Source organism: Pinus tabuliformis, chromosome 1_2 (genome assembly GCF_031772625.1).
Source record: "Pinus tabuliformis cultivar Carrire ecotype Pingquan chromosome 1_2, CPIR1, whole genome shotgun sequence".
Taxonomy (NCBI): Eukaryota; Viridiplantae; Streptophyta; class Pinopsida; order Pinales; family Pinaceae; genus Pinus; species Pinus tabuliformis.
The window spans coordinates 616,748,791-616,892,969 of NC_142298.1; positions in this window are offsets into that span (position 1 = coordinate 616,748,791).

Here is a 144,179-nt window from a genome sequence, read left to right on the forward strand (position 1 = left end):
ATATATATATATATATATACATATATATATACATATATATATATACATATATATATACATATATATATACATATATATATACATATATATATATACATATATATATACATATATATATACATATATATATAATTTTTTTTAAATGGTGTAACAGCCGCCATCGAGTGGTTTTCAGCTATTACAGTTATTGGAAAAGTTAAAATTTTTGCAGCACAGGGGGGCTTTCCCCTGTTCCCATAACCTATAGATCCAAATTTGTGACAATTTTGATAAATGAACCCTTCGAGGTAGGTTTGTGATACAACCGGAGACGGTGCCCATTTGCAAGTAATGGTGTCTTTGCACTGTTAATGGTTACCAAATTTACAGTCCCATTGTCAAAGACTACATCTACCTCATAAGGACCTAGCCATCTTGTGCAGAGCTTACCCTTGAAGTCCTTAAACATTGAGTCGTATAAGAGAGCCCAATATCCTTTCCGGAATTGTTTATTCTTTCTAAATCTATCATGCCACTTAGCTCTTTACTACTGGATAATATCTGTTTGCTGGATAGTAGTCAACTGTTTCTCCTCCAATTCATTGAGTTCGTTCAATCTCTTCCTTTGTGCTGTAGTCAAATCCAAATTGACCTGCAATGTTGTCCTTAGTGTCTTGATTTCAAATTCAATGGGGAATAAAGGGTTCTTTCCATACACAAGTTCATATGGTGAGAATCCAATGGTGTTCCTCCATGTAGTCCTGTATGCCCATAAGACTTCCAGAAGTTTGTCAGCCCAATTTCATTGATGATTGGCCATAATCTTAGTAAGGATCCCCTCATTGACTTTATTAGTGCTTTCCACTTGGACATTCACATGTGGATAGTAAGTTGTTGTGATTCTATGATGGATTTTATATTTCTCGACCAATTCCCGGATCTTTTGAGATGTGAACTGTGGCCCTCCGTCTATGACTATCTCCTTGGGTATGCCAAACCAGATGAAGATGTCTTCAAATAGAAAGTAAGAGACAACCTACTTCGTGGCTTTGTTTAGTGCCTTTGCTTCAACCCATTTCATTACATAGTCATTAGAAACCAAGATGTAGGATCTCTGTCTAGATGAAGGATTGATTGGTCCTACAAAATCTAGAGCCCACTTCTCAAAAGGTTTTATGACAATCTGGGGCTGTAACGGAATCTCATCTGATTGCAGTGGTTCACCCAACCTTTGACAACTATCACATCCCTTCAAAAACTTCTTGGCATCCTGAAATATTGTTGGCCAATAGTACCTGTTAGCCCCTGAGGTGCAGTGTCGCTATTTTTAGCGAAAACATCCCCTGTTTCAGTTCTGACGACTACATCTCCTCTTGCTCCTCTTTAGCCATAAGCCAGACTTCAAAATATTACTCTCGCATCTATAAATACATCGGATCTTGATCCAAATGGGTCCAAATATGATCTTTAAGTCTTCAAAAGTTAGTAAAATTAGGCCAAATATCAAAACAATCGCATAGGAGAGCCATTAGAATGGTTGAAAAGCATTATCAAGAGGCCAAAAGCACATAAAAACAGTGAAAAACATAGTATCAGAGGCATAAACAGTGAAATGCACAGCAGCTGTTAGAGCTGGTTGATCAACGGTTGAGATCTAGTCGGTAGATCATAATCAACAATGGCAATTGGCAGATATTGGCATAGACTATGTGGAACTAGTGATGGCAATCAGCGAAGTCAACGTGGATTGTCGATCAAGCATGGAGATCGACGACCCACGTTGCATTGCAGGATCGAAATTGGACAACACAATAGAGTGCTCACCAAGTGGCCCAGGGTTATAGCGATATGCGATTGCGATCAATCACATCGCAATATCACATTGGAGCTTCACAGAGGAGCGGGGATTATACCTATATGGATGTTTGATGCGATAAACCAAACCCGAAAGGGTTCCTTAAAGCTATTATATAAGATTTGAGATACGCATAAAAGCATTTTCCTATGTATTTTGCATATTTTTTTATTTAATGAAATACGAAGAGACTTGCGATATGCAATAAGAATCGGACCCAAAGGGTTCGTGAAGGGAAATATATGAAATTTGAAGTCCATCATGAGCCATTTTTAATGTATTTCCAGTGTTTTTAACGTATTTCAAAATACAAAGGGAAGACTGGGAACAGGCCATTTGCGACTTGCGATAGCGATAAGGACGGACCCGATAGAGGAATAGACAGTGTTTAAGGACTTTTGAAGTCCGAAATAAACAGAGCTTGGCGGGATTTCATAGTGTTGCAACATTTTTCTGTGTAAAATAGAAAACGGTCATCGTTAGTATTTGAAAGGATTTCAAAGGCATGAAGACCCATTCCATCACAGGACAAAGACCAGGAGACAAGAGGCCGGAAGGGGAAAGGCAACAACGCAATACAGCCAAACCAACAAATGATCATGGAACATCACTGGCACGAGCGAGCCACCTGACAACGCAACACATTTACCAAAATTTGGTTACTATGTTGTTAGAAAAAGAAACCTCCGAGCTCATGCATGTCTAGTCATGGCATCAAACAGTTAAACAGACAGAGGGGATATATTAAGACCTATCGAGGCTCATAAGGGTCGAGAGCATTGCAAAAAGGCCTATAAATAGTTGATAGTTCAGAGTAATAGGGGTTCAAATTTTGGAGACTGTGGATACTCTACTACTCTAGCTTCTCATCTTCATTCCAACAATAGAAGCTTCTTTTGTTGTTACAAGTTCAATTCCCATTTTCTCTTCTGTTCTAAGCTTGCACTTGAATAGATTATTCATGTTTTCTTTTGTGTCTAATGCCAGATAACTGTCATCTTATCTTTGCATTGATAAATTAGATTTGTAAGCTTCATTTACTTCCTGTAGCTGGCCATTCATATGTGTTTATGTATGCATATGCTGGTACAATCAGTATTCTACATCTATCCATTGAATCTATAAACTATTGAGCATTATTGGTTTAAAGCCTTGTAAAGGTGAGGGTGTTCATGCATGTCTTGAGTGAAAAAAGTGTTGAAACAATCACCTGACTTGATCCAAACCATCATCCATTCCAATAGTTTAGAGAACAATATTGAAGATTTATATGTTACCAGGCATCTCAGAGCTACAACCTAGGAGAGCTTCCTGGAGTGATAACAGTACCCTGTTGAAAGGACTTTGTATCCTATTCGTTTGTCTGTGAAGTGCCCTCGGCAAGGTTCCTCATGGTAGACTTTGAGGATATCAAAGACCTCATCCTCCCTAACACATCGTCTTATCTGGAAATCAGGTCCAGTGTAGTAGAGTTTCCCATCTATCCAAGTATATGTAGCACTTTGTTGTATGAGTTTCATTTTCTCCTTGGAGGAAAAATAGTGGGGAAACATCCCTGTAGCAAGATAATTGGCTATATCTACATAACAAGGTGAGTAAGTATAAATAACAAAGAGATATTCTTCAAGGAACGAATGCTCAGTGGGAGTGAAAATGTCATCAATAGTTAGCCTAGAATGAAAGTCAGCTACTACATTGTCTTTTCTAGGCTTATCTACAATAGTGATATCAAATCCTTGTAACAACAATAACTAGCGTGTAATCCTACCATTTGTAATTGGCTTATTCATTAAGAAACGAATGACAAAATGGTGGGTGTGTACAAATACTTGATATTCGGTGATGTAATGTCAGAATTTATTGATGGCATGCACGACTACTAAGAACTCCTTCTCGGTCACTGTGTAGTTGAGATTAGATGGAGTTAGATTTTTACTTATGTATTAAATAGCATAAGGTTTCTTATCCTCTAGCTGGCCCAGAATAACACCTACAAAAATATCTTATGCATTTGTAGCTATGTGAAACAACAATTCCCAATTAGGTCCTCACAAGACCCAGGCTACTGATACACAACATTTTAGCTTTAAGAAGGCCTGCTCACGCTTCCCTGTCCACAAGAAATCAACATCCTTCATGAGAAAGGAAAATAATGGCGATGCAATTCTTGAAATTTTTTCTATAAATCTTTTGTAATACCTTGCATGCCCCAAGAAACTATGTACCTCTTTCTGCATTTTGGGGGTTTGAACTTTTAGGATTGACTCTATCTTTGTAGGGTCTACCTTAATTTTGTCAGAAAAAATGTAATGTACAAGCATGATCCCTTTAGTCATCATCATGTGACATTTCTTAGTGCTCAATGCAACATTGGTCCGTACACATCATTCTAACACTTTTTCTAGATTGACTAATGCCGCTTCAAAAGAATCTCCATAAGGTGTGAAATTGTCCATGAAGATTTGTAGACAGTCATTCAATAAGTCAGAAAAAATTCCCAGAATTTCCCTTTGAAAGGTTGATGGTGAATTATAGAGCCCAAAGGTTAGCACTCTGTATGCGTAGGTTCCCTAAGGACAAGTAAAGGTTGTTTTATCCTAGTCTTCTGGGGTGATATGTATCTGATTGTAGCCATCGAATCCATCCAAAAATGAAAATAATTTCTTTCTAGAGAGAGTATCAAGGACCTGATCTATAAATGGCAATGGAAAATGGTACTTTTGAGTGGTCTTGTTGAGTTCTATATAATCAACATAGACCGCCCACTTTCCATTCTTTTTAAGAACAATGATAAGAGGTGAAAACCACTGACTGTCAGATATTGGATAAATAAAACTAGCACTTAGGAGTTTTTGTAGTTCCTCTTTCACCACTTCCTTTAGTGTAGGGTTCATGTGCTGTTATGGCTGTTTGACTCATTTGTAGCCATTCTTCAAATAAATATGGTGAGTGCATAGGTTAGGGTGGATCCCTTTCATATCCATATAATGTTGTGCAATTGCCTTTTTATACTTCTGCAACAGTGGTAATAGCCATTGATTTTGTTCAACAGTCAAACTGGGGTTAACATTGAAAAACTTTCTAGCCTCAATCTCAATTGGACTACTAGCAATATTCAGAGTTGTTCTCATTTTCTCAAAATCTATATCTTGCACCTCTTCCTCCTCATTTTCATTTTTAACAAAAGCAACATATATTGAATTACTAATAAAACCGTTAATAACATTATCTTCTATTTCATCTTTAAAATACCGGGCTTTCCCAAGAGTGAGGAGTGGTAGGGAAAGATCCGACTCAGGCTCAAACTCATCCGACCAAGGGTTATACACATCCACATTTGATTTTGGGGGATAAAGATTAAGGTTATGGGTTTCCTGGCCATTCGAGATCACCATGGATCCCGTCCTACAGCATATAAATTCATTCGCAGTGGCTAGCCAACGTCTCCCTAGGATCAAAGGATGCCCCCCAAATTGGATTTGCATTGTAGAATAAGGAAATCCGTCGGGTATCTCCAGGAAGCTATCGTAATCACTATATCTTCTAACATCCCTTCGGGTTTAACACGAGACATGTCTGCCAATTCCAGCATAGTGGGAGTGTGTCTAAGTCCTTGTAGCCCAAGAGTGATGAAGAGATATTTCGTCATTACATTAATGGCAGTCCCAAAATCAATCAATGTATTAGATATGGGTTGATCATTAATATAGATGGTGATTGTAGGATTGCCTGGATCATTGTGCTTAGTAAGGAGAGGCTGAGCAGACATTAATTCGGTTAACTTTCCCATCACATCTATGGTGGCAGGGTATTTAGGCTTTCTTCCAGGATTATTGATGCACAAATATCTCACTGTCTTGGCATAGATGGGTACTTCTTTAAGGGCTTGCAGCAAAGGAATTCATACATACATATTTTGCAACTCCCTAAGGAAATTAGATTCCAGCTGGGAAGTCATCCTAGGTTCAGCCAATCTCTGAGGATACAGAGGGTCTTGCGTAATAGCAGTTGAATCTGCTATTACAGGCATATTATCCTTCCCTGTATTGGCTGTTACAGATGTAGTAGTTCTTCATGGCTTGACTGTTACAGCTATAACAACTTCCTCTATATTAGTTGTTGTAGACGCATTAGCTGCCTTAAAGACTCTAGCTTCTCCTTTGGATGGTTCACAATCTTCCTCCATAATGATAGGGGAGTGACTGGGATTAATTACCATGCCCGGTTGTAATTGTATTTCATTAAATTCCATGGGGGTAATAAGGTAGGTCTGGAAGGTCGTAGTAGTCTCTATGCCCTGAATTGCTTTTTTTCTGGGTTTGGGTTAGGTTGCACAGATAGTTGAGGTCGTACAAGTGGTGGAGGAGAAAAAGCTTCAAAAGGAGGCAACTACAGCTATTGCTGCATGGGTGGTGTAGGAAGAGCTGAATTTTGGGCATTTCCTCTCTAGTTCTTGTTCCACGGGTATGGTTGGGATTGAGGATATTCAACAGGAGGAGATGGAGACCATTGGTTCCAAGGTAGAGGGAACTAAGTTGAAGGAGGGGCAAACTATTTCCATGGATATGGTTCATTATTATATGCATTGTTCCACGAATCAAAAGAGGAAAATTCTTGAGACATACCTCGAGGTCACAGTTGAAATGACCTCCATGGTGCAATGAAGTAAGAGGATAGAACCTCTTTTCTTGATTCTCTAAGTACTCCATTTAGTCTAGGAAGGTTTGGACACTTCTCTGTCAAATGTTTTAGCTCGTAGATGTTGCAGAGGCTTATGCTATTTAGTTTCCATTCCCTGTAAGGATGTTTCTTCTGACAAGTCAGGCAGAACACAACCAAGGGTGTATCATCTTCTGGTTGTGTCTTTTTGATCTGTGCTATTGTTATCTAGGCTAAGAGAGTACTGAGAATATCAGTCTTAAAATTTTTGAACAAATTTTTGATCTTCGCTCTAGTTACTCCTTCTCCTGCAGATTTTTGTATGTGAACAGAGGCATCCTGAATTGTACTTCTTCGTTTAGATGATCCTCGAGAGCATCGTAGGCAGAGATTTATAATTTCAGCGAATTTCTCTTGTGATATATCCCCCTTTCCTAATAGGTTCGGGGTGTCAAGGAAATCATCCCTCATTCCTCTGATGAATCTGGTATTCAAGATTTTCGGGTCTAAATCATTGTGTTTAGACCTCTACAAGTTATAATGGAACCATTCCACATAATCTTCCAGGCTTTCTTTCTGCTTCCGTGTCATTCTAAATATCTCTTCCCTTAATTACTTGGTCCTACAATAGTCTTGGTAATTTGACAAGAACACCTCCTTCATAGCATTCCATGTTGAAATGGAAGCGAGACCTAATCCCATGAACCATCTCAAGGTTTCTCCTTTTAAGGTAGCAGGGAAGAGCTTTACCTTCTGAGCATCTGTTGTATAATCATAACTTCTACACAAGACATAAAACTCAAATAGAAATGTATCTAGATCTTCCACAGTCGTCCCCTGAAAGGATGGTAAGGATGATAGAGGAATATTCTTCATAGGAGCTTCACCCCTGAGATTCGCAATTGGGAACTCAAAGGTGGTGGTAGTGGTGTCTGTTTAAGCATTGTTATCATTGTTGTCCACCATGATTAATTCTTCTAACCCTTTTTGTAGAAGAAACTTCTCCCAGTTGCATTTGTGATGGCCTGTAGACGTAATTAATGCCTCAGATACTCCTGGGGTTGGTTGTTTCACCGCACTACATGTATCCATATATTGATAAGTCACTAAGTGCTTCTCCATCTCAGGTTTTCGATGTTCCCCCTAGGTTTCCTGTTGGCCATCGATCTTGAAATTCTGACTACTAACTTCCCCTTCCTGCTCATAAATCAAATCCTTGATCTTGGAGGTATGAGCGCTGGCCTTAGAATGATATGGTCCCGAGATGGAGGGATTGGAGGTTTCTGCTTTCACTATGGGAGTAAAAACCTTCTGTGGCCATGTCCTCCTTGCATTCCTTTGAGAGCTGGACTATTATTTTTCCTCCTTGATGATTAATTCCTGGATAAATGTCTTCCTTCCTGTTGTGCTCCACAACAACCCCCCATTTCATATCATTCTATTCACAAAACTATCATATGAAATGGGTCCCTTTAGAGTTTGATTGGTAAAAATTTTGTATTATTTAAAAAGGTCCGAAAACCAAATGATAACATTATAAAACCCTTTTTTGAAAAATCCCATTTTCATCAAATAAATCAATCTTTATCATTGCGATAAAGCGATCGCAAGATCGCATATCGCAATGACATAAGGTACACAAGTAAGTGGCACATTGGTTTCCGCCGATGTGATATCGCTATCGGCTATCGGCAATGTTCTATGCACATTGTTAAAGCGCCCCATACCAATGCCCCCGATGCGATGCGATATCGCTATCGGCGATCAGCGGTATACCATACATGACTCATATAATGCCAATGCTCCCGATGCGATGCGATATCGCTATCGGCGATCGGGGTTTTCAAAAGGTGTCCATATTTGAGATTTAAGCTTTCCCCGATGGCCGATTGTGATAAAGCATGGATTTCAAAAAACCGTTCAAACAAAGGGATATCACGATTAATTCATATTAAAAGCTTGATTCGTTCAACATTGATTCACCTGCGCTCAACCGCCAAAACATCTACAGCACGCTTAAATGAATCATTCGGCCGATTAATGATATAATGCGCATTTAAGGATTGGCAAGTTTTAAACGGCCATTTAATGTAATTGTAAGTCCCAAAATCCTCCCATGGATTGTATCTGCGCCCATTTTATAAGTTAATCCCTTATCACGCATCGGTCAATATATGTCATCATATTGAAGTTTTTGCTGCCGATTCTCCGTGTTACATTTATTTTCGCCTCTGTGAAGAATTTATCCAAAGGAGAAAGCTCAAGCAAAATGGGGAAGAAATCCAAGAAGACCACAGGTGCTTCTGTTGCGCCTGCCGCAGGACAAGCTGTCGCTGATCCCTCAAACAAGAAGAAAGGATTGATTTCCGATACCACATGTTTTGGTCTCGGCATGACTACTTGGCAGAGCACTTACAACTTGATTGAAGTTGAAGAGCCCAAAGTAACAACAGTAGAAGCTAATGCAGATTCTACTCGGAAATCTGATGCTACTCTTAAGGACTTAGCTGACTCCTTCCTTCACCGGATAGTAGCTAGAGAACAAATTCTCCAATACATAGATGTAGTGCGGTGGGCAATTGAAGAAATCCCAATCCTGGATAGAACCTTCAGCACCAGAGACGGGAGAATTTTCGGGTCATTCAAAGCGGATGATCTGAGGCAAATGTATCATTTTCCTGAGCCATAGAAGATATACAATAAGGCGTTCCTAGAAAAATTCTCAAACGAGAACGAAGTTGAATATGAACCCATCCGGGATTGGAGACAAAATCCGGCAAAGCACAAACATGAGTCTTCTGGTAAGTACTCAGTTGATTCCCTGGCTTCTCCTTATTGCTACGCTGGAATAATGATGTGTAGATTGTGGGGATTGCATGACTCTTCTAATTTCACTATAGAAATGGTCCCCTTAATGGAAGCTGCATGCAACAGTATAATAATGGATTGGGCCACCATTCTCTCAGATAAACTAGCCAAAGCTGTTCTTGAGTTTAGGAATAAGACTCGCATCTCTGAAAGGATAATTCCCCCATTCTATTACAGTGCATATATTTTAGATACATTGTGTTTCAATTCTGAATTTCCCGTGCTCGGCTGGAGGTGGACGCCACAAGACCCCACGACTATCCACATATACCATCAGAAATTATGGAAATCCTCTTACAAGCACCATCTGTACCAAGTCTGCAATGGCTTTATGGTGCCTATTTATTATTCTATTTTTGATAAACCCATTCCCAAGATTTCCTACCAAGCTGGGATTGATTTAACAGCGATAGGGAGATGGTTTGGAGAGGAGAAATTCACTTATATAAGAGTTTTCGGCAGCCAAGTCGAACCTCATGTTCTCCCTTTATACATACCAGATAAACTGTTAGTAAGAGAAATCTCTTACCAGATTATTGCTGAGAGTGTTACACAGACTCTCAAGAAAAATAAGAAGCAGGGCTTGCCCTCTTTTCCCTTGAGATGTGGTGTCTATACTCTGCATGATCTCAAACATGCAGAAAAGGAAGCCACGAATATTAAATCATTAACTCTGGCGACTCTCCCAAATAGGCAATTTGATCCAAACAAAGTTGCCTATAATGCACTAGAACAGGCCAAATTGTCAAAATTTGATCATAAAGAAGATATGTTTGACGACCTGTTCTCTTCAGCTGAGACAATAATGCAGGTTAAAGCATTGGCCAAAATGAAATATAATGATGAAGGGTTGACTGAATTTAATAAACTTAGAGAACAGAGGTTGCAAACTCTGCCTCTAGATCTACTAGCGACAACCCCAGCGACATCGTCAAGCGAGCCTGATCGGCAACAGTCAAAGGAACCTCCAGTTATAACAAAAGAAAAAGAGAAAGAACAGGAGGAAAAGCAGAAGAAAGAACAGGAGGAAAAGCAGAAGAAAGAACAAGAGGAAAAGCAGAGGAGAGAGCAGGAGGAAAAGCAGAAGAGAGAGCAGGAAAAAGTGCGGGAAGAGACCCAAGCTGAAAAGGAAAAACAGACCACCATTGATGTCAATGTGGATACTCATATTGACCCTAAATTGCTCCAGGAATGGAAGCAATTTGATTCCATTATCAACGGTTTGGAATGTTCAAAGGACACAGACACTTCAAAGGTAACGGACACACAAGAAATCACTTCAGCACAGGTTCTAAGTGGAACCAGCGGCCCACCCATTTCTAAAGAGGTAGAGATAATACCAAAGGACCCCTCCGACCAAATCATTTTACAGGTAGAAGATATTCCTCCCCTGGATGTTTTCTACAGCCCAAGGCATAAAGCGGTGGTTAAACGACAAAGGAAAAGAAGAAGGATTGATCAACCTTCCCTTTTCCCAGAGCAAACTGTCACGGGCAATGTGGTTTGGAAGGAGGAATTTGACCCCTCTGATGACCTGACAAAACTGTCACAGTATGTGGGAGCTTATTCGGCAGCGACAATAGATAAGGCATCGGAGGTAAGCCTTTTACTGAAAACAAAGGATCAGGAGATTTTCTCTTTACATGCACAGTTAACTGAAACAAAGCAGAAAGCGGAGCAGGCAGAGCAGTAATTGTTGACGCAACAACAATTAAACAGTCAACTAACTCAACAATTGCAGGCAGAAAAACAAAGGATTGACCAAAGCGCAATCCAAAAGCAGAAAGAATTATCAGAGGCATTGGCACAATTGAAGGCAGCAAATGAGCAAATGGTGAAAACAAAAGATGAGCAAATTGCTCAATTATCATCACAGCTCGAAAAAATAAAGGGCGTTCCACAAGTGGCTGAATTTAGAGCAAAAGCATTACAAATAAATACTGCATTAATATCCCAAATTAAGCTTCTGTGTCAACAAATCGCCCAGGCAGAGCCACTATGTGAATTAATGGCATCCATAGTTAAGCAAGTAGATAAGGCCAAAACTGAATTGGATCAAGCTGAAGAGACAATAGCTGCATTTCTCGACTGGCAAGATTCTGATCAAGGACAAGCGACTAATTTACCCAGGATCTTAGAATCACATAAAGGTATACTCTTCACAGAATGGCAGTCCCAGTTAATGAAAGCAGAGAGAGCGGTTTCAAGATGTAAATCAACTTCTAGCAATTTAGTTGAATTAGTCAATAACACTCTCTACTTATCAAACATGATTTCCCAATGCACACCAGGAAAGTTGACAATGATGAAAACATTGGAGCAATCATGTTATCCAAATCTAGAAGAAAAGGGGAGATTAATCGTTGGGATTAACAGTTTAACCTGGGACACCTATTTGTTCTTCCTGGTAAAGCCGCACACACAGAGAGCCGCCCTCAAGTGCCTAACGGATGCAATCGGGTATATTATCCCCGATATTCAGGATGCCACCTATGCCACCCAGCTCAGCTCGCGCCTCAACAAACCACCTGAAGTAGAGCCAATGCTTGCGATAAGTCAGCTCAGATATAAAGGCAAGCAGCCTACTTGATGAATCATGCCGCCGACTACCAGATCGCTGAAGAAAATAGGATCAAGATTTATTGATACCAATTAAGTAGGATTTCTATTTTATAGATAGGTAGATTAATTAAGTATTTATAGACCCTTTCATTGTTTTGGAAGGGGTCGTAAATTTTTGTACCTGACTTAAAGACTAAAGTTGCACTATTGTGCTTCAGTCATATTCTTTTATGAAACTGGATCAGTTGTTCTTAATTTGACAAGGAAGCTTTTTATGCAATTGTGCACTATTGTCTTTGTTTGAAAGTGTTTCTGCGTTGAAGGAAGAATTACAAGTAGCAATTGATATTGGGAGTGTCAAGAAGCTCATATGGTATTTCTATCTATGTCTGAATTCATTCCTTTCGTATGAATTGTTATTTGATTATCCTTGATATTATTGATTATATGCATGTGCTTTAACAGCAGTTCTATATTCCTTCCATTATTGGATGTTTTATGGTGTGCTTTTCTTTTAATCATGTATGTGTCGATAATATAAATGATGAGTGTAGCAATATCGCTTTAATCGCTTTGCTTAACTATTTAAGCACAGTAATCCCCAATGAAATAATGTCCATGTCTGTTAGATGGAGTCATCTATATGCCTGTCTATAGACACAGACCATCAAGCGCTACACTTCAAAGCTCAATAAGTTCCCGGGATAAGTCATAGTTCTTGTATTCTTGTTAATAGATTTAGTTATTCGCCCATCATTAGCTTAGTTAATCAATCATCCATTCATCCCGTTTATCCACTTTTGGGAAACTGGTCCCATTATCCCCAGTCGGAGCCACCATTCCAAATGGAAAAGGAGCTGTACTAAGGTCCGGACCGGGTGGTTATCCCCAATGTTGTTGCAGCGATTTTCGAGGCATCAACACTTCCCAAATCTTCACCCTTCGTTTCATTTTTATGACCCGTCGTTCATGTCACTTATTAGAGTGGGGGTGAATTTAGTATCTCTGTAAGTCCTAAAAAATGCACACATGGACCCTATGTGTATCAAATCAAACTCTAATTATCTCAACCTTCGATAGTGGTGAGCCCGCCCAGGTATGTTAGAGTGATGCGCAAGTTCTTACCTCTCATCTTACCGCCCAAAAACTGAAGAGATGAAGACACACTAATCAAAGCATCAAAATGTCTTAAGTGTCATAGTGATCACAATGGTGAGCCTGCCTAGGTATGTTAGAGCGATCCGTAGGTTCTTACCTCTCGTCTTACCACCCAGCAATTGTGGACTAGGAGAACCCTATATTAAACAAACAACTTGAATGACTATATTGTCAACTTGCCATCCCTGGAAACGACGCCAAAATGTAGTGTTGTTTTAATCAACCTTAATTGACTCAGAGTGAAACATTAATTTTCAACCTAGGGTAGGTCTTGCTGTTTCAATGGAGTTCGCACTATCTGTGCCAATACACTCTAGCCAAGCTTAAGAAAGTGCAGAAAAAATGTGAAAGATGTCGTTGATCTAAATTGAATCAAACCATGCAAGTAGATATAAAAACACTCCACAGAATACAACTCGTAACTATTGAAGTAAAGGCGTGCCACACAAGAACTAACATCTATTCCAGCTAGTTACTATTCCTTTGTTGGTGAAATCTGGCTAACAACATAAAATAAATGGGAATAGTAGCGAATGCAATCCACAATTTGTACAGTAACAACAAGAAACCATAAATCAATGAACTAAATTGGAATGTACACTACCTAAATCGCTGCAATCCCTGCCAAAGAGGAGGGCCCTTCCTCCTTAGCAGGGCGTAGGAAGAACACAAAAATTGATTAACGAGTAAGTTTGAAAGACAGAAATAGAGTAACGATACTCCTCTATATGCCGTGTTTGATACATAAAAAGTCGAGTCTTTTATAACTATTACATCCTGAAAATTAGAAAAAAGATTAGTCATGAGAATCTTTGATTCTCATGCTGATCTAAAAATAAAGAAGCTGCAACTTACTGCTAAATAAATATACATTAGTTACAACTGCTTAAGTCTTGTTGCCTAAAAAAATAAACAATCCTACTACTGATAGTTGTTATGTGGAATAGTACCCACATTTCTAGCTTTGGTACAACAGTATTGAGCAAATGATGGTTTGGGATGACGCTGTATAACTGATGATAGCACTGTTGGTGTAACGGTGGATCCACGTGAAGTGTAACAACACCCGATGTGTGACAGTAACTGGTAATATCACCGATGTGTAGCAGTAATATGTAATAGTAGCCACCTGTAACAGTAGTGATCTGTAACAACACCTAGTATGTAGCAGCGATATGTAACAACACTCAAGGTTTAACAATGAACTATTCTACCCTTTCCTACAGTTAACTCATGTTGTCTATCTTCTTCCACAAGCCAACACCTAAAAAAGATAAATTTCCCAACATTATCCTTTAATGCTCATCCAGTTAGCCACAAAAAAGGAATAAAGTTTCGTATTTATTCGGTAAAATACAAAAAAGTAACATGATAGTAAAATGCATTAAAAAGGTAAGAAAACAGGGAGTTTGGTCATATAAGGGCACAAGTCTGGAGGACAGAAAGGTCAAAACAAGGGAAAGAAGGTGTAGAAAATGGGTGAAAAACCACACCCAAAAGTTGCGCAACATACACTTCCTCTTTCAGCACTCCATCCATGAATGCTAATTTTACATCCATTTGATACACTTTCCATTTATGTTGCGCAACAATTGACACAACTTTATGCACTTTCTCCATATTCACGACTCGCTTAAATGTCTCCACATAATATCTTCCATTCTGCGACTTGTATCTTTTGACAACTAGCCTTGCTTTATGCCTTTCAATCTTATCGTCGACATTTCTCTTACTCTTATAGATCCACTTCACTCCAATGACTTCTTTTCCTTACGGAAGGTTCACTAACTCCCATATGTCATTCCTTTCTATTGCTTCTATTTCTTCCTCCATTGCCGCAACCCATTTTTCTTCTTTGATTGCATCTTCAAAATGGATTGGGTCATTCACATGACAAAACAATGGAAATAAGGAATTCAAACGAACGCTACTATCAACTTCATATTGCTCATAAATTTCATTTAAGTTTATGAATTTTGGTCTTCTTATGCTTGCTGAAGATGTGCTTGACATGTCACTTGGTGTTGCACTTTGTGAAATGCTTGGAGAAGCACTTTTTTGATTGCGTTATGCTGTCTTATTATTTATTGATGGTGTTCCTTGCTTCCTACTTTGTTGCACTTGAATAGGAGTAGAGGGAGTCACCATTGAGGACTTCTTTGCTGCTGTCAATTCCTCTTTTTCCTCATGTGAATGCTTTGACATTAATGGTATTCTCTAAAATTCCATCCCATGCTTCCTCTTCTATGAACTGCACATCTCTGCTCATTATGATCTTCTTGGTTAATGGATTGTAGACTTTGTATGCCTTGGATTCATCACTGTATCCAAAAAATATACATTTCTCCCCCTTGATGTCCAACTTCTTCCTCAAATCATCTGGGACATGTGCATATGCCACACAACCAAAAACTCTCATGTGAGTCATGTTAGTGTCGGTATCTTCATCCCTCCATCAGAGATCAAATTCTCTTGTTGCATTGCATATTAGGTGTTTCACTGGGTCATGCATTCCATTAGGAGCATGGATCATCTGACGGTAGTGGCATGTTGTACATTTTCCCTCATGTCCTTTACCTGCTGGCCCATTTCCATTCATCAAGATTATCTGCAGTCACCTTTTGTCTTTAAACTTGCAAGAGTCATTTCTAAGGTTTTAGTTTCATTAAGTCTAGGGTTTCATCAAAAACGTCTTCAAAATGTCCAATAACGGTCAGCAGGCGCATGAGGAGGTTGAATAAAGTTCCAGTACCAATAAATTTCATAATCTCATGCTCAGAAATGTATTTTTCCTCAAAACCCTGTTTTGAGGAAAAACAAAGTATTTTAGGTTTTTGTTGTATAAATTCATGTAATTTCAGTTCTCTTATATGTAAATCACTTCAGTGGAAACCCTGGGAACCTTGTGAAGCTTCAACAGCTCCATCCCCTGCAAGGCAAACAAAAAATCAGGACATTCAGTTCATCAAAGGCACAATAAAGTAAACTGCCCAAAAACAGAATTGAAAAAAGTAAGTCACATTGCAAACATTATAAAACTGGGTTTTATGAAGGAAAAATCAAAAGCTCTTGTATATAAATAATTTTTCACAATTCAAAAAGCTCATTGGCATTCAAAGAAGAAAGCTTGAGCAAAGTGAAGGTCGTGTTGGAGAAAGGAAGTAAAATCGCAGCAAAGAGTTTCAGCTTCAGGGGCGTGGCACATTGGGTGAGAGGCGTGGTGCATTGGGCCGCCCTCCTAGTTTTAAATTTATACTGGCGCAGCGCATACAGGAGGCATGACGCATTGGGTTTGTGGCACAGTGCATAGAGCTGCTAAGCTCGATTTCATCATAAACTCCCTCAAATTGCCAAAATTGTTCAAATATTCTAGTGTGCAAGTAAGTCAAGCCTTTTCCCTTGCTAGTGAAAGAGTTCTTCTTAAAATTTATGGTGGTTTAGTGTGAAAAAACTCAAACCCTACCTCTTTGCAATTTTTTCTCAAAACACAATCGCTTAGTGTTTGCATTTGTGATTTTGCTGCCAAGTTCACTCCACCATCTTACTCTTTGACTCCTCAATTTATTTACCAGTTCATCCACTCACTCCCTTACTCCCATATTCCTAAAAAATCATTCACCCCTATCCCCAAATATCATTTTCCCAAATCCTAATTCCAAAATCCATAAACCCTAATTGCTATCTCTAAGCTTACACACTATTCCCTAAACCCCCTTATTTCCCAAAAAATTGTCATAATATTCCCAAAACCCCTCATACTATCTCCCTCCACAGTCCCTCATACATTCTTACCCTTGGTGCCAGAAAACTAAAATCACCATAAATCTCTTCATACTCATCAAGAAAACTCACACATTAGCAAGTATGGAGTTTGATCCTTCCTATGAGAGGGATGATGAAACTGTTAGTGATTCTTCCCAAGAGCTTGATGTCACCATTCAGCTGAGTGTACCATCATTCAGAGGGTTGTCATCATCATGTCAGGTTCCAATGGGTCATTTTACACCTTGTTCATGCTCCAGTTGTGCCTAATTAAGGTTTGTTTCCCTCTCCTAGGGTTTTGAAGGTGATTTCTCTTAGATGGTCAAATCATCAGCAAAAATTGTATCTTGATGTTCATACACCTTCCCCTATCCTTAATGTACCTTATTAAACACTTCCCATCACTAATATCCCTTAAATTCCTCATTTTCCCACAAACCCTAGTTTCTTGCTACAATTTGGCAATTTTCTAGGCTAGGCCTATGTTTTGCCCTTTTGGACCCCTTCCCCTGACTCAATATTTGAAATTACACTTTCCCCTATTTCCCCTTCCCTAACTCAATATTTGAAATTCCACTTTCCCCTATTTCCTAACATCCCTTTCTACTTCCCAAAATTTCCTCAAGAATTTATAAGCCCCTATCTCCTTGATTTCGACAAATCCCTTGTTCCACACATCGGGGTAGGTTTTACTCAAATGATGTTTTTGAGAAAGGAAATATGAATTTGGAAAAACTGAGAGAGGTTTGTTTCCAAAATAGGCCAAAGAAGAGAAACCTCCTTCACGTTTTACACAAGTGTCATGGTTTTAGAGAAATATCAAAAATACAGTTTCCTGAGGAGAATTGATGCACCTCTGAAGTGACTTTGGGAAAATCAAGATCTCTCTTAGCTTGGTTGGCCAAATGACTTTCTTGATGCGTCAAATGATAACTAGACACAAAGAGATTTCCAATGAACTATCATGAGCTCAATTTGGGGTTGAGGAAGACCTTCCAAAGTTGACTGCAACATCACTTTGCCTTTAGGCAGCCTCATTTTGTACATTTTGACCAGTCTTGGGAGATTTCACTTTTGACAGGGATAATGAACTCCAAATTGAAAAATTCAAGTTGGGTTGTAAATTAGACTCAATAAATTTCCAATGAGCTATTTTGCACCAAATTTGGACACCGGGAAGGCCCTCAAAAGGGGTCTACAAAAAGGAACTATGCATAGAAATGTTTAACACAAGGTTTTCTGCCCAATGCGTTGCGCCACCTAGAGCTCGCTTCTGATGGAGGCCTCAAAATGACAAAAATTCGGCATATTTGGATTTGTCTTTGAAAAATATGCATTTCTACCAATGGCCAAGAAATTTTGACAGATTTTGGGCCCCCAAAAAGGTCAAAAACACCCAAAACATGACCTTACTGCCCCTATTTTGACACACCAGAAGCAGTGTTGGGAGAACTCAGTTTTGGAGGGGCAAATGGAGGCAAAATTCAAAAATTCCACTTGTTCTAGAAAGTAGGCAGGTAGAAATTTCCAACAAGCACACTTGGAGGAAATTTGGACACTGATAAGGCTTTCAAACGTGGCTACAAACAGGCGCTATGCAAAGAGAAATCAGCGCGACGCATTGGGGAAATTTTCGTCAGTTTGACCAAGTATACTCTATTTTTCGCCTAGTTCCTTGACAGTTTGACTTTTCTCTTTCTTAATGTCAAAATTATGATGTAACTTAATGTAAATTGATGGATCTAGATGTAATTATGTCAAATTTTACTCATGAAGGTAGATTCATCCATGAAAAGTTAGTTTGCAACTAAATGAATCAGTTCCCTAGTTTTTAGAGGCATGCTGTTCCACTGCCTAATTTGTAGTTCTCAGTTTAGAATTAGTTGGAATAGCTCCTAAAATCATGAGCTAGACCCCTAGAGGCTAGGATGAGTTTTTGTTTGCCTATATCTTATGTTTTTTCAGTCATTAGCAGGGTTGGACTTTTGGGAAAGCTTGGAGCTTATTGTATAATCATTTCAACGGTTTTAGCTAAGGAATAGACCAGTGGTTTGTAGCACTCTATGGGATTCATGTGGCATGTTTCTTTGATATTGTGTTTCCTTATGTAAATGAAATTTTATATGTGTTTTATGCATGCCATTATCTCTCTTGCTTCTTATTAACTAAAACAAAAAAGATAAAGGTAGAATCCATTGAAATTACAGTGCTCTACCTAGGGTTTGCTTAGTTATTGATGTTGTCAACTGCTTGAAGAGGATCCTTGAGGTATTCTTGCCCTCTTCAACTCCTCACTTGTCTAAATATATCCATTTCATTAAATTTTAAGTATCAAATCACTCACCTACCTTGCCCCATTGAGACCTCTGCAAAACTAAGCCTCATTCCCAAGACCCAAAAACTGCCTTCCCATTTGAGCCAACAAATCATCTTCAAATTCAATCAAACTCTTCTGCACAAATACCTAGCCTAAAATTAGTCTTCATTAAAGTCATCTCAACCCTCATTGATCATTTTTTCTGAGATTGACAGGAGAGAGCCCTCTCCCAACCTGGTAGGGCTAGCTACCAAGTTAAGCTTGGATTGATGTTACCCTAGATCCTACCTTTCTCAGCCTAAGGTAGATTTAGGCACTAACATAGTGGCGACCATATTGGGGAGGAAAAGCTTATTTTTTTGTTAGTGTTCTTGCTTTATAAACTATAGACAGAGCCTAAAGTTATGCCAGGAAGCCTTCGAACTACGCATTGCTTTGTGAGTGCATAAGTAGATAAAAGCAGCTTCAGTCAATCTCCGGTCTAGTTTATGAACTGAACATCTGACTTGCCAATTGCCCCAGTACATGAATCAAGTTAGATATGATTGTTGATGGTGGACAAAAATCAGACACATATGAAGGCTGAAATCATTCACCTGGCGACTCCTGTATCGAAGAATCCCAAGCTTCAGAATTTTTATGGAAACTCCACTCTTCAAGAACCAGTAGCCTGAAGAATCTCTTGGTGAATTCATTGTTATCGAAATGGTTTCATTGGATCGAAGATATGCTACCATGAGCCGAGATCACATTCCAGGTTTTGCAAGTAAAATTCCAAAGGTAAATTGGCAAAGGAATTTGCCTATGTTTAAAGATGATGATAGGAATGATGCTGCTTTACATCTGGTTAGATTTCACATACATATTCGCAAGTTGAAGGTTGATTTTCCTAAAGATTGCTTGATGAAGATATTCATGGACACTCTGGAAGGTGAAGCCTGATCTTGGTATGAAAGTTTGCCACCTGCTTGTATTTACTGTTTAAAGGATTTTCATGCCATGTTCTTTGAAAGGTATAAAGAATGTTATCCATCCTTAACCTTAATTCAGGACTGTTGTAAACATGTTTATAGTTTTATTGAAAATATTGAAAAATTTTATGAAGATGATGACTTCATGGACGATGAGATCATGGAGGCTCTGTACAAAAATCCATTTCAGCAGCATAAAGAGAACTTAGAGGATACTCATCAAGATGCTGAGGAAACTTTGCAGGATGATCAAGATCTTAGTACAATGGAAAATGATGAAAGATAAGGTTTTATTTTAGATCTGTCCATAAAAGAAAACAGTATGCAGGAAAGTCAAGTTTCAATTTCAGAATGTGATAAAGTCAAGTCGGCTATTTCAAATCTAGATTCAGATCGTGATGATCAAGAGTACCTTGGTTTGAATCCCATGAAGGAGAGCTCTATTGTTGAGATCATCTAGAATAAAGAAGACAAAGTTACTGACCCAAGCCTTCATGAGGAGGTTATCCAGTCATTTCATGAAAAACAAGATGAGATATTTGTTCAAGTAAGTGAAAAATCTTCTTTCAATAACCCAGTGGTAAGTCATAATTTGATTTCCATGTCATATGAAGATGATTGACAATGTTTTCAAATTTCAGAAGATCAGGGAAATGAGGATTGTCATTCAGGTTTTTCATGTTTTGAAATGCTATTTCATGAAGAAAATAATCACTTGAGCAAAAGGAAACAAAAAAGTCTTATCTCCTTTGTCTGAAGATGAGATAGATCAACTTTTGAAAGCTCATATTACAGCCCAAGCTAATGTAGGTTTGCAGTGTGCACATGGTCAAGAAGGTGTTGGTGAAACTTTTTCTTCTTTTGAAAATAATGATAGTCTTGAAATTAGCTTTATTGATCAGCAAAAATATAATGTTTTCCTTCATGAAAATGATAATACTGTCATGTTTGATAATCTTGAAGATTGTTTTCTGTTTAAGAATGACCTAGACCATGAAGTTGAGGGATATGAGCTTGAGAGAGACAATATGCCAGAATTTCCCATGGTCAAGGAATTTACAGCTAACACTCAGATGGCAGAAGCTTATACCTCTCTGTTCCTTCATATCACCTAGCAACTAGTTGTTCTTTCATATCAGAATGAATGGAGTACTTGTATTTTTGCTGCTGGATCTCAAGAAAAGCTAGTGGTTCAAGATTTTCAAGATCCGTTCGGCATTCTTTTGCAAGCACCAGAGAAGATGAATGTTGGCTGGTTTTTTAGCATAAGCCTTGGTTTCAATTGTTATTGTGAGTTGCCTACATGTACATCATTCTACCTGGTCGAGGAAAGAGAGAGTAGAATTTCATTGAGTAGCCATTTGCTGGATTGGTTACATTGGAAGGCCCACTTCATATGATTGTACATATTTCATCAGTAAGCAGGTGGTTGTCATCATGATTTGAAGCCCTCAAATCTCGATGGTCTGCTGCCATTTAAAAGCTTTGTAAGTACTTATTTTAGTTAAGTCAGTCTTGAGTAATTTTTTGTTTTAGTCAGTTCAGTTTAAAGATAGTTTCAACTGAGTTTCCAGTTTCAGCTTTTGACGGTCTTGTTTCAGTTTTGAATTAAGTTAGTTCAACTATGAGTCTTGAGTCAAAGTTTCATAGTAATTGGTTTTTTGGTGTTTCAAAGTTATTGACTCCATAGCCAAATGGATGAAGGCATTGCCTACTTTCCCAGAGATCTGTAGTTCTTGGCACCTCCAAGGAGCTACCATCCCCATTGGAGCCAATGCTACTGTCAATATCTTCATCCCTCCGTCAGAGATCAAATTCTCTTGTCGCATTGCATATTAGGTGTTTCACTCGGTCATGCATTCCATTACAAGCATGGATCATTTGATGGTAGTGGCATGTTGTACATTTTCCCTCATTTCCTTTACCTGTTGGCCCACTTCCATTCATCAAGATTATCTGCAGTGACCTTTTGTCTTTAAATTTGTAAGAGTCATTTCTAGGGTTTCAGTTTCATTAAGTCTACAGTTTCATCAAAAGGGTCTTCAAAATGTCCAATAACGGTGAGCAGGCGCATGAGGAGGTTGAATAAAGTTCCAAAACCAATAAATTTCATAATCTCATGCTCAAAAATGTATTTTTCCTTGAAACCCTGTTTTGAGGAAAAACAGAGTATTTTAGGTTTTTCCTCAAAATAAAAAAAAATAAAAACATTTGTTGTATAAATTCATGTAATTTTAGTTCTCTTATATGTAAATCACTTCGGTGGAAACCCTAGTCACCTTGCCAAGCTTCAACAGTTCCATCCCCTGCAAGGAAAACAAAAAATCAAGTCATTCAGTTCATCAAAGGCACAAATAAAGTAAACTGCCCAAAAACAGAGTTGAAAAAGTAAGTCACATTGCAAACATTATAAAAGTGGGTTTTATGAAGGAAAAATCAAAAGCTCTTGTATATAAATCATTTTTCACAATTCAAAAAGCTCATTGGCATTCCAAGAAGAAAGATTGAGCAAAGTGAAGGTCGTGTTGGAGAAAGGAAGTAAAATCGCAGCAAAGAGTTTCAGTTTCGGGGGCGCGACGCATTGGGTGATAGGCGCGGTTCATACAAATGGCGTGGAACATTGGGCCGCCCTCCACAATGTTAAATTTATATTGGCGCGGCGCATTGGGTTTGTGGCACGGCGCATAGAGCTGCTAAGCCCGATTTCATCATAAACTCCCTCAAATTGCCAAAATTGTTCAAATCTTCTAGTGTGCAAGTAATTCAAGCCTTTTCCCTTGCTAGTGAAAGAGTTATTCTTAAAATTTATGGTGTTTTAGTGTGAAAAAACTCAAACCCTACCTCTTTGCAATTTTTGCTCAAAACACAATGGCTTAGTGTTTGCATTTGTGATTTTGCTACCAAGTTCACTCCATCATCTTACTCTTTGACTCCATTTATTTTCCAGTTCATCCACTCACTCCCTAACTCCCATATTCCTAAAAAATCATTCACCCCTATCCCCAAATCTCATTTTCCCAAATCCTAATTCCAAATCCCTAAACCCTAATTGTTGTCTCTAAGCTTACACACTATTCCCTAAACCCCCTATTTCCCAAAAAAGCTGTCATAATATTCCCAAACCCCTCATACCCTCTCCCTCCATAGTCCCTCATGCATTCTTACCCTTGGTGGTAGAAAACTAAAATGACCATAAATCTCTTCATACTCATCAAGAAAATTCACACATTAACAAGCATGGAGTTTGATCCTTCCTATGAGAGCGATGATGAAACTGTTAGTGATTCTTCCCAAGAGCTTCATGTCACCATTCAGCTGAGTGTACCATCATTCAGAGGGTATTCATCATCATGTCAGGTTCCAATGGGTCATTTTACACCTTGTTCATGCTTCAGTTGTGCTTAGGTAAGGTTCGTTTCCCTCTCCTAGGGTTTTGAAGGTAATTTCTCTTGGATGGTCAAATCATCAAAAAAAATTGTATCTTGATGTTCATACACCTTCCCCTATCCCTAATGTGCCTTATTAAAGACTTCCCGTCACTGATATCCCTTAAATTCCTCATTTTCCCACAAACCCTAGTTTCTTGCCACAATTTCGCAATTTTCTAGGCTAGGCCTCTGTTTCTCCCTTTTGGACCCCTTCGCCTGTTTTTTAACATCCCTTACTACTTCCTAAAATTTCCTCAATAATTTAGAAATCTCCTTCATTTCCCTTCATTTCGACAAATCCCTTGTTCCACACATCAGGGTAGCTTTTACTCAAATGATGTTTCTGAGCAAGGAAATACCAATTTCGAAAAATGGAGAGAGGATTTTCTCCCAAATAGGCCAGGGAAGAAAAACCTCATTCACTTTTTACACAGGTGTCATGGTTTTAGAGAAATGTCAAAAGTACAGTTGCCTCAGGAGAATTGATGCACCTTTGAAGTGACTTTGCGAAAATCAAGATTTCTCCTAGCTTGGTTGGCCAAATGACTTGCTTGATGAGTCTAATGATAACTAGACACAAAGATATTTCCAATGAGCTATCATGAGTTCAATTTGGGGTTGAGTAAAAGCTTCAAAAATTGACTGCAATAGCACTCTGCCTTTAGGAGCCTCATTTTGCACATTTTTACCAGTCTTGGGAGATTTGACTTTTGACAGGGCAAATGAGCTCCAAATTGAAAAATTCAAGTTGGGTTTTAACATAGACTCAATAATATTTAGAACGAGATATTTTCCACCCAATTTGGACACCGAAAAGGCCCTCAAAACGGGTCTGCAAAAAGGTGCCACGCATAGAAATTTTTAACATAGGGTTTTCTGCCCAATGCGCCGTGCCACCTGGCGCTCGCTTTTGATGGAGGCATACAAATGAAAAAAAATTAGGATATTTGGATTTGTCTTGGTAAAATATGCATTTATACCAATGGCCAAGAAATTTTGATAGGTTTTGAGCCCCTAGAAAGGTCAAAAACACCCAACAAATGACCTTACTTCCCTTATTTTGACGCATAGGAAGCAGTGTTCGGGAGAAATCAGTTTTGGATGGGAAAATGGAGGCAAAATTCAAAAATTCCACTTGCTCTGGAAAGTAGACAGGCAGAAGTTTCCAACAAGCATACTTGGAGAAAATTTGGACACCAGGAAGGCTTCCAAAAGTGGCTGCAAACAGGCGCTATGCATAGAGAAATCAGCGCGACACATTGGGGAAATTTTGCTCAGTTTGACCAAGTATACTATGTTTTTCGCCTAGTTCCATGACAGTTTGAATTTTCTCTTTCTAAATGTCAAAATTATGATGTAATTTAATGTAAATTGATGGATCTTGATGTAACTATGTCAAGTTTTCACTCATGAAGGTAGATTCATCCATGAAAAGTTAGTTTGCAACTGAATGAATCAGTTCCCTAGTTTTTAGTGGCATGTTGTTCCACTGCCTAATTTGTAGTTCTCAGTTTAGAATTAGTTGGAACATATCCTAAACTCATGAGCTCGACCCTTAGAGGCAAGGATGATTTTTTTTTTGCCAATATCTTATGTTTCTCTAGTCATTAGAATGGTTGGACTTTTGGGAAAGCTTGGAGCTTATTGTATACTCATTGCAGCAGTTTTGGCTAAGGAATAGACCAGTGGTTTGGAGCACTCTATGGGATTCATGTGGCATGTTGCTTTGATATTGTGTTTCCTTCTGTAAATGTAAGTTTATATGTGTTTTATGTATGCCATTATCTCTATTGCTTCTTCTTAACTAAAACAAACAAGGATAAAGGTAGAATCCATTAAAACTGCAGTGCTCTACCTAGGGTTTGCTTAGTTATTGATGTTGTCAGCTATTTGAAGAGGATCCTTGAGGATTTCTTGCCCTCTTCAAATCCTCACCTATCTAAATATCTCCATTTCATTCAATTTGAAGTATCAAATCACTCACCTACCTTGCCCCATTGAGACCACTGCAAAAATGAGCCTCATTCCCAAGACCCAAAAAATTCCTTTCCATTTGAGCCAACAAATCATCTTCAAATTCAATCAAACTCTTCTACACAAATACCTAGCCTAAAATATATATTCATTCAAGTCATATCAAGCCTCATTGATCATTTTTACTGAGATTGATAGGAGAGAGCCCTCTCCCGACTTGGTAGGGCTAGCTACCAGGTTAAGCTTGGTTTGATGTTACGTTGGATGCTATCTTTCTCAGCCTGAGGTAGATTTAGGCACTAACAAGTCACACTATGCTTTCTTCCACTCCATGCCTCTTCAGGAACCATGTTTTGGATGCTTTTGGTTGGACATCTATTCATTGGATATATTCTACACAAGTGACAACTTCAGCCCAATAATCATTTGGAAAATGCTTTGCCTTCAACATACTCCTTTTGATTTCCATAATGGTCCCATTCTTCCATTCCACCACACCATTTTGTTGGTGTATATCTTGTTGTCAATTTCTTGTGAATTCCATGCTCCCTGCGAAATAGAAGGAAATCATTTGATATGTATGCGCTACGTCTATTAGTCCTTAAGACTTTGATGTAGTGTCCACTTTGCTACTCAACAAGAGCTTTGTATTGGCTAAAGTGCTCAAACACTTCACTTTTATGTTTTAGGAGATAGACCCATGTCTTCCTTGTGTATTCATCTATGAAGGTCAATAAATAGTGGTTGCCACCAATTGATGGTTTTTGCATTGGTTGACATAAATCTGAGTGGACAATCTCGAAAGGCACCTTTGCCCTTATTGACTTTCCTATTGGAAATTTCCTCTATGTTGCTTGCCCAAGGTACACCTTTCACATAGGCTATCAAGTTTTTATATGAGTGGTAATCCATTCACCATGACTTTCTTATGCAACAAAGTCAAACCTCCAAAGTTGATATGACCAAATATCAAATGCCATAACCAATTTTCATCTCTAACTTCTACTTGAAAGTTTACTTATGTGACAGTTTCATCTTTTCTTCCATCCTCTTGTGAGTTCATTTATAGTTGTGCTTGTGCACCTTCTTCTTTCAAATCTGATATTATCTTTAATGGAAACATTTTGTTGTTTTTCATCTGAACCTTTGCTATCAGCTGTCTGCTTGGAGGCCCATCCAAAATTGTGTACACATCATTATTGAAGAAGACATTGTAGCCCTTTTGCATGAGTTGTCCAATGCTTATGAGGTTATGCTTCAGACCCAACACAAAGTAAACATCTGAGATGTACTTCTTCTCCCCCTTCTTTGTTAGGATATTAATTCTTCCTTTTCCCATGACAGAGACTTTGCTATCAGTCCCTAATTTCACTTCAAATTTCACACTTTCATCTAGATTAGAAAACATTTCTATGTTCCCTGACATGTGGTTGCTACACCCCGAATCTAGATACCATATATCACTTTGTTTTTCTTGTGCTACATTACAAGCTAAAAACATGCTATCATGGTTCTGATTTTCTTTTTTCAAATTTACACTTGGTTTGTTACTAATGTCACATTCATTTGCATAATGAACATGCTTCTTACAATAATGACATTAAACTTGAGATTTATCATACTTCTGACCTTGTGATTGATTTTTCCTTGGACCTTGACTTGTATTTTGATTACTACCCCTTCCACTTGAGGTTGAAGGGCTGCTTCCTCCACCTCTATGTGCGCTTCTTCCTCTTCCTCTAGGATATGATCTCCCTCTGCCTCTACCTTGACCAAATGAAACTTGTTTCTTGAAGGCATGCTCCAATGAGGAGCTTGTTGCTTTATTTAGTCTATGTTCATGACAAATCGAATCTCATCCAGTGAGAACTGTGGGAGATCCTTTGTCTCTTCTATGGCCACAACAATGGCAACAAAACTTGCTGGAAAACTTCTCAAAACTTTCTGAACTATTCTCCTTCCTTCAAGTGTCTCATCGTGAGACCTGATTTGAGTAACCAACCCAATCACATGTGTAAAAAATGAGTCTACATTCTCAGTCTCTTTCATACAAAGTCTTTCAAAATATCTTCTTAGCATTTGTAGTTTTGTTGTTTTGACTTTTTCCATGCCTTGCCAGGTTGTCTAGAGGGTGTCCCATGCTTGCTTGGACTTCATTGCTGCTGCAAACTTTGGGAAAGCACTTTCATGAACTACTTGAAAAAATGGAGAATATGGATTTTGAATCCTTCTTCCTGTTGTCCCTTAACAAATCTCTTTCTGCTTGAGACAAGGCATTGTATGCTACTGCATCTCATGGTTTTTGAAAACCATTCTCCACTGAATCCCAAATGTCTTGGGACGAAAATAGGGCCTTCATTGTAATAGCCCAATAATCATAATTTTTTCCATTAAACTGTGGTATTTGAGGATTAGTCAAGCTTGTTCTTGATGTTCCCATTTACGAGTGAGAAAAAAACTTTCTACCTATTGGTAAATATGCTAAAATACAATCTTCCTCAAAACAAATTTAAATGCTAGTTACACTAACGAAGTTTAACCCGTTCTAATACCATGTTAGAAAAATTTTACGGGGGTAAAGGAGACGAGTCTCACTCAGAATTCAGTTGTGGAAAGGTAAGTCTTATGTGAATTCCATTGCATCGAGGTACGTCTTATGTTGCGGAATGGAAATTGCAACTACACAGAGGCTTTATAAAACACAGGAAATAACTCCTAGCAAAATAGAGTAAAAGAAAAGGGGTTGCGGTAAATTTACTCATGAATGTTTAAGACCACATCGAAACATAACATACTCTTGATTATAATATAAAACATATGAAAATACATTTGCGTGATAAATGGAGGCTGCAACTCCAAGTGAAAATAAAAAAGACTTACTGCGATTTACACATCACTAGGGTTGTGGAGTAAATGTCTGTAACACTCCATAAAAATGGTTTTCACATGCCCACCAATATTTCCTCCATGATTTTCTCCTCACTACTTCACAAACACTCGCTCTCTAACTTGCCGAACATTACAAATGACTTTTACATCCCTATTTATATCAACATACAAATTTGACATTAATAAATGACAGAATAAATAATTAATACGCAACATGGGTGATTTTACATAGCAATTAGTTTTATGATCTTGCAGCTATTGTGGAGTGTGGGAAATAGTTGCAGAGTAAATGTTATCCCATATCTATTTACCAAGATTTATCAAATGCCTTAAACTCTATGCTGTGTTGCGGAATGGTCAGCATTGTACTTCTACTCTGAGTTCAGTCCTTTCGCATGCAAAAAAAATCGCAACCATGCAGTAGCTGAGTGGGAAACCATGGTGTTTGTCAGTGTGTTTAAGGTGGTGGTTGGGATTAATATTTCCAACGCTCTAGAGTAAGCTTCAGTTGGAAACAGAAAAATTATAGTCGCTCATCGCCTCTCCACAATCCGCAATGCATACATGATTATGGTGGTTCAATATGGTCATGTGATCGTGATAGGTACACATGAAGATCTTATCTATAAACCCCACTGAGCATATGATACTTTGGTTCAGTTGTAACAGGTCATAGAGGATAAGCCACATGATCGATTCAAAGGCTCCACTATGTTAGACCAATCTTTGAGATCAAGGAGCTCTAGCCTCTATAGTAGATTGAGTTTGAACATGTCTGCATTAGTCCAATGAGAACTGATAGTTGAATAGAAGCTTCCATCCACCCCTTCATTCCGTCGACTATTTCTTTTAAATACACTAGAATGGAGCCATGCTCTATTAGGTTGTGTAGGAGAATCAACTTTTGGAACAGTTCAACCTGTCTATTCCTTTTTCCTTGGGGAAGTTATCTATGTGTTTTTTTTTTCCAATACCATCACCAAATCAAATCCAAAATCAAAGTGTACACCTCCATTTTTGTGGCCTTGGGAGTAATAGTGCTCTTAGTGAGCGTGCCCCAACATTACAATTTTGAAGCTATGGGGGAATATCTTACAAAAATAATTCGAGAGCGAATGCTATCCAATATCTTTACATTCGAGTTTGGGTGGTTCGACAAGGACGACAATTATAGTGGTGCTCTTTCCTTCAGACTCACAATGGAGGCTAATGTGGGAATTACTTGACCTAAATGCTTTAATATTTCTAATAATGTTGGGATTTGTGTCACAATTTTCTGATGATTACAATGTTCTATTTGTATTATAGGTGATATCCCTGGTTGGAGATTGTATATCATTACTTGTACAAACTTCTTATTTCATGATAGTAGCTTTCACGATGGCTTTGATTTTATCATGGCACGTTGCACTTGTAATAGTTGTAGTGCAACCCGTCACAGTATTATGTTTCTACAACAAAAAGGTTCTACTTAAGGCCATGTCTCAAAAGTCTCTCAAAGCTCAAGGTAAAGGTAGTCAACTAGTAGAAAATATGGTTGCTAACCATCATACTATTAGTGCATTCTCTTCACAGGACAAGATTCTCTATCTCTTCCAAAATACTCAAGAAGGACCTCGCAGAGACAGTATCAAACAATCTTTGTTTACAGGATGTGTTAAAAAGAAATTCACGGGGCTAGAGGAGAGGAGTTTCACTCAGAATTCGATTATGGAAAGGTAAGTCTTATGAGAATTTAGTTACGTCGAGGTAAGTTTTATGTTGCAACATGGAAATAAAAACTACACAGATGCTTAATAAAACATAGAACTCATTCATGGAAAAATAGAGTAAAACAAAAATGGGTTGCAGTAAATTTACTCATGAATGTTTAAGACCACATTGAAACATATAATATAAAACATAGGAAAATACATTCGCGTGATAAATGGAGGTTGCAACTCTAAGTGAAAATACAAAAGATTTACTGCAATTTATGCATCAGTGGGGTTGCGAAGTAAATATCTGTAAAACTACTTTTCATGAGCCCACCAATATTTCCTCCACGATTTTCACCTCACTACCTCACAAAATTTCACCCTCTAGCTTGCCCCAACATTAAAAATGACTTTTACATCCCTATTTATCTGAACACACAAATTTGACATTAATACATGACAGAAAAAATAATTAATACTCAACATGCGCAATTTTACATATTAATTGGTTTTCTAATCTTGCAGGTGTTGTGGAGTGTGGGCAATAGTTGTGGAGTAAATTTTTTCCCATATCTATTTACAAAAATTTATTAAATGCCTTAAACTTTCTGCTGTGTTGCAGAATGGTCAACACTATACTTTTTCTCTAACTTCAGTCCTTTCGCCTCCAAATAAAATCGCAACCACGCAGTAGTTGACTGGGCAAGCATGGTGTTTATTATTATGTTTAAGGCAGTGGTTGGGATTAATATTTCCAACACTCCCCTTAATCAAAATTTCTGTAATTGACAATTCCCAAACAATCTCTGAGATAAACAAAACTTTCACATGTTAATGGCTTTGTGAAAATATCAGCAAACTGTTCCTATGATGTGTAGTGTTGCAACACAATTTCATCATTTTTAATCAACTCTCTAATAAAATGATATTTAGCATCAATATGCTTGCTCCTCTTGTGAAAGACATAATTATTTGATAATGAAATTGTGGATGTGTTGTCGCAGAAAATAGTTATCGTTCCCTCTTGGTCATGGCGAAGATCCCTCAACATCCTTCGCATCCAAACTACCTCACACGCTACTGCTATTGTGATGACATATTTAGCTTTCGCTGTTGACGGTGACACTATTGGTTACTTCTTGGAGGCCCATGAAATGGATCCAGAACCCAAATGAAAAACATATCCCCACGTGCTCTTTCTGTCATTACCACTTCCTGCCCAATCATTGTCAGTGTAACGAACCAGCCTGAAATCATTTGTTGTGATGTACAAAACGTCATACTATTTTGTCCCATTAACATACCTTAGGATCATTTTAGCGGCTTGCCAATGTGTTTCCTTGGGTATCTCCATGAACCTCGAAACCAAACTTGTTGCATACATTATATCCAACCTAGTGGCAGTCAAATACATCCAGATGCCTATCATGCTATTATATAATGTCGGATTGACATTGCTTCTGCAATATTCTTTGCTCAACTTCAACCCCATGACAGTTGGAGTTTGTGTGGGCTTGTTGTTCTGCATTTTAAACCTCTCCAAAATGCTGCCACATAATTTTCTTGAGAAATAAAAATGCGATTTTCTGTTTTCTTCACTTCTATGCCTAAAAAATATCTTAACAACCCCAAGTCAGTCATTTCAAATTCATTCTTCATGAATTGTTTGAAATCGATGATGAGGAAATCATCACTTCCTATAAAAATCAAATCATCTACATATAAGATGACAATAAGAATCTTACCATCACTCTCTTTGATGTAGAGAGTAGGCTCACCATCACATTTTTCGAACCCATTGTGCAACAAGTAAGCATCTATCTTGCTATACCATGCACGTGGTGCTTGGTTTAGCCCATAAAGAGCCTTCCTCAATTGATACACTTTGTCTTCTTTGTTTTCTACCTCATAACCAGGCGGTTGCACAACATACACTTCCTCTTTCAGCACTCCATTCAAGAACGTTGATTTTATGTTCATTTAATACACTTTCAATTTATGTTTCACAACAATCGGCACAACTGTATGAACTGTCTCCATCTTTGCGACTGGCGCAAATGTCTCCGCATAATCTCTTCCATGTTGCTGCTTGTATCCTTTGACAACTAGCCTTTCTTTGTGCCTTTCAATCTTACCGTTGACATTTCTCTTGGTCTTATATACCCACTTCACTGTAATGACTTCTTTTCCTTGTGTAAGGTTCACTAACTCCCATGTGTAATTCTTTTCTATTGCTTCTATTTATTCCTCCATTGCCACGACCCATTTTTCTTCTTTGACTGCATCTTCAAATGGGATTAGGTCATCTACATGAAAAAAATGCAAATAAGGAATTCAGACCAGCGCTACTATCAACTTCATCTTGCTGATAAATTTCATTTAACTTTCTGAATTTTGGTCTTCTTATGCTTGCTGAAGATGGGCTTGACATGTCACTTGGTGTTGTGCTTTACGGCATGCTTGGAGAAATCACTTGCTTGACTGTGTGGCATTGTCCTATTATTTGTTGATGGTGTTCCTTATGCCTGCTTTGTTGCGCTTGAATAAGAGTAGAGGGAGTCATTGTTGAGGAATTATTTGTTGTTTTCAATTCCTCTTTGTCCTCATGTGGTAGACATGCTTTGACATTGACTGTCTTTTCTAAACCTCCATCCCATTCTTCCTCTTCTATGAACTACATATCTCTGCTGATTATGACCTTCTTGGTTAATGGATTTTAGAGTTTGCACTCCTTGGATTCATCATTTTATCCAACTAAATACATTTTTCCCCATTGTTGTCCAAATTCTTCCTCAACTTGTCCAAGGCATGTGCATATGCCACACAACCAAAAACTCTCATGTGAGTGACGCTATGCTTTCTTCCACTCCGTGCCTCTTCAGGAACCATGTTCTGGATGCTTTTGGTTGGACATTGATTCAAGATATATGATACACAAGTGATAACTTCAACCCAATAATCATTTGGAAAATTCTTTGCCTTCAACATACTCCTTGCCATTTCCATAATGGTCCTATTCTTCCTTTCTGCCACACCATTCTGCTAAGGTATATATATTATTGTAATTTCTTGTGAATTCCATGCTCCTTGCAAAATCGAAGGAAATCATTTGAGAAGTATTCGCCACCTCTGTCAGTCCTGAAGAATTTGATGTAGTGTCCACTTTGCTTCTCAACAAGAGCTTTGTATTGGAGAAAGCACTCAAACACTTCACTTTTCTATTTTAGGAGATAGACCCATGTCTTTCTTGTGTAGTCATCTACGAAGGTTAATAAATAGTATCTGCCACCAATTGATGGTGTCTGCATTTGTCCACATAAATCTAAGTGGACAATCTCCAAGGGTTCCTTTTCCCTTACTGACTTTCCTGCTGGAAATGTTTCTCTATGTTGTTTGCCCAAGATACATCCTTCACATAGGTTGTCTATTTTTTCTATGAGTAGTAATCCCTTCACCATGCGTTTCCTATGTGGTAAATTCAAACCTTCAAAGTTGAGATGACCAAATCTCAAATGCCATAACCATTTTTCATCTTTGATGTCTTCTTGAAAGTTTACTTGTGTGACAAAAGCATATTTTCTTCCATCCTATTGTGAGTTCATTGAGTGTTGTGCTTGTGCACCTTCTTCCTTTAAATCTAAGCTTATATTTAGGGTAAAAATTCTATTGTTTTTCATCTGAACATTTGCAATCAACTGTTTGGTTGGAGGCCTATTCAAAATTGTGCATACATCATTCTTGAAAAAAACATTGTAGCCCTTTTTCATGAGCTGTCCAATGCTTATGAGGTTATTCTTTAGCTGGGGACAAAGTAAACATCTGAGATGTACTTCTTCTCCCCATTATTTGTTAGGATATTAACTCTTTATTTTCCCATGATAGAGACTTTGCTATCAGTCTCTAATTTCAATTCATATTTCACACTTTCATCTAGATTGGAAAACATTTCTATGTTCCCTGACACATGGTTTCTACACCCTCAATCTAGATACCATATATCACTTTGTTTTTCTTGTGCTACATTACAAGCTAAAAGCATGCTATCATGGTTTTGATTTTCTTTTGTGAAATTTACACTTGGTTTGTTGCTAATGTCATATTGATTCTTTCTACATTCATGTGCATAATAACCATACTTCTTACAGTAATGGAATTTAACCCTATATTTATCATACCTCTCACCTTGTGCTTGATTTTGGCTTGGGCCTTGACTTGGAATTTGATTTCTGTCTCTTCCACTTGAGTTTGAAGGGTTGCTTCTTCCACCTCTGTGTGGGCTTCTTCCTCTTCCTCTAGCATATCATCTTCCTCTACCTCGACCTTGACCAAATGAAACTTGTGTTTTGAATGCATGCTCCAATGAAGAGGTTGTTACTCTATTTAGTCTATGTTCGTGAGAAATCAATGATCCATGAAGCTCATCCACTGAGAACTGTGAGAGATTCTTTGTCTCTTCTATGGCCACAACTATGGCATCAAACCTTGCTGGTAGACTTCTCAAAACTTTCTCAACTATTCTCCTTTCATCAAGTGTCTCACCATGAGACTCTATTTGAGTAACCAACCAGATTACATGACTAAAAAAGGAGTCTACATTCTCAGAGTCTTTCATACAAAGTGTTTCAAAGTCTCTTCTCAACGTTTGCAACTTTGTTGTCTTGACTTTTCCCATGACTTTGTAGGCTTTATGGAGGGTGTCCCATGCTTTCTTGGACTTCGTTGCACCTACAACCCTTGGGAAAACACTTTCATGAACTGCATGACAAATGTAGAAGAGAGATTTTGAATCCTTCTTCCTTTTTTCCCTTAACACATCTCTTTATTCTTGAGACAAGGCATTGTATGTTTCTGTTGGTTCTTGAAAACCATTCTCCACCAAATCCCAAATGTCTTGAGACGAAAACATGGCCTTCATTATAATAGCCCAATAATCATATTTTTTTCCATTAAACTGAGGTATTTGAGGATTATTCAAGCTTGTGTTGATGTTTCCATTTCTGAGTGAGAAAAAAAAACTTTCTACCTACTAGTAAGTATGCTAAAAAGTAATCTTCCCTAAAAAAAAATTAACTACTAGTAAAAACACTTATTTTTACACTAACAGAGTTTAACCTACTCTGATACCATGTTAGAAAAAATTTCATGGGCAGAGGAGAGGAGTCTCACTCAAAATTTTATTACACAAGGTAAATGAGGACTCACTTGAGTCGAAGTAAGTTTTATGTTGCGGCATGGAAATCACAACTACACAAAGGCTTCATAAAACACAGAACTCATTCACGGTAAAATAGAATAAAACGAAAAATGGTTGCGGTAAATTTACTCATGAATGTTTAAGACCACATCGCAACATAACATACTCTTGATTATAATATAGAAGATAGGAAAATAAATTCACATGATAAATGGAGGTTGCACCTCCAAGTGAAAATACAAAAGACTAATTGTGATTTAAGCATGACTCGGTTGCGGAGTAAATGTTTGTAAAACTTCATAAAACTGCTTTTGACATGCCCACCATTATTTACTCCACGATTTTATCCTCACTACCTCACAGACTTTCACCCTCTAACTTGCCCCAACATTACAAATGACTTTCACATCCCTATTTATCTCAACATACAAATTTGACACTAACACATGACAGAGCAAATAATTAATACGCAACATGGGCGATTTTACATAGTAATTGGTTTTCTGATCTTGGAGGTGTTGTGGAATGTGGGAAATAGTTGTGGAGTAAATGTTTGCCCATATCTATTTACCAAAATTTGTTAAATGTATTAAACTCTTTGCTGTGTTGCAGAATGGTCAATGTTGTACTTCCTTTGACTTTAGTCTTTTCACCTGCAAACAAAAATGTAACCATGTGGTAGTTGACTAGACAAGCATGATGTTTGTGAGTATGTTTAAGGTGGCCATTGGGATTAATATTTATAACAGGATGTGTGCCCTAGGAGCATCACAATGCATCATTGTAGCTAATATTGCTTTGGACTTTTGCTATAGAGGACACCTTCTAGCGAAACAACAAGTCACCTCCAAAGCTCTTTTCCAAGTTTTCTTCATTCTGATGAGCACTGGAAGAGCGATCGAAGAAGCAGGAAGTATGAGCACCAATATTGCAAAAGTATCTGTAGTCAAATCCATGTTTGGCATCCTAGACCTAAGAAACGTAGAATTTTCTTAGCCATCTCATCTAGATGTTATGATCTTCAAGAACTTATGATTAAGGATAAAAGTTGGTAAAAGCATGGCACTTGTAGGACAAAGTAGATCCCGTAAATCGACCGTCATTGGATTAATTGAAAGGTTTTACGATCCCCTAAAAGGATTGGTGAAAATCAATGGTAGTGACATTAGGAGCTTCAATTTGAAGAGTTTGAGGGATCACATAGCTTTGGTAGGTCAAGAGACCACGCTATTTGGAGGAAGCATTGGAGACAACATTCTCTACGTAAAATAGAAAGTAAAAGTGGCAAATATGATCGAAGCTGCAAAGACTGCAAATGCTCATGACTTCATCAGGTAATACTGCAATTGTTCAATTGAAACATAATTTTTATAATTAACTGCAATTGAAATAATTATTTGTGGAAGAGGATAACATTTATTGAACCAGATCAGTGAAATTAACTTGGATTTGTGCATCCCTTTGGATGAGGGAACCATATCAGAGAACAAAATCACTCAAAAAAATTGATCGGTTCATTATTGAACTTGGCAATTTATACACATTTCTAGCTACAGATACACAATAACTGCGCTAGATTAGCCGACTATTGAATAGTGATCGACGTTGTCTGAGTCATGAGCTTGTAGTGAGGGTTGTATGAGCAGTGGTCACTAATTTCCGAGTTTTGTAGTGTAGTGAACTTGAAATGGACTTGAGGACACATTGAGTCCTATGTTGCTGGGTTGTTAGAGCGCTGAGGTGAGTTTCAAGAGGAGGCGTTGTTAAAAGGAGCATGTGAGTCCTTGTGCCGAGTCCAATTACGTGTGGTGCGGGTTTGAGGCTTAGGCGAATTATGAGGTAGTGCTGTTGTGGATAGGAGTGTTGTTCAAAAGCATGAAGGGATTGTTGTGTGAGGGTGCATAAGAGAGCTGAGTCACCTCTAGAGTCTGCCAGAGTATTTTCTTGGCCTGCGGAGTAAAGCCTACCGTGCCGGTGAAGTCATTGTTGCTCTTTTGAAGAGACCTTTGAGAAGAGGTTGAGTGCTGTGAATTGGAGCGGTGTGCTTTGAGTTGGAGTTAACAGTCAGAGCCAAAGGAGGGCTCGGTGAGGTAAGCTGGGTTGACTGTTAACTTTGTTTGTTGTTGCAAGTGGTGAGGTTGTGAGAGTTCTTTTGCAAGTAGTGTGGTTGTGAACTTGCAGTCCCCATGGAGAGATATGTTTGTGTGTAAGAACTGTGCTGCATTATGGTGTGGTTGTTGAGAAGAGGCTTGGTGCAAGCCCATGCTTGAGGACGTTAGAGAAGCAAGGAGATGTGTAAAGAATTTTCATTGTTCGTTGGTGTGCCATTTTGAGGAGTTGTGGTGCATAATAGCTGTTCTACTGCATATTGAAGATTTGTGAGGATTAAGAGCTCAAGTGTTCCATATTTGGTGCAGAAAACGTAAAAGAGAGGAGCCAACCAGTGGTGAGTATGTCAATTCTAGCATGATGATTTCAGCTATTGATCTGACGTAAAAGAGAGGAGCCAACCAGTGGTGAGTATGTCAATTCTAGCATGATGATTTCAGCTATTGATCTGGTGTATTGGTGATGGGAGTCCTAACCGAATTTTCTGTTATTTGCTGGCTGGCATGAAAAACATTGTAGAAAATAGGAGGAGCATGCGTTGTAGTCATGGGTCGGAAAAGGAAAATCAAACAATTGTGAAGAGAATGTAAACAATTTAGGATAAAGTATCATGGGGTTGAGGTGGAATATGAAACACTAAATATTGATTTGAATCAACTGGAAATGAAATGCAGTGAGAAAACAAATGAGATTGCAGAGGAGAAAGTTGTGGATGACTCAGCTGCAAAGGATGAATTTGCTATTAAATTTGATAATGGATATTTATTTTATGAAAATGAATTGGTAGTTATCTTTGAAAAGAAAATGATTGATAAATTGTTGTTTGCTTTTGATGATCGAGTGGAAGAACATGAAGAAGAAATTGCAGTAGCAGTTAAACGAAGAAGCAAGTTTGAAGATATCAAGCTTGATTATGATGCAAAGATAAAGATAATTGAAGGATGGCTTGAGAAATATTTTAAACATATTGATGTAGGTTTGAAAGCAGCAACTGGCATGGTGAAGAATCTTGAAACTAAAGAATCCATGAATGAGCAGGATGACAAGAATCAGCATGGTTTTGTTTATGAATCTAACATTGTTTTTGAGTGTGCAGATATTGACAATTAGGAAGAAGCAACAAAACTTGAATTAGATTACATTGTTCGGGGTCTTGCATTGCATCCCAATCCAGAAGAGGTTGTTGACGTTAAGTAACTAAACAAGGACCAAAGGAATTTCATAAGGAAACCCAGAAAGGTGAATATGGAACTATATCAGTTAATGCAAAAGCATGGACCCTTTCACAAGAAGACAAAAATGAAATGTTTTGTTGTAAGCCTAGCTGAGACCAGCAGGCAAAACAATTAAGAGTATAGTATATTGTTTATTGTGATATAGTATATTTGTTATATAGTTGGAATTAAGGGGGAGTGTTGGAAGGAACTAATTCCAACTACACACATCTAGAATTGAACAGAAGCTTTAAATGTTGGATCTAGAATTTAGCAGATGTATTAAATGAAGTTTCTAGAATCCATTGACAAATAGGCAAGCTTCGTGAAGAAGCCACTGCCCTAATCAATCTCCAGAACCTTCTCTGTCATGTATAAAAACCTGTTCAGTGATTGAATGAAGACAAGTTACGAAGTTCTAAAAGTTTCAGAATTATGTGTTTATGTGTGTGCTGTATAATCTCTAATTTATGAAACAAACTTTAGAGATATAAGAGTTCAATTATTAGAAGGGCAGAAGCAGTAGATTGTGATAGTGAGGGAAATAATAAAGAATCCGACCATATTATTGCTAGAAGAGAAAACAAGCTCATTGGACAGCGAGTCAGAGAAGACCATTCAAGAGGCGCTGGACAGGATAATGGTGGGGAGAACGGGAATTGTGATAGCTCATCCACTGAACACCATTTAGAATGGAGATTCGATTGATGTGAGTCAAGACGGGAAAGTAATTGAATAGGGGAGTCATTCATACCTGTTGTGGAAAGGACAAGGCAATCCATATTACTCTCTCTTCCACATGAAACGACACCATCACTAGAAACTCATTTGCCTCATACACAGAAGTATCCTCCGTGATCCACGACGTAAATCTTTCTTTACGCCTTCCCCAAAATATCGACTAAGGATTGTCAAATGTAAAAGTAGGGTTGGAATTTTAATGTAACTCTATTTATCCAATGAAAATTTGACGAGGACTCTTTTTTTTAAAGAGCCTATAAAATATTGTGAGCGTATTTTTCTTTCTATATTATAATATATATATACATATATATATATGAAATATAGAAATTTGAGATGAAATAGACCTTTTTTTGTTTAATGGTAATGTGCCAAACAAATTCAAATTCAAGAAAGAACATGATTTTTTGTTTTTAAAATGAATTTTTAAAAGCATAAACATATTTAACTTCCTAAAAAACCCTTGGGGCACTCTAATTTTATAACTTAAATTCAAGCTGGATTTTAATTAATACTAATTAGAAAAAATGTCATGAAAAAGGCTATTGCTCTAAAGAAATTTTATAGTTGAAAAAATAAATTGAATAACTACACAATAGAATTTTATTCCTCTAATTATAGATGTAATTGCTATATTTATGCCAAAATGTGATTCTTCACATTATGGATGTAATTGTTATTTTTATGTCATGATTTTTAGATATTTATGCCATGAATTTTCATTATTAATTGTAAAACCATTTAAAATTAAAATTGTTGAAAATAGTCATACTCACATAAATAACATACTTACCATCCATATTGAGGAAGCATTTGCATAAAAAATGGATAGGAATAAGATGTAAACAAAGACACTTAACCACCATTAAATGTGAAAACTTACTACTTGGCACTACCCATCAAAATTTATGCAAGTCATTATCCCTTAGTAGGCAATTAATTTTTCCACTTCATAAATCAATTTGCAGTTACCTTTCAAATATTTAATATGTCTGATTTTTAATATGTTATTTTATGTGAGTGCTTGGTAGATCTAAGTTGGTTTAATTCCCTTCTTTAAATAGGCTATATTACACATGAATACTATGGGTTAATACCATAGGTTCTCATACCATGAACCAATATCCAAGGAGAATATCATGATTTTTTTAAACATTATTTTTATTTTATTACGACCGAGTAAACATGTTTTCACATTATTAATTCAAATTTCTATTATTTTTATTTTTATGTAATTTGACCGAGTCAAAATGTTTACAGGATAAGATAGGACAAGACAAGACATTACAAAATATAATGAGCAATTTCAAATCGGTAAACCAATATATCAAGGACTTTAGGTTTTTTTTACATAAAATTTTATATGGAAGTTTAAATAAGAAGTTTTATATTTTTAAATTTTATATCAAATATTAAATATTTAGAGTTGAATATAAGAAATATTTTTACATAAATGTAATATTTAAATTAAATTTTTTGAACTAGATTAATTTAGATGATTTAAAATCTAATATGAAAAATGATAATTATTTTCTCTTAAAAGTTATAAAGAATTGAAAATCTAATTGCACACCAAAATTTACCACTTACATTAGATTAAACACACATATAAATACATCAATCATTGGTTAAAGATAGAAATTCTATCTTAACCACACAATCACATAGTTAGTTGAGTAAATATCTCAACCAAACACTAAACCAGGGATCATCTAAACAACTCCTAAATAGCAGGAACAAGCTCCTTTACTTAGAAACCAAGACAGGTAGGAATTATATTTTCAAAGTCGCCCTCTTAATCACTACTTGTCGCAACGTCAATCAACAAATTCTAGGTGTTGTGAGACATGAAAAAATAATATGTCTACATCGATATAAAGGAACAACCATCCATGAGAATGCGTGGGTGCCCAACCACTGCAACGGTCACAACCACCAGTCTATTACCATGTCCTTCGCATATATGGTTCTGTCAACCATTATAATTGTCCATCATTATCAATTGAAAATTTCTATGTTACTAACTCCATGAAGTTGTCTCTTAACCCTTGAAAAAGTGTAGTAGGAAAATTGGATTCCTGAGTTCCACCCTTGAACCCCGAAATCATTGAGCTTCCACAGTCAATTACTAAACAACATCCTAAGATGTTGCATAACCTCACCAGAAGGCCACTCTCAAGTCTTCAACAAATGAGGGATCCTTCCCTAGACCCATAATTTTCCAAACTAACTCGACAACCATCCATATTAAGCTTTTACCTACACTTGATTCCTTCTATAAATCCCTCCAGACAATTAAACCAATTTTTTTACTCGGTAATAATAGGAACTAGCACAACCACATTTACCAATGTGGTTGATATACGCTGAGACGCATATATGAAGTATATATACAACCACGTTTTCCAATGTGGTTGATATATGGCAATATGCTATATCAACCACATTAATAATTATTGTGTGTATTTTTTTAAAAATGAACAATAATTATTATGTGTATTTTTTTAAACACCAACTATGTATTATGTGTTTTTTTTAAAGACCAACTATACAAATAATAACAACCATATTCTTATATATTTATGATTATTATAAGATAATATAATTATTATTATATTGTTATAATAATAATATTATATAATTATTATATTAATATAATAATAATAATAATAATAATAATAATAATAATATTATTATTATTATTATTATTATTATAATATTAACTCATAATAATATTAGTAATATTAATTAACAATAATAATTTTCATAACAATAGTTATTTAATAATAACAATAATTATTTTATTAAATGTGGCTCATATACTCATAAGGCTTCATTTCTATCTACCAATAAATCATTGCAAATATATAATAAAAATAATTTTTTATTTATTTTTTATAAAATGTTAATAAATAATTACTTATTTTATTAAAAAAGATTAAATTTTAATATTGTTTTTAGAAAAAATATAAATATTTTTCTTTTATTTTATTTTATAAGTTATAATAAAATAACAATAAAAATTTACTAATAAAAATAATTAAATAATAATTAAAAAGTTAATTATTGTTAAACAATAATAATATTTTTTTAACTAGATATTATTAAACAATAAAACACAATGAAAAATAGATGTTGGATCATGGTTAAGCATGGTTGAGCATGATGGTTTTCATATCGAGACAATCTTTGATAGAACACAACGTTGGACCATGGTTTACCATGGTCGATTTCCATATCCATTTGGTTTGACCATGGTTGGCTATGATTGACCATGGTTTACCATGATTAATATTATAAACCTAATGGATTGATATTATAAACCCAAATGATTAATACTAAAACCCCAAGGGATTATGAACCCAAGGGAATAAGATTAAACCCAAGGGGATAATATTATAAACCCAACATATATAAACCCTAAGATAAATTTTATAAGCACTAAAGTAAACATCATTGACCATGGTGGATTTTCATATTGAGACAATCCTTATCACAATGCCATGTTGGACCATGGTTCATTTTCATATCGAGGCAATCTCTGTCACAATGCGATGTTGGACTATGGTTAATCATGGTTGATTTCCATATCGATACAATTTTTGTCACAACGCAACGTTCAAACATGTCTGACCAGAATTGATAATGGTCGACCATGTTTGATTCTATAAAACGTGGTTGACCATCATCAACCATGGTTGACCATGGTTGACCATGATTGTCCATGATTGTGAATGATTTTTATATGCAAAACAATTTTGTCATAATGCGAGATCGGATCATGATTGACCACAGTTGACCATGGTTGGTTGTGGTTTACCATGGTTTACCATGATTGATATTATAAGCCCAAGTTAATAATAAACCCAAGGGATTGCTATTATGAACCTGTTGTATCTCTGAGATGATAATGGTAGGCTATCATGCCAGAGCATCTAAAATGTTTTGGATGTTTTGTTTTAATCTTGGAGGACCAATGTATGAAATAGATTTATAACAGTGATGCCTAAGCTTTCTGAATAATGCTAATACTTAAACAAATGGATGCTATTGAAATCCACACAGTAATTAAGCTTATCTGGTGATGAGTAGAAATAGAAAGATGATATGGCTATTATAGTTCTCAAATAGAAAATAAAATAACCATAAGAAAGAAAAACATTCAAACAATGTTCATAAAGTTTTAACAAAATATGCCTAAGATTACAAAGAGACTGATAATTTTATAATTTAGAGGGAATTAATTAAACAAACAGTTTCTATAATTCATTATCTTAAAAGATGATCACTTCAGAGAGTTTCTAGGAGTAATTGAGACACAACTGCTCCTATTTGGTTATCTTTGTAAAACTTAAGAATATGAAGAAAACATAGTGAATGAAAACTGGAAAATCTTACAAGGAATATGAAACTGTATGAATCAAAATTCAGAATCCTTTGCTTTGCTATTAGTGACTCAGAAAAAGATGAGTACATTCAGTGCTTACAAATGTTTCTTCAAGGGTGAAAACCTTAATAAGTCGTGAAAGAGAGTTATTTATACCAGTTTTAGTGTTAAGAAAATATCTTAAACAAATTTACAAAAATAGCTAAAAAAAAAATCAGAAAAGTAAACTGATAGTTGATCTGTCACTATTTAGCTATTGAACTGTTGATGATTGTTCCCCAAAATTCTGAATGTTGTTAATCCTTCTTTTAATAAAGTAAATCAGTTAATTGTTCCCAACGTTTTTCATCTGGATAGATAACTTAATTACCCTTCGATAAACCTCATCCATTTCTGTCTATTTAGTAAAAGTAGGTTTTACTAAAAATATGTGTTTTACTTCACTAAGGATGAAAAAGGTATCTCAGAGTGCGTTCAACACAAGATTTCGTGTTACTGTACCCTTTATATTTAAAACTATAGATGCACTGGCTGCAACTTCTCTGATCTTGCCGACATATTCTTCAATAGGCATTAACTTATCATTTATCACGAATATGGAGGGAAAACCATTGCTGGTCAAGGGTTCCAACCTGCTGAAAAAATGTTGAACTATGACATTGACATTGCTGCACTTTTCCTTCGACTAAAGAATGAGATTTTTCTCTATAATGACGTTCTTCACTTTGAGTATGGTTGTTTTCCTGTCATCAATACCCAATTATTCAAGCTCATAGCTATCTTTAGAATTTAGAAACTTGATTATTTCAGTTGTAGTGGATCATTGTTCTTCCCTTCCTCGTTTGGCTGTATTTTCCTATGCAAGTGGAGTTTGTATATTTGAAGTAGAGATTGCCTATTATTTAGCTTCTTGAAGGGTGTTTTCCTTCCACTCTAATAAATTTTTATATTGCTCAATTTCAGGCCTGGCTGTGTGATGATATGGAGTAAATTTATTTTCTATTTTAAGTTTTGTAATCACTCCCATTGGGTCATAAGACCAAGTAAAGCCGAGGCCAAACTTCATATCTTTCAATAACCTGTCTACTTCTTCTCCTACTGCTCTAGTGTTATAGATGAATGGACCAACCTGAGTCTTTAGCTTAAACTGTGATTTCTTCTTTGCAACCACAAAATGCAGTTCATCTGCATTGAGCATCTGCCTAATATATTCTAATGCAAAAATTCTCATAGGGAGGTACTTAGAACTATTATAAGGTGGAAGCTCACAACCATAGACTCTGATTTCTATATAATTTTGGTAAACGTACCATTCTCCTGTTGTGGCTTAGTCAACTAGCTGCAAAACGTTACAATTTCATCACTAATTCTTGGTTCTGGAGTGTTGCTCACAAGATTAAGGGCTGGATGAACAAACAATTCTATGAACTATTTATATGGAAATTCTTCTTTCTCTTTCATTCCCATAGAAGTACAAAAGATCATTGATTATTGGTTCCCTTCTTCATCTAGCTTCTGCAAAGTGAATGGAAACTTGTCTCCTTGAAAATAGATAAAGAGATATACAAGTATCGAAACATACTTGATTACCTCTTGAGTATTGAACTGGATAAATTTTCCATTAATCGCCTCAGCTAGAAATTGACTAAAGTTAAAAGAACAGTGGGTTTGGAACTAGTAGAAAGGATAGACAAGAAACCAATGATGGATTCATCTACATATTGGTAGAAATAACAACCAAGGAGATAATAGAGAATGGTGGTAATTTTCTTCGTTCTGTCTGGGAATATAGATGAATCACAGCGAGGGTTATCTACAACAAGGAAACGTTCTAGGGTTTGAGCTCTTTTAGTGAAATCCAATTTCTGATAGGCTTCTATTAGGCTTTCATGAGAAAAAGCAGTGTTTGGCACAATAGTTGGGGCCTACAACATCTGATCAATGGACTAAGCATTGATGGATCACAAGATTTGTCCTATAGGTGAGATAATAGCTCTTTGATTGGGGTCATAATATTCTTGATATTTTCTAACAAATTCAAGTGCTCTGTGGGTTTGAGGGAAGATGTAAAGAGGAAGATGGGAGTCCCAATGTCCAATTTCGTCCGTTTGATCAATGAATTGGTCATCCATCTAGCAATAGATCTCAAAGAAGTCAAATTTGGACAAGGGCTCATGGATTTTATAGTCTTTGTCAGCCAAGGGTGTATGATGGAAATCAACTTGTGGATGAATGAGAGGATTTGGGCTTTTTGTAACTTCCTTCCCCTTAGGAGGCATTCTGATGATTGGATTACAAACTGAAGGTGACAGAAATGGGAAGGATTCATTGAAATACAATGATAAAAGAAAAAAATACAATTGAAATAGATTGAGTAATCATGGATGCTAGATTGCCTCTAAACAGGGAAAAAAGTTCACTTGAATGGTGAATTTGTCGTTTGATTGTAAGCTACAAGTATCCAGTGATCAATTGAGTTATGGGAATGCACTGTGTAACAATTTTTATGAAAGACCAGGGTTTATAAGGCATAAAATGGAGTGGGTCTGTTAATCAACAACTAAATTCATATTAATTCTCCAAAGGGACTGAGAAACAGATTGATGGAATATTGATTTGCAAGGGGTGGCAAATAAATGGATAACGGGTAGACAGGCGAAAGATTGGTCCACGCAAGGATGATGGGACAGTGGAAGTGACGTGGGAGTGACGGTGATGGGGGAGGCCAAAAACCGCTTTTGGGGGTGAGTTTGGGTGGTAAGCAGTTTGGTATTTTAAGTCCTGAACAACTAGAAGCGGGGGTTGGCAGTTTCAGAAGGCGGTTTCGAAAACTGTCGACTTCAAACCCCCCCTACCTCCCCCGCTGATAACATTTGGATGACAAGGGAGGGCTAAGGAGAAATATAAGCAGTCAAATTGGAGGGAGATGTGAGGGATGAAAGGAAAATGGAGGGAATTTAATGGAGTAAGGTGGAAGGTGATGGTGGGGTCGAAACATATATGGCAGATGTGACAAGTGTGGGGCGAACCAATGGATAAAGCGTGAATATCATTGGTTTTTAGCAAATTATGGTTAATTAAAACCATTCGTTACATACAGATATATCTAATGTTTTCACTTAGGATAAAAATCCTATTCTCCTCCAATTTGATTTAATTTCTCTACTTACCCTTAAATTTCCTGACATTTTTTGCAATCTTAGTCACCCGAGTGCATTTAGACTAGCAACTCAACATTTTCCTTTTAATGATTAATCTACTTCTATCCATTATTGCTTCCATTGGCTCAGATTAAACTGCTGAGGCAATTTCATTTTCTACCTATTAACAAACAATTTAAATCTAATCCAATCATGATTAAACTGTACATTTGGATTGTATGAACTAGTGTGGCATTTAAATAATCTGCACACAACTCTACATGCAAAAATAAAATTGACTAAGAGTAGTGGAATTTGGATGTGCAACACTTTCTGAATTTATTATTTTTTCTTTTATTTCTAATCTAACATTTTATTTTTTCCTTCCTTTTTTACGATATCTATTCTAACATTTTATTTGATATGGACTTATTCATCAAAATATTTCAAACATTTTGTTTCTTTATTCTTTTTTGTCGATGTCCTAACTTAACATTTTCTTAAAATATATTTTCATTTTCTCATAGCATTCATTTTTTGAACTAATAAATGCAAACTCACCAAAAACCAACAATGCTACAACAGAACCCAAGGGATTAATACTAAAACCCCAACCACATTTACCAATGTGGTTGATATACACTCATAGGCGTATATGAAACATATATACAACCACATTTTTCAATGTGTTTGATATATAACAATAGGCTTATATCAAACACATTAATAATTATTATGTGTACTTTTTTAACACCAACTATTTATGATTATTAATAACTATATAGATCGTAACAACCATATTATTTATATATATTATTACATTATTATTATATTAATATTATAGTAATAATATAAACTCATAATAATAGTAGTAATATCAATTAATAATAATAATAACTCATAATAATAACCATGATCCAATAATAGTTAGAATTGTGATAAGGGAATGATTATGTGCATTTTTTTTAAAGACCAACTATTTATGATTATTAATAACTATATAAATAATAACAACCATATTCTTATATATTTGCATATTTATGATTATTATACTAATATTATTATAATAATATAAACTCATAGTAATATTAGTAATATTAAATAATAATAATAATAATAATAATAATAATAATAATAATAATTATTATTATTATTATAACAATAATATAATAAATATATTATATTTTTATTATAATAATACAGTATAATTGTTATTATTTTTTCCAAGGAAAAAGGCGTAATTTTATTAGTTAAAATAAAATTACATGTTACATTTTACTGAGAACCAAGAATCATTCAGTCAATGACTGATGATAAGCATAAATAGGGAAAAACAAAGTAATATACATTAAGGAGATAAGTTAGGCTTTTATCCCCTTGTTTTCTTCCACCCTTCGCCATTCCCCTTTTGATGGTGTATCAAAGACAAGTTCAAGTTGAAAGCGACGTCTTTTATTATCCTTGTGTTAGTCTAAGTTATCTATTGAATGGGTACATTTGTACCCACTTGTATCCATATCTTCTGTATTAATTGTTGTTTGTTCTTGGTTTTCCTACTTATAATTGTTATTATTATTATTATTATTATTATTATTCTTACCCAAGACATTATGAACTTGAGTGAATAATATTAAACAAAAGGGACTAATATTATAAACCCAAGGTATACAAACCCTACGAGAAATATTAAAAATACTAAAATAAACATGGTTTAATTAATAAAGCCTAAGAATTAATATTTTAAAATAAAAGGAATAATAAACCAAAGTGATTATTTATATTATAAATCCAAGTAACTAATAAACCCAACCTTTTAATATTATAAACCCAAGGAATTAGTGAACCCAAGGAATAAATTTTAAAAACCTAAGGGATCAAGAAGCGCAAGGGATTGATATTACAAGCACAAGAGATTAATAAACTTGACAATGACTGATATTATAAACCCAAGGTAACAATAAATGCAAAGGATTAATACTAAAACCCCAAGGGGTTATGAACCCAAGGAAACAATATTAACCCCAAGGGACTAATATTATAAACCCAACATTGGTAAACCCTAACATGACTATTATAAACCCTAAAATAAACATGGTTGACCATGGTTGATTTCCATACTAGATTAATCTATTGTGATATTGACATAATCATAAATAGTTGGACAAATATTTGACCCTTAATATTGCGCTTTTATAAAACCAGGGGATTATTAATATTACAAATCCAAGTCATTAATATTATAAAAAAAGTAATTAATAAATGCAAGGGATCAATATACCCAAGGAATTAATAAACCCAATGCGCTAATATTAAAAACCCAAACAATTAATAAACCCTAGGAATTAATATTTTAAACTCACGGGATTAATAAAAACAAGGGATTAAATGATAAACCAAAGGAATTATTAATATTAAAAACTTGAAGAATGAAGAAACCCAAGAATTTCATTTCATAAATCTAAGGAATTAATAAACCGAAGGGAAAAATATTAGAATCAAAAATTCCAAGGGATCAATATTATAAACAAAAGGAATAAAACATAGGAATTAATATTTTAAACCCAAAGAATTGATCAATCCACATAACTATGAATATTATAAAACCTAAGGGATCAATAAACCATAGGGATTGTTAATATTATGAAAGCAACAGGTTAATAAATTGAAGGGATAAACATTGTAAACATAAGGGATTAATATTAAACCTTAGGACTATTATTTACACCTTAATATTGGGGATTAATAAACCAAAGGGAATAAATGATAAACCCAAGGAATTATTAATGTTACAAACTTAAAGAACAAATAAACCTAATCATTTAATATTATAAACCCAAATAAATAGTAAATTGAAGGGAAATATAAACCCAACAAAATAATATTATAAACACAATGGATTAATAAACCCAACAAACCAATATAATAACCGAAGATATTAATAAACCCTAAGAACTAATATTTTGAACTCAAGGGATTAATAGCCAAAGGGATTATTAATTTTATAAACCCATGGAACTAATAAAACCAACTGTTTAATATTATAAACCCAATGAATTAGTGAACTAGAGGGATAAATATTAAAAACCTAAGGGATCAAGAAGCACAAGGGATCACTATTACAAACACAAGAGATTCATAAAGCCTAGGAATTAATATTCTAAAAAAAAAGGATTGATAAATTTGGATGACTATTAATATGATAAACCCAATGGATCAATAAACCTTAGACATTGTTAGTGTTATAAAACCAAAGCATAAATAAATGAAAGGGATAAAAATTATAAAACTAACGGATTAAACCCTTAATATTTAGGTTTCATAAAACGAAGGGATTATTATTATTATTAATCCATGGGATTATTAATATTATAAAGAAAAGGGATGAATAAACCCAATGCATTTCTAATTTTCTAAAAACAAGGCATTAATATTATAAAAAAATGATTAATAAACCAAAGAAATCAATAAACGGAAGGAATAAATAAACCCAACAAACTAATACTAAAATCATAAACAATTAATAAACCCTAGCAATTAATATTTTAAAGTCAAAGGATTAATAAACCCAAGGATAAAATGATAAACCAAAGGAATTGTTAGTATTATAAATCCAAGCATTTAATCTTATAAACCCAAGAGAAAAATATCATAAACCTAAGGGATCAAAAAATGAAAGGGATCAATATTAAAAATGTAAAGGATTAAAATTTTAACCCCAATGGATTAATATTATAATCCCAAGTTGTTTAAACCCCATGATAAATATTATAAATTGGAAAATAAATATCAATAACCATGCTTACCAATCTTTGATTTTCATATTGAGATAATCTTTGTTACAATGTGACGTTGAACCATGGTTGACCATGTACACAATGTTCAAAAACACTCATGATGATTGGTTTTGAAAATGAGAGAATATATGTCATATTAAATATTTTAAGGCTCCTATGCCCTAAATCCATGGCATCAATATTATAAACATAAATAATTTTATAACACAAAAATAATAAAAAACATAAACCACAACCAATATAAGAACCACATTGTAAACCATAAAGCATTAAAACATGATAAATCATCATCACATTAATAATAACACATTTATATCACTACGTTATAAACAATAAATAAATTTTAAGCCATAAATACATTGATATCAATACATGAATGTATTAATAGCATAAATCTCAAGAATATTGATATAAACAACTAGAACATGAAAGCCCAACAATAATATTATAAGTGTAAACAATATTTACATTTATGAAAGACATGAACAAAGTGAAGGGATCCACACAAAAGACCACAACAATTACAAATGCAAGAGAAAAAAATAAAATAGTAACACTCCCATTGGAGCAAAGGAACATAAATAAAAAAACACATCTCAATTGCACACATTGGATTTAAAGAAGAACAACATAATAGGACATTTTAATACCGTAGATACACAATTTTCTACATAACAACAATAACAAGAAAAAATATTCAATTTAACAAACATTGCAACCACAGAAAGAACATTGAATCTTAAGATATATTTGTTTTCTTTACATAAAATAATTCCACTACAAAATTGAACTTGAAACACTCCATCAAAAGTCATCTATGGAGTGGCCTCATCCAAAACACAACCACGCCGATGACAAAAGAAACACCAATTCAAATCAGTAGGATAATGATCACGATACTTAACACTTTCCAACCAATTCTTTCTTTTTCTCCTATCAAACTCCCTCTGGTGCACATGTAACAAGTATTTTACATGTGTTTTCATTTCATCTAGCACACGAAGATGATCATCAATAAAAGCATGATGGAACCATTATTTTCTACCATATTTGTTCTGAAGGTATGAAAGAAAACTTATCGCTCCAACAATATTGCGCATTGTTCTAGAATAATCGATGGCATCATTATTGTCCATATCTACATTTGAAAGACAAAAAAGAAAAATCAAAATAAATAAAGACATGCACAAATAAATAAGAGCACACACACACACACACATATGTATATATGTATATACATAAAACAAAACACCCAATTTGTATTTATGTTAAAAAACTTAATGTTATAATGTTACATGAACCAAATGATATAAACATTTCTACAAATATAAGCCTCATTTCACAATACAATAGAAAAAGCGATGGAAATAGAATAAAACTGTGGCTAATATTCTAAAAATGAATATTGGCCATGGTGATGGCCAATATTCAAAACCTCCATTTTTGTATTTCACGATGTAATATGAATCCACAATATTAATATCAATATGAACCAGTTATAAAAATGATTTTGAATGATTGGTTCATATAACTCATTGTTTATGTTTGAATGGTATGTTGCAAAGAAAACAACGATAGACACTTAAAAAAAATAAGTAAAATGAACAACATGAAAAATGATGTAAAAACTTTCTCAAGAGGACAATAAAAGTAGTTCAAAAAACATACGATAAAGAAGGTCACAATGTTATAATTTTTATGTCATAATGATATGGACTTCAATCGCTCCTCTTCTTTCTTCCTAATTGTAGCATATGCACTATCTTTCTTCTTGGAATAACATTGAAAAGAGAAAGGTGGTGCAATTCATAAACCATCTATTCATTTCACTCTTGATATAGTTGTGAAGGTAAGACCTTGCTACTCTTTATTCTCGATATCAACTAATGCTCATTTTAAAATCAATCCTTGTGACTTGTGGATTGTAAGAGGCCATGCCATATTCAAAGGAATTTGTTTTCGATTTCCACTTATCCCTGGTGTGATAGGCACAATGTTTGGATTGCTTGCATCAAATGGAACACCAACATACTTATAAAAAAAAACAGTTTTGAACATTGGAAGTTGAGGTGGCTTAGAGGTAGGCGTATAAAATATATCCTTAACATAACCAAGTGCACCATTTACCAAGCCAACTTCAACCTATAAATTACATGTCAACATAACACACTGACCACGACACAACAAAACTTCACGGTCCAATTGATCATCATCAACACCAAGGATTTATGAATGCCTTGAATGATCAACAATACATCGTGCAACTGGAGAATTTAATGATTTTAACATATGCATATTATGGAAGGAGACCAAATTATTTTTTGGAAACGTTTGAACTACTACATTAAATAAATCTCTTTCTCTAGGAGGAAACCTCATATCAGACCGTGACATAAGAAATTCCCAATCTTCAAGAATAGGTTTTACATTTATTATGTTATTGAGGACTCTACGAAAAAAATATGGTTTCTCATTATTCCCTTGTTGGTGAAATATTGTGTCAAGAGTGACAACAATGTTGAATTTTTTCCACAATACTTTCCTTGTTGTATAAACTACATATAAAGGATTATCTCTCAGAGGAGGAAGTTGGCCAAGGTCACCCACAAGGATGATGGATCCGCCACCAAAAGGAAAATTCTTTTTCTCTGGAAATGCTTCTCGTAATCAAGCATCTATTTTCATAAACAACCTTGATCCTAGAAAGTTGATTACATCAATCAATATATATCTAACATGTCATATTTCTTCTTTGAATGCTGCAAGCGACTACCCCTATAGTGGCTGCATATGTTTAATTGCAATTTTTAGAGCTGAGTGTATTGTTTTAGCATGTATATTAAAAGAAGATATCCCTGTTGGGGCAAGAAGAAGAAAATGGCTTCTTCCATTACTTAAAAAGTTAGAAAGAGCTTCAAAACTACAATGGATAAGGAAAGAATTCCCAGTGCCCGCAGTGCCATAAAAAGTCATAAGAAGAGGTTCATGAATCTCATATTCAGTAAAGTGCCTTAAAAAAATTTCAAAATCAAGTCATTGTTTTTCCAGCAATGAATCTAGAGATGAAAATGTTCTATTCAAAAGGTCAAAAATATCACTGCTTGATTTTGTATTCCCTATAAAATTAATAGCTTCTTCTCCAACATCATCATAAATAGTTTTACTTTTCTAGTCAAAGGATATATCAAAGTCCCTTTGACCAAGGGTGTGAAGATCATAAATTTTCACATCATTTAGTGGAATGAAGCGAGAGAAAATTTTCCATTCCTGAAAATCATATTCAAGATTCATTTCCTGGTTAGAAAAATCGCCATCTTCTTCATCTTCAATATTGTCAACAATTGATGGATTTCGATTAACATGCCATGCTCGATATCAAAAATTCCTCCAATTTTCAATAATAATTTCAGCTGAAAGGGCAATTTCTATAGGAATGCCACCAATTGGCTTGTATAAGAGAAATTATGTTAAAAAAAAGGTTTCAAATTCTTCTGAAGCCTCACCAGGAATAGAATAAAATCATGGCCAAACCTGAAAAATAACATGAATATCTCTAGGCTTCCATGGATCTTGTTTATGCTTAATATCAAATGTCCAAGATCTTGTTGTTTCTATCAAAGATATATGCTCAAGGAAAAAATTCTCTTCTGATAATGTTGAACAAAATTATTCTCAGATGAACATTGCAAGCCATCCCTTGAGATTTTCCTAGAAACCTTTCCTCCAACATTTAAGGGAACAAATTTCCATCTACAAGCAGCAAGAGGTAGCTTGAGAAACATATGGCACATTTCTTGTGCTCCATTATCACAGCCAACAATTGTTTCTACAAGAAACCTTCTATATGCACATAAAGCATGATCCTTAGAGCCAACAGAATTTGAAATTCTTGTTTACATATGATGATAACTTTCAGACATTTTTTTTGCTTTTAACGCATACTTAGCAATATATTTCAAGAAAACATAGCGATAAAGCACTAGCTGGCACTCAACATTTGCATGCCACATTGTTAGAAGGTCAATGTTATGTACATTAAGCTTGCCATCATTTCTTGTTGGCTGACATTTTTTTCTTCCTTCATCATCTATGAACAATCTTGACCCATCCCAAATATCCCATGGACATTGTACCAATACGTCAGAATAGTGTCTTTTTTGCACAAACAAGAATCTACACTACACTTTCTGTGCCTTTGGACATGGTTTAAAAATTATTCGTAATCATTATGAGGATTACAAGAGAAAATATGACCAATATTAAATAGCTAAGGGTCATCATTGAGGATTCATGGAACCATTGTGTTGCGATGATGTATGTCACGTGGATTCTAAGCAGTTACATATTTGTCAAAGAATCTCTTTGCAAGTTGTACATAAGAACCATTTGACCAATCAAGTCTTTCCATGTCAGGAGTGCCTTCCAACCACAGGAAACCATGGATATGTGTTGAACCTCTATGTTGCCACTCATATCTGAAGAAAATGAAGATATAATTACTACAAACAATATAAATAGAATCATAATAAAAGTTGACAAAGTATAGAAAATAAATTCAACAACACAAACCTGTACGAGAAGTCCTTAGCTTTAAGATATTTTTGGATAAATTCCTCTCGAAAAATATTGAATCTATGGTGCATAAATGTGGAAACAATATGAGGGTACTCGATAACATTATCAATTTTCATATGATTCTCATTCAAAGAATGAGAATGCGAATGTATGGGCATGAGGTTATGCAACTCTGGCTACTTTGTGTCAGTTGCACTCAAAGTAAAAATTAAATATTGACATCCCAACTGAGTAATCATGTTAGCCAATTCAGCTCAACACTTAGTCCAGTATGCCCTTGTACCTCTAAGAGAAGAACCAAACTGCATAAGATGCTCAACCAACTTATTATCTGGTAAAATAGATAGTTGGTGACGCAACTCTTCAATTGTTGTAGGTGAGTTATGATGTAAATGTTTCTTTACAAAAGTTGTAGCAGTTGCTTGGCTTTGATGCCACATTATCATGTTCAATAGGTAATATCAAAAGGGAGGATGGCTTCCAAATATTTGATCATAGTACCTAATAAGACGCAATGCATACTCATGAATTTCAACACTACAAATATGTGGTTGCAACCAATCAGCATCACCAGTGGGGAACAATGTTGTGAATTCCATATCTAATAACCCGTCTGTATTATATTCATTCACTGGAGAGGTTCCAATACTAGGCCAATCCATGTCTTGAACATGTGAAGAATCAACATTATCAAGAAATTCTCTAATTTCTTCCACTTCCCTTCATTCGTTTGGGAGGTGAGAAACAAAATAAGAAGGATGAGACAAGAAATTCTCAATAGAAAACCCTTCATTATTTGTTTCATTGATCTTATATTCTTCAATATCACAGTCAACAAATTTAAGCCCGGAGGAGACATCTGATGATCTTTCAGATAGAGTTTTCACTGAATCATAGTCAATTACAACATCTCAATAATATTGATCATGTTGGATTTTGGAAAGAAATGAAACCATCACTCAAGATCTTTTGACATAACATTAATAATATTTATACTAAGAGGCATGTCTCCTCACAATTAGAAAGCCAATATCCTCAACATGTTGGGGAAGACTTTGTACAATTGTAGAAACATCTTGAGGAAAGTTAATTGTATGACCACTATACTTATATTGCCGACCTCAATCATGTGTCACTTGAAAAATAGGATTTACACATGCTATTAGTATTTCTTCTACTAGAGTAATAACTCTTAAAATATGAGGTTTCTCACCAGGATTCATGTAATTATATTGAAAAAAATGATGGACTCCTATTTCATTCTTACATCATTTTCATGTTAGAGAATTATATATTATGGAGCAATGGAACACATAAAATAGATTTCATAAATATAAAGACAGAAAATGCATAAAACAAGAGAGACATAGATATACATGGTTCACCGAATTTGGGCTACGTCCACGGAGAAACAACCAGTCCTTCCTTTTATAATAACCAAGAAAATGAAGAAATACAACCTACAACAGATCCACTATAATTCCCTCTTTGCTCTCACACAATCTCTTCTCCCTTTCTCGCTCAGAATACAGATCTACATAGACACAATATAATTCCCTCATATATAGCGAGGGTTTTCCTTCTAGGGAAAAAACCCTAAATTAAATGTAACTTCTACTATCAGATCTCCACCTAATGAATGGTCGAGATTGACTACAAAATTGCAACATTACAAGGAAATTTTACATCTATTTTTAGCTTCAAGGGCATTTCCCTTGATCCGCCCCCCAAGCGAGGGCTCCAAATAATCATCGTCTCCCCACTAGACCTGCCTAGCAATGCACATTTTACGGGCGGTGTTGCTGCCACATTACAAACTGGGGTCCAATGCAGTGATAACTTTGAATAAAGAAGATAATTAGGATCCACACCCAACAATCTCCCACTTGGACATTGATTATAACAACTCCACTGTTGCTCCATTTGTTGGAAAATGACTCCACTTTGGACCTAGATGTTTCTCATATTCTTCATCATACTTCAAGACCAATTAAAACTGAGTAGAATCTTAGTTTCTCCATGGTTACAAATTTTGTTAACATATCTACAAGATTCTGGCTAGTGTGAATCGTTTCCAACTTCAATTGTCCATCTTCCAACACCAACCCTATGAAATGGTACTTGAGTTGTATATGTTTAGTCTTGGAATGAAATGCAGAGTTATTTGCGAGATGTATGGCACTCTGGTTGTCATTGTATAACCTGCCCAACCCCTGCTTCTTAGCCAATTCATTAAAAAACCTTTGTAGCAAATCATTTCTTTACTAGCCTCTGTAGCAGCAACATACTCTTCTTCCATTGTTGAGAGTGCAACAAAACTTTTCAATTTTGAAACCCAACTAACAGTTGTTCCACCTACAGTAAACACATACCGTGTGGTGCTCCTCCTGTTATCTCTATCACCCACCATATCTCCATCAACATATCCCTGTAGAGTAATGTTTGAACCACCAAAGCATAATGCTTGATTTGTGGTGCCTCTCAAATACCTGAGAATCCAGTTCACCACCATCCAATATTCTTTTCCTCGATTGTTCATGTACCTTCTTACAACTCCCATTGCATGTGAAATATTAGGCCTTGTGCAGACCATTGCATACATTAATCTTCCAATTGTTGTTGCATATGGAACTTTAGACATATAAGCCATTTATTCCAGAGTCTTGGGACACACCTCCTTACTTAGTTTGAAATGGCTAGCCAAAGGTATACTAACTGGTTTTGCATTTTACATATTAAATATTTTCAACACCTTTTCTATGTACTCACTTTGGAACAATGTTAATTTTCAATTCTTCCTGTCTCTAGTTATTCTCATACCAAGGATTTGTTTTGTAGCACCCAAATCCTTCATTGCAAATGAGTTTTCCAATTTTCTTTTGAGCACATTTATTTTCTACATGTTAGAACCTGCAACAAGCATGTCATCTACAATGAAAATATAATATAGCTACCATCATTTTTCGTTTTGAGATAAACACAATGATCAAAGTGACATCTAGTATAACCTTGTTCAGACATAAACTTGTCAAATTTTAGATACCATTGCCTTGGATCCTGTTTTAAGCCATACATGCTCTTATTCAACCTACACACTAGTTTCTCCTTCTCTTTGACTTCATATACTTGTGGCTACTGCATATATATCTCTTCCTCCAAATCCCCATGGAGAAATGTTGTATTGACATCTAACTGCTCAAGATGCAAATATTCAACTGCTAGTAGACTTAAAATAGTTCTCATTAAAGTCATTTTAACAATAGGAGAAAATATCTCATCAAAGTCTCTACCCTTTTTAGTGTAAACCCCTTCACCACAAGTCTAGATTTATACCTTTTACTACCTCCGTCTTCTTCCTTCAGCTTGTAAACCCATTTATTCTACAATTTTATTTTACATGCAGGAAACCTGACTAAGTCCCAAGTTTGGTTATGTGCTAAGGAGTCCATCTCTTCTTTCATGGATTTCTCCCATTTCTTCCTGGTTTCTACCTGCACTACTTCTTCATAACATTCTGGTTCACTAGAATCAGTCAACAATACATAATATAATTAAGGAGAGTATCATTCACAGGGTCTACTTATCCTAGTAGATCTTCTAACACCACTTTAAGGCGTTTGAGGTGTTTTTTTTGTTGTGGCTGTTGTTGTTGTTTTGGTTGTTGACAATTATGATTTTCAGGTACCTTCACTTTTTTGGTGATCTCATCAAACACTGTGTATTCTCTGTTTTCCTTTTCCTATTTCTTTTCCTGTATTCGATCCTTATACATAACTTTTCATTGAATATGGCATCTTTGCTCCTAATGATTTTGTGTTTTCATAATCATAAAATCGATAACAAAAATCATTAACACCATATCTAATAATGGTAAATTTCTTTTATTTTGCTTCAAGCTTTGTTCTTTTTTCTTTATTAATGTGGACAAAGGCTTCACAACCAAAAGTTTTTTAAAATGAGTAGTTTACATTTTTACCCGTCCATGCCTCCTCTGGAATACCACCATCCAAGGAACTCGAAGGCCCTCTGTTTATTAGATAAAAAATAATATCTAAAACATTTGCCGAAAATTATAAAGGTAATCTTCCATGCAATCTCATGCACCTTGCATGCTCCATGATTGTCCTGTTCATCCTTTGTGACACACCATTTTCTTGTGGTGTTCTTAGAACTATCTTTTCCATGCGAATTCCATTCTATGAACAGTACCTATCAAACTCTTTGCTGCAAAATTCACCTCCGTTTTCTGATCTGAGACACTTCAACCTTTTTCCTGTCTCATTTTAAACCAAATATTTCCATTTCTTGAAAGTATCAAATACATCAAATTTATTTCAAATACAATAAATCCATGTTTTTCTAGTTGCATCATCAATAAAAGTAACATAATAACAAGAGCCATCGGGAGATGATACCTGAGTAGGTCCCCATAAATCTGTATGCATAAGATCTAATTTTTACTCTTCTTTTCTTTCCCAACTCTGAGGAATCTGAGTCTCTTCTATTTTCCATAAACAAAATTCTCACAAAATTTTAAATCAACATGCTTCAAACCTGGCAACAAATTTCTTGAGCGAAGAATCTACATCCCCTTCTCACTCATGTCCCCGAGCCTATCAGGCCACAATGTCGTATCTTCTCCTATAGAGGTTAAAGCATTAAAATAATTAGAAATACCACTGCATAAATATAATGTACCAACCTTTTCTCCTTTTTCTATTACAGGGCTCCTTTAGTTACCTTCTAGGTTTTATTTGTAAAAGTAATTACACAACCTTCACCTCCCAACTAGCCTATTGGAATTAGATTTTTCTTCAGATCTGGAACATGCCTTACCTCCTTCAACAACCATTGATTTCCATTCTGTTGTCTTATGAAAATTTTACCCATTCCAATGATTTTACAGGGTTTATCATCAACCAATCGAGCCTGTCCAAAATCTCCTTGAACATAATCATGAAAATGTTTCCTATCAGGTGTGGCATGGAATGACACCCAAAATATACCACCCAAGAATCAATAATATTGTCTAATGAAAGAATCGAAGCATATTGTAACACATCACCTGTCACATTTTCTTCATGATTGTTTTCTTGCTACACCTCTCCTTCTTTTCCCTTTAGAGATTTGCAGTCTTTCTTTAGGTATCCTTTCTTCTCACATTTCCAACACACTATCCCTGATCTAGACTTGGATCTGCCTTTCCTTGACTTACTGAGATATCCTAGGCTCTTTACTCTTTCCATTTATCTTCCCCTATTCTCTGAAGTCAAAGCATTACCTGATGTCTCATCGGAGCTTTTCCATCGCATTTCCTCACTAAGAATTGTACTGACAATATCATCAAACTTTAAGTACTAGATTGAGAAACATAGTTACTAATGGAAATAACTAAGCCATTCCAACTTTATGGAAATTAGCATAGAAATAACGGACCCCTAAGTTCATCATAAAAGGTTACCCCTACAGAAATTAACTGATTGGTAACTATATTAAATTCATTTAAATAATCAGCAACATATCCACCTTCTGACATTTTCATGTTAAATAAGCACTTCATAAGAAATACCTTATTTGAGGTTGAGCGTTTTTCATATAGTTTGGCCAATGCTGAAATTAAACCCTATGTTGTCATTTCCTTTGAAATATTAAAGGCTACCGACACCGCTAGGCACAACTGTATTGTTCCAAGTGGCTCTTTTCCGAGAATATCCCATTCTGTGTCTGTCATACTTGTCGGCTTCTTTATCTTTTCACTCAATGGTAGGTATAGATCTTTCTGATACAAATAATCTTCCATCTACATCTTCCACAACTGGTAGTTTTGGTCATTAAGTTTTTCGACCCTAAACCTACCATCTTTCGCCATCGCTCCCACTCGAACCAGGAACCCTTCTCTCCCGCGAGTTTATCAACCAAATATACCTTTGGTTCTCATACCAATTGTTAGAAAATTATATATTACAGAGAAATGGAACACATAACATATATTGTAGAAATATAAACATAGAAAATGCATAAAACAAGGGAGAAACAGATATACGTGGTTCACCCAATTTGGGTTACGTCCACAGAGAAATAGCTAGTCCTTCCTTTTATATTATCCAGCAAAATGAAGAGATACTACCTACAACAGATCCATTGTAATTCCCTCTTTGCTCTCACACAATCTCCTCTCTCTTTCTCACTCAGATAAGGATCTACATAGATGAAATACAATTCCCTCATATATAGTGAGGGGTTGCCTTCTAGGGAAAAAGAAAACCCTAAATTAAACATAACTTCTACCGTGAGATCTCTACCTAATGAATGACCGAGATTGACTATGAAATTACAAAATTTTACAAGGCAATTTTATATCTATTTTTAGCTTTAGGGGTGCTTCCCTTGAGCCCCCACCAAGGGGAGGCTCCAAATAATTGTTGTCGCCCCCCCCGGACCCCCTGGTGGTGCACATTTTACGGGCAACTTTGCTACCACATAAACTGGGGTCCAATGTGGAGATATATCTAAATAAAAAGGATGATTAGGCTCCATAGCTAACACTGCAAATACGTCCTTTTGAATGTCTCAAAACCTGGATTCCTGGATATGAATCTTGGAAAATGTGACACATTTGGACAACTGACAAGCTATCTATCTTTTCTCAAAATCTTTTATGCACTGCAATCATGTTTTCATCGAAATGAATATGATCTCTATTGGTTCAACCATGTTGAAAACCATTTGGAAGAGTAAAATTTCTTCTAAAATGTACTTCATCTTCAGGAACATGAGATTCCCTTCCCAAACTTGAAGCATGTGGAATAGATCTATAACAAGGTATTTCATATTTTATGGTCTGCATCTCATGAACTTGAGAGGGTGTAAAGGTCTCTTTGTCATAAAATATTTTAAAATTTAATTTCAAACTAATTATAGATGAAAAAAATGAAAAAGAATCAAATGCATTCAAAATTCACATTTGTGTCTTGATGTGGACGAGGGTTATGACATGGTTTCTCTTGGCTTCTAACACCAGTGGATGGAACATTTTGGGAGGTAGTTTCTATGCATCTATTAAAACGAGTTGTTTATTATTTCAAAAAAAAAATACATTACAAAACTAAATGTCCAACAAATAAAGATTCAAAAATGGAAAAGAAATCAAATACATTGAACATCTACATTAATTTTACAATTTTATGTTTTGGATTCTAGTTCTCCAACCTAATGAGATAAAATCATGGTTTCTCTATAAAAGTTTACAAAATACAATGTCCAACTAGCTGTATATGAAAAGATGAGAAAAATATCAAATGCACTCAACATTAAAATATTTTCGGTGATGTAGATGAACGCTATGAGATGGTTCCTATTCACTTCTAACATCAGTAGATGGAACATCTACGAAGTTAATTTGTATGCCTCTATTGAAATGAGTAATTTCATGTTCGAGGAAAATTAAATATGCCATAAAATTCAATGTCCAACCAACTAGAAACTTAAAAAATGAAAAGAAAATAAAAAACATTGAAAATTTACATTAGTTTGGGAATTTGATTGTCGGGGAGAATGCACACGAAGGTTATGACATGCTTCATTCTCACTTCTCAGATTAGGAAATGGAACACTTTGGGAATTAATTTCTAGACCGCTATTAAAGCGAGTTGTATCCTATTCCAAGAGAATAAAATAACTTATAAGTTTAGTAAAGAAAACTTTATAAATAGAGGACTGTAATAAAACAACCACTATTGCAGAAAAAACCAAAATATCATTGCGTTACCTCCATTGTTCCACACAAATTTCTATGAAGGATGACTGATTCTCTTGGTGGGACCACATTACTTTGAGAAGCGGGATTGGAAGATCCGATTTTTCGAGCAACTAGCTCCAAATTGTCAAACAAATGGCCATTTAAATGATCATCCAAATCATCACACACAATGTCATCATTACCTCCACCATGGATGTTTTGCAACCTTTGGCCTTGGTCAAAACATGCAATTGGACACACGAAAGGGTTAGGGGAAATTTGCATCCACATTATCGATATTATGTTCTTCCCAATTTCAAGATGTTTCCCCAATGTTATGAGTATTTTTAGGAGAGCATCGAACAACAAAATTATGTTGATGAGGAGCGTATTTTGATAATGAACTATCAACAGGAAATGTTCTTTCCATTATATCATCCATAGCACGATACTTGTGAGGAATTATAAAATCATTTTCAAGAGTGGCTTCACTTGTTCTTCTATGATATGTATCTCTCCTATGCTCATTTATGGCATCCTTATTTTGTTGATACTGTAAATGACGACTTTCATTAGACTTGTCACGTGATGTTGGTGACAAATTTATTTTTCTTGTATGCTTGCTTGTGCCTTCAGATGACATGTCTACAATGAAAAATAAAATATTGATTATGGAATCATATAAACTTATCAAAATTTATAAGGCTTTTTCCAAATGGCTAAAAACAAAAATGATTTTTTCTAAATGGCTAAAAACAGAAATGAATTCTCTCAAATGGCTTAAACAAAAATGTCTAAATTTAGAATCAAACCAAAACCCATACTATTGGGACACAATACTCTAAGAATTACATGATTGGAAAGTGTATCTAAAAATTGGAACTATATATTATCAAAATATAAATGCAAATATTAAAATGTACATAAAGATATAACATTGTTTGAGAATCAATGACAAAGCCAAAATAAATAACATGTATAACATAACTCATAGAAATTATAATTATACAAACAAAGAAAAATACATAGCATCGAGACACATTTACATGTAATTAAGAAAACTTTAGGGGAAACAATATGAAATATTTTACATCGTAAAGATTGATACAAGCATAATTTTAAATTATTACCATAAAGACCGAAAGTATGTATAGAGCCAAAAATGGAAGTATTTTCCACAACCATAGATATTATATAAAATGAAAATATTTGTAGGAACTCTTGAGAATACTAATATCTTAAGAATCCTTATCCATATCCAATGGTTGAATCTCATCAACAAAATCCATATGGGGAGCAATTGCAAAAACATTTCCATACTCAAACAAGTCACTGCAATTCTCTAGCATTGGGTACCGAAACCTAGACATATGTTCATTAGTTGAATTATAAATATCTGCTGGAAAACAAATGCTAGTCATCATGTCATATATTAGGAAAGGAACTTCACTGTAGTTGCACATAATAACCACAACATGGACTATTCGAAACAGAAGATAACTACGACATTTTCTATTTATATCTGTAGAAATTTCTTCCAACAACTTCCATATGAAACCCAATCATCTTCAAAGTAGTCAATTCTTTGTTCAACGCACAGTTGACCAAATTGGAAATGATCTAATTCTTCAATTGACCATATAGAAGTGGAGCCATCATTAACAAGGCATATCAATTGATCCATGTATATTTCTAATGACATACAACATAGGTTAGTGATTGGAACAAATGAAAAACACCATTCATTTTTTATTACATCAAACCATTAGATTGTATACATATACTGAGGATAATACTCATACTCCTTGTCCAGATAGAGCCAAAACAATTTACTTTTATAAAACACTCCGTCCTTAGGGGGTGAAGTGCCACCAAATGGAACATGACCCATTTGTCGTACCCTATCAAGACTATCGCCAACATAAAATTTATATTGCATTCTGTCATACATATGTTTAAGAACAATCCAGTCATATTTTTTGTCGCTTACATTTTCCAATAATGAAAAGAATCTCATCTCCAATTCCTATTGGCCCTATGTTTTTAAAGACCTTTGTAAATGGATTCATTACAAAATAGTTGTGTGTATGGAAGAATTATGTTGGTAAGGATAAAACCACCTTTGGTCTAAGAATAATCTCTAGTGTGTATCTTGAATATATGAGTTGAAAATGAAAATAAGATATGTGCTCATTCTGATTAAGGTATTCAACAAAAAAATAATTATCTTCATTATTGAGGAAATGAACCATAAATCCAAATTCATTTGTACATGCATGCTTGCAATGTAATAAGAAAGAAGGGGTTTGCAAAACATTCTTCCATTTATTACAAACAATGCTAAACTTTATCACAATCGACAAAGGGAGCCAGAGGAAGACAATTTCAAGAATTTTGAATGGAAGAGAACTCGAAATAGCTAGATCCATGATCAAACAATGAAATCACCTAACAGAAAAAAGAAAAACACATTTGATATCAACAAAACAATTTAATGTTGAATAAAATTAAAATTAACATACATACATAATTTACCATCTACACATACAAAAAACTTCACATATACAGATTGTATAAAATCAAATGAGTGATCATAACATTATTACAACACCGAACAAAATTCCACAATTTTTTAAACCTAATCTCTATAATCCAAGATTATTAATGTTAGTAAACCTATAAGGTCTATGTTTATTATTTATGTTATAATGTTTCTACAAATATAGTTATAATATCAATATCAAATTTTCTTTTTGAATATAAATATTAACATTAAACCAATTTTTCTAATGTTAAAAAACCAAACTTCAAAACCTAATGTTATAAATTAACACAATACTACATGAACCAAATGATATAAAATTACCAAATATTTTAATCCTAACATCAATGAACCCAAATAAAGCTAAAGTTATTAAGTGCAATGTTTAATAAAAATATTTACATAAAAAAATATTCACATCAATGTATAGATGCAAAATATATTTTTACATAGATTTCTATGTTTAACATTAATATCTATATTTAATAATAATAATAATTTAATAAAAAGAATAAGAATAATAATAATGTGTAAATAATAATAATAATAATAATAATTAACATTAAAAGAGATATTGGTGTTTAATATTAATACAAAATAGATATTAATATATTGTAGAGATTTTATATTGAATACAATAAATTGAATTAATAATAAATTAAGATAATTTATTATTAATACATGTTTTGCATGGTTTCTCAATTATTTATTTAAATCTAAATGAAGAGGATTTTAATATATAAATATTTAATGTCAAATCAAAATGAACCAAATGTATTATTTAAATCTATTACATAAAATTGATTTTGTATTGAAAACACAAAATTAAATTAATAAGAAATTTTGGTGGTTTACCATCAACACAATTTTGACATCCATTCTTAATATTTGTATTTAAATCTAAATGAACTAAATTCTAAAAGCTTTTCTATGAATTTATTTTGTTCTAATTTTTGGATTACATAAAATAGATGACACTTCTATTAAAATTTGGTGTATTCAATGCTTTAGTTAACAATAGGGTTTCATTATATGCATATTTACTCCCATGTAACCCCAATTTTTCACTTTAACTTGGAATCTATCTATCTATCTATCTATCCATATATATATATTATATATATATATATATATATATATATATATATCTATATATATATATATATATATATATATATATATATATATATATATAAAATTGGTCACCACTTTATATGAGATGACATATGACATGTAAAATTAATATACTTTAATTTGGCATAGACTTTGTATAAAGATAAAGAACTTATAAAATAATTGAAAATAAAGAAACATATATGTGTGTGTGTCTAATTTATGGCATATGACAATTTATAATGAAAACGTGTTCGCCTGAGCCATAAATAAAATATTTTAATGACCATTTCAAATAATATAGTTTTATGTAAGTTTATATTAAAAAAAAAAAAGCAATTTATTTAGATATTTTTTATATATTCATTTTTTTATGTAAAGCTTGGTAGGACCTCTATTTTCTATTTATGAAAAACAAGGTTACACCACATAGATGAGATAGGTGGCCTTAACTTGTCCAGTGGGAAACTAGGTTTGTTGGCCATCTATCCACGTTATATGCCATCCAAAAATCATATAGTTTAAGGCAATCTACCCAAGCTATATATACATCTATACCATAATACGAGTCCAAGTTTCTATCTATCATAAGCATACATTATAAAAGTAAATGATATCCTCCAAAAACTTAAAAATAGTCAGGAACCTGACTATTCCTTTTGGTCTTCTGAGGCTGAGTGGACTGGGGCTAGGTCATCAGCGGAGTCTCCTGGTACATCTACTAGCTCAATGCTACAAGGGATATGCCTTTGGATTCAGTCTCGGTAGATGTCCTGCTTGCACAACTGAAACTATATGGTATGCAGGTCCTTCCTGTAGTTTGGCATGTCCTTGAGGGTCATTGCCATCCCCATTGATAGTTGCTCCATGGCCTTCCCCATCAAGCTCTTTATAAGCCAGTATAGGTATAGAGTCTTCTTAAATTGTGTTAGTCTTCCCCTCGTATTTCTTGGGTCCAGGCCTCCATTTCGTCTTCTGAGTTTGTCTCCTCTTTTATCTATTCCTCACAATCTTCTAAGATCTTCATGATGCATGCATCCGTCTCTACTCTATACCTTGTCTATGCTTCATGGATTAGTCTCTCTACTGGATTTCTTCCCCGTCTAGGTTCCGAGGTACCTGGGTTAGCACCCCAAGGTTCCTCCCTTCCCCTTCTACTGCATCCTCTGCCACGTGTTGGTCTAGCCATGTCAGCTGTTGTGCTCACCTATTCACACAACATTCTAGTTAGCTTACGAATTACATTTGCGAGCCTTTCCACCATTCTATTACTGCCCCTCTCCTTGCATCTCCTACCATCTCCATCTCTACCCTGATGCCCTCTTGCCCACTGCTTTGTTGCCTTATTTCTGTCTGAAGTAGCATGGCCTCTCCCTTGCCATGTAATATCCTCTCTGCTAGAGCTAACAACACCACTCCCCTGCCATGCAATAGCCTCTCTTCTAGAGCTAACAACACCACTCCTGTGCCATGCAATAGCCTCTCTGCCAGAGTTAACTACAACCTACCCTGGCATGCACTATACCCTCTGCCTTTTGGGAATTGCCTCTCTCTTCTCTGTTCCGGGAATAAAGTCCCAGTGCTCAATTTGCATGATGCTTATAGCCTTACCCTCCCATCCCTCAAACGATACAATTACTATTACTAACCTAAATTCATTTCCCTTCTCCCTCCCCTCTGGCCTGAGTGCCTTTTGCTCTTCTTTGTCCCTCGCAATTGCCCCACCTCTCATTTTCTTATCACCCTTCTTTCCTTCCACCTTACAGGTTTTGTTGGCTAAAATACTAGCCTGGCCTCCCTCATATTCTGGTCCCTGGTGGTCCCTTGTGATACCATTTATAGGTTCGCCCATCCATTCCTGCATTCCCTCTTCTCTGTTCGGACCTCCCATTCCCCTTCAACGTAAACACACAAGGAGCATTTCACTTAATGAATATGGCCAGATTACATACCTGGTGCTACTTCGAAGGCGCCATTGTAGGTTGATGAGTTCATCTTCCTCGTTGTTCTCCTGTCTCTCCTTCACAACAATACTCTTCCCATAATTCTTCCTTCCTTCATACTCCCCCATCTTCCTCCTCTGTCCCATCCATCCTCCTGCCCTGTCCTTCCCACCTCTGTCTCTACCATGGCACTGGCTGCCACTTCTCCCAACCAGCCTATACTTCCTCATGCGAGACGCCACCACACCCATCGCCATAAGCATGTGGGATGCGGTGGGTTGTACCCATCCTGGTATTTTGGTGACAACCATATATGGCCTATTTCCTCAGGTAGCCACCGTGATCGGGGGTTTATATATTAATTTTTTATTGTAAGAAATACATGTAAGTTATTCCATTCTTAGCAACAACCTGATATATAACATTTAGGATATATTAATAATACAAAAATGTTTAATATACAATTTATCTATAGAGATTTTTTTTATTCCATTAATAGCTTTGATTTGTTATGTTTTTTTCTTAATATGGAGTTGATATGTAACATTTTAAATATTAATAACAATTTATTTGATAAAAATGGAATATTGTATAAGGGGATATTCTTATTATATGAGATAATTCTTATTATAAAAATATTTTTTAGGAACATTTCTAGAGGTGCACTACAAGATCATAGATTTAAAAATAATAGAATAATGTTGATATTAAAAGCAAAAAAACAAATATTGATATCCATAAATAAAAAATTCATTCTAGGTTTAGTGAACATGTAATATTTAAATAAAAATACGTTATTAAGATAAAAATGCGGTATCAATCAAATAAACCATTCCAATATCCATTTTAAATAAGAAACACTCTATATTGTAATGTTATATTTAAAAATAATAAAATAATACTTTCGATAATGAATTAACAAAATATTCTAATAAGAAAAAAATCAAGGTACATCATAAATAAAATACTTAGGTTTCCACGTTAATTTAAAGCCACTTTATATAGAGATAAGGTAATTGGAAATAAAGAGAAAAAAATATTTTTTTCACTACTTTTTATGGAGTTGAAAAATGCCATATAAAAATAATATAATTGAAAACAAAGAAAACACAATAAAAAAATACAAAGCATTTAGTCACAATAACTAATTCAGATGATGTGGATGATTCAAAAGATGAGGGAAGCTCATGAGATTGAAATTAGACTAAATTTCTCCATTCAATTGGTTTCTGTGCATAGTTGTAGACCCAATGAGCTCAAAATTAGATAATGTGACATCCAAAGGTTTGTGGGAAGTTTCATGATCTATCAATTACTAACATTGCAATAGAATTATCAAAAGACACTTCAATTGCAAAGGAAGTGCAAAGAAAAACTAGCATAATAGGATACCATAACCTATGCAAATGAAAATAAGGCTAACCCCTAAAAATAAAGAATTGATCCAGATCCACTTTGTATGAATTGACCACAAGAGATTTTTTTTTGAAAAGATGGCAAAATATCAAATTTGAATCTGTAGAAATAGAGACCAATAGACTTTGAATGACCTTGACACAAATATTTTGGTGCAAGCTTCTAATACTAAAACAAAAGTCTCAGAACAAATCATCCACATGCATCTGGACACAAAGAGAAAAGAAAAAATTCTTTGGCCTAAAGAGAACTAAATTACCAGAAGAATGTGCATATATAATCTACAAAAGGATTAGCAAGGATGGAACCCAAAGAATTGTTGTCACGTATGAGGTGACAATGACAGACAAAGGCTAAGGTAGAAAGTAATGTAGAGAACATAAGGTGAGAGTGACACACAAAGGCTAAGGTAGAAAGTAATGCAGAGAACATAAGTATAATTTTTACTATGCAAAATTGATAGGAGCAGAGATAACAAGAGATAGAGAAGCAGATGATAGTGACATAGGCAATGAATATTGCTAGTACCCTCATTAATTGGGGTTATATCCTTTTTTATGTGTTGTAATACTCTTAGTGTTATATTGTTCATCATCATTCAATATTAATCTTACTGGCTTGTCTCTAAAGAAATTGTACAAATCTATTGGCACAAGAAAGAATAAGACAACCCTATATTTTGAATGAGTACCTTGAAGATCCAAAAAAATAATGGTTTGATATATTACATATTACAAATACAATTAGAGCATTAATGCTATTGGAACATTAATACATTGTTGGGTTGGTAATACACATTTATTGCTTGGCAATACATTTTTTAGTTACATTTACTGTCCAGCCAGGAATAAAAAAATTGTATCCAATGGTTTTTTATTATCAAGCCAACAATAAAAGTCAAATGAGTTTTTACTATCCAGCCAATAATAAAAATCAAGAGAGTTTTTATTTTCCAGCTAGCAAGCAAAATTTGTAATCAAAGTTGTGACTACATACAATATAATTGTAATCACATGTTGGAGCAGCGTTGGTTATTATTTGGAGCAGCGTATATAACTTCCACTTATAATGTGTTGGCCAAAACCTGTTGAAGATATTCATATATATAATTGCATTACAAAGCAAATGAACTAGAGTTAACATTATTATTCTTGCAGAACCAACGTTAATATCCATTAGCAGCATTAAACTTGCAGCAACACACTTTGGAGCAACATTAAATGTTACTAGAGCAACGTTAAATGTTACTGGAGCTGCATTATGCATTTGGAGAGCAGTGTTCATATATATTGCTTTCATAATGCGTTAGCCAATGGATAATATTCAATATTTAATGGGCAGCTTTCACTTAATGGTGGTTTCATTCTAATGGAAGCGTTGGAGTGCGTTGAGGACAATGATATTTGCAGTACAATTTTTTGCAATGGGTTGAATTGAGTTCCAACAACATTATACAGTTATATACTCAATACAATGCAATGTGTTGAATTGAGTTGAGTTGCATTACAATGCAATTCGCTCTTCCAACCACATTACAATGCAATATAATGTGAATACAACATTCTTCATATATATTGGTGCTAGTTATTTATATTCTGAAACTTTTACTATGCCATTGTTTTTTTTTGTGGTGGAACCTTTCAATGGTGTGCAACGTTCAAGCCATGGATTGCGTATGAAATGGAATCACCGAGATATTACTCGTACTTTTATAAATGAGGGTTTTTTCCCTAACATGATCTACGCACATTATTTAATGGAGTAACATTATTAGTCCCTGCCATCTGGCAATGGCCAGGGACTATATGAATTAGTTTTGTTTGATTCAGCATTAACTTGAAGCACTGTTTCACCGAATGCGTTGGTTAGATCAAGGTTTAGATCAAGGTTTTAGAATGTTGTGTGCTCTCCGTGCCACGATGACCAAGGTGCTCTGGACTGCCATCTTATTTGGCCTCTTCTGGAGGCGGGAGAGGCGAGAGCTTAGGCTAAGGGAAATAGGCGTGTATATTATTGCTCACCGTCAGAGGAATTCGGGTATTAATGTTAGAGTTTCTTAGCATTAGTTTGGAGTGTTTGGAATTTTAATTGAGTCTTTGGAATTTTAATTGTTACCAATTTTGATTCGAGCGTATTTGCAGGCAGGTGTTCTGCATGCAGGGGCTGCAGCTGTGCAGCTGTCCGTGCATGGAGCTTAATCTGGATCAGGTAGGGTATAACCTTGCGGGCGGTTTCACCTTGCTCTCCCGATGGTCTTCGTGCAGGTCAAGTTATCCGGCGTTCCTTCGATTGCCCTACCAGCTCTGCGTTCCTTCGATTGCCCTACCAGCTCTTCCTTCGGTTTACTCTGGTTCAATAGTTGTTAGGCTTCATTTACGGTGTCATGGAGGAGGCCGCGGGACATTGTTTGAGGAGGGATCTTTTTGGTCGACAAGGGAACGAAGAAACGGGAAATGGGCGCCCAGATTTCTTTGGCCGGTCTTTGGGGTTTTTTCCGATTCCGTGGGAGAATATTTCATTTCGACAAAAACCTAACAAATGGAGCTAGGCGGTTATTGTCTTATATATATGTTGTTGCAGTACAATAGAATTTCCCTAAATGGTCTAGTATTTCTTGGCCGGGTGTTTTTAGCGTGATGAGCATGGGGAATGAATGAATTTATTTCAACGGCTATCTGAAAACCGCCTCAAAATTGAGTTTGATTTAATCAAAACTGCAGTTTGGGGATTGCCCAGATTGCTTTGGCTGGTCTCTAGGGTTTTTCCGGTTCCGTGGGAGAATATTTCATTTCGACAAAAACCTAACAGATGCAGCTATGCAGTTATTCTCTTATATATATGTTGCTGCGGTACAATAGAATTTCCCTAAATGGTCTAGTATTTGTTGGCCGGGGTGTTTTTAGCCTGACGAGCACGGGGAATGAATGAATTGATTTCAACGGCTATCACTGTACATAAATATGTGAGAAATCTGCGGCAGGGGAAGTAAGCCTTGACATTGTTTGAGCATGGATCTTTTTGGTCGATTTCACCCCAAGCTTAATGGTTGGTAACTCCAGGGAGCTCCAGCATGCCGGTTCCCCACCCGGGGCTATCGACAAAGTCCCAGGCCGTGCGGCCCATCACCATGAAATGATCTCTCCCTTCCCGCCGCCTCCACTCTCGTCTCCTTCTCAGCCACGACATGAGCCCGACGCCATGCAGGGTCTCTCCTTCTCTCTCCCGCTCTTTGCCTGAATACAGATATCTGAGCGTGTCGAGGCCAGCATAATAGGGCACAAACAGAGCGTCGGGCTAAGTCGGGTCGGGCGTTAAGGAGCGTTACTACATCCTGGCACAGAATATGATCTCTAGCATGTAAAAATCCGTGTCGAACCACCCATTATCGAGGGAGCTGTTATACGGCTGCTCGAAGCCACCATTCGCCACTCACGAACATATGTTGAGCCATTTTGCAAGACCAAACTCACACAGTTTGAAGACATCTGTGTTGAATTTCTCGGGCAATTCATACATGAAAATCCTTTTACCTCTGCAACTGTCCTCAATGAGGCGCTCCGAGAAATCACAATCACATCAGTGAAAAGAGAACAACGATGCTAAGGAGTTTCCTGAGTAGCTCTAGCCAGCCAGCAGCTAGAGACAGATGCGCAGAATGGCTGGTAAGATCCTAAGTTCAATAGGTTATATGGAAAGTTAATGAAGCTTAGTATTCTAATTTTTATATTAATGCTAAAGCGTTATAACATACATAAAGAAACGTGGGAGACCTGACATTCAGTCCCTCTAGATTTACGTGTCCGAACCCCTCCTATGTGTACTAAAGTTATCCCCAACATCTGTTGGGCCATCACCTAAGCTGATTTGATGGGGGTTAAGGTAATTCAGGCCATTTGTATGTGTATTGTGTACACATTTCATTCCATTCCACATTATGCATGCAGCGCCCGCTACGTGTAAGTTACTTTTGTTCTTATATAATAAGGTTAGAAATGATTTCGTGGTTACCTTGCTTCCGCTTCTTATTTTGCTTGCGGTCCACTACATTGGTCTATTTCAGGTATTGTTTATGTTATTACATTGTTTTGATATATTTTAGCCTCTGCAGAGTTTCAGCTCAGCTTCTATGTCTTGGACCTTACCAACAAGTTCACATATCTTCATTTGATGTTGCTGGATTTCTGTATACCTCCTGGTTTCCGTTTCTGATATCTTCTTTCTGCTGTTTTCAATTTTGTTAATCAAGTTTAGCAACTTTTCATCTATTTTTAGCATTTCCTCCATAAGCTCTGAATTACAGGAGATTTCACACGTATAGACTAGGAGCTTACAGTAACCTCTTATTAGTGATACAGCTATAGCCCGTTTCTAATATGAGTAACTAGTCCAGACTATGTGATAAGACTATTGAATGCACTCTATTTACGTATGTTATGACAAGCTAAGTAGTAGTGATTACGTGATGACTATGCTTACTCTGCTCATGAAGCTTAGTCTACACGGACTGCTACTTATATCTGCCTTTTCCTGTATATATAGGTCATGTCTATTTTCCTCTTTGTAGCTCAAACGACATAGGTAATAAATAGTGATATGTAACTAGTTCAAATCCCATAGTAGTAAAATGAGCTATCCGTATGTCTGCATCTAAGTGCACTATTCTTTGTACTTCCCTCAGTCAGCATGCTAACAACACTCAATGCACGGATATTCTTGTTGTTACATTCATTCTCCTTGGCATTTTTGCAATTCTTGGTTTGGATGTCCACTTCCTGGGTCAGAGTGACCAGAAGGGAGTCATCAAACAAAGAACAGTTGTCATTTATGCTAGACTCGCCAACTGATTCTTCAATAATAGCAGGTCCAAAGTCTGCTTCCTCTTCTTTATGTTCCTGTTGATTGCTAACTATTTGCTTGGCTGATATCCCAGCAATAGTATCATCCCTAACTTTTGTACATGCCTTTTTATTTCCACTATATTCACCTGGTGAGTGACCAGTGCTACTCTCCTGACCATTGCTACTTTCCTCTTCATCAGAACTCAACAGAGCATCTAAATCAGCAGTGTTTTCATGTAGCTGAGTCTGAGAATCTCCAGAGTTTCCTTTGCTTAATACATCACAGCTCACATGAATTGCCTATTTTCCTCTGTTCCCTATGATTCCCATAGGTCATTCACCAAATACACGCCTAATATAGGAAGAATTGGCATATCAATGGGTATACTACTTCCTTATTTCCATAATAGTATTGATAATATTAGCTTGTACATGATGGCCCACTGCTTGTATTACTCTTATTAAGTAGATATAGCAATGGTAATACATAATGTTTATACACAGGATATAAAAGCCGGAGCTTGCTTACTGTGAACTAAGAGCTTGGTTGGTAGGGTATACTAATGGTAATACTTTACCTTAATGAAAGGTGATATACTAGAGATGTCAAGTTTGATCACTACCTAATACCGATTGCTGGTTGATTTATGCTAGACTCGCCAATTGATTCTTCAATAATAGCAGGTCCAAAGTTTGCTTCCTCTTCTTTATGTTCCTATTGATTGCTAACTGTTTCCTTGGCTGATATCCCAACAATAGTATCATCCCTAACTTTTGTACATGCCTTTTTATTTCCACTATATTCACCTGGTGAGTGACCAGTGCTACTCTCCTGACCATTGCTACTCTCCTCTTCATCAGAACTCAACAGAGCATCTAAATCAGCAGTGTTTTCATGTAGCTGAGTCTGAGAATCTCCAGAGTTTCCTTTTCTTAATACATCACAGCTCACACAAATTGCACCTTCATTTTCAACGACAGGACAATCAATAAACTCACCCCCATAGCTGTCCAGGGCTGTCATGCACAATTGACTCATTCCCATATTTGGCATAGTTGTAGAAGATGAGGGAATAGTTTCCCTGTACCATGGCAAATTAACATCCCAGAGGCCTGATGTTCCTGTAGCCAGTACTTCAGAAATTGCGTTTTTCTCCATGGCCGTGTTTTCAGGGTTAGTCTCTTTATTTACCTTGCCATTGCCGGGCAACATCTCTGAAAAGCTCTGTACTAGTGTAGGGTGAAAAGTAAACCCACATCTGTTCATATTATAGTCACATATGAGCATATTTTTGTAATAATCAGGTGCTTGTAATTGGGAAGTATCAAGAAATCTAATTTGTGATAATTTATCAGCACAATCGCCACCCCAAACATCAGCATAATTTCCACGTGGCATGGATGATACATCTCCCTTGACAGGAGTTATACATTCAGCATAAGGGCCAGATAAGTTAGCCATGTGGATATAATAATGCACGGATATTCTTGTTGTTACATTCATTCTCCTTGGCATTTTTGCAATTCTTGGTTTGGATGTCCACTTCCTGGGTCAGAGTGACCAGAAGGGAGTCATCAAACAAAAAACAGTTGTCATTTATGCTAGACTCGCCAACTGATTCTTCAATAATAGCAGGTCCAAAGTCTGCTTCCTCTTCTTTATGTTCCTGTTGATTGCTAACTGTTTCCTTGGCTGATATCCCAACAATAGTATCATCCCTAACTTTTGTACATGCCTTTTTATTTCCACTATATTCACCTGGTGAGTGACCAGTGCTACTCTCCTGACCATTGCTACTCTCCTCTTCATCAGAACTCAACAGAGCATCTAAATCAACAGTGTTTTCATGTAGCTGAGTCTGAGAATCTCCAGAGTTTCCTTTGCTTAATACATCATAGCTCACACGAATTGCACCTTCATTTCCAACGACAGGACAATCAATAAACTCACCCCCATAGCTGTCCAGGGCTGTCATGCACAATTGACTCATTCCCATATTTGGCATAGTTGTAAAAGATGAGGGAATAGTTTCCCTGTACCATGGCAAATTAACATCCCAGAGGCCTGATGTTCCTGTAGCCAGTACTTCAGGAATTTCGTTTTTCTCCATGGTCGTGTTTTCAGTGTTAGTCTCTTTATTTACCTTGCCATTGCCGGGCAACATCTCCGAAAAGCTCTGTACTAGTGCAGGGTGAAAAGTAAACCCACATCTGTTCATATTATAGTCACACATGAACATATTTTTGTAATAATCAGGTGCTTGTAATTGGGAAGTATCAAGAAATCTAATTTGTGATAATTTATCAGCACAATCGCCACCCCAAGCATCAGCATAATTTCCACGTGGCATGCATGATACATCTCCCTTGACAGGAGTTATACATTCAGCATAAGGGCCAGATAAGTTAGCCATGTGGATATAATTATAGCTTGCTTCCATCCCACTAGTCAGTGTTGCATCAAGGCTACCCTTTTGAATACTCCCATTAGAACTATGCTGATAATACTGAGAACGTTTTAACAAAGTTTCTTCATATTGGGCTGTCTGCCACAAGGGCTTCAAATTCATAAAATTCGGGTAAACAGAGTCTAATACCAGCAATGGCAATTTAGTCTCTGAGCATGCATGCCCTGGTACCTGACTAACTATGTCCAAATATGGTCCTGTCATGTTCTGGTTCTCCATCTAGCAAACTGTGTATAGGTCTTGAAAACTCAAATCCACGAGCCTGCAACTAAGAAATCAGGGGTAAACCAAAAACAAATGAAACTCAAATCAGGAGATTAAAACACACACAATAGAAGCAAAACAGAGCCTTAACACACAATAGAAGCAAAACAGAGCAAGGCTTTACATGATGAATCAGGGCATAACAAAACAAGATTTATCAAGATATGAAGAAGCAGACAGAACACTGAATATCACATAAATAGAGACTACCCTCATCAACAAGCCTGTTCTGTAAGGACAACATACCAGTAGGTTATTGTAGTCTGACCACGGTCAGGTTACACATATCATAGTTTCCACCTGCTATACCTTAACCACTCAGTCCAAGCCATCTAATCTGTATTGTCACAATTGTCGTGGCCTTGACTACACAGTTTTTGGAGACCTGAAAACTCTAGATGTGAAATGGAGTTCTACGTAATAGCCTGAAAGTAATAATCCTGTCATCAACAACACATACATGTTAAATAAATAAAGTTACATGGATTAAAATGCCTCCAATGGCTATCCCCATCACAATGGCATTTCATTAAGCCTGCAGACAATTAAAGTTGCATAAAATTTCACATGATTCAGACAACAATATTATTCATAACAACTACTCACAAAGTGTTTGACATCATAGCATTCTAGTTCTAGCTCTAAAACTAAGAGAAACATACAACCTATAGAAAGTGTTCAATATTTCAATGTTTCAATATTCTCAGCTCTGTCCAGCCATAATATAAATTCAAAATGTCACAATATTTACAAGTTAATTCTCAAACAGTGAAGGTAAAAGAAAGGTTTTACCCCAGTTTGCAATCATATCATCACATGCTTGCACGTTCATGGGTATGGTACCTAACCATAACATATGCAGGCAATTTCTTGCTCTAAATTCATATCCAACCGAATATATAAATATGGATCTGATTAGTAATAGAATTTTGGCTGCAGTTATCTATTGTTTACCACAAAACCTTATTGTTTACTACAAAACCTTCAATTTTCACTGGAAAAATAACCAATTTAGTCATCTATAGAACTGAATATTGTTTGCTAGTATGATAGGTATGAATACCACAATAAGAAAATGGATTGGCATTCTATTATTTTGAAATCTGTGAATGAATATAAGTTTGCTAACATAACATATTCAATTTACAAGAGAAGGCAGCAGCATATAGTTTTCATGCTATTTTGTTGACCAAAACAAATGCTTATTTTCAAGGTCAAATGTAATGAATAAGCATCCACATGTGCTACACTACTTCTCAGGTTCTCCAGTTGCTGTGTTTTTCCATCCAACTCTTTTGCAATCTCATCTCTGCACTCATCTTTTAATCTATTATCTGCTTGAAGTTTTGCAATCAAGCCACTCATGACTGGTCTCCAAAAGAGAAGTTTAGAAAACCCTCCTATTGGAAATGAATAAATGCATTGCTCTAGAAGATAGGCATACACTTTAGACCTTCATATGTAGTTTTAAAAGAGAGGGGCTGTGCCAAATGATTGGCTTTCTATGCACTGATTTAAGCTTTAGTGCCCTCGATGCTGTTATGATTTTCTAGTTCTTTTGCCAAATTTTTTTTTTGCCTGTTTTTTGTCTTCTCTGCTTCTGTTCATCTATAAAGAGGGGAGGTGTGGCCTCTTGATTAACCTTGAGCTTATTGAAAAGGGTATGCATCATTGTTTCCAAGCTTCGACCCTTATAAGTTAAAGATGAATTAAGTATAATATTCAACAATTGGCTTATTTGAGCTAATAGGCTCGGAGTTTTCGTTCCTTTGTCTATAAAATTTGGGTCTATATCGGTGTTTTAAACATAGAAAGATAGTGCAGTTTCTTGAATGTGCACATTCTATAATCGGGATAAGGATGGCTTTATGTGAAATGAACTGTGTTTTCTACAGTTTACTCTGAAATAAATCAATGAATCAGCTCCTTTAAATTTCAGTTTACGTATCAATGAATCAATTCATTTGAATTTCAGTCTGCCTTTGAAGCTCTAGGCAAGTCAAATCGTTGAAACCACTACAAAATAAGACATTCAAACATCATATCCCTTTGCCGAACTTTCAAATGGCAAAAGGTTGTAAAATTTCATCTCTCGAAAGCTGTAAAAAACCCTGTATTTAACTTCTTAGGCAAAGGGAGATCGTTGAAACCACTGCCACAGGCCGCATTGAAACCTCATATGCCTTTTCCGAATTTTTAATGCGAAAACTAACTGTAGAAATGAAACATGCCTTTGCTGAATTTTTTCATTTTTGTATTTGTTTCTTCAGTTGTCTTCATATGTATATGTCTATTGTCAATGGGGCAATGGCTCAATAGTTAACCAGTGTTAGTGTTAATCCCCTCACCAAGGTTCAAATCCCCCAAGTAACATGTTTCACCCCTCATGGGCCAGTTTCTATGTGCAAACAGGCTGGTGTGTGCTTCACCTTGCATGGGCTGATCACCTAGTCAATGAGTCATTCCATCCACTTGAGGCCAAGAGCTAGTCTTTATAGCGCTAGTTGACTCCTGTGGTTGACTGTGCTTTTTGAAGAAGCAGAGTTAAGCCTACTCCTTCAAGTTTGACTATACTCGAGTCAAGTGTAAGTCAGACTCACTCTACAAGTTTGGCAATATCTGCATATATACTATTGAAAAGATGATCAGAGCATTAAAAGGATATCTATCCATTCTTCTATGCGCTGCTTTAAGCTTTAGTGCCCTCGATGCTGTTATGATTTTCTGGTTCTTTTGCCAACTTTTTTTTGCCTGTTTTTTGTCTTCTCTGCTTCTGTTCATCTATAAAGAGGGGAGGTGTTGCCTCTTGATTAACCTTGAGCTTATTTAAAAGGGTATGCATCATTGTTTCCAAGCTTCAACCCTTATAAGTTAAAGATGAATTAAGTATAATATTCAAAAATTGGCTTATTTGAGCTAATAGCCTCGGAGTTTTCGTTCCTTTGTCTATAAAATTTGGGTCCATATCGGTGTTTTAAACATTGAAAGACAGTGCAATTTCTTGAATGTGCACATTCTATAATCGGGATAAGGATGGATTTATGTGAAATGAACTGTGTTTTCTACAGTTTACTCTGAAATAAATCAATGAATGAGCTCCTTTAAATTTCAGTTTACGTATCAATGAATTAGTTCATTTAAATTTCAGTTTTCCTTTGAAGATTTAGGCAAGTCAAATTGTTGAAACCACTACAAAATACGCCATTCAACCATCATATCCCTTTGCCGAACTTTCAAATGGCAAAAGGTTGTAAAATTTCATCTCTTGAAACCTGTAAAAAACCTTGTATTTAACTTCTTAGGCAAAGGGAGATCGTTGAAACCACTGCAACAGGCCGCATTGAAACCTCATATGCCTTTTCCGAATTTTTAATGGGAAAACTGACTGTAGAAATGAAACATGCCTTTGCCGAATTTTTTCATTTTTGTATTTGTTTCTTCAGTTGTCTTTCTATGTATATGTCTATTGTCAATGGGGCAATGGTTCAATAGTTAACCAGTGTTAGTGTTAATCGCCTCACCAAGGTTCAAATCCCCAAAGTAACATGTTTCACCCCTCATGGGCCAGTTTCTATGTGAAAAAAGGTTGGTGTGTGCTTCACCCTACATGGGCTGATCACCCAGTCAATGAGTCATTCCATCCACTTGAGGCCAAGAGCTAGTCTTTTTAGCGCTAGTTGACTCCTGTGCTTGACTGTGCTTTTTGAAGAAGCAGAGTTAAGCCTACTCCTTCAAGTTTGACTATACTCGAGTCAAGTGTAAGTCAGACTCACTCTACATGTTTGGCAATATCTGCATATATACTATTGAAAAGATGATCAGAGCATTAAAAGGATATCTATGCATTCTTCTATGTGTTGCTTTAAGATTTAGTTCCCTCGATGCTGTTATGATTTTCTGGTTCTTTTGCCAACTTTTTTTTGCTTGTTTTTTGTCTTCTCTGCTTCTGTTCATCTACAAAGAGGGGAGGTGTGGCCTCTTGATTAACCTTGAGCTTATTGAAAAGGGTATGCATCCTTGTTTCCAAGCTTCAAAACCTAATTGTTTACTACAAAACCTTCAATTTTCACTGGAAAAATAACCAATTTAGTCATCTATAGAATTGAATATTGTTTACTAGTATGATAGGTATGAATACCACAATAAGAAAATTGATTGGCATTCTATTATTTTGAAATCTGTGAATGAATATAATTTTGCTAACATAACGTATTCAATTTACAAGAGAAGGCAGCAACATATAGTTTTCATGCTATTTTGTTGACCAAAACAAATGATTATTTTCAAGGTCAAATGTAATGAATAAGCATCCACATGTGCTACACTACTTCTCAGGTTCTCCAGTTGCTATGTTTTCCCATCCAACTCTTTTGCAATCTCATCTCTACACTCATCTTTTAATCTATTATTTGCTTGAAGTTTTGCAATCAAGGCACTTATGAATTTGATCCTGGTCTCCAAAAGAGAAGTTTTCAAAACCCTCATATTGGAAATGAATAAATGCATTGGTCTAGATGACATGCATACACTTTAGACCTTCATATGTAGTTTTATAATGCTGCTAACTTGGTTCTTTTTGCAGCCTTTGTCATGAGACTTAACTATCAGGTGTCGTGCTTGTCTTGTACTCTTCACATGTTACAGTCTGTGAGTCTGTCATAAGAAATGCTTATTTTCAAGGTCAAATGTAAGCTTCAAGGCAGTTTTCATGTTACTAGTGTCTTGAATTGATGATATGCTAGCATTAAGCATCGATTATGCTTTATGTAAACTGCCTTACACTTTATACCTTCATACGTTGTTTTATAATGGTGCTAACTTGGTTCTTTTGCAGCCTCCGTCATGAGACTTAACTGTCAGGTGTCGTGCTTGTCTTGTATTCTCCACATGTCACAGTCTGTCAGTCTGTCATAAGAAATGCTTATTTTCAAGGTCAAATGTAAGCTTCAAGGCAATTTTCATGTTACTGGTGTCTTGAATTGATGATATGCTAGCATTCAACATCGATTATGCTTTATGTAAACTGCCTTGATTGCATTGCTATTGAAATTCCTTGTTATACCCGTCATCTTTTAGTATGGTACACAGATCAAATTATTTGCCCCAGTATAGTGATCAGTTGTGTGGTGTACGATTTATGCGTACCTACATGAAGCATGGACTACAGGGATACTTTTTAAATTTTCCATGCTCTGGTGCATTCCTTTCATTAGTTTGATTATCCAATAATGGGCATTTGGATTGTAGAAGCTAGCAAGTATCTAATTTCTTGATTCCACTTATTAATTTGAAGCTGTCTTCCACTGGTCATTGGATTGATATAGATTGATCAATGGATTTACAATGACTGATCCTAACGTGCAGCAGGTTCTGCAGGTTCTTTTTTATCTTGGCAGTCATATTTTGAACTTCGGTATCAAAATTGTGCATTGGATGCTACCTGACATAAGCAGCCTGCGCAGCTTAGTAGACATTTGCAGTCCCAAAGGTGCACACAATCACTTCGTGTTCTATATTCATTTTCATTGTTCAACTTGCTATTATGATTCTGTGGTTGTAATTGCATTGCATCAATGGATTTATAATGATTGATCCTAACGTACAACAGGTTCTGCAGGTTATTTTTTATCTTGGCAGTCATATTTTGAACTTCAGTATGAAAACTGTGCATTGGATGCTACCTGACATAAGCAGTCTGCGCAGCTTAGTAGACATTTGCAGTCCCAAAGGTGCACACAATCACTTCGTGTTCTATATTCATTTTCATTGTTCAACTTGCTATTATGATTCTCTGGTTGTAACTGCATTGCATTAGTAAACATAATATTGCATCGAACACTTAGTCGTCATCATGTCTTCTATGTCTGAGAAATGCAAGTTGCAATTAGTATTGCAAAAGAATCACTTATTTCATGTGGACAATTTCTTATATCTAATTGGAGACTGTTTATTCGATAGTTTAGAACTTTTGCTAGATTTCTGATACACATCAGTAGAGCTAAGGAAAGGAACAATAGAATATTTTAGAGACTGTCTCAAAAAACAAGATAGTGAGGCAATTTTGTCTTATGAACATGAACTGCATGAAGCGTCACTTCAAGAAATGCATAACATTACCAACCGTGAAATCTATTTAGACAAAATGGCTAGATCTGCCTCAAACAATATACCCCTAGCATCTAGAGGTCTATGGGGAGATATTTTCTGCATCCATTGGCTGTCAAACTGGTCGAAAATTCCAATTAGGGTTTGGTCCAAAACAAAGATGAGAGTGTATTTTCACTTCAATTCAAGTGTTACAAAAAATACTCGTGACATATTGTTCCATGACGAGGATCCTCTGAATGGGCACTTCGAGCCTTTGGTTCATAGGCAACCTACAATTGGTTGTACCTTCCAACAACAAACTGATACCTCAAAGAACAATACTGAACCGCAACCTGAGACAAAATGTCAATCTATTGAAGCTAAATTAAAACCATATTGTCACTTAAACAAGCAAAAGAGAAGTGTACCTTCTCATGTGCTTAAGGACACTGCTCCGAACAATCTGAAAAGATAAAAAATAGGCATTGAGTATAATAAAGTTACAATGAAACAACAAGTTGTTCTAGAAAACATAGAAGCTGTTAGTGACTGTCATTTAAACAAATACAAGAGAAGTTTATCTTTGCATGTGCTTAAGGACATTGCTTAGAAAATTTTGAAAAGGCAAAACATAGGCATTCAATATAACAAAAGTACAATGGAACAACAAGTAGTTCTAGACAACACAGAAGATGTTTGTGACACACCGCACACAGAAGATGTTAGTGACACACTGAGATTTCGATCACTTAGAAACTTGAAAGAACATATTAGAAGCAAAGCACAAATAGAAATTGTAACTTCTTGTCCATTAGACAAACAGTCAAAAGGTCTATCTTTACATTTGCTTAAAGGCATTATTCGGAAAAAATTGAAAACACAGAAAATAAGACTTGCATTCAACACAACAATAATGAAACAAGAAATAGTCATAGAAGACATGGACTACAATCCATCTGCAACAAGATCAAAGTATCTATCAGCACAATCAATGAACCAAGTAAAATATGAGACACTGAGATTTCGATCACTTAGAAACTTGAAAAACATATTAGAAACAACGCACAAACAAAAATTGTAATCCCTTGTCCATTAGGCAAAGAGACAAAAATCTTGTCTTTGCGTTTACTTAAAGGCATTATCCGGAAAAAATCGAAAACGCAGAAAATAAGACTTGCATTCAACACAACAACAATGAAACAAGAAATAGTCATAGAAAACACAGACTACAATCGATTTGCAACAACATCAAAGGATCGTTCAACACAATCAAAGAAATCAAGAAAATCATACCTATCGATTCAATCAAGATCAATGAACAAATTAACAGAATTATTTGAGTTTGATCAAATATATCAAAGACAAGTAACTAACACACCTATTTTCAATTTTTCATCATGTGAAACAACGTTTTTCAAAAGAGACATCTACTTTGTGAAACAAGAAAGTCAAGCAAAACAAAATAAGATTAGGAAACTACCAACTAGTTTCGAGAATGTTAAATCTCGTGTTGAAAATTGCTACATTTGTAAACATTGCAAAAAAGCAATTGAACATGAAACAATTGCTAAATATGCAGTTCCTGAACAGATAAGAAGAAACAATGGCACTAGAACACTCACAGAACTCACTGAGCTAGAAGAAAGACTAGTTGCATTAAGATTGCCCTTCTTGCAAATAAAAGAAATGGGCCATCGACATAAGAAGTCGCAACTGGGCTTAACTGGAGGAGTGATCAATGTCCCCACTAACATTTCTAGAATTCAATCTGCATTGCCTCGAACTATAAAATACACTCACACGGTTGCCATTGTTCTCAAAAAGAGTTTAAGATTCAAAAGTGCTTATGCATTTGGTCGAGTTCGAGTTCACAAAGTGATGAAAGCATTAAAACAATTATGAAAAAGGATGCTTTACACACTCGAGAATGCTACCATAAATGACAATTGGAAAGAGGCATTCCTACAAAACCAAGAGGCATATCAAAGTTTAAGTGATGCTGAAGACAGCGAAGACGATAACCAAGAGAACGATGATCCAACGACAAAAACATTGGTCCATGGATTCATTGATGCACACACTGTCCATGACCTTGTAAATAAACAAATTAACATTGCACCTGCTACCGGATACATGCCATTAGGAATCTTCAAAGATAGGTACTCAGAAGAAATGAGTTTCCCATCGCTTTTCTATGGCAACAAACGCCCAACTGACATCTCCAAAAACTTTACATATCAAAAGATTTGCCACTGGGAAGTGCTGCATAAAAACCACAATTTTGCTTATCATTTGAGAAACCTGCTCTATAAAGCAATTCACATTATCATAAATCAGGTGTTGAATACAATGTGGATTAGAATTAGAAAAGGGCAGTTGAAAGGTAGAAAACTAGTTGCAAAAGACGTTAAGTCAAAACCAAACCTAGATCGTATTTTAAATTCTGACATTGGGTACATGGACCTAAAAACAATTCGTACCTCACCTGACTACCACCAGCGAATACAAAACAAACTCTATGCAATCATACGACAACTAGGGCCGCCCACTTTCTTTGTTTCCTTTAGCAGTGCGGAGCATCTTTAGGATCCTTTAATGCATGCATTGAGAGACATAAAACAAAACACTAGAAGACCAAATACAGGTGAACTTGATGAAAATGAACCTAGATCATTAATAAGAAGCGACCTTGTTACTTGTGTACGTTACTATAGATCTAGGAGGGATGCACTACATCAATTGATATCTCATGATCCCAAGTATTATGGAGAGCTCACTGACCACTTCTATGTAACTGAATTCCAAAACCGGGGCAGTGAACATGAACATGGCTTACTTTGGATAAAATATGCACCAATCTACGGTTAAAATACAAATATTGAAGTCGAACAATTTGTTGACAATTACTTGTCAACTAATTCACTATTACTTGCAAGTGAACTTAGAATTCTACAACACCATTGTCACACAAAAATTTGTAGGAAGTGTGCAAATTCTAATTGTAGATTTAATTTCCCAATACCACCGATGAAAGTAACAAAAATACTTGAACCTCTTGAATTCGATAGTGATAAAACAAAAGCACATGCAAAGCTAATCTTTGAAACAATAAACAACACAAGATACAGTGAAAATGATACATTTGATAGCTTTTTAGCCAACCTTGGACTAGTACACAATGAATACATAGATGCTATCCAGTGTACACTAAATCGAACAACACTCTTATTGCAAAGGAAACCAGTTGACACCTGGACAAATAACTTCGCAAAACATATTCCAGGAATTTGGATTGCAAACACTGATTCCCAATTTGTACTTGACTCATATGCAGCTGCAATGTATTGCAGTTCCTATATGACAATAGAAGATAAAACACTCACAAGAACATTTAAAAACATATGCGACAATCATGTGAAAAAAAAATCTAGTATCCTAAATACCATTAGTTCTTTAGGGAAAGCTTTGGTCAACTTGCAACAAATGTCTGCACAACAAGCAGTGCATATTGTGTTATCACTCCGACTAAACTCTAGTTCACAGAAGTGTGTATTTATTAACATATCTCCTTTCGATGATCGTGCATTTGTTATTAAAAGAAAAAAAGACCTGCAAAAGGAAGCAGATGACTCAGAAGACATAATGTGCCCATCAATTATTGACTACTATGCTCTCCGACCTATCGCTATTGAACATGTATGCTTAGCAGAATTTGCATCTAGTTATACAAAGAAAGGACAAGAACGCAGAAAATCAAGTAGACCATATGTCATTCGATCTGTTAGATATAGAAAATACAACGACATTGAAAATCACTATAGAGAGCAATTAATGTTATACTATCCCTATCGAGGAAGTGAAACTGCAATTAAGCAACATCAAACAAGTTGGCAAGCTACATATCTTGCGTTCGAAGAAATAGTCAAGCAAAATGAACAAAAGTTCAAATTTGCTACAACAACTACATGGGATGACATAATGACGCAATGCACACAGTAGAAACAAAAACTAAAGAAATATTTGACATAGATAGTTTGAAATCAAATGAAACAGAAACTATAACATTTAACAAATCGATAGATGACAAATATGAAAACTACAACTTCCAAAATGACTTGGAACATTTGCAAGATAGCAAGAAGTTTGCTCTACCATCTACAAGGCCATATGAAATCATCAAACAACCACATATACTTGAAGACGTAGAGTACTATGAATTAATGCGACAATTAAATACAAAACAAGCATGCATAGTTACTGATGTTATAACAAGAAAATTGTACAGACTAGATGAGCTGATCTACCTGTTATTAACAGCAGGTGCAAGAACAGGAAAGACACACATAGCCAAGTCAATCTTCCAATCCTTAGTACGCATAAACAATGTGGCATTGCCTTATAACCCGTCACAACTAATAGGAATAATCGCTGCATACACGGGCAAAGCTGCCTTTAATGCTGGTGGTGTGAAATTGCATTCTGCATTCTATTTGCCCTTTAACAAAGTAGATTGCCCCTCACTAAACAATGAAAAATTGGACACATTATCAAAGCATTTCCAACAATTGTGTGTACTCATCATAGATGAGGCATCGCTCATTGGTGCAATAACACTATATCAAATTGATAAGCGCCTGCGACAAATCTTACACACACCAACTTCATACTTTGGTAATGTTGACACGATATTCTCCGGTGATATTTTCCAGGCAAACCCAGTCAGAGACTCTCTGATCTTTGAAAAACCAAAAACCAACAAAAACACAATTCCATACGACTTCTGGCAAGAGAAAATAAAATGTTATCAACTGCACACTGCCATGCGCCAAAAAGACTCATTGTTCATTGATGTACTAAATAGGATGAGATTAAACATGCAAACAGATGAAGATATTGCTTATGTAAACAATAACTGCTATAGGATCCCACCTTCAAGCCCAGTTTTCCCATACATTTTCTATCGCAACAAATATGTCCATATTCACAATGCGAAAATGCTTTCCCTAGCAAAGGGGGAACAAATAATGCTCGTTGCAATTAACAACTACGAGCTTCCTGGGTCGAGTTATTTTGCTTTTGATAAAGCAATCTCATTGCCATCAACAATTACAGTTAAATAGAACATGTTAGTTGAACTATATGCAGGAAATTACAATACAAACGATGGATTGGTTAATGGTACTGAAGGGATTTTCAAATCCTATTCATCTAATAACAATAGGCCTGACATTGTCTGGATAGAATTTTCAGACCCAGAAATTGGGAAAAAACAAAGAAGAAAATTCAAACAAGTATACGACATAAATATATTGCCAAATTGGACACCAATCTTTCGAATTGCAAAATCGCTAGCAATGTCTCGTAACAAATTACAAATTATAATTCGAAAACAATTTCCAATCCAATTAGCTTGTGCATGAAAAATACACCGAACACAAGGGTTGACATTGGATCAACTTGCATTTGACCCGACTGGTGTCACAAAACATGGTCTAGTCTACACTGCATTATCACGTGTTAGAACTATTGACTCACTATACTTGATTAACAAATTGACACAACAAAACTTCCATGTCAAAAACAAAATAATCAATGAGATGGCACGGCTAGAAACAATTGGTGCATGGAAACTAGAATTCGCAAAGAAGAAATCTGTTAACAAGGATGTTTTATCAATTGCAAGCCTAAACACACGTAGTCTACATGCACATCTTAGTGACGTGATTCATCACAATGACGTAATGGACAATATGATTCTCTATTTTCAAGAAACTCATTTGTACACTCCACCAATAGTCAAAGAATTCTTATCATTCAGTTTTGCCACTACACATTCTACACATGGAATTCTTACTTGCATAAACAAAAAAATACCTATTAGAGCAACAAAGACATTTTTCAAAAACAAAAAAGAGCTTACCCTAATTGACATGTACTTTCAATGACCAATTTGTTTAATGAACATTTATGCAACACCATTTGAACAAGTATCCACGATAATGCAAATAATTAAGGAAGAAAAATCGCAAACTACATATAATGATTGTGTTTTTTTAGTTGTTGGTGATTTCAACATTGACATACAACAAGAAACAACTTGTAGCAAACTCTTTGTACAATTTATGGAAATGGAAAACTTACATGAAATAACAAGCAAACTATCTCTGCACCGAAAAATAGTAATAGACCATATCTGGACAACTTTGCCTATGAAACAGTGTGAAATAAATGTAACATGGGTTTATTGGTATGATCACAGCATATTCTATGCGCTACTACAGCTCTAACGACCATTAGTACAAACGAATTTTAGCGTGTAGCAAAATCAAAGTAGCATTGATACACAAGTTTCTCTACAATTTGCTAAACTTCATATTCAAACAAATGTTGCGTTATGCGAGAAATATCAATCTCCAATGGCCATACTAAAAGTCTATTTCTTGTAGCTTCCTTGCAACACTCTGCGCAAACTCATCTAGGTATGTAACGACACATAGAATAACGTTATGCACAGATTTATTATTACATGGAACACATTTTGCTTGTAGATCTAATAGCTTGTACTCGTGTTGTACAGATAACTAATATGAAAAGATAACACGAAGAAGTAACTCCTCTAGAGGCTTGCTCTCTCTCAGAGACTTGCAACGTCTCAGAGACTAATAAATAGATAACTAATATGAAAAGAAAACATGAAGAAGTAACTGCTCCAGAGGCATGCTGTGTCTCAGAGACTTGCAACGTCTCAGAAACTGATAAAAAGTAACTAAATAACCTCCAAATGTATTCTCACAACATTTGTAATACAAACATAATGTTAATTCAGATTCTTTAATATTGTTCTACAGGCAGAAACAAGAAAATAAATCTGAAATAAGAGCTAAGCATCAACTATGCACACCGATCACAATACAGGAGTTGAAAGGCCTGAAAATGGGAACAATCTTTCACAGTCAGATTCTTGTAATATACAAAACACTGGTCGATCAAGTACATGGAATTCAATTGTTACGTGCTGACCTAGTGGAAAGCAAAGGGAATATGACAATCACATTGAATGTGCCACATAACCTGATTGTTGCTGTTGAAACCAAACTTGTAGTCGTCCAGGCAATTTGTATCACAGATTTCAAGGTCTCTCCCAAAACAGTTTATGACCATGGAGACTGTACGTGCATACTTGTTCTACATGAGAAGAGCATCCTGGAAACAATCCCACCCATCTGTACGCAATACACATTTGTACCGACGACGACTATTAACCAGCTCACCAGCACGACAACTGCATTCACAACCGGCACAATAGCCGGTCTTGTAACAGCTGCGAAAGAAATAGCCGGTCAATATGTGCTAACTATCAAGGACGACCCATCTCAAAAAGACAAAGCTACGGTATATACAAATTCAATCATTTATTCTTTTTAACATTTAAATCATCTATACTTTTTAACATTTACTTAAAAGCAATTACATTTAACACTAGTACATTTTGCAACGCAGGTTCATCTTTTCAGTACATTTCAAGCAATTTTCAAATCCATACAACAACAAATTTCGAAACAAGAAGCACCAATGATGCTGTTTCGAAATCTTGTCAGAGGCAAAGAACATGGATCATTACGCACTTGCAGATCCACCTTCATTACAGCCGTCACTTCGAACAGAGTACTTGCAGACCTCAGTAAACTACCTGCGTCAACAACAAAGGTTCTTTCATAGTGCACAAAATATATATTATAAATCTTTATTTGTTGTTCTCCTAAATTATGCTCGTTCATTTAACGTCCTCTTAGCATTTTTATTACAATATCTAACGCTAGACCTGTACTGAAACATGGACCAGCTTAAAGGAATGTTGATGATAGCAAATATACATGCAGAACCTTTTGTTACAATCTGTAACAATTGCTCTCTGCCCGCGGATACATTTGGAACAGTTTTCATGGATCAACTTAATTGTTCCACATGCAGAAAGTTAACCACATATCGACGCAGTTTACAATTGAATTGCATTATCCAAACATAGGCAAATGTTTAGTACAAGTGCATTCTAAAAGACAGTTTGTTGCTTGAACTTTATCCATCCTTAATAGGACTGACATATGAAAAATATCTAGAAGACGTTGCTGATGTTACATACAGTTTACGAGATTTCCACGTACACAGCAGCTTTCTGTTGGATAGTTCGGATGTCATTGTCCGTACAGATTGACATATTTATCCTCTGTAGGATTTGACTTTTTTAGTTTTCATGGTGTATTTCTCTCGAATCAGAAGCACACGCTAGGAGCGCCTCATCTCCTAGATGGATTCATAGACACAGTTGATGTATATAGTCACTATAGTCACTTTCAGATGCACATTTAGGGGTTACAACTAATGTTCTTGTTCTTGTAATAATTAGGCTCTCTTGTAAAGATGTTTTACTGGCAGCAACTTTGTTTGCACTATCAAAAGACAAAGGAGGTGAATGGTAGCAATCCCTTGATTGTTGCATTGTTGAGATATCATGCTGTGAGGGTCATGGTAAAGTACCCTTGTTACACTTGCATGTTTTTGTTTTGATTCCTGTGGCTGAAACCATAAGGGATATGTAAACAAACCATTTGCTTGAATGACTTAGTAGTTAATTAATTGATTCGACAAAAAAGCAGGAGAAGCAAGAGGATATGAACCAATGGCCCTTTTCATAGCTTAGATAGCCACATTACCTTTTCGAAAGTGTTTTAATGCAACATCAAAGCTCTCTTACATCTGAAAAACACTTATATCTTGTCCGTGTTACTGGTAGCCTGGTTCTATGAATCCAAGGTAATGAAGCTAACTAAGCTTAACCTATGTAATCAGCTAAGCTTATGTACTTTATATTTATACCTATTACAGTAAGTGTGTTTAGTCATTTACACCTGTTTATGGTTACATGTTCATACCTGTACATATTATGGAATTCTCTATAGCTAATATCTGAGAAATATAAGTAATTAGGTTTGAATACTGCTCTTTATTCATCATAGTACTGAGCAATATAAGTAATTAGGCTTGAATACTGCTCTTTATTCATCATAGTACTTAATGGGTGGGCATGATTTCCTTCAACTCAACCAATGTGCAAGTCATAAAGAGTGCATTTGAATGCTACTTGTGTGCCTGTCATGCACTTTACTTTCCATCAATTACCAACTCACTGTCTTCTGTAGGGTTCTAGTCCAACCATTGCTGTGAGTATTATAGCTTTTCCGCCAAAGAAGAAAGTCCGTCATTCCTATAAAGTTCAACCCTCCATCTCACTGAAAGTGGTCCAATTTTAATTAGAACTTGTATTCTAGACACTAATAATTTAGTTCAAACTTCTTTCCTTTATCTTTTTACTTCTGCTAATTTTGAAATATTGGTTTTAGTTGCTTTTTTGGTGTGAAAATTGAAATTTTCCAAGTCTTATTCTTAATTATATTTCGTGTCTTTTCTAACCTTTCCACTTTGTGTCAGCAATTAAACAAGAAAATCATGACCCGACATTGCGTTTAGGCTTATGTTTCTGAATTTTCTTACGCATGTTGCATGATATAGAGGTCAACTCCTGGAACTTGTTTTTGCATTATTATATGTTGTGTATAATAAGTTCTATAAGCGATTGTTGCTTGTATTTTCAGGATATCAAGTATTGTTCTCTTGGTTGCCATTTGATTTTCAGGATATCAAGTATTGTTCTCTTGGTGGCCATTTGGCCTTTAAGCGACTGTTGCTTGTATTTTCAGGATATCAAATATTGTTCTCTTGGTTGCCATTTGATTTTCAGGATATCAAGTATTGTTCTCTTGGTGGCCATTTGGCCTTTAAGCGACTGTTGCTTGTATTTTCAGGATATCAAGTATTGTTCTCTTGGTGGCCATTTCGCCACTTCTTTGTAAGCTAATATTTAGAAGAGCTTTATGTCGCCACTTTGTCCTCTGTGGTTTGTACAAAAGCTCATCAAGAAGAAACTTCATTAACAAGGAAACACTCAGTTAATCTCACTTTAAAGTGACTTCAATTCTGAAGGTCATGTCTCCTCTTGTTGGTTGCAGATGGCTTTCATTTCACGCATTAAACATACTTACATTGTAGGATATAAGGAGGCATGGGTGGAAAAGTTATGGATTTTTCTTTGGTGTCTTTTAATTGAAAATTTCCAAAGCTTATTATCAATTATATTTTGTGTCTTTTCTAACCTTTCCACTTTGTGTCAGCAATTAAACAAGAAAATCATGACCCGACATTGCGTTTAGGCTTATGTTTCTGAATTTTCTTACGCATGTTGCATGATAGAGAGGTCAACTACTGGAACTTGTTTTTGCATTATTATATGTTGTGTATAATAAGTTCTTTAAGCGACTGTTGCTTGTATTTTCAGGATATCAAGTATTTCCTTCAACTCAACCAATGTGCAAGTCATAAAGACTGCCTTTGAATGCTACTTGTGTGCCTGTCATGCACACAACTTTCCATCAATTACCAACTCACTGTCTTCTGTAGGGTTCCAGCCCAACCATTGCTGTGAGTCTTATAGCTTTTTGGAAAAAGAAGAAAGTCTGCCATTCCTATAAAGTTTAACCCTCCATCTCACTGAAACTGATCCAATTTGAATTAGAACTTGTATTCTAGACAGTAATAATTTTGTTCAACCTTCTTTCCTTCATGTTTTTACTCCTGCTAATTTTGAAATATTGGTTTTAGTTGCTTTTTTGGTGTCAAAATTGAAATTAGCCAAGCCACTACACTATATGCAGGTACAGAGCCCAGTAGTGTAGCTGCATCAAGCTAAGAATCAACAGGATAACCTGCTGGTAATTGGGAGTGAAACACTGTACAACTGTTGTTTGAATATCTGCAAATGTAATTGATATTTGTCTAATGTCTCACAAAAGTGATCGATCCGTAATGACTTCTACCATCTTCTGGCTGATTGTTGTTCTTCCACTTTGTGGGTATCTTGTGGCAGATTGTTGTTGTTGCACTTTTTGGGTAAGTAGGGAGTGAAGCCCTCTACAACTGCTGTTTGAATTTCTGCAAATGTAATTCATATTTTTCTAATGTCTCACAGAAAAAAATGACCAGTAATGACTTCTACCATCTTCTGCCAGATTGTTGTTCTTGAACTTTGTGGGTATCTTCTGCTATATTGTTGTTTTTGCACTTTGTGGGTAAGTGGGGATTGAAGCCCTCTACAACTGCTGTTTGAATTTTTGCAATGTAATTCATATTTTTCTAATGTCTCACATAAACGAAATGAACGACCGTAATGACTTCTAACATATTATAGCAAGTTGTTGTTCTTGCACTTTGTGGGTATCTTATGCCAGATTGTTGTTCTTGCACTTTGTGGGTAAGTGGGGAGTGAAGGCCTCTACAACTGCTGTTTAAATTTTTGCAAAATGTAATTCATGTGTTTCTAATGTCTCACAATGTCTCACAGAAACAAACAACTCGTAATGACTTCTACATTTCGTGGCAGATTGTTGTTCTTGCACTTCGTGGGTATCTTCTGGCAGATTGTTGTTCTTGCAGAATGTTGCTTGATCATCTCACTAATCTTGGAATACCCATTGCCTTAAATATAAATGCAGGACAACTCTGTTTTAGAAATTCGACTTTGCAAGCCTCGTATATTCTTCCTCGACATTGACATTATTTACTTGTGCAGTCACGGTTCTCAATTTGTAATGGCCACAACATTCAGGTACTCATGCTTTTATATATAGATATAAATCAATTTTTATATTGCTAAAAGAGTTAGTCACAATAGATATAAATCGATTTTTATATTGCTAAAATAATTACTCACACTAGTTGTACCATCTTCTGGCAGATTTTTTTGCTTGCACTTCGTTCTCTAACCTTTCCACTTTGTGTCAGCAATTAAACAAGAAAATCATGACCCAACATTGCGTTTAGGCTTATGTTTCTGAATTTTCTTAGGCATGTTGCATGATAGAGAGGTTAACTGCTGGAACTTGTTTTCATGCAGCTTGAAGATGGGGACATCATTTGTTTTCAGAGATTTCTAGCTACATCAAGGTCTGCAAATTTCAAATTTCAAGCTTGAAATCACTGAATCCAGTGACTAATTTAGCCCCAGCCTTTCTGTAGTGTTCACCCTCAGGTAGATATCCTATCTTCAACAAATTTGGCTGGTTAAAATGTTGTTCTTGTGGGCACAAGGGCCAAAATTAGATTGTGAAGCACAAGCCAATGTGATAGCACATGTTAGTGCTCTTACTGACGCTTATGTGAAGCACATATCAATCTGTCTCTTAGCTTGCCACTGCTCAGAGAGCAGTTGCAAAAATACATGGGGCAGCTATGATTGTAGCTGCAAAGGTGACCTTCTGTATATTAGAAACCATGCTACCTGCATAAGTAAGTAGTTCAGTCATCTGCATTAGAGTCTTATACATGGAGGCACAATAAAATAGAATATATCTAGTATTACGTAGTGTGCTTTATAAGAAAGGGCTTTAGTTACACCTGTTGTCTGAACATGTCTTTCATACACTCATTACTTGTCCTGTCTAGCCAATTGTTTATTAGAATAGCTTGGACCCAATCTACCACCAAGATTTCATTTGAGATCTGCCCCTGATGTCAGATACATCACCTAATTTCGCATTTACTTCTGCCGTCACATACATCATTTCATATGCCATCTGCCTCCCATGTCAGATAGATCACTTAATTGCACCGATTGCTCACTTAACGTAAGCTTTTCGTTTTATGCCGATCATTAAATACTGGCCTGCTCCAATAAATGCTCCTCATATTGGATTATATCCCCTCCAATCTGATCTTCAAGTATTTCAGCTCCATTCCAAATCAATCCGTATATGTACTTACTTCTGCACGTGTCAGGAATCTATCCCGCATTCAACTCTCGCGATCTAGCACGCCTTTCCTTATTTGGTTGTACAGTAAAATATTCTCAAAAACCCAGTTCCATTCACACTTAAAACCAGCTTGCAAACACGTTGAACTCTTTTATAAATTGGCAAAAGCAATGCCTAATTTCTCACTTACAAAACAAAACCACCTTCTGCACCTAGATATTGACATACATCTCCCTGCTTCACATAACATGGAATCCATTAGCATAAGCCAACTTACTCAACTCGTGACATTGTTTCTCTTAGCACTTGTTCTCATGGCTCTTCTGATTATTGACATCGTAAAAGTAGAAACACAAAGAAAAAAGAAACCAAGAAAATAATAACATCTCGAACGAAGAGCATATGAATCTACAACAAGTACTTGGCATGATTATGGAGTATATTTGAGTTACAGCTCACATATTTGTGGAGAGATAGTCAAAATTCTGAATCTCAGGCCTATTTTTGCATTATTTTATGCGTTGTCTTAATTCCCTGCTTCCTTCTCTGTTACAGGTCTACGACGGATGCTTCAAATATGCATTTGGATCTGCCATGGTGGTGCAACTCTCATTTTTTATGCTTCTATCGTCTCTGCTAGGATGCCGATGATTACAAAACTAGAATATCAAGCTGACAAAGGAGAGGCACTGCAGACAAAGCTTGAGAGTAAAAATGTCACATAGGATGACACAGTTAAAGATGATTTTAAGATCGTTGAATCTAAAGAATCTAAACTGAGGACTGATAAATGTATCATTGATGCCAGTATTCCTTTCAGGGGAACTACCGTATACAAGTTTCCAGTTTTGTTTGGCAGCAGTTGCAGTTATCAATTGTTTGAGACAGTTTTGTATATATATGAAAACTTTCTGAAAAGAGTATCAGCCTGCTTGATAGGTCTAATGTCTTAATTGTTAGCATTCGTGCTTGTCTTGTATTCTTCACATGTTACAGTCTGTCATAAGAAATGCTTATTTTCAAGGTCAAATGTAAGCTTCAAGGCAGTTTTCGTGTTACTGGTGTCTTGAATTGATGATATGCTAGCATTAAGCATCGATTACGCTTTATGTAAACACAAATTCTTTGCCCCAATATAGTCATCAATTGTGTGGTGTACCATTTATACCTACCTACCTGAAGCATGGACTACAGGGGCACTTCTTAAATTTTCCATGGTCTCGTGCATTCTTTTCATTAGCTTGATCATGCAATAATGGGCATTTGGAGAAGTTACAAGGTAGCTATTACTCCATTTTGGCTTTCATGCAATATTAAACAAATGTCAGAAATGAGGTTTTCAAATGTGATTAACTACCAGGCATCACACTCTTACGGTGTTAAGATTTCGACAGCTAGCTGGCTTCCATTCTTCTATTCCTACTTAAGTGTGCATTGACTGTGGATTTCAAATTCATTCTTGTGCAGTCTGTTGTCTTTTGCTTCAGTCAGTTTATCCTTTTAGTCTATGGTTTATACTTTACTGTATATATGTATGGCAACCAAGAAACAAAATGGGACTGAACTCTGAGAATGAGAGGCAACACAAACATTTCATCATGCATCCGAGAATGAACTCAAATATGGTCCTGGAACAGCCCAGTGAATTTAGAGACGGTAATGAGAACAAAACTTGGCCTCAGTTGCAACTTATGACTGGCACCTACACAAGTTGCGACTTTCATTAAATGCTAATATATAGCTGTCTCTGCTGATGGTTATTTAGTAACTGCATGTCTGCTTGTGAGTAATCTTTACTTCCTCAATTATAGATTTGCATGATATGGCCTTCACTTGGTGCTGCATGGCCTAGGAATCGTATAAACATTTGCAAACAGAGTTGAAACATTTTTTTTAGTTCTATCTAATGATGGAGGGTTGGGGATGTAGATTGGTGTACTGTTTGATCTGAATGACTATGCTGACTGCTTTTTATCAAATACTATACAGATTAACCGAGGGTTTGCTGATTGCTGGCTGGTTTTCTTGAGCTGGCAGGGGAGCTTGGGAGCTTGTAAGCTGGGGCGCTGGATGGGGAGCTGATCGTGCTAAACAGCTAAAAGAGTTGATAGCAACGGAGTGCTCATTTATCTGGAAAAGAATTTGATTTCTGTATACCTCCTGGTTTCTGTTTCCGCTATCTGCTGTCTGCTGTTTTCAATTTCGTTAATCAAGGTTAGCAACTTTTCATCTATTTTTAGCATTTCCTCCATAAGCTCTGAATTACAGGAGATTTCACACGTATAGATTAGGAGCTTACAGTAACCTCTTATTAGTGATACAGCTATAGCCCATTTCTAATATGAGTAACCAGTAATCACAAAGCTCTGTGTAAGATGTTATGGATATTATGATATATGTATAAACTAGTGGTTACAGATTGATTCATATGCAATTCGGGATCCTATTGGGGCTTATCTTACTCATCATATAGGGCTTCAGACTATGTGATAAGACTATTGAATGCACTCTATTTACCTATGTTATGACAAGCTAACTAGTAGTGATTACGATACTCTGCTCATGAACTGATTCTTCAATAATAGCAGCTCCAAAGTCTGCTTCCTCTTCTTTATGTTCCTGTTGATTGCTAATTGTTTGCTTGGCTGATATCCCAGCAACAATATCATCCCCAAATTTTGTACATGCCTTTTTATTTCCACTATATTCACCTAGTGAGTGACCAGTGCTACTCTCCTGACCATCGCTACTCTCCTCTTCATCAGAACTCAACAAAGCATCTAAATCAGTAGTGGTTTCATGTAGCTGAGTCTGAGAATCTCCAGCGTTTCCTTTGCTTAATACATCACAGCTCACACGAATTGCACCTTCATTTTCAATGACAGGACAATCAATAAACTCACCCCCATAGCTATCCAGGGCTGTCATGCACAATTCATTCATTCCCATATTTGGCATAGTTGTAAAAGATGAGGGAATAGTTTCCCTGTACCATGGAAAATTAACATCCTAGAGGCCTCATGTTCATGTAGCCAGTACTTCAGAAATTTCATTTTTCTCCATGGTCGTGTTTTCAGGGTTAGTCTCTTTATTTACCTTGCCATTATCGGGCAACATCTCCGACAAGCTCTGTACTAGTGCAGGGTGAAAAGTAAACCCACATCTTATACATTTAGCATAAGGGCCAGATAAGTTAGCCATGTGGATATAATTATAGCTTGCTTCCATCCCACTAGCCAGTGTTGCATCAAGCCTACCCCTTTGAATACTCCCATTAGAACTAAGCTGATAATACTGAGAACGTTTTAACAAAGTTCCTTCATATTGAGCTGTCTACCATAAGGGCTTCAAATTCATAAAATTCGGGTAAACAGAGTATAAAACCAGCAATGGAAATTTAGTCTCTGAGCATGCATGCCCTGGTACCTGACTAACTATGTCCAAATATGGTCCTATCATGTTCTGGTTCTCCATCTAGCAAACTGTGTATAGGTCTTGAAAACTCAAATCCACGAGCCTGCAACTAAGAAATCAGGGGTAAACCAAAAACAAATGAAACTCAAATCAGGAGATTAAAACACATACAATAGAAGCAAAACAGAGCAAGGCTTTACATGATGAATCAGGGCATAACAAAACAAGATTTATCAAGATATGTCGGGATATGTGCCCATACCAAATTTTCCAGACAGGTAGATATTTTGATTTAGGCATCGAGCAAGTAGAGGGTTGACTGATATTCTGATCCACTCATGTTCAACTGCCATGGAATCCTCTAACTCAATTATTCAATTTACAAAACCTTTAACTTCAATTATTAGACACGCTTGTTAAGGCATGTGATAAAACTTCTATTGGCTGTGGTGCAGTTCTGGAATCTGAACATAGTACATTGTTCAGTTGATCACGAGGAAGCTGAAAATGGTGAAGAAGCTAATTCGTGAATTGAGCAAGTTTCCCTCACAGTACCCACAACCGATGATCATTCTCTTCCAGTGTTTACATTCAGGGTGTGGGTGCTCGGATTGCTTTCATGCATTACTATGTCATTTCTCAACCAGTTCTTCTCATACAGAAGAGAAAAGCGAAGGTAGGAGCACCACGCCCATCGGCATCATAGCTATCCGCCGTTAACTCGTTTGCAAACAGTTTTCACGTGTTCTGTGCAAAAGTGTTCGGATGTTCAAAAAAGCTAGCTTCATTCACCCAGGTGCTTGAGGGTTCCCTCCATGGATGATGGTAGTACTATCTTTGTGGTCACTTTGAAAGCCATCTGAGCCAGCTGCTCTGGTATCCTATGCAGTTGCCTTTAAGTTATGGAAAAGATCTAAAGTTCAACTTGATGCAGGGACTTGCTGCCTCGCAGCTTCCCTTATTTTTAATATGGAGCAAAATTACTTTATATACGTATTGTATATATTAATAAACAACATTTGAGAGAAGAGTAGGGTTGTATAAACAACTTTGGAGAGTGTTCATTGATATGACAATAGAATTGAGCATTGGATACAATGCAACATTAATATGAGCATTAATATATATTTTGTTGAGTAGCGTTAACTCATTTTCGGAGAAGTATTGATCATTGTTTGCAACAACAATGATATATAATGGAACGACATTAAGTGAATGAAAAATAAAAATAAAGGAAAAATTAAAAATATATTTTTAATCTTCCATAAACAAAACCCCATGTCATTTGGACAATATTCACTAGTGGCAGATGATGGCCGAGGATGGAGAGAAAATAAGATTTTAGCATATAATTTGCATAAAATGTTGTGAAAGTTGGCAAGACTTTGAGAGGCTAAGGCTAACTGGTTTTTGAGCTAGAGGTAGAGCCAGTGGAACCTTTGGAAAAGGATCCTTCAGTTTAGAGTTTTAGACTTGAGTGATATGGTCTTGAGAATAATAAACAAGCTAAATCAAATTTGTATTTCTAAACTGTATAAAATAGAAAAATTTTGGAGAAGAAATCTTGGGAGAAAATTGGATCTTCCCCATTAATCTTCTTGGGAGATTAGATAGGACAGATAAGTACTTTTGTGATTTTTAACTCCTTTTATGGTTTCTTTATAGAAAAATTCTACATTATAATGAAAAAAAATTGTTATTATGTTAAAGTAAATCTTTGTGTCATAAGAAGAAAGGGTATTTAATTTTCTACATAAGTCTTTTGTATAGTAATAAAGAATGGAAATTGTTGAGATGGTAACCTTGTTACAAAACCAAAAAGAAAATTAATTTAAGTTATAGCAATGAGATAATGGAGTTTTTTTTTAACAGGAAAAGGAAAGAGTTAAACAATGTTTATTATGATAGGAATTAACTTGGATATTTTCTTTAAAAGTAAAACAATGTCTTCCCTATTATGGGTATGAGAGGAAAGATAGAGAACCTCATAAATAGTTGATATGGGTTTAATGTTGAAAGCTTAAAGTATGCACAAAAAAGGCCAAGAAAATGTAGACATGGAATCATGTGAACGCTTCAAGAAATATTGATGATCTTGCCAAAAGGGAACTTGTTTACCTAACTCAATATCTAGTAGTAAAATGGTAATTTGTTTATTATTGTAGTCATTTTGAAAGAGGAAGTGATGTTGTGCGTGTCTGCCTGAACCGCGCAACCTCTGAGCTCTAATCTGCATCAGCTTGGGCCTTGGCCCAGCCATGGGTTCTTCGGATCCGTCCCATGAGGATCCTGATTCGCAAAAAGCGTTCTCTGAACTGGTTAAGTCCCTCCCCCCGCAAAGACCCAGACCTGTAACCACGAAATTTGTTAAGAAACTCGATGTGTTGCAGGAAGTTCATCTGCCGCCAACTAGTCCCTGTATGGCAACCCTTTCCCTTGCTGAGAAAGGATTAATAGGACAATTTACAGGGCTCTGGCCATCGCCCAGAACAGTTCAAAGATGGGTCGAGCGAAACTGGTCAGACAAGATCCAAGGAAAAATATCAATCAGATTTTGTGGCAAAGGGTATTATACATTTCATTTTGAATCAAAGGAGGAAAAAGATCTGATATTCAGGAACGAGCCATACTTCATGGACTCAAGCGGACTCTATCTCAACAAATGGACCCCAGATTTTGACTCGAAACTGGACATCCCAAGTGTTGTTCCAGTCTGGGTCCGCCTACCTCATCTTCCTCTACATTGCTGGGGGGATGATTCGGTTAAGGCCATAGGGAATGCTGTTGGCAAGTACATCGATTGCACTGAGCCCAAGGACAACATGCAAGCATGCGCAAGGATCTGTGTTGAAGTGGATCTAGGTCGAGGACTACCGGAAGCGATAAAGCTGAAAGTGGATGATTGGAACCACATCCAGCAGCTGGACTATGAACATATTCCTTTTAAATGCAAGGTATGTCATGAATATGGACATTTCGCTAATAGATGCACAAAAGTTGTTAATGTAGACAATGAAGAGCAGGATGGCCACTCGGAAACCGTCAAAAAGGAGAAACCAACCCCCCCTCCAAGCCTTCTTTCAATTCTAAAATCCCTGGACCATCCAACCCGTGCCCTTCCTCCCCTTCCCCTTTATCCTCAGATCTACATCGCTCCGAACCGCCCCTTCCTCCCTCTTCCAATCCCTTCTCTATCCTCTCAGCAGTAGAATCTATCCCCGACAACCCTTCCTTTGAACCCCCAATCTCCCAGCAACCTCCCCCATTCTCCTCTCAGCCCTCTCCTGATCCCCTTTCATCCAGAGTTACCATAAAATCTTCCAAGGATCATGGAGCAGCTAGTGATGCCTTAAAAAAACAGGGACCGGGCATAAAATCAAATAGGCAACAGAGGGATGAGAGCGCCCAAAAAGATATAGCTATGGGCACGCAAACCCCAATAGATTCTTTCATTCTTGGGCATCAATAAAAAGAAACAAGTAGTAAAGACCAAGAGAGGTGAGCACCTCTCCGCACACCCAAAGTTCCATGATGAAAATCCTTTCTTGGAGCTGCAGGGGTTTAGGGCACCCCTCCAAGCTAGCTTCCCTCAGAGAACTAATTCACAATGAAAAACCAAAAATCATGCTAATACAGGAAACAAAACAAGATCAGCACGAGATGAAAATAATCATAAGCCAGCAGCGACAGTTTTGTGGAAGCATCAGCGAAGCCAGAGGAGCCTCCGGTGGCATTGTAACCATATGGGACAGCAACAAATGGGTTTGCAGCTCTACAAACATTCATAAAAAATGGATCAAAACCACTCTCGACAGCAGAACAGGTATCCAAACAGTAACCATTTACAACGTTTATGCTCCCAACCACTACAGAGAAAAAGAAATCTGTTGGGACGATCCGAAGGTAAGCATAGAAGGGGAACAAAACAAGAATCTTATAGTTGCAGGAGATTTCAATCTGATCCTTCATGCCAATGAAAAAAGAGGAGGAACTTTCACTCCAGATCCCTCCAGAGGCCGGCTAGAAACCATCATCCAGGAGCACGATTTAGTTGATGTTATTCCCAAAAATCGCAGATACACCTGGAGAAATCGAAGGATCGGTGTTGGTAACATAATGGAATGATTAGAGAGATTCCTAATCAATATAGCCTTCCTCTCTTCCTTCTCAGCGGGATACGCTAATATTCTCAACACATCGGCCTCTCATCATTACCCCATTACGTTGACTCTGCAAAACCACTGCCTTCTTTGTCCCATCCCCTTTAAATACAACCCTCTTTGGAACCGGATGCCAGCTGCCAGAGAAGTGGTCCAAACGACATGGATCCAGCATGTCGAAGGCTCGCCAATTATTATTTGGGAATCAAAGCTAAAAAGAGTCAAGCAGGCACTAAAAGAGTGGGCTAGGAACAGCTACCGAGAACCTAAAGAGAACAAAACGAAATTCAAAAGAGGGCTAGAAGATGTTCAACAAAAATTAGAAGAACAAGGACTGTCTCAGCAAAACAAAGATCACGAAGGCAACTTATATGCATAGCTAAGCCAAATTAACAGGGAGGAAGAGATAAAATGGTGCGTAAAATCTAGGAAACTTTGGCTTCAAGCAGGAGATAAAAATACAACATTCTTCCACAAACAAGCTACTGTTAGAAAGCTCAGGAATACAGTAAGCATAGTCACGGATAATGAAGGAAATCAGTACAGCACACAGGAAACTATAAGGAAAGCTGCCACTAAACATTACAGGGATCTACTAACTGAAAATAAATAGGAAGAAGACTATTCAAATTTGCTGCAGCATCTATCCAAAGGGGTTACTCAAGAAATGAACAACAAGCTTAGCAAAGAAATAGAGGAAGAGGAGGTCAAGGCAGCTATTTGGAGCTTGCATCCTGACAAGGCTCCAGGATTGGATGGATTCCCCATCTGCTTCTTTAGGGAGTACTGGACAATGATAAAAAAAGACCTGATAAAGATGATCCGTTGGGTGCTGAAAAAAGGAAAGGTAGGAGGATTCACTAACTCCACTTATCTTGCTCTCATACCTAAAGAAAACCGCCCCTCCTCCTTTTCTAGATTCCGACCCATCTCTTTATGTAACTCGTCCTATAAAATTATATCCAAAATCTTAGCAACCAGGCTCAAACCTCTTCTTCCCTCCTTGATTTCTGAAAATCAAGGAGGCTTCCTCCCCAATAGGCATATCACCGACTCCATTCTTCTTTTCCAAGAAGCCATCCACTCAAGCTTAACTAGGAAAGAAAAAGGATCTGTCTTAAAACTGGATCTTGCAAATGCCTTCGATAGAGTAAGGCACTCCTTCCTTTTTGTTGTCTTAAACAAAATGGGCTTCGAGCCATCCTTCATCATCATGATTGCAGCCTGCATTTCTGGGCCCTGGATATCCCCCCTGATGAACGAGAGGCCCTTTGAAGCTTTCCAATCCTCTCGGGGGCTAAGACAGGGCTGCCCCCTATCTCCTTACGTGTTCATCCTCATGGCTGAATCCTTCAGTCAAGCCTTAGATTACAATCGTAGAGTAGGGCTCATAACTGGCATCAAATTTGGGAATGGAGCAAAGAACATTAACCATTCTCAGTTTGTTGATGACACCTTGCTAAATGGGGGAGCATCTACCACAATAGCAAGGCGATTCAAGAAACTCCTAGACTAATTCATGGAGTATTCCGGAGGCAAGGTCAATCAGCTCAAAAGCTGCATCTATGGATGGAACACTGCAAATCATGTTATACACAACATTGCAAGCATATTTGGAGTCACATGCAACCTGGAATGGACCCACTTTTCCTATTTAGGTATGCCTGTGAGCATGGGGCGCTTGAAGGCTGAAACCTGGAATGGAATCCTTAACAAGATTAAGAGGAAAGTGCAGCAATGGGGTACAATGTGGCTTAATCCAGCAGGCATGCTTATTCTCCTTAAATCAGGTATTTCTTCACTTCCTATCTATCGCTTTTCTTTATATCAAGCTCCAGCTATTTTTCATCATAAAATGGAAGTTGCTCTTAGACATTTTCTCTGGCAAGGGGGGAAAACTGATAAGAATAAGTTCAACTTAGTTAGCTAGAAACATGTAATCCAAACCCAAGACAGAGGCGGGCTTGGCATCAGATCACCAAAGCTCCTAAATCTGGCTTTTGGCACAAAAATTATATGGAGACTGATCACAGGACCTACAATGTGGTGGAAAAAGGTACTGGAGGTAAAATACTTGAGCTGTTCAAGACAACAACTTTTAGACACCAACATTCCTAACAGAGAATCCACAAAAATTTGGAAACTTTGCAAGAAGGTTCTTCCATTTATGTGTCAAAACATCTCAAAAGTCCCTGGTGTGGGAACCAGCATTAAGTTTGGAACAGACAAAATTCTAGGGCAGCAACCTCTGGTCATGAGAACAGAGGCAACTCCTATTATAAATTGGCTTAACAATAAAGGATTATACCATTTTTCTCAAATCTCGAGTTGGGACTCCCTCTCCCATGTTTGGATTGGCTGGAAATTTCCTAAGCTTCCCAATGCATTAGAACCTAGCTTCAACTCTCTGAAGATGCTCCTTCACAGTAAGGCTCCCATTCAAGAAGGTGAAATGGATAGTTTTCGATGGGATGCATCTGGAACAAATTACACAGTTAAAGCCGGTCATCAATACCTCTGTAATAGCATCTATCAAATAAGCCTCTGGAATCATTGGAAAATAGTATGGCGAGCAGAGGCTCCTCCAAAAATAAAATTCTTCATCTGAGTCTTACTGAAAGGTAAAATTCTAACAGCTGAAAACCTAAGAAGAAGAGGCATTATTGGTCCATCCAAATGTCTGAACTATTGCAAATCAGCGGAAACAATGGATCACTTATTCATAGATTGTCCAGTTGCTGTTGGCTGTTGGGGGAAAATGGCCTCAATAGGAAATACAAATTGGGAGCCCCAGCCCACTATAGCAGAGACAATATATAAATGGAGGAAGTCTTGCCCCTAGAAAGAAAAAATAAGTAGTTTGGTGAAGAAAGTATGGAACACCCTCCCACTCACTCTACTCTGGCGCATCTGGCTAGCTCGAAACCATAAATTCTTCCAGGATAAAGGCTCAAGCATTTGTAAAATCTGCCACAAAGCTAAAACACTCGCTTTTGAAACAATCTCAAGTAACACCACTGGAAAGATCGATGCAACAAACTATAGCATAGAGGAGTGAAACTTAATCAGTTACATCTTGGAGAAAAATCCCAATGCTCAGGAAGCCCGCAGGAGGGAGACTCAAACTAAAGGAGAAGTCAGTACGTGGAAACTGAGACTAAAAGAAGAAGAATTTGCTAACTGGATATGCAACTGTAACATCTTCCACTTATTTTTCGACGGGGCATCCAAGTCAAATCTGGGTCTAGCCGGAGCAGGAGGGCTGATTTGTAATGCCAATGGAGAATGTATTCTCCATTATGAATGGGGTCTCGGGAAGAACTCTAACAACAGAGCTGAAGCATTAGCTCTGTTCCAGGGCCTAACCCAGTTAAGCAAGCTAGGAATAAAAAAGGCAAAGGTATTTGGGGACTCCTCAGTCATTATTTGCCTTATGGTGCATCAGTAGAACACACCAAATACTCTCCTCCAGCAAATTAACAGATGCAACCAGATCCTTCATCAGGAAATGGAAGATATTAAATACTACCATATTCTTCGTAAATTGAATAAAAAAGCGGATGAGCGTGCCAACAAAGCATGTGAAAGACCCATTGGCATCCTGAGATGTAACTCCAACGAGTCCTTCCAACCGTTGCCATGACTCAGTCACATCTCCTTAGCAGCAAGCATTGCATCACTGACAGAATCACTGAGATGAATCATGCGATCTGGGCCGACAGCAGAACAGCTTATGGTATAAAGATTTGGAATAGATATGAGGTTCGTAAAACACTCAAGGGCATTGAAAGTCTCAACATCCCAGCCGGTAAACGTCTTCTCAGACCCGATCCTCAAGCCTTGCAGGATTTTCTTCAATCCTTTCTACAGATACGTTATCTCTCCATCGTGATAAGCACGCTCCCCTCCCACCTTCGCTCTACGCACTTTCCTCCTATTTATTGTCCCTCGTATCGCTATTTTCATTACTCTATGCTTTGTTACCTCCGCGAGCAACAGTTCTCTAATGTCCCCTCTATCTTGTCTTCTTCGACGATTTGTTGCGTTTCCCTCATGTTACAGGGAAAAGTGTCTATTTAGAACTGCTCTATCCCACTAAGGTGTGATAGTTGCCTTAGAAACAAACAGAGAAAAACTACTTATGTTTTTCCTTTATGAATTATAGATAGAGAGGAATAGAAAGACCAACCTCTGTCTTGTGCTAATCCTTCGATTCGATCCCTCTCTTCTTTGATAGTCCCCAGCTACTTGCTCCCTTGCACGCCCAGCTTCACAAAGTACCTGTAAGATCACAGAAGCATAACACTTTACAAAGACATGGATCTATAATCATAAACAATCTAGGATCAGATGTAAATTGACCATACAAATGTAACAAGCATCAATGATGCAAAAGCATGGAGGAAAACTCAAATAGCTTTTATTAATAAAACAAGAAAAGATCCAGGAGGAGTTACAACCAGTTGTTCTGGCCCAGCATCAAACTCCCAGCAAAGAAGCCCCTCTTCACCTCAAACAAAGCTTAGATCACCCAACAATCTGATGTTTGTCTCTAGAAACCAACAACAATTCCTTACAATATGCAAAATTCCAGCCTCTGGATCTTCGGGATGAGGGATCCATATATAGATATCTGTAAGGGGGATGAGTCAGCTTGTGATTTGATTAGTGTCTTCTCTCTGACAGTTCTTGCTTCCACTTGGAGACTGAGGGCCTCTTACTCATCCTTGGTCGAATTCAGTGAGGCAAGTGTCACAGAGAAGATTCTGGAAGATTCCATTGCCTCTCCACCTCGCGGAATGACACTGACATTTGTTATTTCTCACCCATCGCACCCCACAGAAGGGAATTTTAAAATGCAATGCACCCTCACAGTGTATTTAGGTGAGATGCAATGCACTTAGCCAGTGGAGCAGCTGCAATGATCTTGTTTTGACCAATTCTGAGTAGTTTTTCATGGAGAACTTCTGGGAGAAGCTGTAATCTGTTGACCTTGTTCCTTTAGGGGTTAGAACAACACTTTTAGGGACTTAGGAGCCCTTGGTTTATGGACATTTCATGCTTGGGGTTGTAGGGCACAAAAAATTCTATAACAGTTTCCCCCTAAAGTATGAGGCCGTTAACCTTTTGGTGTCGGGTGAAATGCTTTATTATGAGGATTCGAAGTTCTTTCAATGCTGGGAGGAGACCTGTAATAAGATAAAATACAATACATTATCTTCATACTATTTTCATGATCTAGCCGAGGCGAGCATTCCCATGCTCAGCTTTATAAATTCATTTTCATGTACATAGGACAGGCAATCGTCTGAGTGTAGACTGATGATTCTGATAGAGCCATCATCCTTTTGAGTGGATCATTATCTGTCCGGCAATGATGTACATTAAATGTCTTTATTTCCCTGAATATATATCGTAGCCCAGATGGATGAAACTAGATTCGGGGTCTTCAATCTCGTCCGATCTTCACTCGAAGTACAAGTCAATCCATGTGAGAAATGTTCTGAAGTCGAACATGGAAAGACATCGCTTGATTACCAGTCAATGATGTAAACTGTTAACAACCGCGAGAGGAATCACCGATAATGATAATGACCCTCAAGGTGCTACAGTACAATTCATGTGGTGTGAATAAAGGACTTGGTGTCGAACACCACGCAAAATCTTTCGGTCGAAGGCCATTGATGCAAACCTGTCGCCGGAAGTGAGAAACTTGCCATTGAGGCATGCAAGCTTCAAAGTACTGAATGGGGTGTTCCTAGATCAACTTCTTGGATAATGAGCTGATGTCGACAAGAAGTGATCTGTCACAGGAGGGCCTTAATGAATCCCACATCAATGACACAAAACGGAGCAAATGATATTAATGGAGGTGAAAACGATCTGGTGATATAAGGTTCAGGGTGGCGGTCATGAAAGAATGGAGTATAATGTATGGTAGTGGGTGAGACATAGGTGGACTCTCTGAATGACTTCCCTTGGACATATCGGTGACACTGATGTGGTGGATTGGTAGCATTAACCCCAGATGTGGATGGTATGGCGTGACCATGGTGATGTGACCGGTGAATGAAACAACCCAACCCGACTCGGACACGGAGCGGAAGTGTCATGTTCAAGAGCGACTTGCTACCAACAAAGTTTCTTTGAGTTTTCTTCCCAAGGTTTCCCCAGTCATTGCTGACCAGTACCTCTTTATCCTTTTCAAGCTTGAGGAGGATAACATATGCTTGTTCTATAATTTGCCCTTCGGGCAAACCCATCGCTATGTTTTAACGAGCCTAGCCATAGTGAAACTCGTTCTCGTCTATAGACAAGTTTGTCGCTATTAATCCTTTTAACGAGTTTAACGACAAAGATAACTCGGTCCTTTTCAATTTTAGAGAGTCTGAAAAAGAACGTAAAGGTAACTACAAAATTCCTTTTTCGTCATCTAATCCCTTAAGTCTGAAAAAGTATAAAACAATACAGAAGGGATGGATTTTCGATACTTTTAACGAGCTGAACAAAACAAGCGCTTGATCTTTTTGTGTAATAATCCCTCAGGTCCAAAAAGATTAAAATCTAGAGGAGGGATAGCACTTCCTGTCCCTTTAACGAGCTGGAGAGGCCAATGGCTCGACAATCTTTTCATATTTTACGAGTCAGTTGAAAAGAGCTTAAAGGAGACTCGTCTTTTGAGGAACGAGTGATAAAACGAGTAGCAGCTGATTCCAGGTAAGGTTTGGAATTTTCCAATCACGGCAGTGTCACAAGGATGGCTAGTGAAATCACTCTTCGCAGTTATTCCTCAAAATGGGTAAACAATCAAATGGAGGTGAATGATCGGCCAATGAAAAAGTGGAGGTGACGGTGCAAACATGACCAAGGCTTTAATGGCTGAAGTACTACATTCACGATGGTTATTTACCGGGGAATAGTTCATTTTTTAACGAGCTTAAACGCGGGTGGAAACATTTGCTCATGTCTTATGTTTAGTTTTAAACGAGCTTGAACTATGTGCTAAAACTGCTCGATCAATCCAGTCGTGTGATAAGAATGTCTCATATAAAAACGGCAACATTCAGAGATTTGCCCCACATCCTTTCTTTATGCAAGTTAGGAAACGACCAATCCTACGAGTTTAAAGGGTTAGAGGTCCTAAGAATTTAAAAAACAAATAGTCGCTCTTCACTTGCATGCCAAAAGGCTTGCATGCCACCAGGTATAAAACAGAGTTTCATGGTTACCCCTTCTTTACTCCGTTAAAGCATTTGTTTTACCGAGAGAGGCCTACCTCTTACAGGTTACCAAAGATAGTTCTACTTATGGCGTAAACCAAACACTTCTCTGGCGATGTCTATCGAAATAAAAAAAGGTGAGCGGCGATGCCCGCCAACTCACATAACTTTGACAAGAGGATCTTATTCGAGTCCAACTCCCTCTTCCAATCACGGATGGGAGTACGGAGGTCATATTCTCTCGCGGAAACCTACCCTATACCTGAAGTTTTCCTGCCAAAGCAGACCAGGGTGCATGCCCCCTGGGTTTCAGTCATGTCCTCTCGAATCAATCGCGCTCATCGAGTGGACAGACTGGAGATTGAGACATTTCTTGCGTGAAAAGACCATTCAGGGCTGGTATATGACTATTTGCTCTGTATGATCCGGGAAATGAAAGCTGGTCCACGCGCTTGACCACTCTTCCTTCGTGCGAAAAAAAAATTACTCTAAAGAGTGAGGAGACAATTGCTCCCATGCAATAAATATAGTCTCGTCCAAGGAGTAGATTGTAATCCAGGGGTCCTTGAACTACCATTACGTTCATGTGAACGATTTTCCCTCTCAATGTTATGGGAACATTGGGAAGGATCCCTAACGGTCGACTGGTTCCTTTATCAAAACCTGTTAGATTTCTCATCTCAGGCAAAAGCGATGGTGAACCGAGCGCTTTCCAAGTAGTTGAGGAAAGGATACTCACAGAAGCCCCCTCATCTATGATGGTACCAACCATAACCATTCTATATATTTGAACAATAATCTGGAATGGTATACTAGTCGGTAAACGGGGTCTGCCTAGTTGATTCCAGTCGAAGGAGACAACTAGGTTGCTTGGAGGTGGGACCGAATAAACGGTCGGGTATGATTCTAACGAACTTCCTTCCTGCCGTAAAGGAACGGGTAAATTGCCCCCATGTTCGTTGGAGTCTGTGCTTATGAAAAGAATTTGGACGGTGTCATCCTTGTTCTCTTCAGTGACTGTATCATCTGAAGATGGAACCTCTGAAGGAAAGACCGGGTCAACTGCCGCCTCGACCTTTTGACTTTCGTTTGGTATGGATTCAGATGGTTTATCTTTAATGATAGACGCTTCGGGCGACCACCTGAGCGGGCCAACCAGATTTTCAACTAGTGACAGACTCGGCAAGGGTTTTTAATATCCAGGAGGAAGTCGTAACGGTGAAACCAGACGATCATCCAAAACTCTTTTAGCTTCATCTAAGAAGGGACAATGGTGGACGACATGATCGCCTTCGCACAGTTTACAAGGAAATCTATATTTTCCTTTTTGTCCTCGGGCTTCACTTTCACTAGTTGACGGTGTGTTTTCAACATGATCATCAGAGGTTGACAACACCGGGTTGTGCAAACGAGGAGACTAGTCCCTTAAGATCCAAGGGATGCAAGGACAATCTCTGTGATAGTGGTCTCCTTTGTAAATGATGCATGGCGATTTAGGCCTGGTCGGTGCAGTGTGTGGATTTTCGCTAGATGACACTCGTTTGCCCCCATTCGCTTTTGGCTCCTTCTTCTTCTTCTCTTTCTTCTTCTTTTCCTTCTTCTCCTTAGGTACTTGACTTTTGGCTTTACCAGCCCCATCAAGCGAAGAGGAAGGAGGAGAGGAAGAATTAGAGGAAGTAGAAGGTTGGTGGGTAACTTTGGAATCATCTAATTGCTGATTCGATTGTTCAGGAATTTTGGTGTTCTGAACGACAGAGGTTGAGAAGAGCCATACAGGTAAACCAATCGTCAGTCCTGGAAGCGACAATGTGGCCATATGGGGTGCACCAACATCTCCCCAAGAGGAGAAGGGACTAGGATTTCCTCCAAGGGGAATTCCTTGGTTGGTGGATTCCATTTTCTCAACCCAAGATGAATGTAGGAAAGGGGTAATGAATATTCCGTTTAAAATAAATTTTAGACGCTTTGACACAACTTCTTTTTTCAATTTTTAAGAGTCGAGAAAAAACAAAATATGACTCTAGTCGCCTTCGATTTTTAATGAGCCTGAAGTGACAAGTGCTCAGATGGACCTTTTCCGTTAAGGAGTCTAAAAAGGAACGAAAGGGACTACTCTGGAAGTCTAGGTAGATGGAGTACCAAACCAATCGCAAAACTACATAATACGTTTTACGGTACGGCAGTCAATCTTCCCGAATGTTGTGTTCAGTGCATTGCGATCGATAGGGCGGCAGACACGGCTTCGTATGGATAAAGGATTAAGCCTAAAGGGGTCTCCCAAAATATACTCGATGGTACGTGGGAGCACAAGTCCGTACTGACACCTTACGATTTTGAAATGGATACTTGTTTTTTACACTAGAAAATTACAAATTCAGACCAAAAGCAATAGTAACAGGATAATCGACCATAAAAAACAATCAAACTCTTTCCTACAATTGAAATTGACACTTACGACAGTTTCAAATCAAAGGGCGACGGTATGATTATGTTACTTTTGCAAAGGAGAACTGTAAATGACTCAACAGACACACAAAAACATCTACAGTTCTTTTGTATAAAGGAGGCGGAATAACAGCAAGGAAAAGGGATTTCAAACAGACATGTACTGATCACAGGCAACAAAATTCAAGAATAGAACTGGAAAGAATGATCCACAGAAACCACAACTGCACAGAGCTAGTCTGATCAACGCACCTGTAACACAGAGAATCTGAAATGCAACGCAGGTTGTCCACTCGGGAAGTGCGCTGAAATTCAGAATCTCTGAACAGTACCTGCGCTGGGCGAGAAACGAGACTCTGTTCGGTCTCCGGGTCACAGTTTGCAGTTCAGTTCTTGGTTTTTGGCCGAGTAAAAAGCAATTAGTTATGCAACAATCAGGGGTAGATCTAAGGAGGATCTAATAGCTATCACAATGGAAATCAGATAGTTTGTGAATCAGTTGTTTAAATCATAAACATATGCATTAGATGGATTGAAGTAGCCGTTGTCTACTTTGCATTTGTTATGGCAAATGCAGTTCGAATGCTACTTGTAAGTTTATGAAACAAACAACATAGAATGATAAACAAACAAACTAATTATGTCCCCAGCGGAGTCACCATTTTGTTACAGGGAAAAGTGTCTATTTAGAACTGCTCTATCCCACTAATGTGTGACAGCTGCCTTAGAAACAAACAGAGAAAAACTACTTATGTTTTTCCTTTATGAATTATAGATAGAGAGGAATAGAAAGACCAACCTCTGTCTTGCGCTAATCCTTCGATTCGATCCCTCTCTTCTTTGATAGTCCCCAGCTACCAGCTCCCTTGCATGCACAGCTTCACAAAGTACCTGTAAGATCACAGAAGCATAGCACTATACAAAGACATGGATCTATAATCATAAACAATCTAGGATCAGATGTAAATTGACCATACAAATGTAACAAGCATCAATGATACAAAATCATGGAGGAAAACTCAAATAGCTTTTATTGATAAAACAAGAAAAGATCCAGGAGGAGTTACAACCGGTTGTTCTGACCCAGCATCAACCTCCTAGCAAAGAAGCCCCTCTTCACCTCAAACAAATCTTAGATCACCCAACAATCTGATGTTTGTCTCTAGAAACCAACAACAATTCCTTACAATATGCAAAATTCCAGCCTCTGGATCTCTAGGATGAGGGATCCATATATAGATATCTGTAAGGGGGATGAGTCAGCTTGTGATTTGATTAGTGTCTTCTCTCTGATAGTTCTTGCTTCCACTTGGAGACTGAGGGCCTCTTACTCATCCTTGGTCGAATTCAGTGAGGCAAGTGTCACAGGAGAAGATTCTCGAAGTTTCCATTGCCTCTCCACCTCGCAGAATGACACTACCATTTGTCATTTAGTTGAGATGCAACAAACTTAGCCAGTGGAGTAGCTGCAATGATCTTGTTTTGACCAATTCTGAGTAGTTTTCATGGAGAGCTTCTGGGAGAAGCTGTAGTCTGTTGACCTTGTTCCTTTAGGGGTTAGAACAACACTTTTAGGGACTTAGGAGCCCTTGGTTTATGTACATTTCATGCTTGGGGTTGTAGGGCACAAAAATGTCTATAACACCTCAGAAATTGTCCCTACTCCTTCCGTGCCTATCAGAACCTCTGGACAGCTCCTCCTTGCTCCCGTTTGACCATCAGCGCCCTCAAGCAAGCTCGTGTTCCCCTGTTTTTTGTTTCTCTTATTGTTGCAGGGATTTTGGACAGCAACAGCCCTGAAGCAAGCATGGCTCACTTCGAGGATTTCTTCCATTGTGTAGACCTGCAAGCTGAACTAGAGGAAGTAAGGCCGCAACAACGCACCTTGGAGAATCAGGTCAGGAACCTGGAGACGAGAATGGATGATCAATATTGCACCATCAATGATAAATACAGAGCAGAGATAGATCTCTTTCTGCATAGAGTAGCCTCTCTCCACAAGCAATTTAGAAATATGTCGAACCATTGTAGCCATGCTGAGGAATCCATAGCAATACTGCAGTATATGATGGACAAAAAGAACAAAGCAACAACTAGCTCCTCCAATGCCAAGCAGATAGAACCGGACCCAAATCCGGAGGAGTCCACGGAAAGGCAGATAAGCCACATAGAAATAGATTAAATATGTTATGCAAATGTAAATTTTGGTTATTTCACTATGTAAGAGTCTATAGTAGCTCAAGAAGCTTTAGAGGTAAAACCAGCAGAACAAGGATCAAGGAAAAATCCCATTTTGTAACTCCTTTGATCCAAATCACCAAAAGTATATTGTATTCCACGAGAACTGACTCATATTTTTTCAGCCATTAATATAGCAACCGAATTTGTCAAAAAAAAAAGGTATGCACAAAAGTATTGGAGGGTATGGTTTGCGTACGCACTAGTTAAGCCACACTGGTTAAGCCTCAGACTATCAACTTATGTCGGTCAAAGAATAGTCTCGAAACTAGGCAAATTATGGCTAGCTAAACATCCTAGGGTGTAGGGCAAGTCTCTGCTCCAACCTGTTTCCTGATGTTGTAAAATGGGAAAGAATAAGAGATATTAACAAGTCATTTTTTTAAAATTGAAATAATCTAATTGTTATACCAACAAAGACAATCAATACATATATTCAAGGAATCTCATGACAAAGGAATTTTACTTTTCACTGCTATCATTACCATCTTAACTGAGAAGAATAGTAGGAAAAATAATTATTTTCTCTCTAAGACTATGTCTATAAGGATTACATGTCGAACTAAGACTAAATAATATTCTATACAACCCTAGTCGGCACCCTAGGGTGAGAAAAGGAAGATGGAAAGATTGTGCACCTTTCTTAGTATATAGAAACAGAGAGAAGCCCCTTCAAATCGTTCTAGTAATCCTTCGAGCAATTTGTAATTGGATGTTGATTTGCTTCAATATTTCCAACAACCCAAGCACTAAGAAATGCATGCATTGAGGGAGCACTAATTTTCTTATAATAGATGGAGTGGTGATGAATAACAGGTACAAAAAATATTTAATGACAATTTGAAATGCTCAACCAAGAAACCTTGCTCTTATTCCTCCATGTTACAATCCTACATGGAGTGCAGAGTAATAAAGCATAAAACATAATATTTAACGACATGGTGATGAATAACAATAAATATTTAATGACAATTTGAAACGCTCAACCAATAAACCTTGCTCTTATTTCTGAAGGTTTCCACGCATTCCTCCACGTTTTAGCATGCAAAACATTGCAAATGAACCATAACAGGCACAATAAATATTAGTATTGAAAATAGGTACAATAAAAGAACCATTACTCATACTAAAAGCAATATATGGAACGCAAAATATGTATATTAATATTAAAGTAATCTTAGTATTGAAAACATTAATATTATATTCCAAATTTAAATATAGAATTCAAAGTCATAAAATAAATTTAAATATTAAAAGCTAAAAATAACACCTTAATTAATCTCAACAAATAATTATAAATATAAAAATTAAAATAAAAAACTATATATTATCAATATAATTTATATTGAAATACATTATCAATTTTCATGAATTTATTTGTGAAATGGAAATTTTGTATCACTAATAAGAATTAAATTAAGCATCACTACATTAAATAAATTCAAAATGCTAACTTATAATTAGTCCAATAAAAATTAGAATATTACATTTTCTTCACATTTATTACAATGTTTTAAAAATTTTGCACAGTAGTTCACTTTTAATTTTAAAGTTATAAACACTGAATGAAAAATGAATTTATTTGGATAAAAAATGGCTTTGTTCACGTTATCTATCTACAAATTATTATTAAGACATGAAAGGTTGAAATTGAAAGACGAGTTAATGAAACTCACACTTGTTATTAGGAATTGGAGACAAGTTATCTATGTTTTGAAACATATAATCATCTTTTTAGGAAATACACCTTTCCACTCCTATGACAAGTGTAACATTTTGTAGTCTTCCCATTCTCATTAATTGCAAATGGCATGGTAGATTTTTAATCAAAGTTTGTAAAAAAATAATTTAAACAAGGTTTAATGATGTGGTTAAGATATGCAGGGAAGTTAGTGGTGTGAATTCCATCCATTGATATTGTGGCAACGAGGAGAATATACTCGCATCTAAAATGATTAAAGTGACAAATTCCAATAGAAGGGATGCCTATGAGCGTAATTAAATTATTTTATATATTGTAAATTAAAATTATTGTTCTATACTTTATAGTATTTAATTTAAATAATTTATATTTATATGGTTATTAATGAATGGATTTTTTTAGTTAATTATTATATTTGAATTGTTTAGTTATATTTGTGTTTGTATAATTATTTATTGATTTGAAATTATATAATAATGAAAGGAATATTTTTGTGAATTGAAATTTTTTTATTTACAACTAATTGTTTATAATATGAAAGGATATCTTTGTATTATTTTATTATATGTAATTATTTATCATTTGGAAATTGGATGATATAAAATAATTTATTCATGAGTAGAATTGTTTTATTTTTATAAGATATGTGAAATGGATGTGTTTGTTTATTTAACTGTGAAAAGATGCTTAATTTTTACTTTTTAAAATGTACCCATAAATTGTATTATTTTTATAATATGATATATTTGTTAGATGACATGACATTTATATTCATCCATCCACATTCATTTTTATTTATAATGATATGTATATGTTTGTGTATTTTATGTGTTTTTTAAATGAAAGAAATTTTTGTTATTTTATGTTATATGATGGTTATAGTAGGCAAATTGGATTCCGGAGTTCCATACTTGAATCCCTGAATCATGGATCTTCCACAGCCAATTACTAAACAACATTAAAAAATGTTGCATAACCTCACCAAAAGGCCACTCTCACATCTTCAATAAATGAGGGATCCTTCCCTAGATCCACAATTGGCAAACTAACTCTACAACCATCCATATTAAGATTTTACCTACAATTGATTTCTTCTAGACAATCAACCAATTTGCTTATAATTAAGTTGACCACGTGATTGGTCTTAGTCATTATGCCAACTTTGCAAACAATTAAAACAATGGAATGCCATCTTAACGTATACACTAGCTCCACTTATATATAGATGGAATCACTTTCGTCCAAGTTTAATAGATTTAAGAATCTCCTTGGCAAGTCCAATTCCGTTCTAAGAATGAGTTCCTCATCAGCACTATGTTCCTATAGGTTCGTGTTCTCCTGTATCAGTGATAAACAACGCTCCAGAACAACTTCATTTCTACCATGCTTCTGTTGCGCGCTAAGACAAAAGGGACTCATTCATACGAGTTCACGGCTATTCAACTATATGATGTCCAACTTATGCAACAGGCGTACACATAACTCGCAAACACTCATGTAGCTCTCATGCACGGCTCACTCTTGCAACATATTAAACAATAATCGTGGTTGGCAGCAATATCCATTCAGGACAGGACCCTGTCTTCTTCGTTGATCATATTGTCAGCTGTGTCAATGACTTATTGCAGTTGTACGCCGTGATTTCTTGGGCCAATTACTAGAATACCATAAAAATTCTCCGTCGTCGGTTACTTGTCCACCGATCTAACTGCCAGAACAATTGGGCAGTAACTTCAACGTGTCATCCCCTACCACCAATCATATTCGTAGATCCGTAATCCCTCTCTGAGCCGAAGGATCCCTCCCGACATACGATGGAGAGGGTACCGCGCAACATTATAACATGTGTATTAGTGGAGCAAGATTTAAATTGTGACGACTACAATATTCATACCGACAGCGCAGTAATGACGCTTACTTGATCGCCAGGCTTCAGTACTCACTTGTGCATTCAAATTCCAGATGCATCTCTTAAGTGAGCGCAACTGTTATTTTCAATAGTCGGCACACTTACACACCAAAAAGATAAAACACCTCACAACAGAAATTACATACAAAATAATTTATTTTAACACACTTTTTTTCTAATCAGATAGAAAATAACTCTCATTATGCTGGTTTTTTTAAGGGAGTTATCCATAGAGTTATTGGCTTTGATGTTAAGTTGAAAATTTAATTTCACATTAAAATTTATTATTTAGGTTAGATTAAACATATATATAAATACATCAATTATTAGTTAAAGATAGAAATTTTATCTTAACCATATAATCACTTAGTTGAATAAATCTCTCAACCAAACACTAACTTAAAAATCATCTAAACAACTTTTAAAAAACAAAAATAAGATCCTCTACTTAAAAACCATACCAAATAAAAATTATTTTCCAAATAAAATTTTTATAAAATATATTTATATAAAATTAGAAATAATTTTAAAAAATATGTTTATAAATTATAATAAAATATTTTAAAAAATAAATATTATAATAATTTTTTTAATTATTATCATTCGTATAGTTAAAATATATAATTTTCCTACTTGATTCGAAAAACCAATAAACCCAAAAAAACTCTTAATCAAGATCAATATCAAATATCGAATTCTAAACCTAAACCCCGTGAACCATGCAATTGCATATGCCTATACAAACTAGTGATCAAGAAAAGTCACAAGTCTTCAATTCCATTCTTATTTGCACATATGAGATTATTAAATTCTATGGTTATGAATGTGAATGGGTTATATTAAATTCTTCTACATATGAATATGGGCTGTATTATAATATGATTGGATTTTTTTAAGTAAAGTATATGAAGCTTTGGATGTTTTTTTTATCAACGTAATATTTATGATTAAAAATTATATATATATATATTATTTAGAATATATTTAGTTAATATTATTATGTTTGTGAAATATATATATATTTTTAAATTATAAATAAATCAAAGTTTATTACATTTAATTAATAATTTTAAGTTTAGGAAGTAATTTTATTTTTAAATTTAAAATACTCAAAATTTTATTACATTTTTTTTAAGTTAATTTGAATTTATTTCATTAACCTTATTATTATATTTTATCATATTTTATTTAAGGAAGTTTAGAAGTAATTAATTGCATGGAATTTTCATTATTAGAAATTTTTATGTAGGAAACCATGTAATATATTTCATTAATTATATATATATATATATATATATATATATATATATATATGAAACCATGTTATATATATATATATATATATATATATATAATTTAAAAGTCGAGTAGATCATTGACATCTTAACAACTTGGAAGATACTTAGGTGGGAAGCGAGGTTACTAGCGGCCACACAAAATATAGTGATTAATTCTCCATGTATACAAATTGATGTGCTATACAAAAACTTCTATATTAATCAAGGCTCGCGTGGAGATTTCCATAGCATTTATTTCACATTGAATAGCATCCCCTTCAGTGGTTTTGTTGATGTCTTTCGTTCTCCCAACCATTTGATGTGACGGGCACCAATTTTCGAGTGATCTATCCACCCAAAAAAAAATTGACCCTTTACCCTATAATTACAAATGGGTTAGTTTCCATTTGGGATGAGCATTGATCATGAACTGTTTCTTCCACCCATAGCATGTTAGCTTATTCAAGAAGTTGTCATTGTGTGTCCCTTATTTCTGCTTCCTATATCATTATATCTTGTGAAACACACTACCTCATATTTATCTATTTATTTGTTTCCCATGTTGGTATTAGATTTTGTCCTTCAGTTTTCATTGTTCAATTGTATAAGGAGAAATAAACAATGCCATTCTCCTCAATGTCATTCTAGTTTGTGATAGTCTATGGTGTCAAACCAATTGTTACATGAAACTAATTAAATCCTTGAGATGATTTTTGTATTCTCTACACCTGGGAACAAACTAAAGGTGAGTTGAGCATAAATTGTTTTTGTTATCTCCATTTTAGCCGCTTTAATAAATAACATCAAAATTTTGCATGGAAACAATGGAGGGTTTAGTCATAATGATATTAAAAAAAAAATATGTTATCTGAAGTTAAAAATGGTTTGACAATAGCTTTGTTTAGTGGTAGGATTTTACTCCTACCATCCTATGGACCTATATGTTCTTATAAGCATGTTACATTTTTTATGGAAATATATTTTGCATTTTTATGTATGTGGATTTTCTTGCATGTTGGTTTTGGAAATTATGGGCTTTAGGTTTTCTTGTCTATGGGTTTAAGTTTTTTTCATTTGTGGTGTTAAAACCAAACCAAACAAGGGGCTAAGACCCCTTTGACTCCTGTCTACTTATGCGCTCCGCATCCACATTTCGCGGAGACTTTACATCTTCTACAAAAAAATATACAAACTTGGGTTAACTAACCCTAAAACTGACCCTAGGGACCCTATCCCAGCAAAGTCCAACACAAATGTAATCCACATTCCCTTGTTTTGAAGTTCTTATTCTTCTATCAAAGATGATGTCTTGCTGTAATTCTTTAAGAAATTCTAGAGAAAAAACTTCTATTGAAGGAATTTTAACATGCTCTACATTATCATCAATCAAAGGAGGCTCATATAATCTCAAATCATCAGCATTAACAACTGCATACATTTTTAGTTAAAGTGTTAATATTATGCCTATATTTTGGCATTCTCAATATCTTTCTTTAGTTTGTCAAAATAGGCAAAAGAAAAAAAAATCACTTTTTTTCTGGGATACATATACTTTATTTATTTTATTTCTAAGTACTTGTTGAGTTCTATTTCTTAGTAATGAGACATCAAGATTGATGTGACCTAGTTTTAGTTAAAACCTTTGTAGGTAGTGTAGCAATCGCCTTGCCTTTTGTATCTGAGCCTTCAACGATTGGTATGTTAGTAGAATGGTTATGTATCATGGAGCACTACAACACAAAGGGGGGTTTTAAGACAATATTTGAGACAATTTCTGGGTGAATTGTCTTCACTTGAGGCTAAAGAAAACTTGTGTATTGTCTTTAAGCGAGTGTCTCAAATTATTGTCTTAAAAAAATATTTATAAACACAATATATAACACAAACATTATTGTCTCTTGGGAGGAATTTCTTTCATTTTTGTCTCTTGAGAGATGATAGATTGGAGAAAAGACATATTGTCTTTATAGAGACAATACATCTTTAACCCTAGCTATTGTCTCTCTAGAGACAATAATTTTCCTTATTAATACAACACAATATCACTTTTGTCTCTATAGAGAGATATAAAACAGTCAATATAGAAGAATATTTCACTATTCAAATAAATGAATATAAAAATTATTTAATTAAATAAACTACAATACCATTGATTAATTCATGTTAGGGCACAATGGAATCGAACCACGAACCTACTTCTTATAAGGTGGGTGCTCTTCTATTGATGTAGTACCATTTAAAGAATTATGTGACTTATAGTAATCCTTGAAATTGAGTATATAGGTATTGATTTAAAGAAAGATGTTCAATAAATAATATCATAGTCAATGTAAAATCTATAATCATGAAGCCCCTATATACTTCCTCTCCACGGGTTTGGGAAGGCACCCCTAACTGACTCGACCAGTGGTAAGTGAGCTATCATATCCAATAAATCCAATTCATTACATTACCTTGCTTTCATCATGCATTTCATATTTTATGCCTTATGGGTGGAATCTATTCCATATAATAAGATATCTAATGAACTATCTTCCATTCCTATTTTATTGCAATAGATGACTATGATTGGTTAGTCCTTGATTCTAAAATTCTTATATAGATCGACTCAGGCTCATCTTGCCGAGAATTCTCTATAGAGAAAGAATTAGAATTATAGCTCCAACGAGGCTTATATTATTAAAGGTAGGGTTGGGGATGATACAAAGTCATATTTGATTCTCTAATTGTGCCTCTCTTTTGAAATCCAATCTCAATAAGAGGATGTTTTCAAGAGTAAGTAATAAATTTTTTGTTAAGCACAGCTCTAGAAGTTTTTAAGGAACTCACTTGACCTATATTTATTTTAATATAATTACCAAACTTGCAAGAGAAAGTAGAAACACCAGCATTATTAGTGTTAGTATCAAGTTTTGAGGGTGATTTACAAATTCTGGGTAGATTTTGAGTTCATGGGTGTTGTGTGTAGTGAAAAGCCTTCCTTTGTTGATGCATATTTTTTGCGACCTCTATCAAAATAAAAATTTTCATTGAGATGAAATTTGGATGGGTACCAACAACTTTAGGGGGAAAGGGAATACCAACATTATTATTGCTAGAGTACACATGGGTATTGGAACAAGCAACCCATTTTTCCTTTCATTTTAGCTAGTAGGGATGAGGATTCTCTTAGTTTTACCACAATATTATTGAAGAATGATCCTTGGTAATGACCCCATATATCTACTGAGTCAACTTATTGAAGTCCTATGCTTGAAAACAAATGGAGTACATTCTCTTTCTTATTTTCAACAAGGGAAATGTAATGAATCTTTTATGGAATTGTTCATCGTATGTTATTCATCATGGTTATCATGATCATCAAAGATAGGAGGGACATCATAATTTATGGCTAGCAAAAGTCCTCAAATCCGTAAAAAAGATGTGCCAATAGATAATGCTTATAATATTTTGGCAGCATAAACCCATCATCCCTCAGATCAATTATGCACAGGTAATCTTAATTGTTGAACCTGTATATCCCATTAGAAGTTATCCCAATTTGAAATTTCTCCATTAAGTTACACAACATAAAGTGACTTGAAGAAAACAAAACCCAAAATTTGAATATTGCAACAAAATCAATCATAATTTAAATGCCCCTGGAAGGGAGAAAGTTGGCTTATAACCAAAGGAGATCTTAGACTTCATTAAATCAATGAAACTAAGGAACTTGAACAATCAATTTATCTAAATGGACGCCAAACTGAAGTAGGAGAATGTGACTTGGAGGAAAAAATCTTCAAACTTATTCCAAAAATCCAAAAAAATCTACAGGCAAAGGAGTGGGGTCCTTTAGACATCACTTTCCATGCTTTTCTAGTTTAGCATAGGGATAGAACCTAGGAATAAGATCATGTTGTAGTAAGTGTTGTATGGATAAGTTGTACATGAGATTCTCGAGGAGGATGTCTCACAAAACTGTTAGTCGTAATAACTAAGTTTCTGTTTTAGGAACTGGTTGCTAAAATGAACTCGTAGATATGTAATTAGCATGCTATTGTAAAGGGATTGGGACCTAGCAGGTTTATCTCTTATTTTCTGAAGGAAATAATAGGACATCTCTGTATTGGTTGATCCCGGAGACATTGTGATCTTCGAAACCCTCTTTGTGTATCTGAACTTCCACTTCTCTGTTAATCTGGTATTTTATGTGTAATTTTGGCTTTATGCACTATTATCTCCTAAGTTCTTATAATAGTGGTTTGGCCTTTGTTTTCCAATTAATACTTTGATTAAAGATTGGTTGAGTGTTTTTCTGTGTATGGGCATGTCCAGTTTCCCTTGTAAGCATCCTTGAGTTCTGTAGGCGGAAACTGAGGTTTACATTGTAAAACTGTGAAAACCTTAGCCGAAATCGAGTTCCGAACCTGAAATCCCATTCAAGTTTGGCTAATACCCATATTGGGTTTGCACTCATATCGCATCATAGTGTGGGAGTAGGGAGAGACTAGCCTTTGCAAGCACCAAAGTCCGAAGTGGAGTTTTGGATCCAAAACCATAATAGGAAGGTTTTAATAACATGTCCGGTCTGCAGGCTTGTCAGATCGCAAGTCTCTAACGGAAGAGCTTGGCGAGGGACTATGGAATTGCCTATTTCAAATTTGTGATAGCCCCATGTGCTATAGAATCAGAAGGGTCGTTGTATTATGTCCCGTTCCTTGGAACTGTCGATAGTGACTACCGATAGTGTAATTCCATTCAAAAGCACTACCAATAGTGTAATTCGTAATTCCTATGGAATTATAGTTCTGATAGTGGAAAAGAGGCTCTGTTTGTAAATTGTTCCCGATAACAAGAGTTGGGGCAATTAATAGGAAAGGAGTGGTGACAATAACCAGAAAAAGGGAAATTGTAAGAAGTCAGTCTAACAATACATGACTGATACACCAATTGAATCAGAAGGAGGAATTTAACCAGAGTTAGAAGAAATTATGGCTGGATTTCGAAGGTTGTCTATATCGCTTGCACCCAGGTCACCATTAGTGGTATCAGAGCCACCTGTTGACACTAAATTCAATCTAAGAAGAATGAGAAGGAAAGTTAATATGGCTTTCAGAGTTGGAAGAGGAGGAGGACGTGGTGGAAGAGGATGGCTAGTTGCAAATGCTGAAGTGATGGAAGTTGTGCAATAGATGCAAGATAGATTGGATGCATTAACAACAGGGAAAAATATAGATGATGGAGATGTTAGTGAGCTTGAGGTTGAAGATGTAGAGGAGGAAGCTATAGCGGTTACTCCTGAGATGAGATTCTTCCAGTCAGTGTTGAGATCCATAGCTAGGACAAAGACTGAGGTTTCAACATATGAAGTAGGACTAAACCCAGAAGAATTGATAGACTAGATTAATGGCATGGAGAAATTCTTTGACTATGAAGAAACAGAAGATGAGAAGAAAGTAAACTTTGTTGTCACCAAGCTAAAAGGCCATGCAACACATTGGTGGGATGGAGTGCAGGAAGGAAGAAAGAGACTTGGCAAGCAACCTATCAAAAATTGGAGCAGGATGGTAGAAAATCTAATAGGTAAGTTCCTACCAAGTAATTATGAGCAAACCTTATTCAGACAGATGCAAAATGTTAGACAGAGGTCTATGACAGTGAAAGAATACACAGAGGAATTCTATAAGGTAAGCATAAGAACTGGAAAAACTCAAGATATAGATGAGAAGGCAGATAGATATGTGAATGGTCTTAGGATGGACATTCAAGATGAGATAAGTATACTGTCTCCTAAAACAGTAGAAGAAGCTTATTAGATGGCATTGAGATCTGAAGAAAAACTCATGAAGTAGTCTACGAGAGGGAGAGGTACTTTCTGATGAAGGGCAAGTCAAGGTGGTAGAGGAATATCTACAACACCTAAAGATGGAGCTAGTAGCAGCTCAACCCAACTTGCACCCATAGGAGGTGATGCAAGAGGCAGAGGGAGTTTCTCTAGAGGAAGAGGAGGCATAGGAAGAGGAAGAGAAGAAAAATGTTACAAATGTAATAAACTGGGACATAAAGCTTTTGAGTTCCCAGTGAAAGAAGAAACAAGTCAGAGGAATGCCATTGTTGCTCAAGTTGAGGGAGAAGCAACAACAATGGCAGTGATAGAAGAAGAAAATATACCAGAGAGAGGAGAATCTTTGGTAGTTAATAAAGTATTTCTCAAGCCAGCAAAGGAGATAGTTGAACCATCACAAAGAAAGACTTTGTTCAGAACAATGTGTAAGTTTCAAGGGAAATGTTGTCAGATGATCATTGATAGTGGCAGCACTGATAATTTGGTCTCTATAGAAGTGGTGGAGAAATTGAAGCTGAAGACAATGAAACATCCAACACCTTACAAGGTGTCATGGTTACAAAAGAGACATCAACTGTTTGTGAATGAATAGTGTGAAGTGGAGTTTTGGTTGGGCAGGTATAAAGGTAAAATTGTATGTGATGTGATGCCAATGGATGTGTGTCACATATTGCTTGGAAGACCTTGGCAATATGACAGGGGAGCTATACATGATGGGAAAAGAAACACCTACAAGTTTGGAAAGGATGGTGTCAATCATACGTTGCTACCTCTGCAGGAAGAAGATACATCAGGAAAGAAGACTGATCCAAAAAATATGTTACTAGGAGGAAAGGAATACTTGAAGCAGATTGAAGAGAATAAGGTAAATTTTGCAGTAATTTGCAAGCCCAAGGTAATAATGAACTCTACTAATTTTTATGATTTTCCCATTGAAATTCAAGAAATGTTGGAGAACTATTGTGATATTATTGTTGATGATTTGCCTAATGAGTTACTGGCCATTAGAAGAATTAGCCATCATATAGATTTGATTCCTGGAGAAAGTCTACCTAACAAACTAGCTTATAGAATGACTCCTATAGAAAATGAAGAGGTTAGGAAGCAGGTGCAAGAATTGCTTGACAAACGGCTGATCAGAGAAAGCTTGAGACCTTGTGCAGTACCAACAGTGTTGAGTCCAAAGAAAGATGGGGGTTGGAGAATGTGTACAGATTCAAGAGCCATCAATAAAATCACAGTCAAGTACAGATTTCCTTTACCTAGAATTGAAGATTTAATGGATTCCTTGAGTGGAGCAAAGTATTTTTCAAAACTAGATCTTAAAAGTGGGTATCATCAGATAAGGATAAGAGACGGGGATGAGTGGAAAACTACCTTTAAGAGAAATGAGGGATTGTGTGAGTGGAGAGTAATGCCTTTTGGGTTGTGTTGTGGTCACCAACAACCCCCCTCTTCGTTTGATATTAGTAATAACATCAAGCAAAGGGGGACCCTTAGCCAAAAATCCAAAAAATATTTTTGTTTGAAAATTCTTTTGCATCAGCTCCCTAAAAGCTATATCACGTCGCAACGGAAAAAGGAGCGCTTGCCCAAAGCGCATAAATACACTAAAAAGGAGCGATGCGAGAACCCATCGCATCACGCGCATTAAGAGAGTTTGAAAAAGGAGAACCTAAAGAAACGCCGACGGCCGATATGCGACGTCGCACGTCGCAATGCCACACGAGCAGCACAAAATGATAAAGTGAAAACCTTGCGATGTTGCGATCTGCGATCTGCAACCATGCAAATCTGCGATCTGCGATATTAGCGATATGCGATCTGCGATATCAGCGATCTACGATCTGCGATCTACGATAACACTTAATAACGTCGCAGCCATCAATACTGTGATACCAATCGCAGAAAAAACTCATCGCAAGAATTCTCCGACATACACGGTAGATCCAAAAATGAAAGCGCGCCTTAAGTGAAATTAATGACCGCATGCTCGAATATGCAGAACTGATTGCATCGCGTTTATCGAAGAGTCAAGTTATGATGAATGTCATTAATTTCGCATTCATGTCAATCTTTTCGTCATTTCCCTTCTTCTTTGCGTAAACTGCAAGACATGCAACTTATATAAATCTATATGCAGGAAACATCTAAGGAGAAGGGAAGAGCACCAATAAGACAACAGAGAGAAGATGCCTCCGCAATTGGATGCCGCATGCAGCAGAACCACGGATTCCAGAGTATCGCCCAACAGGCACTAATGAAAATAGACTGTCCAAGACTCAGAGTCAAAGGCACACAAAAGCAGCGTGTTTACAAAAGATCCTGAAGCTCAGACTTGGTAAAGCAGAGAAAGAAGCGCAAGAGAAGAAAGACGCTCCAGAAAAGCCTGGAACAAAGAACGGAAACAGTTCTCGAAACAGGGGATTGTCCATACAGCGCAGCTTCTAACTCACTGAGTCATTCGCACGACCGGAAACCGAAATAGCAACAGCAAAATCAGTTTGAAAAGAAACTGGGTTGTACTAAGTGTGCACAAAGCGAATACACCCAGCTAGAGAAAGGTTTTCGAAAATATCTTCTAATCTAACAGAAAGAGGTGCCAGCGCTTGTTGTTTCTAATTTTCAAGCTCGAACAAAAGGAAAGGACAACCAGCCGACTCTTTCAGGGCGAATAGCGCATTGCTTACAGCACTAAGGAGCAGATACAGAAACGGTTAGAAATTAGATTCAGTTTTTAGAAATAAATTTGTTTTTAGTAAAAGGGCGGTCATTTGAAGCCGTTCCCTGAATTTGTGTAAAGTAAAATTAGTCGGTTACTAGTATTTAACCCTTCTCGTTGCATTGGAGAAGGGTCCGAAATTTTGTCAAAAAACTTGTCCTCGGAACATGCACTTTTGCACCCTCGGAGGGGGTTTTTGATGAATGGACGGATCAAGATTTATTTATGTTTGCATTTTAATACCTGCTACTGATGTTGCACTTCTGTACTCTTAGTAGGCATTAGAAGCAAGTAGAAATAGATCATTATTGCTTAAGGTCTGTAAGTTTAAAATCAGTCATAAGTGGTACTTTTATCTCTTGACTAGTTTCTGCTTGCATTCTTAGAGTAATATACAGCTGATGTTATTTATATGTTAACGTATGAATGAGTGGACTACCATTTGGCACTTTTGTACGGTGGAGTCATTGATTTGTGCTTAATACATGAATAGCTGATTATGCAATATGTTGTTCACAACCGTTTTGCTTAACTTCTTACGCAAGATGGTTCATCTCAATTGATTTATATTCTCATAATAGCTGAATAATCTTCATTACCAGTTATTCTGTGAAATCTTTCTAGATTGCATAATGGAAAAATTCTGTCCCGGGTTAGTGTAGATTAGATGTATTGTTTTTGTTAGATTAAAGTAGTATAAAGTCATTTCAGAATTTAGAATTAGATTAGTTAAGGAGTAATTACTTATTTTCTACTATCATTTCCTACACACACACACATCACCTTTTTCTACACATACACACACCCCTTAGAACGGGAAGCTGGTCCCGTCATCCCCAGTCGGACCCGCTACACCAAACGGGCACGAAGCCGCCAACCAGGTTCCCGACCGGGTGGGTATCCCCCTTGTTGTTGACCTGATTTCGGGGCCCTCAACATATTTGGCGCTAGAAGGAGGGCACGAACTATGAATTGCACCTAAAGCAATATCCAAATACCATTCTGAGAGTAATACACCCTCATCAACTCCCTCGACTTCTCCAACACGGTTAAACCCGGAATTTGAAGTCGTTCGAGTATCCACCACTGCTACATATTCGAATATATCAGACCAATCTATTATTGATCCCCCTGAAATTCAAACTTTGATTCGTAAACTTCAGGGATTCTCCATTTTTAACTAGAAGTGTGATAAATCTAAAAGGAGTGTGACTTCGCAGTACAACCCTGCTCATCCCCTTACCAGATTAAAGAGTGAAAAATTTGGCATACAACCAAGTGAACTCCCTCTTCCTACCAGAAAAAGAGCAAGGAAAACACCTCAAGAGTTTGACAGAGAGACTCTCTCATCCACTTCGTCCATATCAACACCCTCACCGCAAAGTCAACCACCCACTTTTCCATTCCAACTCACTCACCCGTCTTCCACAAACCTTCCTCTTCGAACATCAAAGATCCTGATTTCTTCACCTTCTCAGCATCAGGGGTCAGTTTCTGCACTTCCATTAGCTAACAGCTCCACGATGGCCCAATCTCCATGGAACAATCCCGGGGCGGTTTTAATGCCTCCACCCCTGAGCCCTATACCGGCCCATCCAGAGAAGTGGCTACCTAAATTCAACCCAGAAGCAGGTATGCTAGCCGAAGAACATATCAATAATTTCATGCTTTCTGTTAATCTCAACGAAGTTACTAACGAAGATGCTGTTGTCCGGCTCTTCCCTTATACAATGCAAGGAACGACCGGGTCATGGTACTTTTCGTTACCTTCTGGATCCATCACAAGCTGGGACATTTTTCAAATTCAGTTCCTCACTAAGTTTGGTGATGACCGATCTACGCCGACATTGATTAATGACCTATCTAATCTTAAGGCTGAGGCTAGAGAACCCATTAAAGACTTTAACTTATGGTTCAATAAGATCCTCAACAAAATCCCCGCTGCTTCACAACCCAGCGAGGAAATAAGATGTGAATGGTACATCACGGCTTTACCTCCAAACTTGGCTATCTTCGTAGATAGGGCAAACAAGACCACATTAGTTGACAACTTGACAGAAGCGTTAGCAGTGGAAAGACGCGTGGTAGCCCTAGAAAAGAGATGTGCTATAGAAGAATGCAAATCAAAGAAGATCTCTTTCAAAGAAGACACCAAGAAGAAGCAAACGAAAGATCCTTTCGATTTGGAAGGGTTACAAAAAGTGTTGAAATCCATGTCCAATGAGATGGCCGATATCAAGAAACAAGTAGCAGAGACTTCTTCGAAAAAGCCCTTTAGGACTTTTAAAAGAAATCCTCCCATGGACATAAAACCACCTAGTGTTGTCTCAAACGTTGAGTCTGAAGAAGACGAAGAAGAAGAGAATACCACTGAAGGGAAGACCGACGAGGAAGAAGTTGTAGAACTTCAAGGAATGTGGGATTTCATCCTCCCACAGGAAGAGGATCAAGAAGCTCTTCCTGTTAGCACGAGAAGCAAAATTCAGCTTGATCCTCCCCAAACTACCCCGAAACAAAAGGGCGCAAGCCCTGCAACAAAAGAAAGGGTCGTAACCAAAAAGACAACTGCTAAAGCGACCCAGTTTAGCCCAGTCCAATCTGAACAAGCACCTCCATCAAGAACACTAATAGTGTCGGATGAAATGGATTATAACATCATTGACGACATGAAGAAGACTAGGGCTAATATCACTCTGTACGAATTGAGTAAACTGAAACACTAGCAGAAAATCATGATGAAAGAATTACATGTTGTACCTACTACATCTTTACCTACAGCTGTGGCTTCCCACAATCTGGGAAGACCTCCAACCAATACGATAAATAAAATTGATCCAAATGACATCGCCTTGATTGGAGGAAGATCAAGGTCTCATACTCCTCCTTTTCTGCTCACATATGAAATCTTCAACAAAAACATGCACAATTGCTTGGTCGATTCTGGTGCTTCAACGAATATTTTACCCAGGTCAATATGTGCCAAATTGAATGTGCAACCTCAAAAATCTGCAGTACGTATAGTTCAACTTGATCGATCCCAGGTCGAAGTGATTGGTGAACTTAATCAGGTGACCATAAGATTGTCGACTAACCCAAAAGTGTGTCAGGTTATCGACATCCTGGTAGCCGATATCCCTGAGTTTTATGGCTTGATTCTTAGCAGGGATTGGTCAGAGAAACTCCATGGATATTTCTCAACCGATTGGTCGCACATGTGGTTACCATACAATGGTAAACCAAATCAGATAAAGGTTGAACGAGAGTTGCACCAAAAATACATAGTGACAAAGCTAGAAGGAGAAAATGAAGCCATCACATACAATAGCAGCATTGTAGGCAATTACGCAATAGATTCTTTCCTAGGCAATTTCAGTGCTCATATTTCACCATACTTAGAGAATTCAGTTTTATCCCAAGTTGAAAATTTCTCCCAAACTGATGACTCAAAATGTTTTAGTTTTTTAGATAATTCTGTAAATACTTCTTTATTTTGGAAATTATATTTTGACGGATCTAAATCCAACGAAGGGGCAGGAGCAGGATGCGTTCTGATCAACCCAGACGGGAACAAGGTTATGCTCACATGCAGACTTGAGTTCAATTGCACGAACAACACAACGGAGTACGAAGCCTTGGTTCAAGGCCTATACAAAGCAATCGGATTGAATGTTAAGTATCTTCAAGTCTTTGGAGATTCTAAGATCGTCGTAAAACAGGTACGTAACACCATACATTGCCTGTCTAGTCATTTAAAGCATTATCAATCGTTAGTGCAAGATCTCACTTCAAATTTCATAGCATTCAACATCTCGTCAATTCCAAGAATTCAAAACGCGAGCGCAGACCTATTAGCTAACGTAGCCTCTCGACTTATCCCTTCCGAAGATTTTGGTCCTGATAGGTTTTCAATAGAATTAATTTTTAAACCTTCCATTCCTAACAATATCACCAACTGGAGAGTGTTCAACGACGACCCAGACATCGTAAGCTTCCTCACCTCTGAAGGATCTTACACAAACCAGATAATTGACGAAGACTGTCGTGATCACTAGATACACCAAAGCAGCACTGATAATGCTATACCCAAATCGGTGGTCAAAGTAGAAGACTTATATGACTTGAAAAGTCGGTTCAAAAGGTCGGCTAATGCCAAGCTTTATAGTTCAACTCTGAACTACGAATCAGTCAACCTGGGAACCGACGAAAAGCTGCAAAACGTTAATCTAGGCCAGGACTTAGCCCCTGAAGAAAAATCAGCATATATCCACCTTCTGAGACAGTACAAAAACGTTTTTGCCTGGAACTACGATGAGCTGAAGACTTACAACACTTCCATCATTCAGCATGTTATCCCTATGACTGATAACGAGAAACCTGTCCAGCAGAAGCTCAGGAAAATACACCCTAACCTAGAAAACCAGATAAAAACTGAGCTTAATAATTTGTTGAGAGCCAGAATAATCTTCCCCGTTAGGCATTCCAAATGGGTATCCAATATGGTGCCCGTTAGGAAGAAAAACGGAGACATTAGAATCTGTATCGACTTCCGAAATCTTAACAAAGCCTGCCAGAAAGATAACTTTCCCCTCCCACCTATGAGCAAATTCTACAGGCAGTAGCAGGCTCAGAATTAATGTCATTCCTGGATGGATTTTCAGGATACAATCAAGTACTGGTGCATCCCGATGATCAGTTAAAGACTACGTTCCGAACCAAGTGGGGCACTTATGCATATCGGAAGATGGCATTTGGTCTGATCAACGCTGGAGCTACCTTTCAGAGAGCCATGGACATCGCGTTTAAAGTATTGGTCAATAAATCAGTAGTGATTTATCTGGATGATATAACAGTGTACTCCAGAAAACGAAACAACCATCTCCAAGATTTGAAGCAAATCTTTCAAAGATGCTTGAGGTATGGGATTTCGCTCAATCCAAAGAAATCTTTCTTTGCATTAAGCGAAGGGAAATTGCTCGGATTCATAGTATCTAAATCTGGTATTCACATAGAACCTGACAGAATCAAGGAAATTTCCAAAATATCCATACCTCATAACAAGAAAGCCATGCAATCCTTCCTTGGACAGATCAATCTTGTCAAAAGATTTGTCCCGGATTTTTCACGTATTATTTCACCCTTACAAAATATGATAAAAAAGAATTCAAATTTCAAATGGGGTCTAGACGAGCACGAAGCATTCAACTTAATCAAACAAGCCATCATCAACGCTCCATCTTTGGCTACCCCAAAATTTTCAGAACCTTTCGTCTTATACACGTTTGCCTCAGAAAGATCTTATGCTGCGATTTTAACTCAAGCAAATCACGAAAAGGTAGAAGCCCCAATCGCATTCTTTAGCTCGAACTTACAAGGTGCTGAACTCAATTATTCTAACATCGAGAAACAGGCATATGCCGTTTTCAAAGCAATCAAATATTTCAGACCTTTCTTGCTAAAAGCCCATACCAAAGTCATAGTACCATTTCCAGCGGTAAGAAACCTCCTGATACAGAAGGATGTGGGCGAGAACAGAGCGAATTGGATCACCACCTTACAAGAATAGGACCTTGAGATCAAACTGGCACACATCGTAAGAGGCCAAGGCTTCTGCAAGATGTTAGCTGGAGCATCGCAAATCCCTGAGAACTCGTCTGAAGAGGTAAACGCGTATGAGGTAAGCCTAAACGACTCAGAATCATTATATGCTGACACCATTTATTTTCTTAAGAACGGGTATGCTCCATCACGTCTGGATCATACCAAGAAAAGAGCTCTGAGATTAAAAGCTAAGCAATACGAGCTCATAAATGATGTCCTGTTTAAAAGGAATTATGATTCTGTACTTCTTAGGTGTCTTGAGAAAACTGAAGCCGAAAAGGTTTTGCAGGAACTCCATGACGGACCAGCAGGTGGACACTATGCCGGAGATGCGACTGCACACAAAATCTTGCGTGCAGGATATTATTGGCCCACGCTGTTCAAAGACTCATACAATCACGTAAGGAAATGCCAAGTCTGCCAAACTGCTGCAGGAAAACAAAGGAAAGCGTCCATGCCGCTACAGCCGGTCAACATCAACCAACCATTCAGTCAATGGTGCTTGGACATAATAGGTGAGATCTTTCCTCACTCTTCTAAGCAGCATAAGTATATCCTTACGGCAACTGATTATTTTACCAAATGGGTAGAAGCAGTTCCTCTCAAGACAGTTCATTCTGAAAACATTATTGAATTCATAGACCAATTTATCATAACTAGGTTTGGGTTGCCAACGGCCTTAATGTTAGATAACGCTTCATAAATTTCTGGAAATGCTATGACTGAGTTTGCGCTCAAAAGAGGGTTCAAACTGAAATATTCTGCCAACTTCTATCCGCAAGGTAATGGGTTGGCTGAATCAACAAACAAGAACCTAATCAGAATTATCAAAAGAACAGTCGACCAAAACCAAAAGAATTGGCACAAAGCGCTGGTAAATGCTTTATGGGCTGATAGAATCACAAAGAAAGCTTCGATCGGCACTTCTCCCTTTAATTTAGTTTACGGGCGGGAAGTGGTTCTTCCGACTCACTTAGTCATTCCCTCTGTCTTTAGTACAGTACATCGATGAAGTACCTACTTCCTCATTACAATTAAGACAAATGGAAATAATCAAACTAGAAGAACAAAGAGAACAAGCTAGGAAAACCCATGCACATCACCAAGCGCTAATAAAATCTTCTTTTGACTCAAGCATCATAACCAAAAAAAACTTTCAGATGGGTGATTTAGTTTTGAAATGGGATAAGGCACATGAAGAAAAGGGAAAACATACGAAATTCCAGAAGCTGTGGCTTGGCCCTTTTCAGATTGTAGAAGTCGTAGGCCCGTCCACGTTCGTGTTGCAGGATCTGGCAGGTAGGAGAGATTCTTTACCTGTCAATGGATTGATTCTTAAATTATATTTTCCATAGAAGAGAAATTCTTCTTTTTGTAGGATAGATTTAGTTTTTATATTTCAGTTTGTTTTGTTTTTTTTCTTTTTATGAATAAAACCCGTTGTAGATGATCATGTGAAAAGGATTCATGAAAAGAGCACACCAATTCTCTATCAGATTTTGATTTCGCTTGTACAAATAGCAAAATTTTTGGAAAATCTGAATTTTATTATTAACAAATAGAGTTAACTTCACCTTGATTACGATATTAGTTTCAACCTCAAAGAACTTTGACGAAGGCAACCTTTGGTGAAAAAATTGTTTTGTATCAGCACCATGAAAGGTATCATCAATAATAAAATAAGTACTCTCTGCAAAGCTGTTGTTTTCAAAAAACTCTATTATTGTCGTCCAGAGCTTTCTTAAGGAAAAACAATGACTTCCTCCCTGCTAAAAGGGAATTGCAGCATTCAGAGAAATAATCCAAGCAAAACACTATATCTCAAAGAATAAGAGGTCTCATCACGAGCCGGCTTATCATGATCACAGATATTATAACTTGCTGACTTTGCCAATACTGTCTATCAAAACAGGGAAACGACTTAAGATTGTTTCAATCAAAAGACAAGAGGTCTCATCACGAGCCGGCTTGTTCAGCAAAAGTGTAAATCAAGTGAATAACTGTGTCATAATTTGGCCACCAAACCAAGACATTGTTCTTTAGAGAATTAAAAAAGGAAAAGTGTGTCAAAAAGGATTTTTCTCTGGAATGTTGCGAGTAACCTAAAGCAGGAAAAATGATCATTGCTGGATAACATGGTAACCCTATCGAGGCTATGGACGCTTGCGGGCAGCAGAGGCTCTACCTATGACAAATGAGTATACTTTTAAGCCAGTACGCAGAGAAGACCTTATTTTATCTTTAATCAAGACCAAGTAATGTCTGGTGCGAATGCAAGAAAAGCCTGAGGAAGCAAGCAATTGAGATTAAAAAAGGGTGAGACAAAGTATCGTTGACAAGGTGAGGGGGTCTACTCTATCTGTTCATAAAAAAATTTAGACATATAAGAATTTTGTTGTTTCGAAAGTGAACGGTCAATAGAAATGCAGAGATAGCTGGTTCTTCACAGTGAATCGCCATTGTTGTGGTCACCAACAACCCCCCTCTTCGTTTGATATTAGTAATAACATCAAGCAAAGGGGGACCCTTAGCCAAAAATCCAAAAAATATTTTTGTTTGAAAATTCTTTTGCATCAGCTCCCTAAAAGCTATATCACGTCGCAACGGAAAAAGGAGCGCTTGCCCAAAGCGCATAAATACACTAAAAAGGAGCGACGTGAGAACCCATCGCATCGCGCGCATTAAGAGCGTTTGAAAAAGGAGAACCTAAAGAAATGCCGACGGCTGATATGCGACGTCGCACGTCGCAATGCCACACGAGCAGCACAAAATGATAAAGTGAAAACCTTGCGATGTTGCGATCTGCGATCTGCGACCATGCAAATCTGCGATCTGCGATATTAGCGATATGCGATCTGCGATATCAGCGATCTGCGATCTACGATATCTGCGATCTACGATAACACTTAATAACGTCGCAGCCATCGATACTGTGATACCAATCGCAGAAAAAACTCATCGCAAGAATTCTCCGACATACACGGTAGATCCAAAAATGAAAGCGCGCCTTAAGTGAAATTAATGACTGCATGCTCGAATATCCAGAACTGATTGCATCGCGTTTATCGAAGAGTCAAGTTATGATGAATGTCATTAATTTCGTATTCATTAGAATTTAATGCTTTCATGTCAATCTTTTTGTCATTTCCCTTCTTCTTTGCGTAAACTGCAAGACATGCAACTTATATAAATCTATATGCAGGAAACATCTAAGGAGAAGGGAAGAGCGCCAATAAGACAACAGAGAGAAGATGCCTCCGCAATTGGATGCCGCATGCAGCAGAACCGCGGATTCCAGAGTATCGCCCAACAGGCACTGATGAAAATAGACTGTCCAAGACTCAGAGTCAAAGGCACACAAAAGCAGCGTGTTTACAAAAGATCCTGAAGCTCAGACTTGGTAAAGCAGAGAAAGAAGCGCAAGAGAAGAAAGACGCTCCAGAAAAGCCTAGAACAAAGAACAGAAACAGTTCTCGAAACAGGGGATTGTCCATACAGCGCAGCTTCTAACTCACTGAGTCATTCGCACGACCAGAAACCGAAATAGCAACAGCAAAATCAGTTCGAAAATGAACTGGGTTGTACTAAGTGTGCACACAGCGAATACACCCAGCTAGAGAAAGGTTTTCGAAAATATCTTCTAATCTAACAGAAAGAGGTGCTAGCGCTTGTTGTTTCTAATTTTCAAGCTCGAACAAAAGGAAAGGACAACCAGTCGACTCTTTCAGGGCGAACAGCGCATTGCTTATAGCACTAAGGAGCAGATACAGAAACGGTTAGAAATTAGATTCAGTTTTTAGAAAAAAATTTGTTTTTAGTAAAAGGGCGGTCATTTGAAGTCGTTCCCTGAATTTGTGTAAAGTAAAATTAGTCAGTTACTAGTATTTAACCCTTCTTGTTGCATTGGAGAAGGGTCCCAAATTTTGTCAAAAAACTTGTCCTCAGAACATGCACTTTTGCACCCTCGGAGGGGGTTTTTGATGAATGGACGGATCAAGATTTATTTATGTTTGCATTTTAATACCTGCTACTGATGTTGCACTTTTGTACTCTTAGTAGGCATTAGAAGCAAGTAGAAATAGATCATTATTGCTTAAGGTCTGTATATTTAAAATCAGTCATAAATGGTACTTTTATCTCTTGACTAGTTTCTGCTTGCATTCTTAGAGTAATATACAACTGATGTTATTTATATGTTAACGTATCAATGAGTGGACTACCATTTGGCACTTTTGTACGGTGGAGTCATTGATTTGTGCTTAATACATGAATAGTTGATTATGCAATATGCTGTTCACAACCGTTTTGCTTAACTTCTCACGCAAGATGGTTCATCTCAATTGATTTATATTCTCATAATAGCTGAATAATCTTCATTACCAGTTATTCTGTGAAATCTTTCTAGATTGCATAATGGAAAAATTCTGTCCCGGGTTAGTGTAGATTAGATGTATTGTTTTTGTTAGATTAAAGTAGTATAAAGTCATTTCAGAATTTAGAATTAGATTAGTTAAGGAGTAATTACTTATTTTCTACTATCATTTCCTACACACACACACATCACCATTTTCTACACATACACACACCCCTTAGAACGGGAAGCTGGTCTCGTCATCCCTAGTCGGACCCGCTACACCAAATGGGCACGGAGCCGCCAACCAGGTTCCCGACCGGGTGGGTATCCCCCTTGTTGTTGACCCGATTTCGGGGCCCTCAATAGGTTGTCAAATGCACCAAGTATGTTTATGAGACTCATGAATGAAGTTCTTAAAGAGTTTATTGGTAAATTTGTAATAGTATATATAGATGGTATATTAGTTTACAATAGGTCTAAGGAAGAGCAGATAAAACATCTAAATTATGTCTTACAAAGGCTACAAAAGGAGAAATTATTGCTGAATTTGAAGAAGTGTTCATTCATGAAAGAAGAGCTAGTGTGCTTGGGTTTTGATATTTCTGCTAAAGGACTGAAGATGGATCTAGAGAAGATCAAGGAAATCATGGAGTGGCCTTCACCTAAAACTGTTTTTGAGGTAAGAAGTTTTCATGGTCTTGCTAGTTTTTATAGGAAAATTATAAAGAATTTTAGTAAGATCAATGCTCCTATTATCGAGACCATAAAGAAAGATAAACAACCATTTAGATGGACTCCTGAAGCAGAAAAAATTTCTAGCTATGGAAGAAGAAAATCATTGAAAAGCCTATTCGGGTTCTACCAGATTTTGGTAAACCTTTCTAAGTGAAGTGTGATGCCAGCGGAGAAGATATTGGAGGTGTATTAAGCTAGGAAGATATACCTATAGCTTATTTTAGTGAAAAGATGAATGATTCAAAGAAGAATTATGATAAGGAGTTCTATGCAGTTGTGTAGTCATTGAAGAAATGGAGGCATTATCTGATGTCAAAGGAGTTCATACTTTATTCAGATAACCATTCACTACAATATATTATGCAGCAACCAATGCTTAACCAGAAACATGCTAAATGGGTAAAGTGTCTTCAAGATTTCCATTTTTTCTTGAAGCATATAATGGCCAATCAAACAAAGTTGCAGATGGCTTAAGTAGGAGAAGTGTATTATTTCGAGAGAGTCAAATCAAAGTGTTGGGTTTTGATTTTTTTAAAGAATTGTATGAAAGAGATCCAGATTTTAAAGAGGTATTTGAAGCTTGTAAAAATCCTACTTTGGTGGATAGGAGTAAATGGTTGGATTACTTCTTACATGATGGACTGTTGTTTAAGAGAAATCAGTTGTGCATACCAAATTGTTCTATGAGGGAGAACTTAATCAAAGAGGAACATAGTGGAGGAATTGCAGGACAGATTGGTGTAGAGAAGAATTATGGGCAGTTAAACAGATTTTATTTCTGGCCGAAAATGAAATCTAAAGTGGAGAAGTATGTGAAAACTTGCAAAGTCTATCGATATGCAAAGGGAAGAAGCCAAAACACAGGTTTGTATGTTCCATTACCAATTCCAGATAGGCCTTTAGATATAGTAAGTGTGGATTTTGTTTTGGGCTTACCAAAGACTCAAATAAGTAATGATTCAATTTTTGTTGTAGTGGATAGATTTTCAAAAATGGCACACTTTATTCCATGTTATAAAACTAGTGATGCTTCTCACATTACTAATTTGCTTTTTGAGGTTGTAAGATTTCATGGGTTGCCTAAGAGTATTGTCTCGGACAGGGATTCCAAATTTGCTGGACATTTCTGGAGGACATTATAGATGAAGTTGGGAACTAAACTAAGTTTCAGCTTTTCCTATCATCCAGAAACTGATGGACAGACTGAAGTTGTGAACAGGAGTTTGGGCAATATCTTAAGGAATCTTACTGCAGAAAAACCAAAGGAATGGGATCAAGTGTTGGCACAAGCTAAATAATCATATAATGACTCACCTAACAGGAGTACAGGATAAATTCCATTCCTTATTGTTTATGGAATGCATCCAAGAGGAGTATCTGAGTAAAGAAACTTGGGAAAAGATTAGATGAGAAGTGCAGAGGGAGAAGATTTTGCTTCAGAAATGTAAGCAATACATGAACAAGTGAAACAGTAGCTGCAGGATAGCAAGATCAAGTACAAAACTAGAGTAGACATGAGAAGAAGAGAGGTGAAGTTTGAAGTTGGAGATTTAGCTTTAGCACACCTCAGAAAGGAAAGGTTTCCAAAGAGGGAGTATAACAAATTGAAGTTCAAGAAAATTGGACTGTGCAAAGTATTGAGGAAATTTTCTGAAAATTCCTATGATATTGAATTACCCCCTGATGTTGGAATATCACCAATTTTCAATGTTGCTGACCTGTACAAGTATGAAGGTGAAACTGCAAATGATACAGAAAAGGATCAAGAGACCCAAGAGATTGATGGGGTAAAATAGTTACCCACGGCAAAGGAATTGCAACCAGTAAGATTTCTGGACAAGAATATGTTTAAGAAAACAAGGGGATGAGATTACTTCTAGTATTTGGTAAAATGGAAGGATCAGCCAACTGCTGAAGCTACTTGGGTTACAGAAAACATGCTACAGAAACTGGGTAGTTCTGTAGATGAGCTCATGGACAGGAGCCCATGAAGAATTTTTTCCTTATGAGTCTGATACAACAACATGTGACTTGGAGGGAAAAATATTGAAACTTATTCCAAAAATCCAAAAAAATCTCCAGGCAAAGGAGTGGGGTCCTTTATCCATCAATTTCCATGTTTTTCTAGTTTAGCATAGGGATAGAATCTAGGAATAAGATCATGTTGTAATAATTGTTGTATGGATAAGCTGTAGTGGAGCTTCTCGAGGAGGATGTCTCACAGAACTATTAGTCATAATAACTAAGTTTCTGTTTTAGGAACTGGTTGCTAAAATGAACCAATAGATATGTAACTGGCATGCTATTGTAAAGGGATTGGGACCGAGTGGGGTTTATTTCTTATTTTCTAAAGGAAAGAACTATACATCTCTGTATTGGTTGATCTCAGAGACATTGTGATCTTCGAAAACCTCTTTGTGTATCTGAACTTACAGTTCTCTGTTAATGTAGTATTTTATGTGTAATTTTGGCTTTATGCACTGTTATCTCCTAAGTTCTTATAATAGTAGTTTGGCCTTTGTTTTCCAATTAATACTTTGATTAAAGTCTGGTTGAGTGTTTTCCTGCGTATCGGCGTGTCCTGTTTTCCTTATAAGCATTGTTGAGTTTCGTAGGTAGAAACTCGGGTTTAGATTGTAAAGCTATGAAAAACTTAGCCAAAATCGAGTTCCGGACTTGAAATCCTATTCAAGTTTGGCTGATACCCATATGGGGTCCACACCCATATCGAATCGCAGTGTGGGAGCAGGGAGAGACTAGCCTTTGGAAGTGCCGAAGTCCGAAGTGGAGTTTCAAATCCATAACCATAATAGGAAGGTTTTAATAACCTGTCAGGGACACGGGCTTGTCAAATCGCAAGTCTCTAACAGAAGAGCTTGGCGAGGGACTATGGAATCGCCGATTGTGAATTTGTGATAGCCCCACGTGCTATCGCATCGGAAGGGCCGTTGTATTATGTCCTATTCCTTGGAACCGTCGATAGCGACCATCGGTAGTGTTATTCCATTCTTATGGAATAGAACCCGTTGATAGTGTTATTCCATTCAAAAGCACTGCCGATAGTGTAATTCATAATTCCTATGGAATTAAAGTTCCGATAGTGGAAAAGAGGCTCTGTTTGTAAATTGTTCCTGAAAACAAGAGCTAGAGTGATTAATAGGAAAGGAGTGGTGATAGTAACCAGAAAAAGGGAAATTCATAAGCAGTCAGTATAACAATAGATGACTGACACACCAATTGAAGTAGAAGGAGGAATTCAGCCAGAGTTAGAAGAATTTGTAGTCGGATTTGGAAGGTTGTCTATATTGCCTACACCCAAGTCGCCACAAACAATGTACAAAAAGCTTTTGCAATGATTGTTGTAGGCTTAACTTGGTAGCTAAAGCATTTAGAGGAGTTTCTTTACCTTAAAAGTAAGTTAAGTTAGAGGACCAACCTCATTGAATTCCATTATGAAATAACACCTTGTTGGTCCTGAAAATAATGCACTACACCTTAATATAAAATCGTCATGAGAAAAATGGAATTTAGAAGTTGTAATATTATTACTCCATATTTCCTGGCATCATAATCTACTATATTGGGTGATAGCTTCTTTATTTTCATTTTTATACCATCCATGGAAGGTTCTACCTTTTTGTTATGTAAATTGTAGCCCAGATTAAGTGGACAAGGTTCCAAATTGATCACAATGGATAACAAAGCTAGAATTGGGTCACATTCATGACAAAATAATGAAAACAAGGAGAGACAAGTTTGATCACATTCACTGTAGAAGACAATAGATCTTGCACATGTTATACTTGTGAAGGTATATATGGATTAGAAGCTTTTATACTTCTCCCTTTTGTAGTAGAAGATTTCAATGGAAGAGAGAATAAAGGATCATATAAATTATGTCCACTGGTAGTGTGATATTGGTGATATGCACTTAGATCAATCCTAGAGAAAGGTTTAAATTGGGACCTATTGTGTGAGAAGAGGGTTTTCCCTGTGGTTGTGAAAACTTATCCTATAGGGGCTCTAGATTATACCT